The sequence below is a fragment of the Polyodon spathula genome, chromosome 29, assembly GCF_017654505.1.
Source record: "Polyodon spathula isolate WHYD16114869_AA chromosome 29, ASM1765450v1, whole genome shotgun sequence".
Taxonomy (NCBI): Eukaryota; Metazoa; Chordata; class Actinopteri; order Acipenseriformes; family Polyodontidae; genus Polyodon; species Polyodon spathula.
Genome location: NC_054562.1, coordinates 5,580,096 through 5,709,729, shown reverse-complemented (window position 1 = coordinate 5,709,729; position 129,634 = coordinate 5,580,096). Strand labels below are relative to the sequence as shown.

The window sequence follows — 129,634 nt, the reverse complement described above, 5'->3', positions numbered from 1 at the left end:
CACACACACACACACACTCTCAAACACACACAGACATACACACACGCGCACACATTCACACATATACAGACACTCACACACACTGTCACACGCACACACAAGCACACACACAATCTCACAGAAGCACACATACACACTCAAGCACACACACACACTCACACAAGCACAGTCACTTAAGCACACACACACAAACACACCCTCACACAAGCACACACACTCACACAAGCACACACACACTCACACACGCACACACAGACGCACACACACAGACACTCACAATGAGGGGCAGAGGGAGATGGGGAGAGTGAAAGTGAGATAGAGGGGGGAGTGAGAGAGAGAGAGAGAAGGTGGAGGGGGGGAGCTGGTATGTTTTTACTCTGTCTCTAATCACTAGCGTTCTCAGCAGCAGTACCTAATTAGCCTTAAATATAGACCTGCAAACAACACCATCTGGAAGATGTTTAGAAATCACAGTTTCCGAGCAGCAGGGCTGAGCATTGCTGCTGGCAGATCTGGAGAGCAGAGAGAGAGGGGGGGGGGGGGGGGGGGGGGGGGGGGGGGTGAGAAAATGAGATGCTTGCAGCTATAGCAGCCACATAATGAAGTCTGAAAGCTATCTGGAAATCACGGCAACACTGCTTAAAATACAAGGAAAAAAACGCCAACAAGTTGCTGTTAAAATCACTACCTTAATATAAATAAATAAGAATGAATACTAACATAAATAAAATTAATAAATTAATTAATCATTCTAGCCACGACCTCGTTGGAGCGTGTTGGTTTACGTTCTACAATAACCTAGCAACAGATGGTCCCAGGTCCGAACATTAATAAAATCAAATGGACCGCGTGTCTAAGTAAGTGGAGCCGCGGTCAATTATCTATCAGGGCATTGTGCTTAATAATAATAATCTAAACACAACCACAACTAGGCGTCTCAAGAATGGATGCATTTAGGGGACCCTCTCCATAATAATAAAACACTGCAACAAACTTTAAAAAAACAATACAAAAAAACACGCTGGCACTGCATGAATAAACCCTCGTGAAGCAACAGATATAGTCCAGGCTTCATTTTTGCAAAGATTTCAACCAGGACATCAAAATCAAAGTTTTTTTTTTTTTTTTTACCAATGATTTTTCAGTTGGCATCACAAGCAGATGTATGACGGGTTTTAAAACAGAAACAGACGCTCATTGTTGCTGTGGTTACTGGAAGAGTGATGACTGCCGTGATGAGTTTTAGTAATATATAAGTACAGGCAGGGCTTAAATTGTCATGGAATATTTCCCGGAGCCAAACCGCCACAAATTCATTTACAGATGCACATGATACACACACACACACACACACACACACACACACACACACACACACACACACACAGCTCTACACTAGCAAAAGCCAGGGAAAGGATGGACAGACGCACACATACAGGTATGGAGGTATCTCCATATACTGTACGTAAATATTTTCACTTGTAATAATTGCCATGAAAATAAATTGCTACAGTCCCCATGAAAATCAATGTTCATAATTATTTATGGTAAAGTTGTATTTTGTGGTGTTTTCACGACAGAACAGCCTCAAGCTGAAGTCAAGATGTGGAAGTATTTACCTGCGCTCAGCTCCGGACAGCTCCGGCTGAATTTAAACCCCGAGTCTAAGCGATAGCAAGTATCCTTTTATGGTGGCGTGAGTTCAGCTTCTCGTTCCGCCCTGATTCAGTAAAACTTCTGAATTAGCTGGCACTGTTTATAGGGCCGGAGCCAGGTTTTTGTGGGCCCCCTGCAATGGACCTCCAGTGCCTCCCACCTTCACCCCCAAATAAAATATTTTTTTATATCAAAAAGGTTTTCATAATCTAGTCCCTCGATAAACAGGACATGTCTGGAGGTGTCTGATGTAAAAACATGTAATACATCTGTACAGTTGGTCTACACAAATAAAATGAATACAGCACACTTTCTTTACTTAGCAATCGGTAACACACAATAAACTGCGCTATATATATATATATATATATTGAATTTAGGGGTTTTCTCTTGTTATAAAGTAGAGCCATAGCTCGTCCTTTGATGACGAGATCAATGTGCAGTACCAAACTCAGCCTTCAGGTGTGCTGTGTGATGAAAATAACAACACCAACTGCTTTGCTGTTGTGCAAAATCAACTACAGTGGACCAGTTTACAAAGTACTGGCTGCTGCCAAATCAGCCACCTAAAACTACAGCACAATAAGAACCACAGGGGCCAGACAGAATTGGATTGCGAAGCATGGCATGGTTGTGTTTTCTGTTTGATATTTTCCCTTTCTGAAAAGCAATTAGAAGGAAGCGATAAAGTGTAATAGCTGTATGCCTTTGTCTTATGTAGGGATTCACTTCAATTTAGGCCAGTAAGAGTTCAGTTTACAAAAGCTCCCTTATTTTGAAAACTCAATGTTGACAGGTGTGGAGTGAGAAGGTACAGGTAGAAGGGATAGAGAGAGAGAGAGGAGACAGGGAGACAGGGGAGACAGGAAGAAAAAGGAGGCAGGGAGAGGGAGAGGGAGCGAGGACATGGAGAGAGACATAGAGGAGAAAGGGAGAGGGGGAGAGGGAGAGGTAGAGGGAGAAAAAAGGAGAGGAGAGTAGGGGAAAAACTGGGAGAGAGGGAGAGAACAGAGGGGAGGGAGTGGTAGAGAGCCAAAAACAGGATAAGTGGGACAGGGAGAGCGAAGGCGAGACAAAGAGAAAAAGAGGTGGGACAGAAGAGGAAGGGGACGGGGAGGGGAAACAGTTTGCTCTGTTTGGTTTTTCTTTTTCTTACAGTGAAATCTGATTAACACTTTTGAGAAACAATTTAGCTGCCAGTCTACAGCGAACAGAAATTTCACTGCCCTACAATTACATGATACTGTGATTGTTCTGCTGTGACATGTTGTGATCCATAGCAAAGTTATGAGACACCTCATAATTTCCTAATTTCCTTAGCCTGAAACATAGGGGTGTATCTACTGCAGCTGGAAATCTCTTCCTCCAACTTTTACCTCAATGACTTCACTTCTTCTTTGTGGATATATGGAAGTGTCCATCTGTGTGTCACACTTCACATTTATCTGGAAAACTGCTTATTACATTCTGATGAAAATATGTATTAACAACACTCCACTCTCAGCTCTGCAGCGCTGTCATTACCAGCACCTTAATAATAATGAGCGCTAGTCTACACACTGCACTCTCAGCGCTGTCATTACCAGCACCTTAATAATAATGAGCGCTAGTCTACACACTGCACTCTCAGCACTGTCATTACCAGCACCTTAATAATAATGAGCGCTAGTCTACACACTGCACTCTCAGCACTGTCATTACCAGCACCTTAATAATAATGAGCGCTAGTCTACACACTGCACTCTCAGCACTGTCATTACCAGCACCTTAATAATAATGAGCGCTAGTCTACACACTGCACTCTCAGCACTGTCATTACCAGCACCTTAATAATAATGAGCGCTAGTCTACACACTGCACTCTCAGCTCTGCAGCACTGTCATTACCAGCACCTTAATAATAATGAGCGCTAGTCTACACACCGCACTCTCAGCACTGTCATTACCAGCACCTTAATAATAATGAGCGCTAGTCTACACACTGCACTCTCAGCTCTGCAGCACTGTCATTACCAGCACCTTAATAATAATGAGCGCTAGTCTACACACTGCACTCTCAGCTCTGCAGCACTGTCATTACCAGCACCTTAATAATAATGAGCGCTAGTCTACACACTGCACTCTCAGCTCTCAGCACTGTCATTACCAGCACCTTAATAATAATGAGCGCTAGTCTACACACTGCACTCTCAGCAGTGCTGTCATTACCAGCACCTTAATAATAATGAGCGCTAGTCTACACACTGCACTCTCAGCACTGTCATTACCAGCACCTTAATAATAATGAGCGCTAGTCTACACACTGCACTCTCAGCACTGTCATTACCAGCACCTTAATAATAATGAGCGCTAGTCTACACACTGCACTCTCAGCTCTGCAGCACTGTCATTACCAGCACCTTAATAATAATGAGCGCTAGTCTACACACTGCACTCTCAGCACTGTCATTACCAGCACCTTAATAATAATGAGCGCTAGTCTACACACTGCACTCTCAGCACTGTCATTACCAGCACCTTAATAATAATGAGCGCTAGTCTACACACTGCACTCTCAGCACTGTCATTACCAGCACCTTAATAATAATGAGCGCTAGTCTACACACTGCACTCTCAGCACTGTCATTACCAGCACCTTAATAATAATGAGCGCTAGTCTACACACTGCACTCTCAGCACTGTCATTACCAGCACCTTAATAATAATGAGCGCTAGTCTACACACTGCACTCTCAGCACTGTCATTACCAGCACCTTAATAATAATGAGCGCTAGTCTACACACTGCACTCTCAGCACTGTCATTACCAGCACCTTAATAATAATGAGCGCTAGTCTACACACTGCACTCTCAGCACTGTCATTACCAGCACCTTAATAATAATGAGCGCTAGTCTACACACTGCACTCTCAGCACTGTCATTACCAGCACCTTAATAATAATGAGCGCTAGTCTACACACTGCACTCTCAGCACTGTCATTACCAGCACCTTAATAATAATGAGCGCTAGTCTACACACTGCACTCTCAGCACTGTCATTACCAGCACCTTAATAATAATGAGCGCTAGTCTACACACTGCACTCTCAGCACTGTCATTACCAGCACCTTAATAATAATGAGCGCTAGTCTACACACTGCACTCTCAGCACTGTCATTACCAGCACCTTAATAATAATGAGCGCTAGTCTACACACTGCACTCTCAGCACTGTCATTACCAGCACCTTAATAATAATGAGCGCTAGTCTACACACTGCACTCTCAGCACTGTCATTACCAGCACCTTAATAATAATGAGCGCTAGTCTACACACTGCACTCTCAGCACTGTCATTACCAGCACCTTAATAATAATGAGCGCTAGTCTACACACTGCACTCTCAGCACTGTCATTACCAGCACCTTAATAATAATGAGCGCTAGTCTACACACTGCACTCTCAGCACTGTCATTACCAGCACCTTAATAATAATGAGCGCTAGTCTACACACTGCACTCTCAGCACTGTCATTACCAGCACCTTAATAATAATGAGCGCTAGTCTACACACTGCACTCTCAGCACTGTCATTACCAGCACCTTAATAATAATGAGCGCTAGTCTACACACTGCACTCTCAGCACTGTCATTACCAGCACCTTAATAATAATGAGCGCTAGTCTACACACTGCACTCTCAGCACTGTCATTACCAGCACCTTAATAATAATGAGCGCTAGTCTACACACTGCACTCTCAGCGCTGTCATTACCAGCACCTTAATAATAATGAGCGCTAGTCTACACACTGCACTCTCAGCACTGTCATTACCAGCACCTTAATAATAATGAGCGCTAGTCTACACACTGCACTCTCAGCACTGTCATTACCAGCACCTTAATAATAATGAGCGCTAGTCTACACGCTGCACTCTCAGCGCTGTCATAATACATAAGAATGCATACTAAAATAAATAAATAAATCAGTTCAGTTCAAGCAGTCGTGATCTTGTCGGTGCATGCGCACCGTGTTTAGGTTCTACGCAATAACCTAGCAACAGATGGTCCGAACATTAATAAAATCAAATGGACCGCGGGACTAAGCCAATTATCCAGCACGGACCGTGACCGCTGAGTGGGGCATTGTGGTTAATTAGACTCTAAACAGAACCACCATTAGCGGTCTCAAATTACCAGCGACATTTCTGAAACGTGTCTCTGACGTTTACGCTCTGTCGTGACATAATTGCCAGGTACGACAAGACGACAGTTAGAACGTTCACTGAGTCGTGTCGCGGAAGGGGGGCATGCTGTTACTTGAAGTGACAGTGACTGTTTCAAAACGCTGACCTCCGTTCCAAATGAGAGATTAATGCTAACGCTCCATACGTGACATTTTAAAAGTGTCCAAGTGCAGCCTTGTGTACAGAACGGTACCATGTATGCATGTAAGGGGCTTGTCAGTTGTAAGAAGACTCCGTATGAAACACCAATTTTGCAAAGCTTGTGGTTTATTTTGTTTTGTTTACTATTGCGAAAAAGTGAGAGAGTCAGAGAAACAAATAAATGTGTATTTATCTAGCCATGTGGGAAGGTGTGTCCCGAATTCAAAGATAAAAACACCTCACTTGTTTTGCGTACTTACAGAGTGACAGTCCCGTTAGGAAGCAGGCTCGCCAGCGGTGGTTCTGTCAGGTCTTCCCCGCTGCAGATCACCTTTTTCCGGGCAGCTGCAACGACGTGTCCTTGCTTGGAGCTCTCGTCCACGCAGATGCAGCGGCTTGTGGAGAGGTCCGGGCAGCTGCTGGCTCCCTGGGACCCCCACAAGAGCGCCCCGACCAAGATGAAAAAGCTCCCCCAGAACGGCGACCCTAACGATGCCAGTCCGGTCACCCCCCGCATTATCCCGGTCGATCCCACCACAGCCGCCCAGAAATCAGCCCATACTCTCCCGGGTGCACTCCCGAGGCAGAGCCGCCGCTCGATAGTAGGAGACAGGAAGAAGACTAATACTTATATGGAAATTAAATGATAGATTAGACTTCTTTATAGTGCAGTTTGCTCCCCGCTCCAAAAAATGAATATATATAAAAATATATGTAACTGGGAAAGAAAGACCCTAAATAATAATAATAATAATAATAATAATAATAATAATAATAATAATAAATAATTGTTATAAAACTATTCCAATTCTTCAGATTTAATATACAGAGGTGTATATATGTTTTAGGTCAATTATTGCGCTTTGCACAGTATCAAACTAATAATAAAATATCCAGCGCGCAACTAACTTTCTCTCTCATAAATAGTTTTTTTTTTTTTTGTTTTGTTTTTGTTTGAATTCCTCTTCAGATAGTGCAGCTGCGACACACTGACTCGTGGGTAATAATAAGAAGGCGATGAACGCTTTCCTGGGACCGCTTTGTAAAGTGGTGAAGTTATCTCTACGGTTCAATGTTATCCCGCATGTATTCAGTTGTATCCAGTCCAGCGCCGCACTATAAACTGTTCAATTTCACATACAAAATCTCAATTGCATTTTAGGTCGTCTATCCCCTCACGAAATTCTCTGCGCCCGCAGTCATGGACGTTTTATTTCCTTTTAACTCAAGAAAACGACATGAAGTCGTAATAATAATAATAATAATAATAATAATAATAATAATAATAAATAATAATAATAATTCCTTGACTTTCCAGAAATGACAGCACGTCAAAAAAGAAGTGGGACGTTCCTTTTTTTTCCCCCCCGACTTGCAGTAGTAGAGAGGTCCCGAGTTTGGAAGTTCGGGAGTTTTCTACCCCGCGGCCGCTAGTCGCTCCAGTCCAGTTTGTCTGTTGCCCTCTTCCTCTGTCTGCGGTTGTGAGTGGAGGCTTCAGTCTGTGTAACGGTCCCCGCTCGTCCCGGGTCGGCTCACCAGTTGCAGTTTATTCCTGGGATGTAGCGGTCCTGGCTGGCCGGGCTCCTGCCACTGCCACTCTGTCACTCCGGGGGTCGGGTTTCTGAGTCCGGAGCCTCCCCTCTCCAGCGGTGAGGGATGCGGCTCCGCTAGGTCCTAGCGCCAGATTAGTGGAAATACTGGGCCCTGTGCTGAAAATATCTTAATAAGGGATATTTAATGTATAAGGGATACAATTCCGACAGGTCTGGGCAGCCCTACAGGCATATTAGACTAGCGTCACCATAGTGAGCCGCACGTTGCCATTGTAAACACGGGTTTGTGCGCTGCTGTTGCAGTATGTGTGGGCAATGCTGTCGCTGTTGCTGGCATTGTCGCTATTGCTGTTATTAACGAGGAGCATCGAGTTCAGCCTTTGCACCAGGAGCCCGCAGCACTGCACTGTGAACAACAATGAAATGTCAGGCGACATTTGCGAGCTACAATTTATAGGCCACGCATGCATTTATTCAACCTGGCTGACGAGGACAGCATGCAACGGTCCGGATTAGATCGGGCAGCAGTATTCAGTTTGTGCGAGGCACTAAAGAATGACTTGGAAAGGACGACAGACAGAAGCCACGCATTACCGGTGCATATGAAAATATTAATGGCATTGATATTTTATGCAACAAGCTCTTTTCAAAGAACCGAAGGTGACAGATTTGGCGTCACCAAGCCAGCCATGTCCCGTGTCCTGCATCAGGTAACAGATGCGTTAGTTTCTAAGGCAGGCAATTAAATCAATTTTCGCTGACCAGCAACAGCAGTGTCAAAAAAAGATGAGTTTTATAACATAGGATTTCCATCAGTGTTGGGGGCACACCTTCTGATTGCGCTGCAGTGTACATGAATATATTTAAAAATAGGCTATTATAATAGTTATTTAAATAGCCATCCTCTCACTCTTAGTATTATCTTTTTTTTTGTTTTTTTTGTTTTTTTTCCTTCGTACATTTTTATTGTTCTTTTATTTTTTGGTTGCTTTTGGTCCCTTTTCTATATATGGCTGTAATTTCTTTATTTATTGTCCAGTTTGTTTACATTCTTTTTCCATGTTCCATACATGTTGAAGTTTCATTGCACACTCAGATCTGAGCTGACCATGCTAAAAGAAACCAAGAATATATCCTGTCACTCTTTTATTATTATTAAAAGGCATGTCGTATGCAGACAGGCTAAAAGAATTGAATCTATTCAGTCTTGAACAAAGAAGACTAAGCGGCGACCTGATTCAAGCATTCAGAATTCTAAAAGGTATTGACAATGTCGACCCAAGGGACTTTTTCGACCTGAAAAAAGAAACAAGGACCAGGGGTCACATATGGAGATTAGACAAAGGGGCATTCAGAACAGAAAATAGGAGGCACTTTTTTACACAGAGAATCGTGAGGGTCTGGAATCAACTCCCCAGTAATGTTGTTGAAGCCGACACCCTGGGATCCTTCAAGAAGCTGCCTGATAAGATTGAGACCTTGCTTGAGACACGGGTCCGGACCCACGAAGGAGTGCCAGTGTGAAAGGAGCTTAGGTCTCCCGGTCTTCTTTTCTAAGTGTAAACAATGAGACAAATGTATGAGGGCCTGTCACTTTAAATATAATTCCTAATAGCAAGTTCAGAGCATTAAAATACTGAACAAGACCCACAGCGCCAAGGATACAGCTTTCTAGCAGGGTGGGCAACCAAAGCAATTCGAGAAGCTGAAAGACTTTTTGTTTTAAAAGTTAAACTTTTTATAGTAAAGCAGGGATGGAAATAAGGCTCCCAATGCATAGCACTTGATCCATTCCAGTTTTTGCTATTAGTTTAATAAGACACACTAGCATGTAACCTATACCCTGTTGCTAATCAAGCTCATAAAAACATCAGGAAGGGGAGAAACTGCCATGCAATAGGAGTCTTATTTCCATCCCTGGTAAAGGAATGTGCCCCTTTAAATAAGCTGCAATATCTAAAACCCAACTGTCAAAATCAAGCTTATATATATTTTACTATACTACACTATATAGTAGCGAGCACAGGAGTTAAGGAGACACACACACACACCAAGGCTTTCCTCTACAATGCGGTTTATTAGTCAGCTATTAGCAGCTAGCACCATCCACACACTCACTTATACACACATAGCAGCCCTTACCCACCCAGGAGCACTACTCCGCATCTCGAGGTGACAGGCACACAGCAATCAATCTCCATCCCTGTCTATACAGGATATCATATTATCTGCATCCCTGTCTGTACAGGATATCATATTATCTCCATCCCTGTCTATACAGGTGCTCTACAATATAAGCTGAGGGGCAATCAACGAGAGGTCAGAGTGGGTCAGGATTGGAGTGTGTCTTCCAGCAGCCTGTGCTTTATTTGTGATAATACACAGTTAAATACAACAAACAGAGGAGCTATTTATTTTTAATGTGACGTCATGTCCTTTGATACAAGTCACATGATACCAGCTATCTGATCCAAAGACATTTCTGATGGCTGCATCGCGTCAGTGTCAGCTGAGCACAAAGTCTGTCTCTGCTTGAGGAGGTGCCTTATATTCTCTCTCCCTCGCCAGATATTTTCAAATGCTTAAATGTATTTATTTATCCAGGATAGAACCCTTCAGAGATACATCTCATTAACAAGGGGGTCCCGGCAAGAGAAAAGATTTCAGAGGAGATGCTTGATATATAAAAAAAAACATGCTGGAACCTCTCTCTCTCTCTCTCTCTCTCTCTCTCTCTCTCTCTCTTGTATATCTGGCTCAGTTTCCATTCAAATGTCACGTCCCAAACTGCACATTACAGCAATTGTACTTAATGGCATCCAGACCAACTTTAATGTGATTCCAATTTTTTTTTTTTTTTGTGTGTGTAGCCGTTAGAGCTGCAGCCAGACTAGTGCTCTCGCTGCAAACATCTGGATCAGATTCCAGGTGGGACGAGGGGGTGCGCTACCCACAAACTCTCCACCCCCATCCCAAACCCAACCCCAGTCACACTCCAGCAACAGCTGGGAGTTACTGGGATCACTCAGTGTGTGTCAGTGAGTGTGTTTGTGTGCGTGACTGTGTGTGTGTGTGTGTGTGTGTGTGTGTGTGTGTGTGTGTGTGTGTGCCTCTGCTGAGGCTCCCCCTTGTGGCAGGTCTCCGCACTGTGCTCCCACGTGGCCTGTCTTTGAAGTCATTTCAGTTTTGAATAATAGGGCTCGTGGGGAGTGGGGGTGGGGGTGGGATGGGGAGAGCGTGTGTGCAGGACGGGCAAGAGAGTATGAAAGATTCACTGTGCCCCTGCACGCAAACCTCTAACGAGGGGGAGAGAAGGAGAAGAGAGGCAGAGAGGGAGAGAGAAAAGCAGCTGTCAAGGGCACTGGCTGACCCAAGTTTATCATCCTCATGAGCAGCAGCTGTGTGTAAATGACTGAACACAAGCACACTGACACACAGGGCTAGGCTTTCAGAGCGCCTTACTCCAAATTGACTGAAAAAACAAAAATTCCAAAGACTGGCAATCAGATTGTATCGTACAGCATCTTATCCAATATACTGTACAGGCAGGGATGGCAATAAGGCTCCCATTGCAGAGCAGTTTGATTGAATCCTTGTTTTGCTATGAGTTTAATAAGACACAACTAAGCTTGTTAACGATATACTGTGTCTAAGCAAGCTCGTAGTAAAACCTGGAATGGGTGAAAGTGCTATGCAATAGAATAGAAATAACACTTGAAACTTGACTATAGTGCCCTCCTGGCTGTAACATTGGGCTCGATGTGTAAAGCAGCAGTATATCTCTGGCCCCAGATCCATGTACAACATAGACTGTGTGTAGAAGTTTGGGTTAGAGCAGGACAAGCAAGCAGAAACGTGTTACCCATGGAGAGCGTCTTTACATCTCAGCTCAAAGCTGTGCAGTTTTGTCTCATCAAACTAAAGCTGGCTCAGAGAAGCACCTGCCAAGCGAGCTCCCGCTACCCAAGTGTGTCTGATCTGACAGGGAGATGCAGCTTTTATATAATACAGAATATTAAAAAAAGGATCTCGATGAAAGCAGCCATGCGTTGCAAGTGTCAGTAAAAGTCTACGATTTCAAAGTGTGGACTTAAATAGGGCTCCTTCTTTTAGCACGAGCCAGACCCCCCCCCCCCCCCGCCCCGCCCCCCCCTCCCTCTCTCTCTCAGACTCAATGAGTCTATGTGTGAGCGCACAGTCCCTATTTACAGAAAACCTCAAACTAACAGCCCCCTATCGTTATTTTATCAGGAGCCAGTCCCTGGTATGATGTTTGTACCACAGACACGGGCTTGCTGGATGACATTCCCTGTTTAAACTCATTCCATACATCACTTATTTTAGGTCCAATTTAAAAAAATGAAAAGCACACTGCAGTATTTGTATTCCAGTGGAAAGTTCTTCTACTCAAAGCGTTTCAAGATTGATGGTTTATGTGAAAATTGCACGGCACCTTGATCCATTCCTGGATTTACTATGAGTTTAATAAGACTCCCATTCCACAGCAGTTTGATCCATTGCTGGATTTACTATGAGGTTACAGCACAGGGCAGCAGGGTACAGCAGAGAGGTACAGCACAGGGGAGCAGGGTACAGCACAATGGAGCAGGGTACAGCAGAGGGGTACAGCACAGGGTATATCACAGGGGAGCAGGGTAAACTCTAAACACCACAATGAGTAGCCATTTTGTTAGGGGCAGGAAAGCAGGAGGTTTTTGCATATGGTTCTGCTTAACATTTTACATGTACAAAATATGCTTCATATTTTTTATTTGAAAACAAAAATATACCTTTGGATCCCCTCTGATGAACATGCACGAGCGCCTGAAACATTCGACTTGCACTGGAGCACTACAGAAATTCATTCTGCTCATCGATAGTCATATTGTAACCAGGGGACGCACATACTGAGGGTCCTTATAATCACACAGTACTGGAAATGTAAAAAACCTTTGTATAAAATCAAGCGTAAATCGGACTCTATCCAAAGACAATCCGAAACATCTAGATCAGTCTAAGAGAGTGGGGTGGAGGTTTGGTGGCAGTTCTAGAGTTCACCATGTGGAGACAGACAGGATCACAGCTTAACAATCCCCATTTCTTTGACAAAGACCCAAACAGACTATAATATCTGCATATACTTTGAGAGAGGTTTTGGAACTGGTTTTTGGATTCGAGATGGATTCCTTGTAATAATTTCCATGAGCAAACATTTTCCATGCGGAAATCTGGAAACCAGTTCAAGTTCAATATTGCTTTAATTTATTTATTTATTTATTTTAAATAGGTGAAAGAAAGTATGACCCTGTACAGACCAGAGCACATGAAGAAGAGAGCAGAGCCTCACAGTGCCTGCTGCTGAACACCACTGCCAGTCCTTCCAGGGTTTACTGGGTGCCTTAAAGGAGCGGGCACCACAGTACCAGCATGAATCTTACCTGTGCCCACCTCCAGACCTCCATAACCTTCTTTTTATTTGAGTACCACACTTGCTAAAGAATCCTGTTTGCTGTCAGTGATTTCAGACAGTCGCACTTCCTTGCGAGTGAGATATGTTCCCCACCCCTTCAATGGCTTCTTCCCTGTCAACAGCCTCTCAGCTGCTGAGGCGAAATGACCCAGGAAGTGCAAGCATAACATACTTCCAGGAAAAAAAGGCAGAACAAAAGTGTAACTTCTTTTAACCAGAGTTTCATTATGAAAAGACACGTCTGACAGCAGATTTGTGACCCATGCGGCCAGTGAAGTGCAAACTAGGTAAGACTTAAACAATTAGCAACAATTACTTTTGTAGCAGCTGCCATGCAAGCATCAAGGATAGAGTGAAGCTGGAACAGTTACCTGCAATGCAATGGGTCTTATTTCCAGCCCTATAGAGGCACGGACATATCAGCAGGGATTAAACGCAGCTGAGAAGAAAATAACTCATTAAAATTGGTTTTTATTTACTGTACACGTTATTTGAGATTTTTATTGTTTTTTTAGTGTGCCCATTAGCGTCATCTGGTGGGCACATACCAGTACTACAACGACAGTTACATTTTTCTTTGTTGGCATATTATCGGCGAGTCTACATTGAATGGATTTAAACAATTAATTACAATGTAATTATCCAACAACAAGTGTTTTACCATCTGTATTTATCCACAAACGACCCACTTCTTTATCACACAGAATATCAAGCGACTCCCAAGTCTATCTCCACTGTGTCCTTTTGCCTTTGTTTCTGTACTGCACTAAAGTAATAGTTTAGATTAACTGTGTCAACTCACTCAGAGATTTTAAAGACTTCAGAAATGGCCCCTTGATTATAAGCTACGTTGGCACTTGTTGATGAAATGTATTCTGCACCATTGCAGACACAGCAGGGTAGCGTTAGACTAAGTGCACCTGAGCCAGTCCGAAGAGTCATATTGACCAATCTGCCCATTCCTGTACCCCATGATTATTAGGGGGGGTCCTGGCTCACTGTGCATCAATGACTCGGGATGCTTTCTTTCCATGATGACCGGTATCAGGTTTGTATCGTGATACAAGACAAAACAGCAGCAGAGCGCTGTAGCAGTGCTGGGGTCAATCCCATTTCCAATCCCTTTTTAAAAATCAATTCCCGTTCCAATCGAAGGAATCACAGCTATTTCAGAGACATCGTCATTGTGACTGTTCAACCGCTTGCACTTGAGTAACAGGGTCTTCAATATAAGTCACGTGTTGCCACTGTGAGAAGCTCATTTTGTTGTGATCAATGCTGTTTTGGGATTGATTGCTAGCTGTGATCAATGCTGTGTTTGAATTGATTGCTAGCTGTGATCAATGCTGTGTTTGAATTGATTGCTAGCTGTGATCAATGCTGTTTTGGGATTGATTGCTAGCTGTGATCAATGCTGTGTTTGAATTGATTGCTAGCTGTGATCAATGCTGTGTTTGAATTGATTGCTAGCTGTGATCAATGCTGTGTTTGAATTGATTGCTAGCTGTGATCAATGCTGTGTTTGAATTGATTGCTAGCTGTGATCAATGCTGTGTTGGAATTGATTGCTAGCTGTGATCAATGCTGTGTTTGAATTGATTGCTAGCTGTGATCAATGCTGTGTTTGAATTGATTGCTAGCTGTGATCAATGCTGTGTTTGAATTGATTGCTAGCTGTGATCAATGCTGTTTTGGAATTCATTGCTAGCTGTGATCAATGCTGTGTTTGAATTGATTGCTAGCTGTGATCAATGCTGTTTTGGAATTGATTGCTAGCTGTGATCAATGCTGTGTTTGAATTGATTGCTAGCTGTGATCAATGCTGTGTTTGAATTGATTGCTAGCTGTGATCAATGCTGTGTTTGAATTGATTGCTAGCTGTGATCAATGCTGTGTTTGAATTGATTGCTAGCTGTGATCAATGCTGTGTTTGAATTGATTGCTAGCTGTGATCAATGCTGTGTTTGAATTGATTGCTAGCTGTGATCAATGCTGTGTTTGGAATTGATTGCTAGCTGTGATCAATGCTGTGTTTGAATTGATTGCTAGCTGTGATCAATGCTGTGTTGGAATTGATTGCTAGCTGTGATCAATGCTGTGTTTGAATTGATTGCTAGCTGTGATCAATGCTGTGTTTGAATTGATTGCTAGCTGTGATCAATGCTGTTTTGGAATTCATTGCTAGCTGTGATCAATGCTGTGTTTGAATTGATTGCTAGCTGTGATCAATGCTGTGTTTGAATTGATTGCTAGCTGTGATCAATGCTGTGTTTGAATTCATTGCTAGCTGTGATCAATGCTGTGTTTGAATTGATTGCTAGCTGTGATCAGTGCTGAGCTTTTGGAATTCATTGCTAGCTGTGATCAATGCTGTTTTGGAATTGATTGCTAGCTGTGATCAATGCTGTGTTTGAATTGATTGCTAGCTGTGATCAATGCTGTGTTTGAATTGAGCAACACCGCAGGGAAGTACCAATCCAGGTTCTTTGGGGTGTCTCTTGTTGGAGGTGAGTGGTTTCTCTTTGCCTCTTGAATTGGAGGATGTTGTTGGTTTTGGGGGTTTGGGGTCCCCCTCACTGATCCTTCACTGTCAGCCCATCCAGCTTCGGTGCTGCCTCTTCGTCCACAACCTTTGACCTCTTCTCAGGGCTGGGCGTGTTGGGGTAAAACCGTTCCCCGAAAATGGTGCTACCGACCCGCACATTAGTGGAGCCAACCTCGATCTGACAGGAGAGACAGAGGGGAGGAGAGAGAGAGGAGAGGCAGGAGATTCATGAGAGAAAGAAAGAGAGAGAGAGTAAAGGGTTAACATTCAGAGAGAGAGAGAGAGAGAGAGAGAGAGAGAGAGAGAGAGAGAGAGAGGCAGGGGTTATCATTCACCTGAGAGGAGAGGCAGACAGAGGAGAGGCTGGGGATTATCATTCATCTGCACTGGCACACACAGGGTTAATTATAAATAATAAACAGCTACAAAAACCACTTTCCTTTCAAGCATGAAATATTGAAAATAACTGAAAAAAAAAAAAAAAAACATTTTGGACACTGTGGCAGTGTGTGTGTCATCATGCATTTGCATCTTCCACATGTCCTCATATAAAGACTAGAAGAGAGTTCTGTTCTCCCATGAGGTTGCCGTGCATGCCAGTGCAGTTCCCTGTATTGTTTCATGGTATTTTATCGCGGGCCAGGGGTCTGGGTTCTGATTCTCCGATACTGAATTATTCTCGTTCTTTAAATTCACGCTTGCCTGGAGAACCCCACGTCCAGGAATGGAAATACGACTCCCACTGCACAGCAGTTTCACCCATTCTGGGTTTTACTATGAGCTTCGTTAGCCACAAAGAATAGGCAACAAGCTCATGGGTGTCTTTTTAAACTCATAGTAAAACCAGGAGTGGATCAGACTGCTATACAATGCGGGGGCCTTATTTACATCTCTGCTGCTAAGTAACTGGAGCCGGACAGAGCCAGACAGCCGCTCACCGCGTGTTCGAAGTCAGTCGACATGCCCATGCTGAGCTCCACCTGCTCGTACTCCATCTTTAGCGTCTCACACACCTCCTTCCGTCGAGAGAGGAGCATCTGCAGGGAAAACCAGCACGAAACTAGTCAAAAACAGAGAGAGAGAGAGAGAGAGAGAGAGAGAGAGAGAGAGAGAGAGGGGGCATCTACCTGGAAGTCAGGGTTGGGCCCCTCGCTGATGTCATAGCCGTACCGCCCAATCGTCATGAGGCCCACAAACTCAAGGGCGGTGCATCGAGACACAATGTGCTGCACCGCTGCCACAGTGTCACCAGGGGGCAGACCGTGCTTACCTGCAAGAAACACACAGACAGGCAGAGAATCATAGGCAAATACACAGGCTCAAACAGAAACACTCACAAAGACACACACACACACACACACACACACAGGGGAAAGACAGTTTCACCAATTTAAAACTAAGTATATAACATCTTAAACTGTCTCACAGGAAGAGTCACCCTAATACTTAAAATCCTAGAAGTACCACCTCCAGATTCCTGGGAGTTCAAAAACGAACCCCCCCGCACCCCCCAGCTCCCCCTCACTCACTGTCCTCTCCACTCGTGTTGATTTGAACCATGATCTTTAGTCGCTGTGTGTTCGGCCGCAGCTTTTGCCAGGAGCTGTTCAGCCGGTCAGCCAGCTTCACAGAGTCTACCGTCTCCACCATGAACAGACTGGGGACGCCTGGAGAGAAACACACAGTGAGAGAAACACAACCACAACCACACACACACAGAGACAAGCACGAGAGACACACAAGCACGAACATCCACAAACACAATCCCACACACTGAGACACATGAACACAACCACACACGAACACAAACAGATATACGCAGACACAGTGAGAGAAACACAGACACACAAACACAACCACAACCACACAGATACACGCGCACACACACAAAGTAAGAACCAAATATAAGAGCTCATATAGACAAAAACTAAAGCTCTGTTATACTGTTATTGGCCGAAATCATGTCAGTCAAAAAGGAAAGCAGCTGGTTGGTTAGAGAGGCGGGGGGGGGGGCACAGTGATATCACTGAGAGCATTGTGATGTCACAGTTGAATCCCAGGGGTCCTCACCCATCAGCTTGTTGATGTTGTTCTTCTGCAGGTGTCCGATGAAGTGCCACTTTATCTCCGGGCAGGAGGCGAGGATCTGAGAGAAAATAAAATTGAAAAACCTGCTTTGAGAATACAAGACAAAAAACACATACACAGATAGACGGAGGAACAGATATTTTGTATAGCATGTCGAACGATACAAGCAAATGTTCAACCCAGTGTCAGAGTCTTTGCCATTAGTGAGCATTCTGACCTTGAGTGGAGTGAAAATCACCTTGTATCTCAAAGCACCATAATATACAGTGAATCACAATAATACATAGTGAATCACAATATACAGTGAATCTCAATAATACACAGTGACTCTCAGTAATACAAAGTGAATCACAATAATCTTAAATCAGCATCACCTTGGGGTCTGAAGCCTTCTCCAGCAGCTCCTGCACCTGAAACAGCAAAGAGATCAATCAGCCGAGTAACATGTAACGAACTGGCATCCCAGCCCATTGGAGTGAATGGAGAGGGGGGTCTGGACAGGATCGCCAGCCCATTGGAGTGAATGGAGAGGGGGGTCTGGACCGGATCGCCAGCCCATCGGAGTGAATGGAGAGGGGGGTCTGGACAGGAACGCCAGCCCATTGGAGTGAATGGAGAGGGGAGGGCTGGGAGGGCTGGACGGGAATGTCAGTGTTATTAACTCATCAGCCACTTGGAGGAGACACGCACACATCCCCAGACACACGCACACACCCCTCCGGACACACACACAATGTAACCAGACTCCTCTGTATCACAGGCTGCACTCACATAATTCTCTCCGAAGTTGCGCTGGCCCTGCTTGTAGGCCTCCAGCACCATCTCTGCCGGTTTGGTTTTGCTAACTGCTACGAGGCGTGGCTGGATCGCAGGCAGGGTCTACAACAGGGAGGGGAGCGGAGAGGCTTGTTAAAGAAACTCACACTAGCCCTACTGCTGCTGCACCCAGTCCTGGGGTTCAGAACTCCCCTCAATGAAGTCTAGTATTAATATTGAAATGATCAGGAACCAGGAGTTTGAGCAGGGTTAGCACGCTTTCTTGCATGTCACCTAATCATTTTTTGATTTTTATTTAGTATCGGTTGTTATGGTTTTCCAGCAGTTGCAGTCAGAAGTTTACATACCCCAATGGAAATTTATAATTTCTAGAAACGTCTTGAAAACAAAGAAGCAAAAGTAGCAAAAGTTTTCCTTTTAAGAACATAAGAAAGTTTAAGAACATAAGAAAGTTATGTTTCAAATGAGGAGGCCATTCAGCCCATTGTGCTCGTTTGGTTGTTAGTAGCTTCTTGATCCCAGAATCTCATCAAGCAGCTTCTTGAAGGATCCCAGGGTCAGCTTCAACAACATTGCTGGCAAGTTCCATATTACCAAGTGAATGAGGTAAAAAAAGTTACAAGAAATAGATGTCTACAATTTATTTCAGCAATTTTTTTTTGCAAAAAATACTAATTCAAAACTATTCATACCCTTTGATGCTATGATAGTATTGTCTACAAGGTGCTAGAAATGTCAATATGACAATGCCGAACCTAATTCTAGAAAATGCAGGATTGTAGGTGAACATTCTTACAGATTACACAGTTGTATGCAAAAGTTTGGCCACCCCTGGAAAAAAAAAAATCTACGTTACAATGAATCTTTCAGTGAACAGAAGTTGACCTGACCTCTGCATGGTACAGAGCGCTACACCTTTGAGCACAAGCCGCTCAGCAGCTGTTCCGCTTCAAACTCCCACAGGCGCCTGCAGAGTCACGATTTCTACAGCTCTGCACGGTGCTCGGCATACACAACACAACGTAACACAAACAGCTTCAACACTTACTGTACGGTACACTGTGCGGATCCCATTCTGATCCGATTCTGGGTTTCAATTCGAGTTAGTTAATAATAACAATACTACTTTTTTGCAGCATATTATTATATGACCACGCCGTGATGATTCTTATTATTCTTATTATTATTATAGCAGTCACTTCGTGTACGTGTATTATAGTTGTGCGACTGGCTCAAGAACACGCTGTATCTATTATTAGATGGCAGCCAGACTTGCACACATATAATGTTTTCATATAACACTTGGACAGCATTGCCCACAAGTCTTAGTCACGACTCAAGTTGTATGCAGTCCAAAGGTTATAGAGACAGCTCTCCCCACAGTTTAATAGTGGCGTCCTGAACCCGGAGCCCTGCTCCTGCACCGTTCTCGACACATACCTGAGGCCGGCGACCCGCCGCTTGCTGTACCCTCTCTACCACCGTCTGTAACGCTTTACCGACCTGCTCCGACATTACCGCTTTCCACATCTCAGCAGCACCCCACCGGACCGCTGCCTCACTTCCGCCCTCCCGGCTCCCGGCGTCAAGCCGGACGGGCAGAACAGCCAATCACAGCAGAGGAGTGACCTCCGTCAGCCCAATCGGCGCATTAAGTAGGCGTGTCGCTTGTTGCCGGGCGACACTGCGGCGTGAAATCAGCGAGCCATCTTGGTAAGGTCTGTTAATAACGTTGCCTTTATTATATTTTGCTTTATTGATGTGTTCGTGAAATTGGTTCGGTTTTGTTTTTGATATTCTCGTTCCAAGAATTCATATTTGGTTTCTATCAGCTTTACGGTGGACCTTTCAAACGCTTCTAGAATTGTAACTGCATTTCAAATGTCTCAACCAATCAGTCTCCTTTAAATAAATAAATAAATAAATAAGAAAAACATGTTTGACGTAAATCACTGCAAATATTACTCACAGAAGCCTGAATCATATGGGTGAGTCAGGGAAAAGGTGTTCTAGATAGCTCTGAGTGCAACCTAAAATAATAATAATAATAATAATAATAATAATATATATATATATATATATATATATATATATATATATATATATATATATAGAGAGAGAGAGAGAGAGAGAGAGAGAGAGAGAGAGAGAGAGAGAGAGAGAGAGAGAGAGAGAGAGATAGAGATAGATATATAGAGATAGATATATATAGATATATATTCACCATAAACGAAGAAGCTGAGAATGCTGAAGCGTTGTCTCCTCTGCTTGTATCACTGTAATATATGTATGATATAATATACATTGTGTCTTGTATGCTGTAATATAACACTTCAGTTAAATCTTAAATGCCACGCATTAAGAAATATTGCACTGTGCAGTAGCTGCTGTAGAGAGGGAGTTACTGCACGTTACTGCCCGTGCCCCCGCTGCCCTGCGGGTTACCTGCCTGTGTATTCAGACATAATGACTTTTTTTTTGTCCTGTGGTTGCCTTTAATTTATTTTTCTGCACATGCTATTACTTTGTATATGGTGTAGCATACATGATTATAAAATCTAACACTAGTACGTACAGTACTCTCAAATAAACCTGTTATGATTTTGAATGTGCGGTTCTTACGAACGGTGTTATTGTCATTGCTTGCCCCCTGGCACCTCTTTACAAATTAAGCACTGCAGTGGTGCTGACAACATTGCCAGCCATGGGCCCCTTAAAACTTCTGTTCTTGGCCCAGGACTTTGACCGGGAGTTTTGGGACTTTAAGGGGGGAGGTGTCTTTGAAGCCATGTGCGCTGCACACAAAGGGGGGGGGGGATATGTGGCAGTGTGTCCTGCTCCTGTGTGTATTTTCTCTGTTGTATGTAGGAGTATGCATAGTATAAGTGCACAGGATATACTGTGTAAGTGCCGGGCTGGGAAGTAGAAGCAGCGGTAGGGGGTTTGATAAACAGCTACTCTGTGTGTGTGTGTGTGTGTGTGTGTGTGTGTGTGTGGAGTTTATGAACTGTAGCAGGGGTGTGTATCCGCATATAGCAATTGTAGTCCATGTGTTGCCGCTGCTGCTACATGCTTAGCCCGGCACCGGCTCTGTCTGTAGTGAGAGGGGTAGGGGGAGGTCTAGAATGTGATTATTTAGCTTGTAAAATGAAAATCCATTTCCTGTCTTTGCTAGCTGTGAGACTGGGGTTATTTAGTTAATGGAGTACGTGCCCAATGCTCAGTATCTGAACGCATTGGAGGTGAGATTGAGGACTCGCTAGGTTTTGTTTAGTTTAGTTGAAGCACCAACTTATTTTGATTTGAGTACACTTTTTTGGCTGAGTCCTAAGCCACATTTCCGATTCACCAGTGTAACTAACTGGATTCTTCCGTTCTGTTTAGGTGCCTTTCAGTGCTTTACAAGCTGTGATTCTGGTTTCAGAACAATGGTGTCTATTTTGTGAGTGAACTACAGCTGGTCTTGAGCGTAGTGATTTGTGCAGTCGTCAATGACAGCATTGTCGGCGTGCCATTTTCTGATGTTAAACAGGTATAAGTACCACATCATGACGGTGTACCACTTGCTGGCCCTTCACCGATAATTAAAAAGAAATAATAACAACTTAATAAAATAACATACAATAAATCAGAGGTTGAATTGCAAAGTACTTTTATTGGCTTTCTACTTTGTTTCGATCCAGAGCTGCAGCTCTATACGACAGGCAGAGGGTAGTCAGCCGGGTAGTTTGATCCCGTGTTGAAATGCCCACAGAGAGACACGCCCAAGATGAGCAGACCGATCTGGAGGCAGGAACCGGAGTCGAGATAGAACATCTCACCTGAAACACACACAGAGCAATCAAATCAAGAAGCCAGCGCTCGTGAGCGCAGCAGCACTGTGATCATCAGGAGTGCTTTCACTCAGGGGTCGATTCGATCAGCCAATGCATTCAATAATAAGAGCTTTCCACTGGAAGTCTTTTTAATCAATGGCTTGACAGTCAAAACCTTTGTAGTTTAATTCATCTAGATTCTTTTAGCATCACTATATATAGCACCATCGTGTGGTTTATATTTGGAGCATTTTACAGCACTGGGGAACCCCCCAGGAGTGCACCAGCCACTTATTTCAGGGGTGATCCCAGGAAAACCAAGAAAGGTGGCTCATGCAATCCAATGTATTCCAGCTGTAAAATACTCTAATACAATCTGTAAAATACTCTAATACAATTCAGCTGGGGCTCATCACGGTATAGATTAATCGGCCCATATGCCTCTTAAAAGCATTTCTAATCCTTATTCTGACTGTCTCTCTTTACTGAATATGAGTATCTCTTGGAAGATCAAAAGCCACATTTCAGTTATATAAGAGACAGCCCCCCGTGATCCCTTCTGTCTGCACCGGCCTCACCGATCTGCTCCTGTGCCCAATAGGCCGGGACCCCCTGGCACAGCGCCTGCACGGGGGCCCCCAGCTTCCCCTGATCCTTCATCGGGACGGGGTTCACGCTGTACTTCTTTTCTGGGGCAGGGGGGCTCTGCTTGTGATTCTGAGAGAGAGAGAGAGAGAGAGAGAGAGAGAGAGAGAGAGAGAGGGAGAATGGCATCAGGAGTATTATTGGGAGAGGTGGAGTACACAGCAGAATTTGCTGCTGCAATGTGTAGCTGTCCTGTCACAGTCTGAGAGACACGATTTAGAGACCCTGCTGCACTTTCTGTTCACACTGCATTTGATGCTGCTGTAGATCTGTATACATGTATTGCATTTGTTGAAACATGAAGTGTTTCTAGTGATTGATAGGTGTCCTGTTGGATCTGGATGCTCCTTGTATAGAGATCAGTTTGCTGTCTTGAAATTCTCTGTTAGCATCATATACAATATGCATAATAACAGGCATGGATCATTTTCTTTAATGGAACTGCCATAGAGTACATTTGCAGAAATGAACTTGTCTGTTGCCACTTTCTTGTTTTTCCATGTGTATCGGATCCTCGGCTGGCCCAGTAGTGCTTTTTGCTCATTAATGGCTCATTTTGCATTGATTTTGTTTTGCTTGCTGTGTTTTGCTCGCTGTGTTGGGTGTGCTGTGTTGTGTGTGCTGTTTTGCTCACTGTGTTGTGTGTGTGTGTGTGCTGTGTTGTGTGTGCTATGTTTTGCTCACTCTGCTTTTGTGCTGTGTTGTGTGCTGTGTTTTGCTTGCTGTGTTGTGTGTGCTGTGTTGAGTGTGTGCTGTGTTGTGTGTGCTGTGTTTTGCTTGCTGTGCTGTGTGTGCTGTGTTGTGTGTGTTGTATTTTGCTCGCTGTGTTGTGTGTGCTGTGTTGTGTGTGCTGTGCTGTGTGTGCTGTGTTGTGTGTGCTGTGTTTTGCTCGTTGTGTTTTGCTCTGGCTGCAGTGAGTCTCACCTTCTCGTTGTCCAGAGTCTCTCTGAGCTTATCCAGAGCAGGGAAGGTGTTCCGGTTCATTTTGGCTGCGTAACACGCCTGGCCGTCGAAAATCCTGTACGCGATGATCCCCTGAAACAAAGTGCACATCCACCCAGGGTCACCAGACTAGATCCAACTGAGGGGGCTTCAAAACCCCCTCCCCTCTTCCCCTCCCCTTAGCACCTCTTCTCTCCTCTCTCCACCCCATTTGGCTCCTCCTATTAGAACACCATTCATCTCTCCCTTTTCCTGTATTCCTCCCGTCCCAACTTCTCTCCCTGCCTTCATCTCTTCTCCTCTTCTCTCTCTGTTTATCTTTGCCCCCCTCTCTCCCCCTCTCTCCCCAGCACTCACACTCTTGTAGTCGAAGATGACAGTGGCTGAGTCTTTTCCAGCCCACACATGCTCTGTCGCCAGCTGCTCCTCCTTGTTGATGAGCAGCATGTAGCGAGACAGACCCCCGTCCTTCCGAGTCTTAGAGACGGACACTGCCTGAACACAGAGAGGGGACAGGGGGAGGAGAGGAGGTGGAGGAGGGGGAGATAGAGAGGAGAAAAGGGACAGGTGAGAGGGGAGAGATTGAGTTTAATAAATATGAAAGAAGTACACATAGAAATCAAGTTAAAAAAAACACATGGTACATTATAGCAAACACTGCAGTACACAAGCATGGTTTATACTTACACACACACACACACACACGCACACACGCACACACACACAATACAATAATAAATAGAACTCCAGTATGTCAGGTTGGGGTTAGAGTTTTATATATCTATTTGTCTATCTATAAAATATAAATGCTTATTTACAGTAGAACCTCACATTTCTGTCTGTCTGTTACTTTGGAGGTTGTTTTATTTTCAATCTTTTGTTTTTAATATTAATATTTTATTGTTTTCCCAAGATAACATCAAAGTTCATCTGTCAGTGCACAATAAACGAACCCCACATATCAGTGAATGCACACACAGCTGAGCTGCTGAAATGAGATTTAAAGCAGGACTGGTGAACAAACGAAAGGGGCACAGCCAGGGGTTCATTTGTGCCGGATCCCAGATCTGCAGCCTTTGTGACTGATAGACTAGAATTGTACAGTTTGCAAATGATGAACTGTATGATATTGTACATAACGTACTGGTAGAATAATACAGCTGCCTTTGAGGTCCCACGGTCTAAGAAAACTGCTAATCACACAGAGGCTGCCAACTCACCTCTTCAGCACGAACCTGAGCCAGGAAGGCTGCAACAAACACAGCGAGAGCAAGGAGCTGCAGGAAAAACACATGGCAAGGTCATGAAGCTGAAGAAATGGGGATCAATTAAACACACGACACACAGACAGTGGCTGCTGTATCAGGACCACAGCTGTATAGGTACCGTCTGCAATAGTGAATAAGGAACAGTAATAAGGGCAGTCATACAGTATACAGTACAGGGATGTAAATAAGACTCCCATTGCATAGCAGTTTCACCCATTAGCCACACTGTATAGGTAACAAGCTCAGGTGAGTCTTATTAAACTCATAGTAAAAACAGGACTGGATCAAACTGCTATACAATGGGAGTCTTATTTCTATCCCTGCAGTACATAAAACATAGGAGAGCATTCTATTGATAAGATACGTCTAAAGGAGATGTCTTTGAATCAAACAGAGTGGATCTGATGGCTATCACATAAACATTCGTTTCACCATTTTAAGTATTCTTACTAAACACACTTATAATACAGTGGAAGAAAGCCCATTCATAATAGATCAGGTAGACACCAGCTTGCATCCCTATATGATATTCTTCATGTATTTTCAATAAGTTGTCTGCTCTTACCTTAGCCATGGTTCCAATGGAGTTGAGTGTAGACTGGCACCCCTGCCTGCCCGCTATATAGCAGCCTGAAACCCACAGTGTGCTGGACATGAGCGAAACGCAAACAGGCATAACAAAGACGAGGAATTCTGTATTGATCCATGTTCACATATTGACAGAGGAGGGAACATCTGATAACTGAGCCACTTCACAAACAGTTAATCAGAACCAAAGATAAGAGGCTGAAGGGAATTCTAGCATTCTGAGCCCCCTCCCCACCCCCTGAGAGAAAGGGTGCTCCCTCCAGACCAGGGCAGGCTTGAGGCATGAATATCACTAAATCAACGCTTGTCTCATCCTTGCATACATTTTTGCCCCATCCAATGGAATATCAAGGCAGTTTGATGTGTTTTTTTATAATGTTCCTAGGGTGACTTCTTGCATTTTGGGTTTGTAGATGTTCCTATAAGTGCATGTGTTGTATGTAGGGGGTGTCTACTATTGGATGTTGTATATTATTCTATATCACCAGTCCTGTCCCCATTGGACCCTGTTAGCAGCACCTCCACTTCTAATGGCAGTGGGAGTGCAGATCCACACTCACAATGTCAACCACAAAGCATTCGAAATGGGTAAGCCACAACAATATGTTAATATCAGGTTGTTTTTATTTACAGTTAGTGACCACAAAATGTTTCCAAGCGCTCAATGGATGCCTCATAATAATAATAATAATAATAATAATAATAATAATAATAATAATAATGAGTGTCCTGGCAAAATGACCAGAAACAGACAGAAATGACTTCCTATCCATAAAAAAACATCACTCTAAAAGATAGCCCTATCATACATTCATTCTGGCATCAGAAGCAGAAGCTGATTCTAGTGGTTGATAACAAGCTTGGGAAAGGCAAACTTCCCATAAAGCAAATATAGGTGGAGAGGGGAGTGATGTGAAACTGATTCCTTATCAAATTGATCCAAGGTTTAGTTCCCACTGATCTGTGCATTGCCCCCTGGGAACTCCAAGCCACAATCAGCAATGGCATAACCTGGACTTGAACCAGCGATCTCCAAGCTTTAGGGCACATCCTGCACTCCACACAGAGCACATTTACTGGTTGCACCACTCGGGAGCATCCTGGAATTATCCCAGGTTTAAAAGGCATGTCATATGCAGACAGGCTAAAATAATTGAATCGATTCGGTCTTGAACAAAGAAGACTATGCGACGATTTGATTCAAGCATTCAAATTCCTAAAAGGTATTGACAATGTCAACCCAAGGGACTTTTTCTAACTGAAAAAGAAACAAGGAGCAGGGGTCATAAATATAGATTAGACAAAGGGGCATTCAGAACAGAAAATAGGAGGCACTTTTTTACACAGAGAATCGTGAGGGTCTGGAATCAACTCCCCAGTAATGTTGTTGAAGCTGACACCCTGGGATCCTTCAAGAAGCTGCTTGATGAGATTCTGGAATCAATAAGCTACTAACAACCAAACGAGCAAGATGGGCCGAATGGCCTCCTCTCGTTTGTATGCTTTCTTATGTTATTATGTTCTAATATAAAGTAACCAGAGATGATAACAAAAAAAGCAAGAAAGGTATCAATATTATGATTAAATACCAATGAAAAATGCGAGAGAATATTAAAAAATGCAAGCGTGGCCATTTCTGGCAAGGTGGCACATTTTGGCAATTATATCTGACACAAACTACTACCAGTAGTAAATTCTGACAGGGAGGCATATTGTGGCAGTACACCGGCTCCAGTGATCCTGGATCCGATCCCATTTTTCTTCCAATTGACTTCTATACTGACTAGTGATTACACCAAAAATGTATAGGTAAATAAAAGTTTTAGTACTTCTGCGATGTGAAGGGAACATTTCCCCATCATCGAAAAAGTGTAAATTAGGTTTATGTAGTGAGCAGCTCAGCTAGTTTTAAACTTTGTATCTGATTAATTACGTTTCACGTCCCTCCCCTCTCCACTTATATTTGCTTTATAGGCAGTTGGCCTTTCCCAAGCCTGTTATCAACCACTAGAATCAGTACAGGTGTGGGATTGCTCCATATTCACTGTGTAGAGACATCACAGCACACAACGTACACTATCACTATACACTGCATAGTAGAAATCGTGTTATAAAGAGCTGTATGTTTCCTTTGTTTGATTATGGTGCTGCTTTATTTTTACATGCCTCTGCTGAGCAATTTAAAATATTGGATGGGCTAATGAACAAAGCAGCCAGATTGAATTCGAATACCACCTTCAGCCCATCACTACCACTTATTGGCTTCTTTAAACTGGATGTCACTTCATTGTTGAAGGCAACTGCATTGGGTACTTTCTGTGTGTAAAACTGTAATGGATTTGTTGCCAGGTTACCTAGGCTTGTTGCTACAGGTAAATATACCCAAGTATAGTTTACCATCTGGTCTTGCACTTATTTATCAAGTGCCTTGAGAAGGTCCTGGGTTGGCCACTCAGCTTTAGCTACAGCGCCCCCTATGGCATGGAATAGTCTGTACAAGAGTATCAAATAAATAACCCAAATATATCAGCTACTAAACGAAGAATAATGACTAAGATTACATTGAATTTGACGAGCAGGTTCAAGAACGATCGAAGTGTAAATGCTTCTGATCCTCGATTCAATGTATGATGAGTTTGTCTTTATTTTTATGGATGTGACATCACTGCTGTCTGTTTCTGGTCACCTTGCCGGGACACTCTTGTAAAAGAGGCCTCGGTCTCAGTGGGTTTTTTATTGTTGTGGTTTAACCATTTCGAATGCTTTGTGGTTGACATTATTGTGAGCACCCTTTCTCTCAGGGATGTGAGGGAGCAGTTCAGTCTCCATGCCTCAAGCCTGCCCTGGTCTGGAGGGAGCACCCTTTCTCTCAGGGGGTGGGGAGGGGGCTCAGAATGCTAGAATTCCCTTCAGCCTCTTATCTTTGGTTCTGATTAACTGTTTGTGAAGTGGCTCAGTTATCAGATGTTCCCTCCTCTGTCAATATGTGAACATGGATCAATACAGAATTCCTCGTCTTTGTTATGCCTGTTTGCGTTTCGCTCATGTCCAGCACACTGTGGGTTTCAGGCTGCTATATAGCGGGCAGGCAGGGGTGCCAGTCTACACTCAACTCCATTGGAACCATGGCTAAGGTAAGAGCAGACAACTTATTGAAAATACATGAAGAATATCATATAGGGATGCAAGCTGGTGTCTACCTGATCTATTATGAATGGGCTTTCTTCCACTGTATTATAAGTGTGTTTAGTAAGAATACTTAAAATGGTGAAACGAATGTTTATGTGATAGCCATCAGATCCACTCTGTTTGATTCAAAGACATCTCCTTTAGACGTATCTTATCAATAGAATGCTCTCCTATGTTTTATGTACTGCAGGGATAGAAATAAGACTCCCATTGTATAGCAGTTTGATCCAGTCCTGTTTTTACTATGAGTTTAATAAGACTCACCTGAGCTTGTTACCTATACAGTGTGGCTAATGGGTGAAACTGCTATGCAATGGGAGTCTTATTTACATCCCTGTACTGTATACTGTATGACTGCCCTTATTACTGTTCCTTATTCACTATTGCAGACGGTACCTATACAGCTGTGGTCCTGATACAGCAGCCACTGTCTGTGTGTCGTGTGTTTAATTGATCCCCATTTCTTTAGCTTCATGACCTTGCCATGTGTTTTTCCTGCAGCTCCTTGCTCTCGCTGTGTTTGTTGCAGCCTTCCTGGCTCAGGTTCGTGCTGAAGAGGTGAGTTGGCAGCCTCTGTGTGATTAGCAGGTTTCTTAGACAGTGGGACCTCAAAGGCAGCTGTATTATTCTACCAGTACGTTATGTACAATATCATACAGTTCATCATTTGCAAACTGTACAATTCTAGTCTATCAGTCACAAAGGCTGCAGATCTGGGATCCGGCACAAATGAACCCCTGGCTGTGCCCCTTTCGTTTGTTCACCAGTCCTGCTTTAAATCTCATTTCAGCAGCTCAGCTGTGTGTGCATTCACTGATATGTGGGGTTCGTTTATTGTGCACTGACAGATGAACTTTGATGTTATCTTGGGAAAACAATAAAATATTAATATTAAAAACAAAAGATTGAAAATAAAACAACCTCCAAAGTAACAGACAGACAGAAATGTGAGGTTCTACTGTAAATAAGCATTTATATTTTATAGATAGACAAATAGATATATAAAACTCTAACCCCAACCTGACATACTGGAGTTCTATTTATTATTGTATTGTGTGCGTGTGTGTGTGTGTGTGTGTGTGTGTGTGTGTGTGTGTGTGTGTGTGTGTGTGTGTGTGTGTGTGTGTGTGTGTGTAAGTATAAACCATGCTTGTGTACTGCAGTGTTTGTTATAATGTACCATGTGTTTTTTTTAACTTGATTTCTATGTGTACTTCTTTCATATTTATTAAACTCAATCTCTCCCCTCTCACCTGTCCCTTTTCTCCTCTCTATCTCCCCCTCCTCCACCTCCTCTCCTCCCCCTGTCCCCTCTCTGTGTTCAGGCAGTGTCCGTCTCTAAGACTCGGAAGGACGGGGGTCTGTCTCGCTACATGCTGCTCATCAACAAGGAGGAGCAGCTGGCGACAGAGCATGTGTGGGCTGGAAAAGACTCAGCCACTGTCATCTTCGACTACAAGAGTGTGAGTGCTGGGGAGAGAGGGGGAGAGAGGGGGGCAAAGATAAACAGAGAGAGAAGAGGAGAAGAGATGAAGGCAGGGAGAGAAGTTGGGACGGGAAGAATACAGGAAAAGGGAGAGATGAATGGTGTTCTAATAGGAGGAGCCGAATGGGGTGGAGAGAGGAGAGAAGAGGTGCTAAGGGGAGGGGAAGAGGGGAGGGGGTTTTGAAGCCCCCTCGGTTGGATCTAGTCTGGTGACCCTGGGTGGATGTGCACTTTGTTTCAGGGGATCATCGCGTACAGGATTTTCGACGGCCAGGCGTGTTACGCAGCCAAAATGAACCGGAACACCTTCCCTGCTCTGGATAAGCTCAGAGAGACTCTGGACAACGAGAAGGTGAGACTCACTGCAGCCAGAGCAAAACACAACGAGCAAAACACAGCACACACAACACAGCACACACAGCACAGCACACACAGCACAGCACACACAACACAGCACACACAACACAGCGAGCAAAATACAGCAGACAAAACAAAATGAGCCAATAATGAGCAAAAAGCACTACTGGGCCAGCCGAGGATCCGATACACATGGAAAAACAAGAAAGTGGCAACAGACAAGTTCATTTCTGCAAATGTACTCTATGGCAGTTCCATTAAAGAAAATGATCCATGCCTGTTATTATGCATATTGTATATGATGCTAACAGAGAATTTCAAGACAGCAAACTGATCTCTATACAAGGAGCATCCAGATCCAACAGGACACCCATCAATCACTAGAAACACTTCATGTTTCAACAAATGCAATACATGTATACAGATCTACAGCAGCATCAAATGCAGAGTGAACAGAAAGTGCAGCAGGGTCTCTAAATCGTGTCTCTCAGACTGTGACAGGACAGCTACACATTGCAGCAGCAAATTCTGCTGTGTACTCCACCTCTCCCAATAATATTCCTGATGCCATTCTCCCTCTCTCTATCTCTCTCTCTCTCTCTCTCTCTCTCTCTCTCTCCTCTCTCAGAATCACAAGCAGAGCCCCCCTTCCCCAGACAAGAAGTACAGCGTGAACCCCGTCCCGATGAAGGATCAGGGGAAGCTGGGGGCCCCCGTGCAGGCGCTGTGCCAGGGGGTCCCGGCCTATTGGGCACAGGAGCAGATCGGTGAGGCCGGTGCAGACAGAAGGGATCACGGGGGGCTGTCTCTTATATAACTGAAATGTGGCTTTTGATCTTCCAAGAGATACTCATATTCAGTAAAGAGAGACAGTCAGAATAAGGATTAGAAATGCTTTTAAGAGGCATATGGGCCGATTAATCTATACCGTGATGAGCCCCAGCTGAATTGTATTAGAGTATTTTACAGATTGTATTAGAGTATTTTACAGCTGGAATACATTGGATTGCATGAGCCACCTTTCTTGGTTTTCCTGGGATCACCCCTGAAATAAGTGGCTGGTGCACTCCTGGGGGGTTCCCCAGTGCTGTAAAATGCTCCAAATATAAACCACACGATGGTGCTATATATAGTGATGCTAAAAGAATCTAGATGAATTAAACTACAAAGGTTTTGACTGTCAAGCCATTGATTAAAAAGACTTCCAGTGGAAAGCTCTTATTATTGAATGCATTGGCTGATCGAATCGACCCCTGAGTGAAAGCACTCCTGATGATCACAGTGCTGCTGCGCTCACGAGCGCTGGCTTCTTGATTTGATTGCTCTGTGTGTGTTTCAGGTGAGATGTTCTATCTCGACTCCGGTTCCTGCCTCCAGATCGATCTGCTCATCTTGGGCGTGTCTCTCTGTGGGCATGTCAACACGGGATCAAACTACCCGGCTGACTACCCTCTGCCTGTCGTATAGAGCTGCAGCTCTGGATCGAAACAAAGTAGAAAGCCAATAAAAGTACTTTGCAATTCAACCTCTGATTTATTGTATGTTATTTTATTAAGTTGTTATTATTTCTTTTTAATTATCGGTGAAGTGCAAGTGGTACACCATCAGAATGTGGTACTTATACCTGTTTAACATCAGAAAATGGTATGCCGACAATGCTGTCATTGACGACTGCACAAGCACAAGACCAGCTTTAATGGACAAACTCATTACATCGCACCCCTTTCAGACGGGCGTGTCCTTGTTTTCTGAGCTAAAATCATTTGTGCAGCCCGGGGAAGCACCGTACACAGTGTACCACATTCTAGCGTGTACCACAAAATAACAGGACACTGGTGGCTGTGAATTGAGCACCCATGTAAAGCTGATTTTACCTGTAGAATAGACGGTCTGGTTTGTTTCCACTCCCCATATAGGCGCTATACAATCTGCAGCAGTATAAGATTATAACTGACGGTGACAGAGAAACAATGAATCTTGCTTCTAAATCTCCCTCCCGACCTGTGAGGGCGCTGTGTAAAATGAACAGTGTGCCCTGGACTGGATGGTCTGACAGTTCATTCCGGGAAAGGTGGAAGTCTAGAAAGGGGGCGGAGCTACCGTACACCAAGTCTGATTTAAAAAAAAAATATATATCATCATCAGCATTATTATTTTAGGTTGCACTCAGATCTATCTAGGGCAGGGGTCTCCAACCCTGGTCCTGGAGAGCTACTGTGGCTGCTGGTTTTCGTTTCAACCAATCTGTTACTTAATTAAACCAATTATTGGCTTAGTTAGTCAAGATTAACAGGTGTTTGAGATCTTTAGTCACTGATGACAGGGGCTCTCATTACTTTCTTTCTATTATCAGATTTAGTAAACACGTGTTAAATGTACGAAAAGCCAACTTTTAAAAAAATACATAAACTATCACCATTTAAACATGGTATACACATAAACAGAATGATTAAACAAATAATCCATATCATAGTTGATTTAATTTTTGAAACAGCACTAATACAACCTAACACATTACTCTTCTATTAACTTGTAGGGCACACTGATGCAGTTTTGTACTTGATGTAAAGAAAGGACCCAGTGTGAACATAGCAGAGGTGACGTCATAGAAAAAAAGAGTGTTTTAGGGGACGACACTAGACTAGTAATGCTGGATGAATACATCTGTGCATCAAGACAATTCATTGATTTATGATGCTATGATAGCTGTGTTGTGTAATATCTTTTTTTGTTTGTTTGTTTGTTAATGTATTGCACAACAACATTATTGTAGTCTTAGTAGAAACATAATAATTAGCAAAAGGTTTCCATCATCGTTTTCTGATCATTAAGTTTATACTACAGAATAAACAGAATTGTATCTATGTTTTTATTAAAATACTGAAATGAGATATTTTTGTGAATAAGTTTAAAAAAAACGTTTTTATTTTTTTTTTTTATCTTACTATAATACAGGTTAATTGGAAGAATTATGTGTTTTTAATTATGCTGATCTAACCATTTCATGCATGGCAGCGTATATAAATAAAACTATTCTAGTCTTTACATGGGGACAGGTGGAAGACTAGCAAGCAAATGAAGTAATGGTGTGTGAAGCTAGCAAGCAAATGAAGTAATGGTGTGTGAAGCTAGCAAGCAAATGAAGTAATGGTGTGTGAAGCTAGCAAGCAAATGAAGTAATGGTGTGTGAAGCTAGCAAGCAAATGAAGTAATGGTGTGTGATGCTAGCATTACGACAGACCAACACCATGGAGGCTTGGCTATCCCAGAGTGCATTTCTATCTGGATCATGCCCGTGGTCGAAGAGAACCGTGTCATAGTTAAAGGAAAACTTTTGTTGTAAACTGGTAATAACCCAATTTGGTAATAGTTTTCAGAAATACGGTGACAGGCACACGGTCGACCGGTTGAACCGTATAGAAGTTTCTTAATGACGCTCACTGTGCAGAACTTGACAGCGTTTGAAGTTGAAGTACAGACACCTTTTCTTGGTACTTAAAAACTACAGGGCCACACTGAGCTCAATAAAAGTCATATATTAACTACAATGACACAGGGTACAGTGTATCTAATCCAGACTAGAAGATTAGTTCGACTCGGATAGACGGAAAGGTTAGTCTTGGGGGAGAGGCGACTGGATTAGTTTAGTTTTAATTGTGTTCCTGTCCTGGCATACGAAACTCTACCACGAGTGCACACCAAGGAAGTGTGCAAAAGCCGAGTCATTCAGCACGGAGCTGTTTGTTTGTTATTGTGTGTGACATTGATATTATCGGCGTTATTGTTATAACATTGCGGATATTATTGAAGATCAGCAGCCATGAGACTGCGCTGCTTCCCCCCCGGTTCGCTGCTGCTCCTCGGCTTGTGTCTGAGCGGTCGTCGGGGGCTCGCTTCTGCACCGGAGCTCCGGGCTCTTGCTGGCCGATATCCGTCCGAAAAAAATAGGCAAAGGACTGTTTTATTTTTTAATAACTATATAATAATATAAGAGCTTCAGAAATCTTTGAAAAAACTTTTGCATCGAAGAATTTTACTTTACCCTCTTTTGTTGCACGTAGGAGTAGATCCTTCATCTATTTGTCCAGATAATGGTTTCTTTTCTAACAAAAAAGATCAAATAAATCTTCTTGTCTCAACAACTAGATAAGGAAAACTCGTTAATCAAAACGCATGTTAACGAAATCTAGTAAAATGAGTGAAAGCAGAATTCGCAGTTCTGCGACCAGCAGCCAAATGGACATAAACAAATAATGGGGATGTCTGTGTTGTGTATAATTTGTGCAATTGATTTAAAATCGTGCGTTTTCTCATGCAGAGTTTGCATTGGTTTAGAACACTTCACATAGGCTGTAACACGCTGGTTACGATTTCAGTTTGTACGGTTGTAGTCTGTAATAAAGGAGAATTTGGTGTTTACAGTGGTTGGTTATTATACGTGTATGTTTACAAAGCTTTTAAAATGATGATAGAACTCCCTAACCCAAATATAAGTAAACCCACGCGATAAATAAACTCAACATGATTAGAAATAGCCAGCAACGCTTCCAGTATTATAAGAGCCTTTTATATGCATACAAACTTGTGAAGGTGAGACTGTACATTGCACATAGTGGGTGGGTGGGAGGAGTCTGACAACATTACAAATACGTTTAGGATAATCCACGGCAATGATCTCCTCACATTCCTAGTGGATCGGTGTGCCCAGGTACGCCTGTTCTTCGTTCTTGTGTGGATAAGACACCCTGTTAAAAACCAAGGACGCACTGCAAATCCACAATCACGGAAGGAAACTTTATTGTAATATCTAATGTGCTGTTTTCTATACCAATATATTAGTTGTGCAATTCAAATACAGTCTACAGTAGAGGTCAACTGTCAAAAGGTATGTATGCAGAATTCAGGCTACAGTGGCATTGATAATTTCTTGGTAGTGTGATCTCTGCCCTGTGCTCTCTCTGTTCAGCAGTGTGATCTCTGCCCTGTGCTCTCTCTGTTCAGCAGTGTGATCTCTGCCCTGTGCTCTCTCTGTTCAGCAGTGTGATCTCTGCCCTGTGCTCTCTCTGTTCAGCAGTGTGATCTCTGCCTGTGCGCTCTCTGTTCAGCAGTGTGATCTCTGCCCTGTGCTCTCTCTGTTCAGCAGTGTGATCTCTGCCCTGTGCTCTCTCTGTTCAGCAGTGTGATCTCTGCCCTGTGCTCTCTCTGTTCAGCAGTGTGATCTCTGCCCTGTGTGCTCTGTCTTCAGCAGTGTGATCTCTGCCCTGTGCTCTCTCTGTTCAGCAGTGTGATCTCTGCCCTGTGCTCTCTCTGTTCAGCAGTGTGATCTCTGCCCTGTGCTCTCTCTGTTCAGCAGTGTGATCTCTGCCGTGTTCTCTCTCTGTTCAGCACTGTGTATGACTCATTAAAACACTCACATGCTCTGCCGTGTGATCTCTGCCTAACCCAGCACTGTGTATGACTCATTAAAACACTCACATGTTCAGCAGTGTGATCTCTGCCCTGCACTCTCTCTGACTCATTAAAACAGTGTGATCTCTGCCGTGTTCTCTCTCTAACCCAGCACTGTGTATCTCTGCATTAAAACTCTCTCTGTTCAGCAGTGTGATCTCTGCCCTGTGCTCTCTCTGTTCAGCAGTGTGATCTCTGCCCTGTGCTCTCTCTGTTCAGCAGTGTGATCTCTGCCGTGTTCTCTCTCTGTTCAGCAGTGTGATCTCTGCCGTGTTCTCTCTCTGTTCAGCACTGTGTGACTCATTAAAACTATTCACATCTCTGCCGTGTTCTCTCTCTGTTCAGCAGTGTGATCTCTGCCCTGTGCTCTCTCTGTTCAGCAGTGTGATCTCTGCCCTGTTCTCTCTCTGTTCAGCAGTGTGATCTCTGCCCTGTGCTCTCTCTGTTCAGCAGTGTGATCTCTGCCCTGTGCTCTCTCTGTTCAGCAGTGTGATCTCTGCCCTGTTCTCTCTCTGTTCAGCAGTGTGATCTCTGCCCTGTGCTCTCTCTGTTCAGCAGTGTGATCTCTGCCCTGTGCGCTCTCTGTTTAGCAGTGTGATCTCTGCCCTGTGCTCTCTCTGTTCAGCAGTGTGATCTCTGCCGTTCTCTTTGTTTCAGCCGTGGTGGGAGCTGGGATCGGGGGTACTGTAGCTGCCTATTTCTTGCGGAAGGAGTTTGGCGCGGGGGTGCAGGTGGACGTGCTGGAGCCCGGGCCGGTGGGAGGGCGGCTGGGCACGGCTCAGATCGGTGGGGATGAGTACGAGACGGGGGGCTCCGTACTGCACCCCCTCAACCTGCACATGAAGCACTTCGTGGAGCAGCTGGGTGAGCAGCAAGCTTCTCTGACGAGCCGCTCTCTACAAAGGGGTTCTCAGGGTATCCAGGGAAGTCAGTCTTCCCTTAGAAAAGCATAACAAGTGTGATAAAGCACAGTGACAGCATGTATACGCATAGGCAAGCATTGTAAAGCATATTAGAAACCATGACAATCCAGGGTAAACAATAGTGAATGTATGGTATAATTATGTGAAAATCATGATAGAACTTCAAAGAGACTGTAGTAAACTTATAGAAGGGTTCTGCTTTTTTTGCATTTTTTTCTATGAAGTGGGCAGACACAAAAAACGCACTGTGACACACACAGCACTGATCTCAGGAACGTTAAGCTGGTTCAGTGTTAGTCAGGGTCCCTGCTCAGCTGTGCGTTCTCTTGAGTAGCAATGAGGGAGTGTTTGAGTCGTGGCTGGTCTCCCCCAGGCCTGTCCCAGAGGCGCACGGTCCCGTCCCACATGGCGATATTCGACGGAGAGCAGATCGTCTTCGAGGAGAGCGACTGGTTCATCATCAACTTCCTGCGACTGCTGTGGCACTACGGACTCAACTTCCTGCGCATGCAGATCTGGGTGGAGGGCGTAATGGACAAGTTCATGAGGTGCCTCACTCCCTCCCTCTACCCCTCCCACCCTCCCTCCGTATCACTCTCCCTCTGTCTTTGCGTTCACTTATTAGTTCAAGTCCTGCTACTCCTTATCCCCCATCTCCCTCTCCTCTCCTCCCTCAGGATTTATCAGTTTCAGTCGTTCGGTTACTCGTTTTCCTCTGTGGAGCGGCTCCTGCACGCACTGGGCGGGGATGAGTTCCTGTGGATGACCAATCACACGCTGGACCAGGCCATGCAGGAGGCGGGCTTCTCACAGCACTTCCTGAACGAGGTCGTCACGCCCATCATGAAGGTCAACTACGGGCAGAGCGTCAAGATCAACGCTTTTGTAGGTGAGGAGAGAGAGGGAGGGGAGAGGAAAGAGAGGGAGAGAGCAAGAGAAAAACTGAATACAGTTTGATGTTTGTTAACCTTTTCAGTGCTGTTGGCTTCCGTAACAATCACCCATACCTGTTAAACAGCACTAAGAGTATTTGGTTAAATTCAATGGCACACGTTTCAACCAGAAACCCCTCGCGTGCCCTGTCCCTGCGCTAACCCCTCGCGCGCCCTGTCCCTGCGTTAACCCCTCGCGCGCCCTGTCCCTGCGTTAACCCCTCGCGCGCCCTGTCCCTGCGTTAACCCCTCGCGTGCCCTGTCCCTGCGTTAACCCCTCGCGTGCCCTGTCCCTGCGTTAACCCCTCGCGCGCCCTGTCCCTGCGTTAACCCCTCGCGCGCCCTGTCCCTGCGTTAACCCCTCGCGTGCCCTGTCCCTGCGTTAACCCCTCGCGCGCCCTGTCCCTGCGTTAACCCCTCGCGCGCCCTGTCCCTGCGTTAACCCCTCGCGCGCCCTGTCCCTGCGTTAACCCCTCGCGCGCCCTGTCCCTGCGTTAACCCCTCGCGCGCGCTGTCCCTGCGTTAACCCCTCGCGCGCGCTGTCCCTGCGTTAACCCCTCGCGCGCCCTGTCCCTGCGTTAACCCCTCGCGCGCGCTGTCCCTGCGTTAACCCCTCGCGCGCCCTGTCCCTGCGTTAACCCCTCGCGTGCCCTGTCCCTGCGTTAACCCCTCGCGTGCCCTGTCCCTGCGTTAACCCCTCGCGCGCCCTGTCCCTGCGTTAACCCCTCGCGTGCCCTGTCCCTGCGTTAACCCCTCGCGTGCCCTGTCCCTGCGTTAACCCCTCGCGCGCCCTGTCCCTGCGTTAACCCCTCGCGCGCCCTGTCCCTGCGTTAACCCCTCGCGCGCGCTGTCCCTGCGTTAACCCCTCGCGCGCTGTCCCTGTCCCTGCCCTGTTAACCCCTCGCGCGCGCTGTCCCTGCGTTAACCCCTCGCGCGCCCTGTCCCTGCGTTAACCCCTCGCGCGCCCTGTCCCTGCGTTAACCCCTCGCGCGCCCTGTCCCTGCGTTAACCCCTCGCGCGCGCTGTCCCTGCGTTAACCCCTCGCGCGCCCTGTCCCTGCGTTAACCCCTCGCGCGCCCTGTCCCTGCGTTAACCCCTCGCGCGCCCTGTCCCTGCGTTAACCCCTCGCGTGCCCTGTCCTGCCCTGTTAACCCCTCGCGTGCCCTGTCCCTGCGTTAACCCCTCGCTCTGAGTTAACCCCTCGCGTGCGCTGTCTCTGAGTTAACCCCTCGTGTGCTCTGTGTCTGTGTTAACCCCTCGCGTGTGCTGTCTCTGAGTTAACCCCTCGCGTGCGCTGTCTCTGAGTTAACCCCTCGCGTGCGCTGTCTCTGAGTTAACCCCTCGCGTGCGCTGTCTCTGAGTTAACCCCTCGCGTGCGCTGTCTCTGAGTTAACCCCTCGTGTGCGCTGTCTCTGAGTTAACCCCTTGTGTGCCCTGTGTCTGTGTTAACTCCTTGTGCCTTGCAGGTGCGGTGTCCCTGGCTGGCGCAGACTCAGGGCTGTGGGCAGTGGAGGGGGGAAACAAGCTGGTGTGCTCAGGGCTGCTCTACCACAGCAAGGCCACGCTGGTACCTGGCAAAGTCACCTCCATCACTGTCAAGACACGGCCAAGCAAGACCGGTGAGTTACAAGTGATACCTCCTCACATTGACCTCCCTTCTACAGTCACAGACACACACTCCACACCTGCCCACTCCACACCTACATGCTCCACAAGAACAGCCACAGTCTCACGCTCCACAGTCTCACGCTCCACAGTCTCACACTCCACAGCCACAGTCTCTCACTCCATAGCTACACACTCCACAGCCACAGTCACACACTCCACAGCTACACACTCCACAGCCACAGTCACACACTCCACAGTCACACTTCAATTACAATAAAACACGTTAACCTGTTTATTTATTCTAACCCGACAATAATCACAGGTACAAATACAGAAACATACAATGTAACTTTTAATTTCTTCAAACAAATGGGGGTTCACTAAAAGTGGTTGCAAGTACAAGCATAATGATTGTATGACAAATAAATACTTAACTGAACTGTAATTGATCAATGATTTGGTATAATTACAATTACAATTAAACAGGTGTGCCAAGGTTCCTCTATAATTACAGTTACAATGTGATTCTGATTGACTCATTTGCAGCTCATTTAGAGCCGACCTCAAATCCAGCCGGGTAAACAGCTGGAATGGAGATGCAACTCCCCTTCCATAGCAGTTTGATCCGTTCGTGGTTTTACTATGAGTTTAAGACTCATCTGAGCTTGTTACCTACACAGTGTGGCTAATCAAGCTGGAATGGGTGAGACCTCCCTATAGTGTCGTGTCAGTGGATCCCACTTCTCTGACGTGTGTGTGTGTTTTGCAGGGGGCACGGTCTCCATGTATGAAGTCAGCTACACAGGGCAGTCTGGAGCAGCCCACAGCCTGTATGACATCGTCTTCATCGCCACCCCCTTGCACCCGGGCAAATCAGACATCTCCTTCCCCAACTTCAGCCCTCCGATCCCCAGCCACTTCTCGGGTCGCTACCACCAAACTGTGGCCACGCTGGTTCAGGGTCGCCTCAACACCTCCTACTTTGGTTTGTAATGCAGGACTTAATAGAAATGTGCACAACACCAATTGGGAATGAATGCTTCCTTTACTGATGCCGGTACTCAAGAGTTACACACGTATTGCTGAAACGTTATCATCAGACACAATAATGTAGCACCTAGTTAGAAACAGAAATGAAGCAGTGATGAGTAACCTCAGGGCACGGTGCTGGTCCTGTAGTCAGGAGGATTCAGGGCTGCTTCTCTCCAGCACTTGCAACTGCCTGTGTATCTTACCAGCTGAACTTTGTTTGCACTCTTATTTCTTGCAATGTTTCAACAATTGAATATCCTTTTTGCACAAGGTCAGGTTACCCCACATTATCAGTTGCTTGTTCCCCTCTAAATTGCGACTCTCTCTGCAGCTGTGCACAGGGTGCTTCTAATCCTCTCATGAACCGTGTGCTGTTCTCGCAGGTCTTCATTTCTCCAGCGATTCCCGTGTGTCTGAAGTGCTGATGATGGAGCGCGAGGGGCTGGCGGTGCACAGCGTCAGCTCTCTGGACCCTGTGACGGTACCCCAGGGGTACAGCAGACCCCCGGCGAGCCAGCCCAAGGTGTGGAAGGTGTTTTCTCCCGCGCCTCTCAGCGAGGCCCAGCTGGGGGCACTGTTCCTGTCGCGGGATGCCGTTTCGGAGACGCGCTGGCTGGCGTACCCCGCCTACACCACGCCCCGACTCCTGCCCCCCGTGGTGCTGCACGACCGGCTGTACTACCTCAGCGGGATCGAGTGGGCCGCCAGCGCCATGGAAATGAGCGCCATCGCCGCCCGCAACGCCGTGCTGCTGGCACACCACCGCTGGCACGGCATGGAGGACAGGACAGACCAGGAGGATCTGCACACCCGGCTGAAGAACGAGCTCTGAGCGCTGGGGAGAGGGGAGATTGAGGAGGGGGATGGGGGTTGGCAGGGCTGGGTGGGGGGCACCGAAGTGCCTCTAACTACCACAGAATCAAATCAAGCACAGATTACGTCACAAACGAGATGGTCTGTAATCATATCAAACGCAAACATTTAACAGAATCTACCATTTATGACCATATCAAAAAGATATCATGTAACGGAAACCGATGCATGAAGGACAGTCTTTCTGTCCTCTATTTTAACTTTTTTTTTTTTTTTTTACTGTAAGAATTAATTTTTTTTCAGCTAATTCACTAGTGGTAATTATGAAAGAATAATTGAACCTTGCTGTAATATTAATGTTGCTGTAACCTGACTCTAGAGTCTGCCTAACAAAGCACGCTGATGAGATGTGTTTCCCAGTTTCAGGCACTGGTAATTATACTGGGAGACACTGCTTGCATGTAGTTTCTTTGATGAGTATATTTGGTTTGAGGTTTACAGGAAAGCAGCTCAGCTTTATAGTATTCTTTAAGCCTGCTGCTTGTGAAATATAAATCTTTCATGATCTTGTTAACACAGAGGACAGCATCAGGTACAATGCTGATCTACTCCATTGAGTTTCTACTAGCTGTAGCTCTGAATGTGCTTGTAGGAAGTGTGTTAGTAGGTGGTGTCTTGGGCAGTTTGGGTGAAATGACTGCACGCTGAAGCCAGTATGTGATTTATAATGTTGCATTTAAGCAAGGAGCTGATCACATTGCCTTGCAGGTGCAGCAGTAGAGAGAGAGGCACACAGACAGGCAGCTGTGTTCAGAACAGTTGAAAGCCTATCAGGTCATTCAAACTCAAGTGGACCAATAGAAACAATCACACATCCTAATAAACCAAACTGACCCAGTCACTGCCCAGGATTGAGTCCGTTCACGTTGGAACAGGCCTGTGCGAATGCTGCACACCAACTCTGTCTCAGAGCTCTTAATAATCTAACTCTAGCTGAATCTGTCAGGAATGGCACCTGTGTATCTTCTGCACAACTCCAGTGATCTCATTACATTACCTGAATAGAGGTTTGTGTGGTTGAGTTATTAAGGGAGTGTTTGTAATAAGTATCTGGGCTGGAACGGGGTCTCGCTGTGTACCACCCATCACCAAGTTTCTTTTTTCTACCACTGTAATGTGAAGGAGCGTGCCTGAGGCTTTGGGATTCACAGCTATTCATTTGTACTATCACAGCACCAATACCATTATCACAAGACCTCCCTTCTCTTGTTAATTACTTTCTTTTTTTTTTTTTTAACTTTGTAATGTAATAATTGAATTAGGATGATTCAGCAATAATACAAATAAAATCTTCAATTTACTATTTGATGTTCATTAAGGAAGTATTAAAGATTCATGCAGTGTTTCATACAAAAACAGTTTTATTAGGAAAACAGCATCTCCAGCTCAAATCAGGCTATGGAACTGACAAAACTACAAACAAAAAAAAAAAAAAAAAAAAAAAGCATCACTTTAGAAAACTAGCTCCCCCCTCCCCCAAAGACTCACAGCTGAAGAGATACAGTGGATACAAGGACTAGCACAGCATTCACACCACACTGTCACTTTCAACAGGGAGACACAAGTCTTCATTCCATTAGGAGATTTTACACTAAGTAGCTTGGTGGTCGAAACACAATGCATTCTGAACACTAAATATTCTACTGTATACCGGGCCCCTTACTCTCCAATGGATCCCACATCTTGTGTTGGATTGGAGTCCTCTTCTAACATCATCCCCATGCTTGTTCCACAGGTTTTCAAACCCCTACACCATTACATACTATCTGAAAAGGATCCCGGAACACTACCTGAACTCACACATTTGTTTTGCTATCCTTAACAGCGAATAAGGGACTAGACTGCCCTTGGAATCAAGAGACTGCTGGTTATAAAAGTGATGCTCCTCCCCTTCCATGTAGACCCCTCCTCTTGATGGATGGGGCCTTCACATGGCCACACCCCCTCATACCCGCTCCAGAGCTTCCAACATGATGATGCTGTTTCCTCTAATCACCTGTTCGGAGATACAAGAGGAAACAAACCAGGGTTAAATGAAATCATTTACTGCACTGACAATACAGGCATGGAAACAAGATTCCCACTGCATAGCAGTTTGATCCATTCCTGGTTTTACTATGAAAGTTTAATAGGACACGCCTGAGCTTGTTACCTACACACTGTGGCTGATCAAGCTTGTAGTATAAGCTGGAATGGGTGAGACTGCTATGCAATAGGAGTCATTAACATCCCTGTGCATACTCCTTTTATTCACAGACTTAGTTGATTCACAGTCAGATCACGCTGACAGTAAATCAGTTTACATCATTAAGACCCTTCACTCAGACCCAGTGAGAACTTCCCCGGCCTCCAGAGCTGCTTGATTAACTGTCAGCGTTGCAGTGCTCCGAAATATTCTTATCAGATATTTATTATCAAGCTTTTGTCTCTGCGAGTAGAGCAACAGCAACGTGTGCCCGCGTGCCTGTGGTATGAACACACACTGAAGTTGTGAATGAAGTATATTTCAAAGCACCTCTTCGCTAACTTTCACACACAATATTTTTTACTGGAACGTTTTGTTGTATTCTGGAACGTGTTGTTGACCTCACCTGGGCAACAGAACTAGCAAAAAACACTCAGATTTATTTAATGCTTAACTCTGTCATGAACAGGGTTAGATGCATCTTATATCTTATAGGTCTTTCACCATTGTGGCTTATTTACTTTTAAATGTTTAGTTGCATAAAACAATTTACCAGTGTCGACGGTCCCTACTGCAACAGAACCTTCAGTGCCACACAATCCAGACATAACTTCATTTCAAATCAAAAGGCTTGGGGGGGGGGGGGTCACTCACCACCATGCCGATGGTGTTCTGCTGACCTCCTGCAGCCATCTCCAAACACTCGTCCATCACAAGGTTCATGAAGGGGTCGAACCCGCGCAGGATCCCCTGGACTTGCCGTCCACCGTTCAGCTTCACTAGAAAGCGAGAGGAGAGGAGAGAGAAGAGAGTGAGGAGAGACAAAAGAGGGATGAGTGGAGAAGAGAGATTGGGGAGAGGAGAGTGAGGAGGGAATACAAGGAGAGAAGAGAACAAGGGAGAGTTAGAGAGAAGTAACAGTAAAGAGATAGGAGAAATGTAAGTGAAGAGGGAGTGTGACAGTTAGACAAGAGCAAGGTGAGGGTCACAGAAGAGGGGAGGGACAGAAGGGTCATTCATCTAACTGAGCGAGCATGATGAGACACAGCCATACTCACAGGACAGCTTCTTGTCCATGAACCTGGAAGACAGGCAACAAAAACACAAAGCACTGGGTTAGTCTGCAGGTTTTACTTTCGAAAAATGACGTTGTCTTTTTCAATAACCAAACACAAACTTGAATATAAGTATCAGAATTTATGTCGTCCACCTTTATAAAACACAGTATGCGACCCTACCCCGAACTTGTGGAGCTAGTCGAGAATGGTCTTTTGTATATTTAGACACTTTTAAAAGATCGTTTCTATTAAACGGCGCTCAAGTTTGTTTAATTGCACAACCAGCGCTGTGCAATTTAATACAAACCGCGCGATTCATTTGCATCTTAATTTGAAGCACACAACTCACATCCTTTGTCAAACACACGTACACTGCACGTATTGCAACAAGCGGCGAGGCCTACACGCCAACACTACCAATTACACCTCGACAAAAACAAGGGACGTGCAAAGCCTAACGCCATTCAAGTCGACATCACTCTTATTATTATTACTATTATAGGCTGTCCTTGATAAAATAGTCATCCTAATAGCCTAGCCTGTTGGTTCTCTGTATATTTCCAATGTTAAGCTGGAACTCGCGACCCGGTGAGTTTGCTTACAACGAAGGGGATCCCTTACTGCCTCAATTCCCCCGATTATTTCCCCCTCCCCAAACAAAATACTCACTTTTTCAACTCCGGGGGGTGAGCTTTGCTCATGATTCCAACAAATAAGTAAAGATAGACAGCTGGTAACCCGATCGCCTGCAGACTCTAAATATTTCAGTGGGATTCAAAGCGCCTCTCCACGCTGCACCGCGACTGCTTCTGACGTCAAAACCCCGCGCTGCACCAGCGTTCGAACAGTGTGGATAAATCGAGCCAGGCGGAATGGATCACCGAGCACTGGGAATCGAGCACCAACTAGTCGAGCGAGGTACCCCCACCATGGTAGCTACATTCCATTTAAACCTATGAATGTGCTTGTGATGTCATTTACTACATGATGCAGTTAATGATGCAATGATAATATTATGTCTTTATTTTTATATAGCGCCTTTCATAGTGGACCACCATCACAAAGCGCTTTACAGAGGCAGGCTGTGAACTGTGCATTAGATGTAGAGTCACTTACAATAGGACTTTTGATTTAACATCTCATCTGCAGGACGGAGCACAAGGAGGTGAAGCGACTCGCTCAGGGTCACACAGCGAGTCAGTCAGTGGCTGAGCTGGGATTTGAACCCAGGACCTTCTGGTTTCAAGCCCTGGACTTTAACCACAGGACCACACTGATCTACTATTCCTTTCTGTTTAACCCTTGAGGCCCCGCAGTATTGAGACTATTTATCCTGTGAATTTTCTATATTATACATTTCTTCTAAAACTAAAAATGATAGCTCATTCACACTGTTTATTGTTTTATGAAGTGTTGAACTATTCATTAAATAGTTTGATTTTAATCTTGGTTATCATTCGTTTAAGGTTCTATAATATACTGTTATAAAGAACTGGGTTCAAAAACATTTCAGTCACAAGCACAATGAAATGCATCAGAGATGGCAATAAGACCCACCCCCATTGCACAGCAGTGTGATCCATTCCAGGTTTTACTGTGAGTTTACTAAGTCACATCCCAGCTTGTTAACCATACACTGCAGCTAATGAAGCTCATTGTGAAACCTGGAAACTGCTCTGCAGTAGGAGTCTCATTGCCATCCCTGTATGATGCAATCCAAGGTGCTGTAAAATGTTCTACAATGCAGAACATTACTTTCCTCATTCAGAGCACTAGTTATTGTATTGTATCTTATAGGCAGATAAACGACAGGCACTCAAGTTTCACAGATACTGATTTTATTTTATTACAAAACTCACTGAACTCTTAAATGAGAAGAAACCACACGGCTGACCAGACGAATGCACTCACAGTGAAAAAAAACACCCGCCATATGTAGCACACACTCATATTACTGTTATAGGTAACGTTTGAAAGTTTGACAGGTCCTGATCGAGGGGGTGCTAGCAGGTACTCAGTTGGCAGGTGCTTCCGTTTCCCCGGACTGTAAAAGCACTGAGCTACAGAGTCTGGAGAGGAGGCAGAGGCAGTTAAACCAGCAGGAACCATTAAACCCCTAACAGAGCCGTGAGGACGGCCTACCCGCAGCGGCGCTGCCCTCATTTCTGCTGCTGTGGTCTCTCAGCTTGTGATTTTGTGCACCGCTGGTATTCCTAGAGGAGTCCAGCGGGCCCCGGTGCTCAGTGCGGTCGTGCTGATCGGTTCTGGCTCCGGTTCTGGCTCTACTTGCCGATGGAGTCCAGCGTGTCTCTCAGTTTGCGGGTCATGCCAGGTAGCAGGTTCAGGTGCTCGTCCACGCAGGCAGAGACACAGCGCTCCAGCTGAGCTCTCACCACTGGCTCCTTCGAACCTGAGTCAAACGAGTCCTTCGCCTTGTCGTTGCAGTGCATGTTGCAGCGAGCCAGCCGGTCCTGAGGGGTAAAATCATCTTAAATCAGCTTTTAACACTTTCAGCCGTGAAACATAGAAAACAGCCATTACATTATATGGGGATAAAACAGCATCCTCATTTGAGGTCATGAATTTGCGTCTTCCACTTGTCCCCATTTGAAGACTAGAAGAGAGTTTTTATATCCGTCTCCATGAGGCTGCCGTGCATGAAAGGGTTACCTCCCAGGAGGTGGCGCTCTCTCTCTCCCTAGTTGGCAGTTCTTTCTCTCTCACACTAGGGATGGAAATTCCCATTGCATAGCAGTTTGAACCACTCCCAGGAGGTTGGAATGGGTGAAGCTGCTCGGCAGAAGGATGTCTCATTTGCATCCCTGCACACGCACTCTGTCTAGCTCTCACTTGCTGGCTTTTTATGAGGAAACAGAGCTACCCAAACGATTACTTGATTATTTGGATCCAGCTCTCTGCAGGGCGCTGGTGTTGATCGGTCTGATTTCCCTTTCAGCGTGAAACAAGTGAAGAGACAGCTGCCTGGGTTTGCGTGGATTGCTGCTCTCCACAAAGTAAGAAAAGCAGCGATCATCACAAAACCAAGCAGCTATTTCATCATTCATTTTACTCTGTCAGCCCCTGCTTTCTGTGGAGGGCACCATTCCAGTGATCCAATAATTGGTTCATGCAGCTCTAATCACGATAATCCATTACAGCTCCAACCCAGACCTGGGCTCCATTACAACTTACATTGCGATTACAATGCAATAGTGATTGCGGTTTAAGACTGGCGCACCTGCATGCCTGTAATTGTATCAGATCATTGATCCATTATGTATGTATTTGTCCTTGGATCATTATTCTTGTATTATGAACCACTTTTAGTGACAACGTTTGCTTAAATAAAAGTTCTACAGTGTGCTTGTGTATTTGTAGCCGTGATTACTGCTGGTTATTTAGTACAGCGTAAACATGTTAATGTGTAGTTGTTTATCTTACTCTTCAGTGTAATTATAATTGTAATTATTACAGTAATTTGTAATTGTAATTTCAGCTGACGATGCTGCTGTGATTGCAATTGACCCCTTTCCTTGAGGCCCCTCTGACCTGGAAGCGCTCCAGCTCCCCCGTCACCACGCCCTGGGCCTGCGCTAGCGGGGTGTGGCAGCGCTCCATGCACTGGTGCACCTGCTGCATGGTGGCTCCTGGCCGCTCGCAGCAATCAGCACTGCAGTGGAACATGCGAGCCTGCGGAACACAGAGACACACGGCTGTTAGGGTAACGGCAGTGTAATGCTTACAGCAATGCATTGACAGGGATGTTAAGAAGACTCCTATTGCACAGCACTGTCACCCATTCCAAGTTTTACTATGAGCTTGATTAGCCACAGCAACAAGCTCAGTTGTTTTATTAAAATGACAGTAAAACCAGGAATGGATCCCACTGCTATGCAATGGGTGTCTTATACCCCATACCACATTCCTGGGGTGAGAATAAAACACAGGCCAGCATGAAGTCTATATTTACAAGCCTGCACCAAGCAGGTTGCAAAGCCAATGGGAGGATGTTACAACTGAACTCCAGTTAGTACACTGTACATGCACTCTGCAAACGGTCCTCACCCTGCTTTCTCACAGAGTAATCCAACACTTTCTTTGGACAGTAAGTGCGTGTTTCAAGAATGTTATTTCAGATTAATAAGGGTACAGTGATTATACACGGAGTGACTTGTTATATGCAGTCCTGTTCTGCTAAGAGCTGACTTTACTGTTTCAGACACTTAAGAAAACGTGCAGAGGTCTGTCGGTTAATAGAGGGGATCGCATATTACAGGATCGGATATGAAGGTAATACTGTCTTACACACCACTCGCATGGGCTCACCTGCATCTTGCGGATGTGGTTCAGTTCCAAATCCTGAACCATGCTCTCCACGGCAGACTGGACCCGAGCCTGCTGCGCCTCTGCCATGCTGAAGAGAATTCTCCCGAACCGGACCAGAGAACAGAACCGAACCGAACAGGACAGCAGCAGAGGGGAACAACGACCGAACAGTACAGTACACTACTGAACTGAACTCAGTAACGAGAATGAATCGAATCGGAACTTCCGAACTTATAGAAAGTTGCGAATGCACAAACACGTTAATCTATTGCAATGTTGTTTTTAACATTAATTCATGTGTTATGAACGCATTCAGTTTACCAAAGCGGTGCAATTTGAATACCGTTAGCTCGCTTGCGGTTTCAGAGTTCGGACCCGGTTTCTTGTGTATAAAGACCGCAATGACACGTCCAGTCTCGTTTAAAGGTGACCCTCTGCGTCCCAGCGCATCCCAGCACATGCAGCACTTCCGTCTCCCCGGGGCCACAGAGTGTCGTTCATTGATTTAGGAGAGTAGAGTGGCAGCCCGCGGAAATGGAATATAAAATTCCACAGCGCCACGAAAAGGGCAGGGGAAATATTACACTTCCAAATACTGTGCTGTATAGTGTATGCTTTACAGACAATGAAATGAAACTGGCTGGCTGTCACCAAAACATCGTATGGCTTAGTTTATATACCCCGATTTGAGAAGGTTAATGGGCAGACTGCATACGCAATAGGAGATTATTTGGACAAAGCACAAGCAAAACTTATATTGTGTGTGTTATTATTATTATTATTATTATTATTATTATTATGTGTGCAGTCAAAATGTAGCGGCACCGTAACTCTGGCTAGCGTTACATGACACACCTGGGGTAATCACAGCAAAAAAAAAAAAAATGTAATCTAACTTTTTATAAAGTTATCAGCATTCTCCAAAACAATGTAGTTTATAAATTACACTAAATTATATGCTGATAGTATTTACAGAATTGATTATTAACTTAAAGATACTTCTATAGCATGCATGCGTATTTCTGTGTTAAGGTTAATCTCATAGTATACATTACAGTGACAAACTATGTTTAAAAACGTTTCTTTTTCTTAAATAACAAAAATGAATTTCGTTTTTATTTTTCATTACGTTGTGATGTCCAGACCACTCTTAGGGTGCACTGGTGGTCAAATCAATCTCTCTGAACAGCGGCAGGACTCAATAACGCCATTTGTGTACCAACGTTATACAAGCGCACTTCTGTCCGTGAAAATAAGTAAATAAATGCAAGGGTTGAAATGTGTGACGTGAGGGATACAGATTTGACCAACTTGTATCAATGGCCCCTTTCTTTACTCGATGTGATCAAGGTGTTGGGGATTATTCTGTTAACTATGTAAGAACGTGTTGGAAACTATGACAGGAGCATTTTTGTTCGAGTGTTTGCATGCAGTCTTACTGTTATTCTGCACAGCTAATAGGTACAGCCAGCCTTTCAATAGAAACAAAGTATATTGTTCCACGTAACTTTCTTCAAAGACATGCACACAACTCAGATTCCAAGTGGCTCACAATAGGTGAGGTTTGACCGTCTGTCTTCTCACCGAAATTAAAAACAACAAACACCATCTCCACTTGTCTGGAATAAATTTATACAAATATGAAAAAATAGACTATATTAATAACACATCGAGCACCTGCACCTTCCATACTAAACACTTCGATGGACATGACATGAAAAAACAAAAAATAAAAAAATCTATGATTTTACAGTGCAGATGTCCAAATGAAACCCTGCGTTGAAGTGGGTAGAGGTACAGGTGTAAACTATGAGGGGGAAAGAACACATTGCTCCAACAAACAAAAGCAATTAGAAACTCCCTAGTCCTGGGTTTCAGAACAGCCCTCAATGAAGTCTATTATTGAAATGACCAGCACATAAATAAATGAGTGAAACCAGAGACTGCTGGGGTTTCTAATCATGACCATAACATTACAAAAGTAACGCATCAGAGCGAGACTAAAGGAATAGCAGACCTCAGAGTTCAAGAAAATCGTTCAGTTAAAAAAAAAAAAAAAAAAAACACTATTTGCTCATGAGATCTACATCAGCACTAAATTGAAATGCAGTAAATCGATTCAAAGTGTTGAGAAGTCTTGTTTACAGCAGGTTTCACAGACCCAGAGTTACACCAGTGTAATTTGTGGATTTGTACAACCTGCTGATAAAGACAACGCTAAATTCTTCATCAAGACTGTTGCCCTAATTTATTACATTTCTTTAGTAAACAGAAGGCAAGATCCCACCACCTCCTGCTGCTTTGGTCCGAGCTGAGTTTGTTCCCAAAGTGTAAAAACAACAGTGCAAGGAAGAGGTGTTGAGCTGAGGGGAGGAGAGCCTGGTACAGGCAACACAGAGCCACTTCATAACCAGACAGCTTGAGCGCCATCGCCAGCCTCACAGAGAGCATGCAGAACCAGAGAGCCATCTCCAGCCTCACAGAGAACAGCTCAGAGGGCATGCAGAACCAGAACCATCTCCAGCCTCACAGAGAGCAGCTCAGAGGGCATGCAGAACCAGAACCATCTCCAGCCTCACAGAGAGCAGCTCAGAGGGCATGCAGAACCAGAACCATCTCCAGCCTCACAGAGAGCAGCTCAGAGGGCATGCAGAACCAGAGAGCCATCTCAGCCCACGATTAGCAGTATTCTTGGACTTTGCCTAAAGTTACTTCATGCAAGTTAAGCCAAGATTAGTGCTAAAATCAGGGTCATATAAGACACATACTACATCAACAGCTGTCACTGGCACCTTGGTATGGTAGGAGGAACTGATCACTCTGCTATGGAATAGGAGTCTGATTCCCTTGCTGATTCATCTGTACGCCTCTGGTTATCTGTCCTTTCTTGTCTGATGATGAGGATTCAAGTCTCAAGTCCTGGTGGCTCAATTTAAGCCCCCTCTCCTTGATGTCTGATTTATTTATTAATTTCTTTGTTAAATTGCGTTGACCAGCTTCGATTTGAAATACTGGGTCTTTAGAGATGGAAATTTTTGGCTGTAGCGATTCAGGGCCCCCTCCCCCAGCTCACAAGAGAAGGATCTCGGCATTTTGGTCTTAGGTCTCAGAGATTGCTGCTCCGAGTGCTCTGTATTGGGTTGGTTAGCATTTAACTTTAAGAAATTGTCATCTTCTTATAGACACAGTAGTGTTCAAAAGTTTGGAAACAACAAATAATTTACAGCAAGAATGAGCAATACAACCCCTAGCTGTAAATCATTATATATTAAAAAAATAAAATAAAAAAAAAACACAAATTAACATATTTACACTATTAAAAAAAAAAGTAAATTGTGGTTTGGCCGTGTTTGCAGATGAACGGAAACCCGTTTCTCCAGGTAGGAAGTCTGTAGACAGGCAGGAGCTGCTCTGCGGATCCCTGATGTTTTGTCAGTCAGTCAGTGCTGCTGGGCTCTGTGGTCTGGCAAGACAGACGAACAGCAGGAGGGCAGCATCAGGACATGCTGCTGCTGCTGCTGCTCCCCGGCTCTGCACTCTCCTGCCTCCTGCTGGCCGGGGAGATGTACAGGAAGTTGCAGCAGATGTAGAGAGGGAATGCAAGAAGCCGACTGTCCAGATTCATCACAACGTACTCCTGCAAAACAGAGAGGGAGCAACATCAAACAGGATCCAGCCACACTGCTTCTCTCCCAGTCTCTCCTCAACTCTAACCACACCTTCCCTCCCTGCTAGTCCCTCCTCGGCTCTAACCAAGAGAGCCACACTACTTCCATCTCCCAGTCCCTTCTCAGCTCTAACCACTAGAGCCTCACTGCTTCCCTCCCTCCCAGCCCCTCCTCAGTGTTCCCAGATGGGTGTGTGTATATTGGGAATGCTCTTACCTGGTCTTTCTCCAGGGCCAGCACCTGATAGCCAGTGGAGCGGCTGCAGATAACCTTCCCGCTGCCATCGAAGGAGGCGAGACGCAGCCTGGAGGAGGAGGAGGAGGAGACACGAGTGAGACACACTCCCACAGACACTGCACTCAGATTAAACACTTCATGCAACTTGCTTCTGATTGTCACAGCCTGAGGGGCACGGTTTAGAAACACACTTTGTGTCCGTTCTGCATTTGGTAGTATCATACATAATATGTATAATAATTATTGTTATTATTTTTAAACATGCAGTAGTACAATTGCTGTGGTTCCACTAGTATGCAAGGTGTACCTCTCCTGTCTCACCTGTATGCAAGGTGTACCTCTCCTGTCTCACCTGTATGCAAGGTGTACCTCTTCTGTCTCTCCTGTATGCAAGGTGTACCTCTCCTGTCTCTCCTGTATGCAAGGTCCTAGGTGGCCCTGTGTGTGTGTGCCTTTATTTTATAACAAGCCCTTGCAATATGCGTAATAAGAAATATCCCAGGAGTAAAGAATAAGTTGTGTGGGCTTTACTTTACCCCAGTGAATAAACTACAAAACAAAGGATGCCAAACAGCAGTTCAAGTTAAACGCTGTTTTGTTTATTCCTGAAATAAATAGTACATGAAGTTGACAACACGTTTTATTTATTTGTTTTTCATTCCTTGCCATTGTCGTTTCTTCACAGTAAACGGCAGCCATCGACACGTTTTCATAAAGTAACAGCATGAGGTTTACTTGTGCCTTTTTGTAGCTGAACAAGCAAATGAAAACTGAAATTGAACTTTAAACACTTCAAATAAAACAAACGTTGTAAGATGAAGGGGAAAAAACCTCGCCGTTTTGGTTCTCATTTATTACATTCCACATAACAACGAAAAAGATAACACTCTACATAAAAATCGCTACACAACATTTTTTCGGAAGTTGGGTACTGTTTATGACGTGTTGATGCTGTGCGATTTTTTGTATTTTTTTATCATATTTATCTCATATCACACAGAGCTGTTTTTCATTTGCCATTTTTTAAACTGTCGCTCACATTCTGGGGTAAATAAGTGCAGGGTATTGTTGTCATTTCTAGCAAATACGAACATCTGATTTTTGTATCCGAATACGTGTCAAAAAATATTTGTTCCAATATTCCAGAGGTGGCCAAACCACAGCTTGTGAGGGCACTTCAAGTGTGGCTCCCGGTACAAGGCTGGCTGACGCACACTTAGAGGCTCCAACGAACTGAAGAAAGTTCTGCATGTTCACACTACAAGGATATTTCGTCACTTCTTGACTTTCGACACCGCTCACTGGAGCCTGTGTATTTCGATCATAGTGGAAGTCGGATGTGCAGCTGAAAGTAGATTTCATAATTTTGAATTAAGTGCTAGTTCGTTTCATGGAGACAATGGCATTGAGCAAACCGTCCACAAGTAATAAACCAAAGTATGAGGCTTTAAACCAGACAGAGAACGAGTTTGCTTTCACTGGAAACAGTGGTAACCGAGTCTCATCTGCAACAAACCACTTTCACACTGTAGCCTGTGCAAGGCGAGCAACCTCAAACATAGTTATGAAACAAATCACAACACATTTCAATCTGAATGTCCTGGATCAGGCTAAAAGCCAGGTGCTGCTTTCGGCGTTCAGTGAAGAAGCCGAGTTTATATACACACATACACACACACACACACACACACACACACACACACACACACACACACACACACAAATCAATCAAAAAACATTTCCATTAAAAAAAAACCCTGCCCTGTCTCACCTGTACACTAGTTCACCTGCCATTCCCCGTCCCGTCTCACCTGTAGGCGATGTTCCTGCGAGGTTGCAGGCTCACAGACCCCCCACACGGCTGGCTCAGAGTGTTCCTCTTGAAGATGATGAAGCGGTTGGTGTAGGTGACCAGCAGATCGAACCCAAAGTTAAACCCTGTCCATCTCCAGCAGTACTGCAGCACAGAGAGAGAAAGAAAACGAATGATTCTCCACAATGCAGAACAGAGAAATCAGACAAAAAGAAAGTCAACACTGTTTCTTTATGAAAGGGGAGGAGGAGGAAAAAACTAGAAATCTTTTTTGGGGGGGGAGAAAGAGGAAGCAGAAATCTCTGCACAGGGATTGAGAAACTAAAGACACACTGGGCAAGATTTATCTTTTCTAACTATAAGTCTTATTCTGAAAGGAAAGCAAAAAAAAGTTAAATGAATAATTAAGGACTGGAAGCTTCTTACTCCAAGTCCCTAAATTACATGTCTTGAGGTTTGGTCACTTAGTGGGGGGGGATTTTCAGTGCACTTGCGTTTCAATGCGGTCTCCTCGGGAAAACAAACAAACAAAGCCGCGTACTCACATCTCCATCCTTGGCCAGCTTCCTGCCGCAGCGCATACTGCTCACCTCAAACTCCTCCTTGTTGGCTTCCTGAGGGCTGCAGGAGAGCAAACAAACAAACAAACAAAAACAAACATCAGCCACAGTTCCAAACACACAAAATAAAAGCAGATCTACCAATAATGAAAAACAAAACAGATCACTATAATATAATAATATATATAATATTTACTAATTTTTTAATAATTAATTAGCTAGAACGTTTTGGACAAAGGATAGCGTGTCTTGGTATGCTAACGAATCTGTATCTCTGATTTCTCCTGTGTTTTTTTTAACACATACACATGGGCAGACAGGCGCCTCAATTGTGCCCTGATGGGGTTCAAGGCAGGACCCACTCAGCCTCAGTAACTCACCCAAAGTCATTGTCATGCTCTGTCCTCAGCATGGCAAACCACTGCTGCTTGTAGACCGCTGACAACCAGTCTGAGAAAATAAACCAGACAACAAACAGTAACGCGCAGTCACAAACAGTAACGCGCAGTATTCTAAAAAGAAAGCCTTCACGCAAAGAGAAATTATATTCTGTGAAAACAATACTGATTAAACTTATAGGAAGCGTGTGGCTGTCCCAAAGCAGACTTATTTCTCTTATTTCAATGGCCAGCTTCCAGGAGTGTGACATCACAGTACCAGCTTCACCAAGCTCTGAACTCAGACCTCCGCTCAACAATGGCAGTGTGTACAGCAAACAGAAGTACATGCTTAGCCTCACAGTGCACGGATGGAAACATGCATCACACTGTATAGCAGTTTGATCCATTCCTGGTTTTACTAGGAGTTTAATAGGAATCACCCGAGCTTGTTACCTGTACATTGGGTTAATCAAGCTTGTAGTCAAACCTGGAATGGGTGACACTGCTGTGCAATAGGAGTCTTATTTCCACCCCTGACACACAATGGTACTTAGCAGGTAACTACAAAAATAATCAATTTGTGAGTAAAGGCCAAAGCAACTCCGGGATTACCCACCGAGAACCACTGTGTACCTTCTCTGTGTTAAAGTGTAAAACAGGCTGTGAGCTGACCGGTGTGAAGGATGGCGTCTCGCTCCACTATCTTGGCGGAGGCCAGGTCGTTGATGACGTACTGCAGCCGGATGTTTCTGAACACAGGGGCGAAGACAGCTCCCTGCTCCGACTGCAGGAACGCATCGCCCGAGTGCAGCTCTGAAACAGCAGGGGAAGGGTTAATAACGAGCAAATTCACACCGACACACACACACACACGCGCGCGCGCCTGAGAGGAGGAGAGACAGACTCTCATTCTGTGAAAAACTGCAAGATGTTCAAAGCTTTCCACTCATTACTCACCCAAGCTGGAAATGTACCCGTTTACAATGTACCTGCCATTTACAAGCTGGGTTTACATATTAAAAAAATAAATTAAAAAAATACTTAAACGGTTTTGGAAATTCTACCAGGCATCCTGTAAAAGTAGAGGGTTAAACATGAGAGAAGCAGACTCATGCACGCACACACTCACCCACCCACCCACTCACAGACACACACACGCACACACACCCCCATGCAGACACATGCACACACCCACACAGACACGCGCACAGACAGGCACGTACACTCAGTTCTCTGCAGACAGGCAGAGGGTGGCCTGGCTCACCTTTCACTTTCTTGGAGATCCAGCTATCTGCATCCGCCAGGAGCTGCTTCTGGGAGCCACTCCAGGAGGGCACGAGCTGCAGGAACATCCACTGAAACAAGAGAGAGCCACACTGACATGGGTGCCACGCTGCGACCACACTGCCAACAAACTCCATGCCAAGTGTTTCTAAATTGCACAGGTATCGCCCAGGTGGAGAGAGAGATCTTTTTGCTCAAAAGAGCAGCTGCTCCAGTGTTTTGGTACAGTTCATATCTTCTCAGGGAAGCATGTCCTCACAAACAAACAACGCAGAAATTATTAGGATCTTGGCATATAAACTCCCTCCCCACCCCCACCCCCCCAATCTGAGACAGAAATTCTCTGGAATGCATAAAAACTGTTTGTGATATCCGAGGCACTGATGAAATGATATTCCATGACTCACCTTTCCTGAGTGACTACAAACATGTTTTGACATTTGATGCCAAAGATTCCTCCACTGTAATCTCACATGTTATTTTTCAATACATAGGGTCTAGAATTCTTAAAGTGCTGACTAGATTTTCAAATCCCATTTACCAAAATACATGTAAAAATATTTGTTTGTCCTGTTCTTGTGTACACTCAATAAAAGAGTTCTTTTTTTAATTCTAGAACTTAATTTCACAATCTTCAGCTCCACAAAGGTAACTGAGGACCGAGTGTGTTAAAGCTTTGGTCGGCACACCTTTAAACAGAAGAGTGTGGCTGCTTACCTTTTTGAGAGCAGTGTAGACGTCCATCTCAACCTGCATCACAAACAGGTCTGGAGAGCCGATCAACTGCTCCATCAGCCCTGCACTGGGGCCACAAGAGACTGCATGAGTCAAACACAGTGGCTGGACAGCAGGGGAGTTCAGGACACCAGCGTGTTCAATACCATTACAACAAATCATATCTACAGGCATTTGTAATCTAGCTGCTGGCTTTCCACCGCGGGGAAGGTAAGGTCTGTTATCGTTATTGTAAACTATTGTTTTTATTTAATACTAAAAAGACAACTTTTACATCAACAATATCTAGTCACACATGTAAAAACCCAGCCAGCATTGTCATTTTATTCAAATAAATATAAGTTCTTCTCAAATAAAAAAGTTTCACACAGTGGGGTTTAAAACAGAGAGCAAAGCACAGACACCGATTCTGGGGGGCGTGGTCCCGGGGCAGTGCACGGAGTGTGTTCGTTCTCATTGGTTGTGTTATGGGGTGGCGTGGTCCCGGGGCAGTGCACGGGGTGTGTTCGTTCTCATTGGTTGTGTTATGGGGTGGCGTGGTCCCGGGGCAGTGCACGGGGTGTGTTCGTTCTCATTGGTTGTGTTATGGGGTGGCGTGGTCCCGGGGCAGTGCACGGGATGTGTTCGTTCTCATTGGTTGTGTTATGGGGGGGCGTGGTCCCGGGGCAGCGCACGAAGCGTGTTCATTCTCATTGGTTGTGTTATGGGGTGGCGTGGTCCCGGGGCAGTGCACGGGGTGTGTTCGTTCTCATTGGTTGTGTTATGGGGTGGCGTGGTCCCGGGGCAGTGCACGGGGTGTGTTCGTTCTCATTGGTTGTGTTATGGGGTGGCGTGGTCCCGGGGCAGTGCACGGGGTGTGTTCGTTCTCATTGGTTGTGTTATGGGGTGGCGTGGTCCCGGGGCAGTGCACGGGGTGTGTTCGTTCTCATTGGTTGTGTTATGGGGTGGCGTGGTCCCGGGGCAGTGCACGGGGTGTGTTCGTTCTCATTGGTTGTGTTATGGGGTGGCGTGGTCCCGGGGCAGTGCACGGGGTGTGTTCGTTCTCATTGGTTGTGTTATGGGGGGGCGTGGTCCCGGGGCAGCGCACGAAGCGTGTTCGTTCTCATTGGTTGTGTTATCAGAGGTGCGAGTGGCTGGTGTTTTAATTACCTCAGCTCTTTCATTAAATCCACGCTCTGGTGAGTCATCAAGTTATTGAGAAGCCACTCAAGGCACCTGCAACATACAAGCAATTAAATATTTAATTTACTCCAAGTTATTTATTTTTTTATGTATTCAGCTATCTATCTCAATATTACAGGATGGATTCTATCAAACAAAAAACTAATTTAATTGATAAAAGCAGCTTTGCCTCCACACATTGTTTCCATGAATTTCGGTGCTGTTCAAACAGACAGGAGGACACAGCTGAACACACCACTGGATGTGCAGAAGCGTCAGAAAGTTTCTCATCAATCTATGATTAAAGTTTCCTCCAATCTTTAATTGTGATTTATTTACTCTCAATTTATTTTAAGGAGGACAACATCTGTTCATTTTACAAAACAATCACTGAAGCAAGAAAGTAATTGAAGGCTCTTAAGCGATCTCAACTTTGTTTTAAATATTAACTTGAAGTTTTCCACTTTTACAAAAAATGTAAAAAAGGCTTTGATAATACGGCTCTTTTAAACGCACACAAATACACTCACGCCTTTGAAAAGCAAACTGATGCCACTACTAAATTCCTTCGGTGAATCCCAAGGTTTACAGAGATGTTAATAAAACTCCTACTGCATGGCAATTTCACCCATTCCAGTTTGTAGGTAATCTCAGGTGTGTCGTCTTAAACTCCAAAACCAGGAATGGATCAAACTGCTATGCAACAGGAATCTTACTTCCATCCCTGGACTGAATGTTTCATAGCAATAGAAAACTAGACTGACTTTTTCTTCACAGAGTCCAGTCCGTAGGTCCCCGCGGCGCTATAATAGCCACACACCGTCTTCACATTGATGGTCTCCTTCATGGTCTCTCCACACTGCTGGATCAAACCGTCCTGCAGACAGACAGACACACAGGGCTTCATCATTACTGAAGTCATGGAAATGTACATACAAAGATGGAAATAAGACTGCACGTTATCCATTCCTGGTTTTACTAGGAGCTTAATAACACACACACACACACACACCTGAGCTTGTTCCCTATACACTGTGGCTAATCAAGCTGCTAATAAAACCTGGAATGGGTGAAACTGCAATACAGTAGGAGTCTTATTTCCATCTCTGATATGCTGTCGAAACATGTGCCTGCTGTGTTTTGATCTACTCAGACTGTACAATTATCATACAGAAACTCTGATAGAGGCACATGGGCATCTGCTGCTTTCTAAGAAGCCATGATTCCTTGTAACACAAAGCAGTGGATCTGGGAACACTGATCTAAACAAACACAATTAATATATATATTCATTCATTCATTCTCCGGGCTCGGTACCCTGCCCACCTCTGCTCTGAATTGCTCGGCGTAAAAGCGTTGTAAGATTTGGGGGATTTTCAGGAAAGCCTATTTATATCTATAATGAGATGGGTCCCAAAAAAGTTGAGCCTCTTTGCACAGTCTGGACGTGAACTGTCGTCGTGCAAGATGTGTGACTCCGTGGCAGTGCTTTAACTGGATGAGCCACTCGGGGACCCTAGTACTTGCAAATTTAGCAGTATTGATTCAGCACTATTTTAATAGGTACAAAAAAAAAATAAAAAGTAGTTGCCCAACACACTGACCAGCTGAAGCATGCAGGCGGCGGCCAGGATCATGACCACTCGACTGGGCTTGATCAGAACATCGTCCCGGTACAGAGACCCAAACGCCACCTGCAGAGCTGGCACAGGAATAAACAGCAGAATTAGGAAACAAAATAGAACGATGCAGCGATGAAAATAAGACTCCCACTGCAAAGAAAAAGCCAGTCTGCTTCCCAACACTTACATGTTTTCTATTGCTGTGAAACGGTCAGGCCAGGGATGGAAATAAGATTCCCATTGCATAGCAGTTTGATCTACCCCTGGTTTTACTGCGAGTTTATTCATACACACCTGAGCTTGTTACCAATACTCTATGGCTAATCAAGCTTGTATTAAAACTAGACCTGCTCCGATTAATCAACTAAAGTGTTGACCAGATTGTTTTTTTTGTTTTGTTTTCTTTAATTTAAAATCATGCAGAATTTTATTTTTGTAAAATAAAAATCATCCAATAGAAGAGCTGCATTTTCTCTGCGGCAGTCCAATCATAAGTGAGCGGAGGCGGGACATAAACAGTTGAAGGTATTCTCTGTCTCTGCCGACCCGGGAAGGGAAGGATCCACTCGCCGACCCGGGAAGGGAAGGATCCACTCGCCGACCCGGGAAAGGAAGGATATTTATTAAAAGGTATCCCTGGCTTACCAGTAGCTGTCAATTAAAAACATAATACTGCTGGAGCCGTCTTCTGTTCAGTACAGAAAAGATGATCTGGAACAAACTGCACTGGCTACAGCAATCTAGGATATCTAACGAAGTCAGCACAAACACTACTAGTCACCTGCGAGCCTCTGTTACACTCGGAACAAACTCAGATTGACGATCAAATGATAAGCAGAAGGGTAGGGATACAATATATCGCAATGAGAAAGAACTGGCAGGTAATTACGTGGAATTACTTTCTCTGATACTTTCTTGTTAATAGCCACAGTATTACCAGATACCTCAGACGAGATTCTGAACGACTTCATCTCTTTGGTGTATAGATGCAATAAAAAGGAGAAGTATAGGAATCAGGGTCCATAGCTGTACTGGGAGATGTGACTCTGCTGCCTTATGTTTAAGTACGTGACTGACAGTGGCCCGAATGAACGGTTGTTCTGCGAAAGTGTGTTGCATTTGCGAAGAAATAATAGTAAATGATGTTACACAGACCAAATTGTCATTGGGCTTATTTATTTATTTATTTATTTATTTAGATTCTATTGATTTCGAAGTATTATGCAGGCCAGCCGCTATAAGATCACATTAGCTTTATTAAACGTGAATGAATTAATCAACTAATGCTCACAGATTAAATGATCAATAAAAAAATGAATTGAGCGACAGCCGTAATTAACACCTGTAACGGGTAAAGCTGCCATGCGATAGTAATCTTATTCACATCCCCGAGATGGGTCAGATTCACCAAGCAAGCTCCGGCTGTGTTTGAGTGAGAGTGAGAGAGAGAGACAGAGTGTGAGAGAGTGAGTGACTCACCCTCTGTGTCGATGTTCTGGTCCGGTATCTCCAGTTCAATAACGTTCATACTGGACTCCTTCCAGGACCCACTGAACATGCTGGAGAAATACCCTGACTGAGGGGAGAGAGGTTGAAATAAACCATACTTGCACCTTTGCTACTTGTTCAGTTAAACATTTAGTAAAACACGTTTTATTTTCAGTCTAAACCTGTCCAGAAATCTGATAACCCTCAATTATCTCTCTCTACATAAGTTTTCCTTGCTTTTTTTTTTTTTTAGTTTTTCTTCCACATTTCTTTGTTCTTGATAATAGTTTTTGATTTAACATCCCTGCTCATGATTTTTTTTATTTACATTTTTTTGAAATGTTAAAATGTGTGAACTCTTCGAAAAGCTGCCCTGGCAAAACTTAAACATACAAGCATTATACAATAGACACACAGAGAGGCAATTTAACATGGTGCAATCATATTGAAGGGGTTTTTAAGCAAAATTAGGTGAATCTCAAATTGTGGGTTATTGTTTTCCAGGACTCCCCTCATCCCTTGTCAGTGAAAACTTGCTTCTAGAGGTTACTCTCTGAAAACAGTACCACCTACTGGACACTTTCCATCACTACTGCTAAAAAAACCTTCCGATTCCAATTGTATTTATTTAGCCAGGACAGAACCCTTGAGATAAACATCTCATTACAAGGGGGTCCTGGCAAGAGAAGGCAGCAAGAAATAACTACCGCAAAAAAAGAGACAAATCGTTCAAACAGGGCAGTTAAACAATCAATAAAACAGAAATACTACCAAAAAAAAAAAAAAAGCATTAAAAAGTAAAACAATTCCAGAAACACACAATCCTGGTCACAGCCAGTATTCACAGGATTTGCAACCCTGGTACTGTGAACAGGCTGGGATTTGAATAAGCTTCACAAAGAAAGCTGGCTGCAGTGCCTGCCCTGGTCTCAGGATGATCAGGTTGGAGAGGTGAAAGCTGGCTGCAGTGCCTGCCTGCACTCACCTGGCTCAGATGGATACAGGCAGTACTCACCTGGCACAGGTAGACTTTGTGCAGGTTCCACTCTTGCCCTAGCGCACAGATCTGGATATCGCTGTTCTCTCCATTCAGAAACAGTGTCTGGTAAATGTACCTGGAAGTGCTTTTCAGCTTCTTCCTGCAGGAGCAGAGGGAAACCACAGGGTTTCAATACAGAGAAGGGTACAGTACAATAAGCACGTCTGCTTTGAAAAGCTGCTGTGGTTGAAACACTCAACATAAGCCTTACATTTCTCTTGGCGTGTCTACATCTGTCTGTGCATGTTTTGTGCTGTACAATAATCCATTCATCCATCCATCCATTATCAATAACCAGTTAATCCTTTACAGGGTCGCAGTGAGCCAGAGTCTAACCCAGCAGACACAGGGCGCAAGGTGGGACTACACCCTGAATGGGTCGCCAGTCCATCGCAGGGCACTACACACGCTCAGGGCAATTTAGAGTGATCAATCAACCTGATCAGCATGTCTTTGGACTGTGGGAAGAAACCGAAGTACCAGGAGAAAACCCATGCAGACACGGGGAGAACATGCAAACTCCACACAGACAGACCCCTAGGCCAGAATCGAACCCAGGGCTATTTGTCTGAAACATCCTGCAATAAATTAATCATTTAAACCTTGTGTACATTGAAAAAAAAAAAAAAAAAAAACAAAACACACACACACCCCTACACACACACACATATATATATAATAAAAGGAGGTAAAACTAGTGTACAAAAAGTATATATATATATTAATGTTTTAACTAGGTGTATGTATGTTTTACAAATTTTACTATTGCAATTACTGTATGTAAAATAAATATATATATATGCGCACACACAGTAAAAAATGAATTATATTTGTATTTCTCCCATTCAAACACGTGCACTTGTATATCAATTTTTGTTATACTATGTCAATAATCCTTCCAGCACTAGCGTGTGTGTGTGTGTGTGTGTGTGTGTCAGTGGGGTGCAGTGCAGACCTGCGCGGGGTGTTGAGCAGGCTGTCCCCGTCCTCCTCGCTCTCGCTGTCACACTGACACCCCGAGCTGCGCTTCCTCTTCCTGCACTTGCACCCGCTCCTCGACTGCTGGGAGCTGCCTGGCCCCCCCACGCCAGCCAGCCTGCTGCCAAGGGACCCCATCCCCCTATACCTGCCAGGGAGGGAGACAGAAGCACAGGGAGGGGATGGGGGCTTGCTTCAGCACTGTTCAGACATCAAACAAGCATGAAGCCACTCCACCCACTTGAGAGAATTTCACACACTGCAACCAATGCAGATGCACACCTCTCCTCTGATGTACTTGTTGCAAAATAACTAATATAATAAACCATGCTGTTTAGCTCATAGTCTCAACCCATAATGCAAGGAGACTCCTTACTAGTGTTGCACACATTGCAACCGATATACGTGTTGTATACAAATAACACTGCATTTCCAGGTGTCTCAGACTGCTTACTGCGCTAATTCAGAGACAACATGAGGGTTTCATTATATTGGACGGTTTCGTACATTTCAAATATTTGTTGATTTTTTTTTTTACCCCCCCAGATGTACTGAGATGTCCCTGAACAAAAGCACAGCATGTGAAGCACACACGCGTTAGTTAAGCAATGTTACATGCAGATAACTACATGTGGTCATTGTTTACAACAGTGTTGCGCTTATAATAATAATAATAATAATAATAATAATAATAATATTATTATTATTATTAACTGTCACTATCACTATCACATATTATTATATCACTGTGTGCTCACGTACAGCACGAACTGCAGAGAGATGGTCATAATAACTGCCACAAAATTAAGTTTATACTGTAACAGTTTGTTTTTCACTTTACCTTTCGTGTAGTTTTAGTTTATTGATTTTCCTAAAGTCACAATTTAACAGCCGTGTTCCCAAGTAAAAGGACCGCTTTCATCTATCTGAACACCTTCACCAGTCCTGCGTTTAAACTCCTGAGAAGAACACGGTCCCCTGAAGGTACCCGACTCTTCATATTTAATTTTTCACGTTTTCTTTACTTGTTAATTTTTTTTAACTTCATTAGTTTGTTCGCTCGCCTCTTCCTTGGTCGTTCCCCCCCCCCCAAGTTTTTGTTGTGCGTCGCCTGACTCGCAGCCAATCACACGGCTCGCAATCTTCAGTGCGAAACAAGCACCAATCATAAGCGGAGTTACCAGAGCCCGTAACCTATCAGATAAGCATGTTTTAAAATAATGCGTCCCTTCGCCAATCATAAATTGACAGGGTTGTTACTGTTCCTTTGACCAATAGGAGGATGAATAAAATAATAGAAAGTTGCACGTATTCACCCTGCCAATCAGTGGGACAATATATATATATTTTTTTTTTTTTTAGTTTTTTGTTTTTGTTTTTTTAACCCGTCATTCGTTGTGCTGGGTCGTGAGTGGTCGTGTTTTTATTTTGTCCACAGTTTTACTTAGACAGGTCTCAATTCAGTTCTATACTGTTTTATACACGAAATATATCATTCAGATCCCCAGTACAGCTCTGAGTTCTCTACACTAGACTGTATTGAATTAGCTGCTCTCAGATCCCCAGTACAGCACTGAGTTCTCTATACTAGACTGTATTGAATTAGCTGCTCTCAGATCCCCAGTACAGCACTGAGTTCTCTACACTAGACTGTATTGAATTAGCTGGCTCTCAGATCCCCAGTACAGCACTGAGTTCTCTATACTAGACTGTATTGAATTAGCTGGCTCTCAGATCCCCAGTACAGCACTGAGTTCTCTACACTAGACTGTATTGAATTAGGCTGTTGCCGTGGGCAGCGATGAGCACTCTCTTGCCCGCTTTGATCTGTGGGGCGACTTCCTCGTTCCAGAAGGGTAGCGCCCGGGCGATCGTGTCTTTCAGGCTTTCACAGGTGGGCAGCTCACCCGGCTTGAGCCCTGCATAGCACCTCTTCTGGGGGGGAGGACAAACGTTACATCCAATCACACATACACATGCACACACAGACACACGTACCACGTTCATATGCAATCTACTGAGACTCAAGCTACCTGTTCAAGGATTCTCACATTTGGAGCACCTAATTATTATACCCCTGATCTTTCTCCCCAATTTGGAATGTCCGCTCACAGAAGCAATTCCTCACATCGCTCTTTACACCCAGGAACTTGAGAGCAGACGTCAGCAAGCTACCAGTCTCTGGAGGAGAAGGTCCAGCCCTGCAGGTGTCTGCCTGGGTTCACCAGGCTCCTAGCCAGCAAGGTGGGCTGTAGCGTGATGAGGAGTCACAGTCCCTGCAGGGTGATTCACAGCCAAGGCGACGCTCCCTCTAGAATCCTGCTGCATCACCTCGGATGTTTCTGTCCTCAAAGAGAAACAGCAGCGTGCAACACACTCTGCAGAAATGGCTTGGAAATAAAACCCTCACAGACACACACCCTCGCACTGGCATTGTAAAAACATGGGGGACGTTTACTTCCAACTCAGCCTCAGCCTTAGCTCCCCCACCCACACACTCTCACCCCCCCCTCAATCCCTTACCAGAGCACCCTCGGTCATAGCTACCCCACCCACACACTCTCACCTCCCCCTCGCCCCTTCTCTCCTCTCTTCCTTCCTCATACCCTCCTGATCTCTCACCATGCTGATGCTCTGGTAATAGGCGTGCTCCTTGTCCATGGGGGGTGGCGGGATGTCGAAGGAGCGCCTCCAGATCTTGACCTGCTCCTCCCCATGCTTGGCCGCAGTTTCTGCCTTGTTGAGGCCGGTCAGGCCCCCGTAGTGGCGTTCATTCAGCCTCCAGGTGCGAATCACCGGCAGCCACATCTGGTCGGTGCCCTCCAGGATGGCCCAGAGCGTGCGTATCGCCCTCTTCAGGACGGAGGTGTAACACACGTCGAACTGGTAGCCTGCGTCCTTCAAGGCCTTGGCGCCGCGCTCGGCTTCCTCCGTGCCCTTCTCGCTGAGGTCCGCGTCGAACCAGCCGCAGAAGCGGTTCTCCTGGTTCCAGCTGCTCTCCCCGTGACCCACGATCACTAGACGGTGGGCGGCTGCCATTGCTGTCTTGGAGTTCAAGCTTTAGAAGTTTCTGGAAGGGCGCAAGGTCGCAGCGCTGCTGTTTTATCTGACAAGCAAGGAAGCCTGGTTGTAATCAAACTGCTCAGCTCCTTTGATTTGCTTGCTGTAATGGAAAGGCAGTCTGCATCAATCCTCCACAGTGCCTGCAACCCTCTGCTGCCCTTGTGTCTCCCGAGCTGCCAATGGGCTCACAGACAGCCCGCCTTCCCTTATATACCAGCAACGTTACAGCCGTCTGGGAATCCAGCCAATGAACTGCCAGCTGTAGTCTTTTAAAACTCTCTCGACCAATCGTGGTCCACCCTAGGCAGGGAAGGTCAGGGGTCTCCTGGGGGGTGAAAATAGCAACTTGACTTTTAAGCGCTGGGGAAATTGAGACCTGGGGGCATATTACAGAAACATCCTAACTGGCAATTATTATTTTGGTGATATTGCAATTGAAGCTTCATCCAGTTTGCTATCAGTACACACGTTCTCCTCAGGGAAAACTATTTGCACAGTGATTTCTCGTGCTCTTCTGTGCTTTACCACCCCTTGCTTTTACTGCAGTGGCTGCAGCTGCCTTATTAGAAGGGGCTAAAGACACTGAGCGCGTTAAGCAAGTGAGCCGCTCAGAACAGCTCAGTGAAAGAGTCCACTAAACGGCATGCTCAGTTCCGCTCCTTCTGAGCAGCTCGGATTTCATCTGCGATCCCAGTGGGAGCAAAAATTCTCACTCTGAGCCGATCCGTTACTTAACGCAGTGGCTCTCAATCCTGGTCCTGGGGCAACACTGCCCTTCTTTTTTTTGTTCCAGCCAAGCACTCAATTACATAATCGAACCCTTAACTGAACTCATAATTTGCCTAACCTGAGCTTTTTAATTGTTTTAAACAGATGGAGACTCCACTTTAGGTATAAAATTGTATAATGAACATAAATTCTTAAACTTTTTTTATAAGATACTCTATTTAAAAAGCTCAGATTAGGCAAATTATGAGTGCAGTTAAAGGTTCAGTTTTGTAATTGAGAGCTTGGCTGGAACAAAAAAAGCAGGGCAGTGTTGCCCCAGGACCAGGGTGGAGAGCCACTGATTTAACGCACCCAGTAACTCCCTTCTGTCTTTTTCATTAACACCCCCTAGTTTGACAATCCAGGCTGTGAATGCCATCTAGTGGATTTAATAAGAATTGCAGCTCAATTAAAGGTGCTATTGGACAGGAGGCGCAAGAACAAAACGGCAGCACGCAGCTGACTCTATTTAATAAACTGAGTGATATAGTCTGCACACATGAGATTTTTGCACTAAACCCCTCCGTGTCCACAACACTGACTCAACAACAGCAGATGCACGCCTTTAACTACCCAGCCCTGAGGTTTAAAAAATGCTGGGGCCCCGCCTCTCTCTCTCCCTCTCTTCAGTGGTGTTAGATTGTGTTTAATTGCCTTGACGTTTAATAATTTCTACTTGAACATATTGGGCATGTTTGCAACCAACCAAAGCAATCGTCACGAGAAACCCTCCGTTAGAGGGTTAGCTTCAGCTTTATTTGGGTGCTTGACTTTACCTTGTTTTAATTTCCCGTTCCTCTCCAGTTTCTCTGAGAAACACAGATTCATCTTTCATTACGTTACACTTAAAAAAAAGCGAAATTCGGCCAGATTTGTCAACCTTAAACCTTATTAGATTGAACAAAGTTAAATTAATGGAAAAAAAGACGTATTTTAAAGTATTAGAATTATACTGATTCAAAATGTGGTATTTTTGTTAAAGTTCTGATGCCACCCCCTTTGAATGTAAACATCAATCTCTCTTTTCTGCTTTCACCCGAGGAAGAGAGCTCGGAGGCTCTGAAAGCTTGCGGTTTAACAATGTTTTAGCTAATAAAATGCATCACCTCTCCTTCGCTTTGTCCGAAGATGTTTATAAAATATAGTAACAAATATTAAACGCTTTACCTTCAATGAACGTGGAATCTCAGCCGGCGCTGTACCACCGGTCGCCGGTAGAGGTCGCGCACGGGCAAACAAACGGCGTTCAAATCAGAATATGAGAGAGAGAGAGAGACACTGCTACCTCATATCACAAGTACTACATCAATTGATAACTTAAAAAAAAAATAATAATTTAACTGTTTTCCTTTGATTTCCAGATGTTCTTCTGTGTTGTCCTGTGCAGCGCTTTGAAATGCTTTTTGTATGGAAAGGCGCTATACAAATAAAGTATTGATTGATTGATAGATTATAGATACAGTCGTTTTTGATCTATTGTTAAGTTTTTTTGTTTTTCTTTTTGGTTTGGACGCTTAGCAGCGACTGTATGCGGCACGAACGCGATAGCCAGCTGTATCTTGTTTCGCTGTATTTTTGTAAATATGTATATACATTGTTTTATAATCCGCAGATGTTATTGATTATATGTTAAGGGTGAGAAATCAGGCAGAATTGTGTGTTTTTAAATATGTGAGTCAAGTGTAACGTACCCAATCTATTACTCATAGCAGAAGGAGAGCTAATTAGAATATACACACTGACATTCACACAAAGCAGCAGGAAATATCACGTTGCTTTTTTCATCACCTCCACGGAAAGCCAGATTTTCCACAACATGCCTGCATATTACGAGTGGCCTACGTGTTTGCCATGATGTCACCGTGTCATGTGACCCTGCCCACCAGCCAATGGAAAGAGGGAGAGCGACAAACAGGAAGGAGAGTGCGTGTTTCTGTACATGCAGCTGGAGCCAGTGAACCTCAACTGAACTAGCAGGCAAGCAGCAACATCTAGCACTTTGAAATGTGTTAATACCATTGAATCGCAATACTACAACCCACTAAAGACACACTGATAGATATACAGTGAGGATCACAGAAAGACACACTGATAGATATACAGCCAGGAATACATGACACACTGACAGATATACAGTCAAGATCACAGAAAGAGAGATGGGTTCATAGTCAGACAGCAAGGAATGGACTGACAGACAGGTAGATTGATTGAGAGACAAATAATGCAGATCAACATTATGACAAACTGTTACATAGATAGATAGATAGATAGATAGATAGATAGATAGATAGATAGATAGATAGATAACATTCATACATAACATCTAGATAGATTTTTTTTAGATTCACCAGGATGTAATGACTGAACCTGAACATTGAGGTATGATGATACACCGCCAGCATGAAGACTGCTTTGCTGAAGATGCCTGTATATTTCAGAGCTCTATCAAACCGCTCTTTAAGAGACGCTGCTCACACTGACCTGCTCTGTTATGCAGTCACATGAAGCTCTGAGTGGGATACAGCACATGATGCAGTCTGGGCTTGAAGCATTTAGCAACACACACACACACACACACACACACACACACACACACACACACACACACACACACACACACACACACACACACACACTGACACACACACACACACTCACACACTGACACACACACACAAACACACACACACACACACACACACACACACAGACACACACACACACACACACACACACACACTGACACACACACACACACACACACACACACACACACACACACACACACACACACACTGACACACACACACACACACACTGACACACACACACACACACATACACACACGAGACAGGAAGTGTCATGACAGTGCGTGTGGTGATGATGGATTGTGCTCAGTGACTGACCGGTTGACCGCAGACACCGCAGATTTTGACCTCTCTACCAAAGGGGGAAATCCCTGTAAACAATGACTGTGATAATGATTAAAGGTGTCTTTGTGATAGCAAATGCATTCAGCAACACTACAGCTTATACTCCAAAAGTGTTCATGAATACTTACCAGGCTTTATTTTAAAGGGCACTTTTTATTATCAACTGCTAGTTTTTGGTTGATGCTAATGTAGTAAATCTCCCCTTAGCAGCTGATCAGTTGATAATACTGACATCAGCATCAACGCACCCACTGACCTCTCAACTACAAGCTTGCTCTTTGGCTGATTGGTAAGGCATTCATCTTTGAACCATATTGATATGAGGGTTTGTGTCCAGCATTTGGCTTCCCATTTAATTCAATGGTCTGAGATGCCAATTCATTCCAGTTATCTTGTGAAAGAAGTACATCGGTAAGAAATACCATGTAGATGAAACAGTGGCAGTGTGCTGCAGGGGGACAGGTTAATGGTTACACACTGAGGCAGTGTGTTGCAGGGGGACAGGTTAATGGTTACACACTGAGGCAGAGTGTTGCAGGGGGACAGGTTAATGGTTACACACTGAGGCAGAGTGTTGCAGGGGGACAGGTTAATCGTTAAGGGCAGAGTGTTGCAGGGGGGCACAGTCTGAGGCAGTGTGTTGCAGGGGGACAGGTTAATCGTTACACACTGGTGTACCAGCTGTACTTGGAGTTTACACATTGAGGCCGCAGAGGAGTTTTAAACTTGTTTGTTTAAAGTCACCAGGATGTGATAACCGAAACACTGAAACAGAAAATGATGTTCAAAGCGAGTCTAAGCGACAACAGTTATAGATGAGTTCAGATAAACTCTGATGTTTGTAATACCCTGAACCAAGTGGGTCTCTCAGCGGTATTGTGTTCCTCTGAGCATTGCTGCGCGGAGGTCTTGTGACATCAGAGCTGGGGGTGGAACGCCCTCACCACCTGAGCAAGAGGAAGTGACACAGGGTTGCTTCCTGTAGCAGAAACCACAAGTCACTTCCCATGTGCGAGGGAGGAAAATGTGAGCAAAGGGAAATGTGCTGTGATACCTAACTGATCTGATATAAACACTGTGAGCTCTGCACAAATTAATGAATATTCAAATGTTCCTAAACTTTTGAAAGAATATTCAAGCATGAAAACCCATGGCCGTGTATTGAATGGCTGTCAATATTAAATCAAATCCAGAGATGGAAATGAGACTCCCGTTGCATAGCAGTTTGATCCATTCCTGGTTTAACTATGAGTAAGACACATCTGTGCTTGTTACTTATACACTTGGGCAAATCAAGCGCATTGTAAAACATGGAATGAATGAAACTGCAATGTAATAGGAGTCTTAGTTCTATTCCTGAAGTCTACAGTTTAACTGAAAATGTGTTTAATGGGTTAATGGCAAATGCAACCCACAGGTTTAAACAAGATTCAGTTTAACAATGAGGAGAGAGATAGAAGAAACAGATAGAGAGGAGAGGGGTGAGCTAAGATTAGAGAACGAGGATAGAGAGAATGGGGTGGAAGGGTAAGAGCAAGGGAAAGAGAGAGGAAGGGAGAGAGGGAAAAAGAGAGAAAGTGAATGAGACTTCTGTCTTCTCATCTCCCCACATTAGTCTGGCATGAACTCAGATTAAAGGATGAAGAGGGGGACCAAGATAAAGCAAGGGATGGGGTAGAGAAAAAGGGAGAGGAAGAGGGGGAGAGAGAATGAGAGAGCATGGCTCAAGATGGTGGGAGAGAGAGCATGGTTCAGGATAGTGGGGGAGAAGAGAGGGGGAGAGCATGAAAGAGGGGAGAGAATAATTTGAGGGTGGGGGAGAGAATGAAGGAAGGAGAGAGACAGGGGGTGAGCTAAGAGTCTGTGTTTGTGATGCAGAGATGTGACTCATGCTGTGTGTGTAGAACAACAGCCTCCCAGCACAGTGTCTAGGGCTGGGCTTAATAATTTCAAAAGCAGTTGTTTGGATGATGCTTATATTTTTGAATTACATTTTTGATCAAAAAACAGTCCTGGTCTGGCATTGCTTCTGCACCTACACACAGAGTAGTAGTAGGCAATGTGGCTCTTTCTTATCTTACAGTTTACCTGTCTGCCCTTTAAAAGAAATCAGGGTGCTACAAAAACATCCGCACTAAAAAGAAGCAGGGCTTTCCTTCTTTTCCGAGTTCTGTCAAACCCCACTGCTGCCGTCCAATCACTCTCCGAATGAGTGACGTCACAGCACCACACGGGGTATCCCCAGAGCTCTACATGCAGCGAGGGAGGCGGGGGGAGGAGAGCGGGCGGGACTGTGACATCACTAGCCATATAAAGCATAACCGGGAAAGACAGCTGCGCCCTAATATGGAGATCCGCCTATTGTACGTCATTCCTTCTTTGGAACGAGAAGGCGGGGGTTCTGGGAAAGGTTGTGTTAAAACAAGAAGGATCTAAAGCGTTGACATCAGTAACTGCCGAGAAAGCAACGTTTTTTCGTATATACTGCTGACATAAAGAAAGATATCTTCGTTATTTGTTGAAGGTACTATCAGTCAAAACTAATTCGATCGGTTTTGCACTTGCAACAAAAGCAACCCTTTTTAAAGAAAATTAATTCTTAAAAAACTTTTATATACATAACGACTTTATTTGCCATCGAATATAAATAATCGAAAACTGGGGCGGTGCACAATTCTATATTTTAAACTGCTGAGAAAGTCGGAATACAATCTGTCTGGATTTGTACTGAACAAATCCATTAAGAGTCGACTCTGCCCTGTTTGTCATTCATATCATTATTTGAATAACGATTTTTAAACCGCAGGAATGGGAGTGACAGATGTGCTGGAGATCGGGAGCTGTGACTTCATTCAGATCCTAGCTGCTGACCGGGATGAGTTCAGCTCCAGCACCGGCACATTGGTTCTTGACTGCCGACCCTTCCTCTCCTATTCCCGCGTCCATGTGAAGGGGTCCCGCAGTGTGAACTGGAACTCGGTGCTGCGGCGCAGGTCAAAGGGTTCGACCGTGAGCCTGGAATGCCTCTTCCCGGACAGAGCGCTCCTGGCCCGGCTGAGAGGAGGGGAGCTGTCCTCTGTGGTGGTCCTGGACGAGGAGAGCCGATCGGTCTCCGATCTCAAAGCTGACAGTCTGGCTTGTATGCTGCTGAACGCCTTGGCGAGCGAGGTCCAGCCTGAAAAAACGCAAATCTGCTTCTTGCAAGGTAATTAATAAATAAATAAATAAATAAATAAATAAATAAAGAGCTTTAACTGTAAACAGAGGCACAGTCGTAGGTCTTTCTGTCTTTACCTTGTCCTGATAACAGCAATCTCCCATACTCTATATGCAAATGCTGAATTATAAAGACAACACAGCAGAGACCGATCTATTAATCATATTCCCTATTGATAATATCACACCTCAGATATGAGTACCCATGCAGACAGGTTGTATTATAATGCTTCATACATGTGGGTAAACAGAGAGCAGAGGGAGCACTTGATCGTAGGTTCTTTTCTGTCTTTACGGGCAAGGTTAGTCGCGATAGAGTCAAGCAATCATCCCTCATGCCATACTCTTATACGCACATGCTGATTTATTGAAAGAGGCATACACATTCAGAGACGCGATTAGCTATTAAAATCATTCATTCAGGCCTATTGATAATAGCAACACACGCTCATATATGAGCTCCTGCATACAGGGGCAGACAGGTTGTATTATAATGCTTCATACATGTGGATGTACATACAGAACCCTGATTTAGACAAACGGGCTTGCCGATATAGACACATATGCTGAGCTGTTATTTAAAAAAAATGAAACATAAATTCATAGACCCGAAAGTTTTCATAATTTCGTTTAGAATAAGAATTCTGTGATCGCTTTATGTTTAAATGTTATATATAAATCTTATGCAACGGGTTTTAAACACATGTTGTATTTTTATACTTTACATCTGTAAGATTTTGGCAATGCTTGAAATTCTAAATAATTTCCAAGCAGCTGTTTACAATCTACTGCATACGAGTTGCAAATTACGTGATGGAAACATTTGATAGCAATGGGGGGGACTGCACCCCCTGCCCCCGGCCCGCCCTGCCCCCTGCCCCACATGTTTATGTGTTTATATTTAAGTCTTTATGGACAGATCGATTGATTCATATCATTTTGTTTCAATTCCAGGCGGGTTCGAAGGTTTTTTTTCCCTGTTTCCAGAGCTGTGTCTCCAGAGCCCGGGTCTGTGCCTCTCTCCCGCCCTCAGTGACCCGGAGCCCGGCCTCACCGGCAGGAAAACACCGCTGTATGACCAGGTGAGCACAAGACGACAGAGAGCAAAATAATTCAATCATTTAAAACTAGTCAAATCACCAGCGTTAAATTGTTCCCAAGAATGCATTATTATTAGCTGTTATTAATTGCCTTTACAATATGTTCCTTACACTAGACAATCCTCGTATTACCCTTAATGTGATGCTTTTTAAAATTAGAATTGACATCATTGATCAAACTTGTGTTTTGAATGTGCTCTTATTCTGCTGGGAAAATAACATGGTGGTGACACTTTTCAGTTTTTGTTTGTTGAAATATACATATATTGTAACTTCTTGGAATATAGTGTAACTTCTAGTAAACTGAGATCGTTGCTTATTGAAAGTTATATTCTATTGGCACTTTAGATAAGCCGTTAGCTCTTGCAGTTGTTACACGTGTTCACATCTGCGATCATTTCTTCTTGCTGCTGTGCAGGACGGTCCCGTGGAGATCCTGCCCTTCCTCTTCCTCGGCAGCGCGCACCACTCCTCTCGCAGGGAGGTCCTGCAGGCACTCAGCATCACGGCGGTTCTGAACGTCTCCTCTTCCTGCCCGAATCTGTTCGAGAGCGAGCTGCGCTACAAGAGCATTCCGGTGGAGGACAGCCAGGCGGCGGACATCAGCGCCTGGTTCCCCGCGGCCATCGACTTCATCGGTACGAGCAACACCGCGCCACGCACGCATGATGCACACACCAGATGAACACACGATATTATATTATTATCAAGGTCGCTGATGGGCTCAGGGGGTCAGTTCATGAATTGAGCGGTCATTACGCGCACAAAAACGCTGTTTCAACGCACGGTTGCCATTCAAAAACAAAATCGTTGCCTCGAAGTCTAGCGTTATGCCTTTATAATCACAAAGTATAACTGACATCATGCGTACTTACCGGTACGCGGTCTCAAATATAATACATTTGTCCCCATCCTAGAACCATAATCTTTATTCTGACAGGACTTTATTTCTATTTTAACAGACTCCGCGAAGAACAGCGGCGGGCGTGTTCTGGTTCACTGCCAAGCCGGTATCTCCCGCTCAGCCACCATCTGCCTAGCTTACCTCATTTGGTCCCGGCGGGTCAGACTGGAAGAAGCCTTCGATTTCATCAAGAAGCGCCGCAGCGTGATCTCTCCGAACTTCGGCTTCATGGGACAGCTGCTGCAGTTTGAAACCGACGTGCTGTGTCACTGAGCCAGCCCGCGGCGTGATTTCTCCAAACCTCGGCTTCATGGGACAGATATTGCAGTTTGAAACCGACGTGTTGTGCCACTGAGCCAGCCCGCGGCGTGATCTCTCCAAACCTCGGCTTCATGGGACAGATGCTGCAGTTTGAAACCGACGTGCTGTGCCACTGAGCCAGCCCGCGGCGTGATCTCTCCAAACCTCGGCTTCATGGGACAGATGCTGCAGTTTGAAACCGACGTGCTGTGCCACTGAGCCAGCCCGCGTCGTGCGCAATGGAACGTCGGCAACGGGCCATTCAAAGGTGCTATTGGTGCTGAAGAAAAGCGCAAGACTTGAACAGAGACGGTGCGGTTGAAACGGTGGTGCGTCTCCTTGCACGAACTGAATTTTAAACCTGAAGTTTACAAGAAAAAAAAATGGTTCACTATGATTTAGTTTATTTCTAAAATTAATAATACTATTCATATTCAATATGCAACTGGAATACGAGACTAAAAGAAATCTTTGTAATCGCGGTGTGCCTGAACCTTTTCAAAACTGATATTTTTTATGTTAAATTGTGATGCAAAAAACACACACATGCTAGCAATGGTTACATGGATGCTACAATTAACACCCAACACGAATTCATCAAAACTGCCTGCGGAAAAAAAAAAAAAAAAAAAAAAAAAAAAAAAAGACTACATGTTTTAAATATGCCTTTAAATGCAATTTTTGAAATGGCTTCAGAATTGTTTAATTTTTTGCGGTCATTGTCTGCAAAATTGTTTGTTTACAGCGTGCTCGCAGTTTCCTTATGAAAAAACATATTCCTCACGCAAAGTGCACTGTTTTTATGCATTATATATATATATATATATATATATATATATATATATATATATATATATATATATATATATATATATATATATATATATATATATATATATATATATACTTATAACCTAATACTTGTTATTTCACGCGTGAGTTTTAGAAGTATTGCAATAATTTCTGGTTATGAAGCACTGCACTTTATATGTATAACACATTTCAATATGTTTTATACAAACAATAAAAATATAAATTATTTAAGAACGTGAGATTGTTTGCCTTTGTTTTTTCGTTTCCACGCTTGTCAGTATCGAACAGCCTACGATTCCTATGCTGAGCTTTTTGTATGAGGCCGATTCTGTTGAAATGAAAGTGGTAACCTTTAAACTGATCCCGACCACCACGCAGCGAGGCATCACTGCTGAGACCGGTCATTTTGAAACAGCATTCATTCGCGCAGGCTTTGCTACATAAGCATCTGCCAACCGAGCGCCTGCTATCAGTCATAGGTTATTATCTGCTGTCCTGCGTATCGTGACTGATTTTTTCCTTATTTAACTTAACGTAAGGACACTGTCTTTCTTCAGTTCATGAGCGAATCCCATGCCAGGCATGTGTAGTTTACAATGAAAATGCTGTTACTTTTTTGGTTTCATATACTGTATGGAGTGATGCGAAACGTTCGGCCACAGCTGTATTCAATGCATATGGTTTAAATGTTCATAAAACTTAACCAAAAGCCAGTCGACCACACTGTAGCTACGCTAGTGTTCCTTAATAATACTATTAACACCTTCCACGCGTTTTTCAATTTGTCAAAACAAGCACCAAAAAAAAAAAAAAGTTCAGAGTTTCTTTGTTTAAAAAAAAACAGTTAGTACTGTTATCTAGATTATTATTATTATTATTATTATTATTATTATTATTATTATTATTATTATTATTATTATTATTATTATTTCATAACAGTAACAGTACTGTATTTCGCTAGTTTTTCCCTTTTTTAAAAAAAAAATAGTGTCATTGGATTATGTGTCAGAAATAAAATAAATCTCACTGCAGCTACTCCAAACAAAGCAAAAAATATTAGCAGTAAAATGCAACTACATAAACCCTGTGTCCTTGTATATTTCTCCAATAAACACTACAGTGTTCATATTCATGGCATTCTTAAACAATGTGCTGATTCTTAGCACCTCAACAGTGGTTATTTGTAGCCGAATATCTGCATCTCCTGTTATGTTTTCAACTATTTTATGTACTGAGTCTTTACAGTTATTGAAAGTTTATCGACTGTTATTATGGTCTTAAAAATGTATTTTGTGCTCATCAGCATTGCAATGTAATACAACTATGAGATCATTGGCTGAACACACCATCGCGTGGACACGTTGCCAACTGAATTGCTAAAATTACAGCAGCGTTCTGTTCTAGCAGCTCGATTACCAAACAAAAATGTGCTCGATTTTTATTGTCAATTTGAATTGCCAAGAACAGGTTGCTTACAAACTTGCCCGTGTATCTCCGACCTTAGGAATATGAGGGTAGCCAACGCCTGTTCTAAATGATGAAGACAATTAAACCACAAAGTGTCGCGTCTTGTTGTCTATTCAATCACATGATCAGATGTAAGGAGTTACCAAGCCCCTGTGCTTGAGGATGTGTGTATATCTGTATTGGTTATTCAGTGCGCCTCCGCTCAGCTAGGTGCTGGAATGCACGTTTCTAATGGCGTGCTGCGCTGCTTTGTGCAGTTGCTGTGGCTGGTGAAAGGTGAGTCACATTATTATTATTTTTTTTCAACTTTTTCATCTGAAATCCCCATGCATTGTCTTCACCTGCTTCCCAATCTCACTGCGTCTGCGATGTGTTGGAACAGTGGGGTACTCTGTATTTAAACCCCGCAGCGCTCTCGCGTCTAAAGCAACGTTTCTTGCTGTGCTAAAACCCAACTTTTTTTTTTTTTTTTAGTTGTAGCTTCTAATCCTTTGTGAATTTGCTTGGTGGAATTCAGCTGTATTTATTTGCTAGAATCTCCCTGCTGGCCTAACACTTGTTCTGTTTCAGTTTTTTGAGCCCATATAGAGCACATAGACTTGGGGCGCTCCAGGGCTGCAGTTGTCCTCGGGGCAATGCATGAAAGCCATGATTCTTCAGATCGATGGAGGTAGGGGTTCAAATGGGTCCTTGCATGTAGAATGCTGGTTAGTTCAGATCCTGTCCCATTGATCATTTTTACCCCCTCTTGTAATCCATTCCACAACCCCCACCCCCTGCTGCTGAGTCTACCTTTAATAAAGGTGAAGGCACATGTCCAATGTGCTTTACAGGGGCAAAATGTCACTAGTCCATCTTCATGTCTTTCAGATGGCAAGAACACTGACTCCCATCTTTTGTTGGAAAAGCCTCTGAGAAGATCCCAGAGGGATGTCGTGCAGCTTGGCACCTCTCCCTCTGTGGCTACCCCAGCCTCCAGCACTCCGGTCTCAGCCTCTCCTGCCTCCAGCCAAGCAGACTTGCCTGTTCGTACTTCTACAGGATATGACCAGACCACTCTCCAATCCAATGAGGCCACCCAGTCTCTGCCTCCCACCCCTTCCCCTCGACCTGCCTCTCTGTTCTGTGACTTTGAGCTTGACCTGTGTGGCTGGGAGAACTGCTGCAGCGGGGACTTCAACTGGCTGCTAAGGAGGGAGAGGCCGGCTGAGTTTGAGACCCAGACTCTGCCTGATGGCCATGCCAGCTGCCGACAACTTTGCAGGCAAGTCTGCTATATTTGTCTGGCCTTGCAAACCTTTCTATTGCAGAACAAGTGTCTGTATGCCTTGTTAACCAAGTACCTGTGTAGACTGACTCCACTGCTGCAGTTAATAGTCTGTAGCTGAATGTTGACTCTAGTGTCTGTTGCAGGGCAGTACCTGTACCTGGAGGCAGCATATCCCAGGGAGAGTGGTCACACTGCAGTCCTAATCAATCCAGCCTTCAAGGGACCCAAGTGCCTGTCCTTCTGATACAGCGTGCTTGGAGATGGTGTGGGTAAGTTGCAGACATCGCCTGGGGTGTCTCTCTACGATAAACTCTAAAGCCAAAGAGCTATCTGCATTCTATAGTTCTGGCTCTGTAGCCCTAAGGCAATGGCTTGCTGCCTCCTGTATTCTTTGCAGAAGCTATCACTGTATGTGAGCTCTCCAGACAGCTGGCACAAGCTGTGGTCTGCTAGTGGTGCCATTCCCAGGAAGTGGTACTTTCAGGAACTGGATCTGTTTACTTCTCCTGAGGAGGAGTACCAGGTCAGATGAAACTTGTAATGTACCTTTAGTGTCTCTAGAGCATTGTACAGCAAGTGCATTGTCCTGAATCTCTTCTAGTTGACTTCACTTTTGCATTGCCTGGGCAGCTTTGATTTGATTTTTGTGCCAAACCTAAAGAGTAAGTTTAGGCACCCTGGTTTGATCGCAAAATCCTGTTTAGGAATGCTGGCAAACGGCCAAACAAATTGACCTTGCCTTCCGTATTGGACTTTTTTTTTATCATGGTGTTAGCTGTAGTCAAAACAGACCTTTTTTTGTTTTGTCTTGTGTAGATTCTGCTGGAGGGAACCATCCGCAAAAATCACTGTGGTGATGCTGCAATAGATGACCTGTCAGTCTAGGAGACCTGCTGCATGCCTCTCCAGAAGAGGCCCCACAAGCACAGGTGCCGTGAGCTGCCAGCTACCCCAGCACCTGTAGGGAGTCCCTCGGTCTCCCTGGCCCCAGTGCTGCCCCCTGCAGAGCTGCTGGAGATGCTGACTTTGAGAAGGGGCTGTGTGTCTGATCCCAGTGTACCAGTGATGACTTTGACTGGGAGCTTCAACAAGAGAGACTGCCTCACCTGATTAGTGCCAAGCAGCCAGACTCCCTCGAAGTGCCGCAACTTGGAAGGTACAGTTCGGACACTGGTCTAATATTCAAGGCTACTGATTCTATCACGTTAGTGAATTAAACAAAGCTTCCGGAAGGGTAGTTTGTAGCTGGCCTATGCAGAGAAGTGCCTACATAGAGGCTGTATTCCTGATCTACATCAGGGCAATGTGCAGCTCCAGTCTACATTGCTACCTCCCTCCTGGTCTGTTTGCAGGGCAGTACCAATCCCAGGGAGAGTGGTCAGACTGCAGTCCATCAGTCCAGCCTTCAGGGGACCCAAGTGCCTGTCCATCTGGTATAGTCCTGTTTGGAGATGGTGTGGGTGAGTAATCCTGCTAATATTGGCTGCATTGTTTATTTGTTCTGTTTTTATTGAAACTGGAAGAATTTCTTTCAGGGGACCAAAAACAGTTCTACAAACTATGCAGTTAGAAAGTAGATACTTTTTGCATTGGAACATTTCTTTCAATTTTACATTTGAACTGTATCTTAGGAGTGCCTTGCCTTGGATCATAGAAACCCTCCGGTCATTTTTTTTTTTCTTCCTCTTGGTAAAAAGCTATAACTGCAAAAAGCAGCAGCCAGTTTTTGTGCCCTGGCTAAGTGTCTGCCCCCCCCCCCCCCCCCCCCCCCCCCCCCCCCTTTCTTCCCCAGGTTCTCTTAATGTGCATGTGCAGTATGTGAGCACAACTGAACGCTGGCACAAGCTCTGGTCAGTCAGTGGGAAAAAAAGCAGGAAGTGGCATCTGGCTGAAATGGAACTGTTTGTGGATCCCAACAAGTCATTCCAGGTGGGAATTATTTGGGCATCTGAGTTGCCTTTCTGTAAATGCTTAACATTGGGATGTTCGTATATTTTAATGACTGGCCTACTTAAGATTATACAAAGCTATATATATTGTAATCAAGCCCAGTCTATCTATATTGATCTATCAATCTATCTATCTTGCATCAGCAACAACCTGAACTTTCATTCAATAAATGCAAAATACTAAAACTAAACTTTTGTCTTACAAATCTAGAAAGCATATGGTGAGGCAGCACAAGCCACAGTAAACACTTCCTTTCAACTCTGCAATGGTTGTGACCTGTGCTGTAACTCTGTCCTACACCCGTAGTTTATTGAACCTCATTGTGTTTCATTTCTAGATCTTTTTGGAGGGGGCTGTTGGAAACAGTCTCTGCGGGGATGTAGCTGTTGATGACGTGTTTGGGACAGGACACCAGTGTGAAAAAGGAGACCCTGCACACACCCCTGTTGCAAGAAATTAAACTAAAGTAATTTTAAAATATATATTTGTTTTGACTAATACATGTGCAGTAATGCTCCACTATGCACTGCTCCAAACAATTAAGCAGTTGTATGTGTGTATAAAGCATTATTTTTTTTTTTTTTTTTCAAAAAAAAAGTTGATTTCTTGAAGGAAAGGTAGCAGGTTCCAGCCTAACTTTGTTATTTAACGCCCTTCTGCTGAAAGTGGCAAAGGACATATGTTCTCGGTTCCTACAGGTAATGGTTTTTATGTATGCATGACCGAGATAAGCAGATTGCACTGGCAGGTCTTGATGCTACCAGGCGGTGGCGATATTTCCCACTTGTTATCACTGTCCAAGGTTCTGAAACTGGATCTTGCTTCCATGCGCTATCAGATATACTTGTCATCTGTTTGGAAATATCAGTATTTTTGTAAATACAGTCCGGTCAGTAGGTGGTGGTGAATACTATTATAAACTATTAAAGTTATAAAATACACCGCCCTGGCTTGCTGTATAAATGCAAATTGAGTCTAACCCTAACCCAGCGTCACCTCCAGTATCCGCTCTCTCTTACCACCACCACAAAGGGAACATGGGTGAGAATTTCAATCTGTGATCCGTGTGCTTGGTGCTCTTACATCCATTGTATATAAACATAACTTTCTCTTTTTTTTCTGTTCTCTAAGTAAACGTGAATATTAGTCTTCCTTGTTCAGTGCTTTTTATGTTCATAAATGTGTTTTTTTTTCAGCATACACAAGTCCTTCAGATACATGGACTGTTATACAGAACAGCCCCTCAAAGCTGGCTCTGCATGGGACTAGAACAGTTAATCAATGTACGCGTGAGTTGTTGGTTTGTAGCGGTTCAAAATAAAGACACGGTTTTTATTTGATTCTTAAACTGTTAGTTTATATAGGTTTCAATTTAAACACGTTTCACCGAACCAAGTCTGGGTCGCTATGAAAGAGCAATTTGTTTTTAACTTGACATTTAGAATTCAAAGCTGCTTACATTGGCTGGGCTCCGGGCCAGTACCGTTGGACCGCTTCCGGGACGTAATACAGTTTAACATTGGGCTAGTTTCGGCAGCGGTCATTGGACCGGAATCACAGCCGTAATTGGGCTGGTACTGGGTCTGGGTATGTTCTCCACTCTTAAACATAGTGACACCATAAAACACACACACAACACAGAATTAAAAAACAGTTAAAGCAATCATATGATCAGTAGTACAAAATAAAACCATAGAAAAGATTGTGGTCATAGTCAAATTACAGTGTTTGTATCCCTGGTTAGATTTTAAAATACATATTGTGAAGAGATCGTTTTTATCTCTGTCCCGGAGCTCCGAGATTCTATTGTAATCAGGACGCTGCTGTGTGTGTGTAAGAGAGAGAAGGAGATGTGAAGCGGAGAGCCTGGGTAAGTAGCCCTGTAGCCTCTATTTGTAGTGTGACGATGGGGTTACATCACTTTTCTGGGCTGGGAATTGTCACACAGGTTCGTTTTAAAGGGAGGGAGCTTGAAATTTAAGAGAGACAGTGCGAGCGAGCGAGTGAGCGAGTAGAAGTTATCCAAGCGATGCGCGGGGGACCCGACAGAGCCCGGTCGCTGAGCTGTAACGGGAGACTGCACTAGTTGCGACACGGGGCTGGACTTGAACGAAGACCAACCGAGGGGCACTTACCAGTCCTTACCGTTTCTTTGTTTTATGCCATTATGGTTAGAACTTGGCGTTCCTGTGATTCTTAATCTAGTAAAATGCTGTCAGAATTTGGACCTGGATTCTGGGGAAGAAAGCTCCGCATTTAACTGAACCCAATATTTTTCCTCTCCATCGACTGACTTATGAGAAGCATTTTTATTTATTTTTTTTACAACCAGCAAAGAATACCCTCGGAGGTTTATTCATTATAACAAACAAACAAAAACCACACAGAACTTCCTGTCTGTTAAACAATATTAAATATGATTTTTTCTTTTTTTTTCGAATGACGTTTGACCTTGTGAGGTTTTTGGCAGACGGGTGGTCATCTGTGGGGATATGAGGATTTCAACTTTTGGGAAGGACTGCTTCATTTTAATATGTGGAAATCACTGGACCAAGTATTTAAAGATAACTTTTAACAGAATGCCTTGAAATAAGGATCTCCCCCAGAGTGATAAGAGATCCACCTCCATGAAATTCGATTAGATAAAAAACAAACATGTTTTTTTTAATCTAAGCGAACAGAACAGTGTCTCAACCTAAAGCCCTTGAGTGTCAATACTTTGTATTAACTTCACGACCTGTCATTGAAGTAAAAGACTGCACTTTTCGTTTGTTCAATTTGCACTCTGAATGTGGATTCTTTCAGAATTGCCAAACTGTATTTGGAAACCAAAGAAGAAGTTTGGACATGCATTTATCATCCTGTCAGTAGAAGTGGTAGCTTATAAAGACAGATTTAAAGAAAAGCTTTTGTGACAGACTGACACCTCCATCACTTATCCCCATAAAATACTATCAGCAGCCTGGCAGCAGTTCCTCTTCAGATCATCCTTTCAACAGATTAGCTGTTTGTGTGACAGTCCAGCATGGCTTCTCGGAGTGAGCAGATATGTTTTCCCAACCCCAATGGTGGTCCCATCAATGTTAACAACAACATCAGCTTCTGCAACCGGAAGACAGCTCCCTATTCCCCCGAAGCCACTGCTGTCTTCGCTACGGTGGTCACCTTTATGATCTTCTTCACGATCTTTGGGAATGTCCTGGTGATTATCGCCGTGCTGACAAGCCGCTCCCTGAAAGCCCCGCAGAACCTCTTTCTGGTCTCGTTGGCCGCTGCTGACATCCTGGTCGCCACCCTGATTATCCCTTTCTCTCTGGCGAATGAGCTGATGGGCTACTGGTACTTCAAGACGGTGTGGTGTGACATCTTCCTGGCCCTGGACGTCCTGTTCTGCACCTCCTCCATCGTCCACCTCTGTGCCATCAGCCTGGACCGCTACTGGTCCGTCTCACAGGCCATTGAGTACAACTCCAAACGCACCCCTCGCAGGATCAAGTGCATCATCCTTATCGTGTGGCTGATCGCTGCCTTCATCTCCTTCCCTCCCCTGATATCCATGAACAAGAAGGCGGCCCAGCCTGGGGAGGATGCGTACCCTCTGTGCGAGCTCAACGATGAGAAGTGGTACATCCTCTCCTCCAGCATCGGCTCCTTCTTCGCCCCCTGCGTCATCATGATCCTGGTCTACATCAGGATCTACCAGATCGCCAAGCAGAGGACCAGGCAGGTGCCTGGGGAGCACACCAAGGCCGGGGCAGCGATGCAGAAGCCGGCCGGCACGGAGGACAAGATTGATATTGTGCCTGACACCAACCAAAACGGGCACCACTGTGACCAGCACCTCAAACTGAGCTCCTCGCCAGCACAGGATGAAACTGCGGTGCTGCAAAACGGGCGTCAAAGAAGCCCCTCCTTTCCCCCAGCCCATCTCTGGGTGCCCACTCCAGAAAACCAACTACAACAACAGCCCCCAGTGCCTTCCCACCTTTCTTACTCTCCAAAGGAGGGTTCCATGAAACTCCAGGAAGCTCCCAGACCTTGCACCGAACCGGGGTGCCTTTCCATCGGGGGCCAGCAGGCAAGCACAGGGAGTGGAGTTGGAAGAGAGGGAAGGGGGTATCAGGTGGTGGCCCCCAATAAAAAAGGGGAGAACTTAAATGATTCCACTTCCAGTTCAGAGCCAGGCGACGCCGACCTTGTCGAGGGAATTAATGGGAAAAACGGGAATGTCGTACATGAAGGGGGTGACGGCGGTATCTCCCCAGGCAACAACACAGTCGAAGGCACCCCACCGACCCCCATCAAAATCGGGGACACCATCGCCACAGCAAGAGGGGAGATCATCCTGGTGAGCAAGCAGACTACCCCAAGTGCCATCCGCCGCAAAGCCATGCAGAACCGGGAGAAGAGGTTCACCTTCGTGTTGGCAGTGGTGATCGGGGCATTCGTGGGCTGCTGGTTCCCTTTCTTCTTCCTCTACAGCTTGAGGGCCATCTGCCCTGCTACCTGCCAGGTCCCTCTGGCCGTCTTCAAGTTCTTTTTCTGGATCGGGTACTGCAACAGCTCCCTGAACCCCGTGATCTACACCATCTTCAACCAGGACTTCAGGAGGGCTTTCAAGAAGATCCTCTGCAAGGGAAACATCAAGGGAATCTTTTCTTGACAGTTCTCCGCCGATACGAAACCGTATGCGTCACCCATTCAGTCATCTATCTGATCTGCATTCCATGAGATGGCCAGTAAAGGGAATATTATTGTTCTGTTTTTGCAGTTCAAAGAATGACAAATGCACCTCCATAGGAAGACCCTTTTTTTGTGAGAGCTGGTTGGTTCTACTTTTACTGTAGGTATAGGAGGCAGTGATACACGGACCAGAATCTGGATTGCTTGTCTGGAAAGAGGGGGACATGTGTGTTGTGAGGGTGCCCTGGAGACTCTGCTTCATTGCATATGCCATGCATTCGAAACCTGTTTTAAGGAGAGCTGGCCAATGGTCTTACTTCTTAGCACTAGCAATGTGTCACTATCCCCCATTTTTCTTCTGTTCAAGATCGTTTGTTGTTGTTTTTTTTTTTTTTTTGATTGTGTGTTTTTATTTTTCTTAATTTGGAATTACATTGTAGATGAAAGGTTGCTGCTGTTGCTTCCTGGTACCTAATCATGTGTTGTAACTGAAATTCACACCATTGGCCCAGCTGCTGTCATCAGACCATGTGATCATCAGCAAGGGTACCAGGATGCAGCAGTTTATTAATAGATTTTTTTAAAACTTTTTAAAATTTTACTTATCCTGAATTTAGGATTAAAAAACAAAGTGAAAAAAAAAAAATTTATACATTACACACACATATATGTGTGTGTGTGTGTGTATATATAACTACTGCACAAAAAAGGGTATTCAATAATACCTCTAATAAAGCAAATGAGTGTCAAGTACAGGAGTCTTTTTAGTAAAGAATGTACAAATGGGGAATCAAAAAACACTAAGGTTTGGCTTAGAAAAACTATCCTGTTTTCTAGAAGAAGTACCCAATAATGAACATTTTTGAAAGATCTAGAATGTGGAATGTAGTCTTGTTGTTAAAGGAGTTGTATGTCACTGTTATAAAAGCATGCAGAATATGGTATGAATATGGTCTATGAAGTATATGGTTAATACCACATCAATTCAATTAGAGGGTCGGTATGAACAGCCTATCCCTGGGATAAGCAACAGCTGTTTTTTAAAAATCATTTACCGCTGAAGTGAATCACCCTGGCTTGCATCAACTCTTTATTTTTAGGGGGAATCCCACAATAACTACAGATAGGGTCTTGATGCTATCCAGGGTGATTCCCCAGTGCTGCAAAATGCAGGTGGGTTGTGGGCAGATCAAATCAATCCCTTAGCACACTTTTAAAATAATAGGGATTGGCCAGTTTTCAGTGCCTGAAATATTTTGGAAAGGAGCCAGGTTAAGGGGAATGACTTGCACAGTGTAGTTAGTATAAGATGGTAAGGAATATAAATGCTAGCTCCAGGAGAATATTGAATAGGTCATCTTGCACGATCTTTCTCTGAACAGGTTTTTTTTTGTGCATTGTTGCATTGCAGCTCAGATGCAAAGTCGACAATGAATCACGAGCGATCCACAGACTTTTTATATTTTCTTACAATTTGCATACTATGGTTACAATCTACTGATGTGTTTTTTCTATGGATGATGATGTTGTGCATGGGTTTATTCTGGAGTTCTGGTATTCAAGCATTGAGATAACCGTGTAGTAACCAAGACTTTGTGCTTTCTATGTTAATGATCTAAACAGTGGCAGATCTAAATAGCGCAGCTCTTTTACTCCATATTAAATATCTATTGCAAAGAAATGTCACTAGGCACTAGCACTCCGATATCAGGGTCTACTCAAAATGATGTGTTGTACTGGAGAGAGTGTGGATTTTTTAAAAAGCTTTGGTTACTGCATCATTACAAAGTGTTCTTTTCAATGTATTTTTTGCAATAGGCTCAGGCTTGTGGATCATTTCATATATAATATCTGGGGGGCGTTTTGTCTCTGTATGTTTCAGTTTTGATTAAATAGAACGCTTTGCCTTCACGCTGGTTTATGTTTACTCCTGATAAGTTTACCGCCTCCACTAAAGTTCCTCTATATTCCTGACCTCTTTTTTTTTTATTATGGAATGATTAGAACCAGTACAGAATCTCCTGGCGGCAGTGTGTTTGGGGATTCCCGTTACCAGTACCTACTCTACTGCCAGTAAGAAGCCCCACAAAGACGGCTGCACACCATCAGGGCTGAAGAAAGAGAAATACTTCTATTGTGTTGACTTTAAGTTTAGAGAGAGTGAAATGGGTGGCTATATAAAGATTTTGTTTTGTGCAGCTACTGGCAACAACAGAATCAGCTGCCTTAGTGTCAGTAACAATCCTACGGATAGTAACATTTGCAGTATTATTATTATTATTATTATTATTATTATTATTATTATTATTATTATTATTATTATTATTATTATTTAGTTTTGTCCAATGTTTTCAAAATACTCAGAACCCACCCATTTTTACAGCGAAGAACAGTTAGTCTGTTTGGTCTGATTCAATGCAGTTTAAGGCCCTTTAAGATAAAATCATTGCAAAATCAGATGAAATGACACAAGCTGGAACAGCATCACAGGAATCGGACACGGCGAGGGAGACGCCCATTCCACACAATCAGTAGGTTCTGTGATACTCCTTTGATTATGTTTCAGGTGAATTTACCCAACGCTAGTTTCCATTTGTTTTCAATGTTACTGTTTCCCCCTATAATAATATTTGATGACTTTTCCTAGGTTGGGGTCATGAACTCATAAATAACATATAAGAACGTCGAGATGTTTTTGTTTATTTTTTTTTAACTGATTTTGTATAAAAACAAAATGCCTTGAGTCAGTATGACCCAGGGTATTTATCTATGTAACTGTGTATGCATGTAGAAAATAAAAATAAAAAAAAACCTTTCAAATGGTCTTCTTCTTCTTCTTCTTCTTCTTCTTCTTCTTCTTCTTCTTCTTCTTCTTCTTCTTCTTCTTCTTCTTCTTCTTCTTCTTCTTCTTCTTCTTCTTCTTCTTATTGTTTGTGTTGGGGGGAGCATGGTGGCAAGGTGATTAGTGCTGCTGTCTCACAGCACCAGGGTCCTGGGTTCGATTCTGGCCTAGGGGGTCTGTCTGTGTGGAGTTTGCATGTTCTCATCGTGTCTGCGTGGGTTTTCTCCTGGTACTCTGGTTTCCTCCCACAGTCCAAAGACACGCTGTTCATGTTGATTGGTCACTCTAAATTGCCCTGTGTGTGGTACCCTGCGATGGACTGGCATCCCGTCCAGGGTGCAGTCCTGCCTTGCGCCCGGTATCTGCCTGGTTAGACTCCAGCTCACCGTGACCCTGTAAAGGATTAAGCAGTTAATGATGATAGATGGCTATTTGTGTTATGACCATGCCTGGAAAGGGCTGCACTTCTCTGCACAGATGTTTTAAGCATTCTCTACAAGGCAGAGGTGAGTAGCGGTTCACTGTCTCTGCAGCATAAAAGGGTGAACGCTATGGAAAGAAAACACACTGTATCAGTTTGTTTGAAATTGCACTGGGTCAGACTGAGCTGAAACATCACAGATGTACCTGAATTCTGATCATAACAGGAGGGTCGAACACCGCCCTGCTGCCCTTCAGCACTGTTTCACTGTCTGAAACGAGACACTAACACTTCTCTAGTGTTCATCTTCTGTCTCTGGTAGCGAGGGTAGTAATGTCCTGCTGTTGGACTGCACCAAAGACCTAGTATGTCTCATTTCATTCTGTGTAATAGTACTAGAACAGGTTTATTTGTGTTGCAGTGAGTGGTTTCATGGTGCACTGTTTTGAGTATAACATGAACAAGAAGAGGCTTTATTTAATAAAACTGCATGAATTCTCTTGCTTGAGGAGATCCACAGGGAATGGAGTTATCTATGCAGCAGGTATAAATAAAGTCTGAAGGACGGAGAATGAAAAAAGGACACGCTAGCGCTGTGCATCTCTTAACACTCCTGTTATTGGTGTTATTATTTTATTATCTTTAAATGATATTTTTATACAGTGGTTTTTTTTCAGTTAACAGAGTGAGCTGAAATAACTGAACTTTATTATTATTTAGTTTTTTTTTTTTCTATTAACTATAAATAGCTCAGAATTAAATTAAATTGTTCTTTTTTACTCCCCCTTACAACCTCAGAAGCTGCTCTGTGTAGCACCTTACATTAAGGGATAATTACTATGTATTGACAGGAGTAGTTAACTAGTGAATACATGTGTATTTACACATAATTGCAATGTTACTATGCACAGTTACAATGTACTGAATGCGTAACTCTTTTTGCACGATATATGCAAGTACACAATTGTATAGAAAAGGATTGGGATTAGGGTAAAGGTCTGGTCACACGGGCAACTGTTGTCGACGGCAATAAGAGGAGTCCATTTGTTGCCTACGTGTCGCCTTGCAGGTTGCCGTGGTCACACGAGAGACAATCATAATACAGGCTGTTGCCACGAGATGTAAACATGCTGTGAAGGAAGACTACGATTTAAAAATGTACTAATTGCAGTATGACAAATCTGTAGTTCCTTCTTAATTAAATACTAAGCTGTACATTAGTAGAATTATTTAGTTAGTAGGCCTTCATATTTAATATGCCAATAAATATATAGGTGTTCATTATCCCATAATGTTTTCAATGCTGTACTTTCAATTCTAGGTTTTCGAGAGCAGGAAGGCAGTTGCCCTCTTGCTTTTAAATAAAAATAAAAGTGTGATGAAAAAACACAGGCTGGGTAGGGGAATGCCGTAGAAAAAAAAAAAAGAGATATTTGTGTACAATCATTCTATTCGATTCAACAGTGAACATGGGGAATAGACTTCTAATCCTCTCTGAAGGAGTTTCTAAAGCTTTTGTGAACTGCAAACGTAATGAACCAATAAAACAGTCCTTAACGAAACATTCGTATAAACTGTCCTTAATATGACTGCTTAATCCCAACCAAGCACATCTGTTTTAAAGCTGTACCGTCCCATTTTTAAAAGGCTCAATGCATCGCAATGTAAATGTTATTGTATTTTGACTTTAAAAAGTACCTGTATTTTACAATACTTACTTGGGTCTTTATCTGTATTATTACTGAAATATATATTCATTCTCAAATTGTATTATATTTTAAAATCAATCAAATAAAAAATATTTTTTAAATACATTGGTATTATTATTATTATTATTATTATTATTATTATTATTATTATTATTATTATTATTATTATTGAATGCACTTTCTATTGCGGTATCTGGTTCAATACGAGTTTCTTACAGTTTTTTTATTATTATTATTATTTTTTATCCCAGTACAAAAAATGACACCTGATTTTTATCAAGGGGAAAAAGAATTCGCTGTCTCTGCGTTTCTTCTCTCGGATGTGCCAGTTGAAAATAGACAAGACTCAGAGAGCGATGGACAATTATTATCAATAAAATAAAATAAAATACACAACAGGTACAGTACAGTGCACACTTTTCTCAATATTTCTTTCCTGTTCGTTGTTTGTGTTAATCTGTCCTCTCGGCAGGTGTCTTTTCTGCGACAGAGATAGACATCACACTGACGCACCAGCACCCGGTAACCATACACACGCTCCGGGCAGAAATGACTGTCGTTGTATTTGTGCAAATGTGGTTCTTTTGACGAACTGTTAACTTTCTTTTCAAAATAACCAACGGCCGTGAAAGGCTATTGAGACGAGCCAAGCGTGTGCTTTCTGAAGCAAAGACACACGCACGAAAAATATGGCACACACAGGTACGCGCAGGGAGAGAGGCGCGCACAGACTGAAGCACTTTCGGTTTGAAAGAGTGCAGAATAACCGTAAAAATGAAGTACCTTAAATTAAAATAATAATAATAATAATAATAATAAAAAAACAATTTCAGAGTGAGAAAAAAAATAGTCAAACGTATTGTTTTTTTTTTTTTTTTTTTTTTATTATTATTATTATTTTTTATAGGATTGAGCAAAATAGGTCCAGCGAGTCTCCCCCCAAGTGAGTGAGATTAGACAGGTCGGAAATTGTATTAAAACGGGTTTAATAGTGCGATTACCCATTCACCCTGCTGTACCCGCACTATAAATCGTCTCCCTGTCTGTGCTGCAGGATAGGTATTTCATTGGTTTGGCAGGGCTGGCTGGCAGTCTGGATTTCTTTAAGAAGCTAGCAGTGGTAGCAGGCTGATAAACAGAACGTTTTTCCCTTGGCATAGTGGTTTATAGAAATAGAACACGAGGAACCAGGCAAACCCGAGCTAACGGCAGTAATTCATTGTTACAGTATATTATCTGCCAATGTCATTAAAAAACATAACGGCAAAAACCTTATCCGTCTGAAACGTTCAGTGCATTCCCATATTCCTGTGTTATATATGGGAGGCTTATCTTTTGCATATCAACTCCTGTCTCCCGAAGTAGTGGAATTGGTCCCTACTTCCATTTTTCTTTCTCTGGTTTTAAAGACTGCATTTCGGAATGGCTTAAAACGTCCTGCCAGTGCGTCTCCTCCAGTCCACGTTGACAGATGGATCCATGTCTTATTTATTCTGGTCTTTGTGTGCTGCTGATTCAGTTTGAACCCCACATGCTTTTATTGTGTTTTTTTTTATACATTGCAATTGTCTTTTTTTTTTTTTTTTTTTTTTTTCATGGGACCCCCTTGTAAACGAGACCGCTGTCTCAATCTCCTGGTTAAATAAATCAAATAAATACAGTAAAACCATCTCTCTATTTTTAGCCTGATCGCATTCTGCTGTATTTTTAAATGCAGCTTTCCCATAATCCTTGCTGAACCTCAGTACATGTGAACATTCTGTTCTCAAATTGTATGAGGCATGATCACGGAAACTCTGTGTTCTTATTATTAAAATGTCACAATGTCTCTGGAACCACTCCCCCCACCCCCCACCCCTCTCTTTGGAAGTTTATCATAATTATTACTTGGACGGAATCACGTACAATTAAAAACATTCATGATCAAAAAAGCGATGCATTGTACACCCGATTTAGCAAAAGCTAATTTCCATCCGCAGTCCCAAAAGGTCAAGGTCTCTGGAGTAAAAGATGAGTCAGGCTGTCACAAGCATCTTGTCCTGGGACAGACGGCCTCTGCGCTCCAGTGACAGCGAACAAAAGCTGAAAGTGTTCAATGTGCAATTCATGCAAATTTAAAACAGTGACAGCAGTTCGGTGTCTTCATTTCAGACTGACAAAAGCGAGCGTGTAAAACGTATCTCTTTGAGGACTGCAAATAAATAATGCATCGTGAACCGCCTAACACCCCCTCCACGCCACACGTCACGTCTTATTCATCGGGAATAAGAAGTATATCACTACAAAGCAGCGTTGTAAGTTTGTGAAATGCATTCATAAGAAAAACACCATGCTGAAGTGTCATAGTACAGTGGTTAACAAGGATATACCTGCCTGCAAAGCAAAGTGGGAACGGTGAGGGTGATCTTATTTATATATGAGAAGAATATAAAACAGAAATTCTGCATTTAGTTATTTATTATTTATTTTGAAATGTAAGAAATGATGTTATAATTATAAAGTGCATTACTATAATTGCCAGCTTTGCTCTCTCCTTCGAATCTCCCCTTTGGGAGCCCCTGTGGTGGGAGGATTTCGAACAGCTCCGCACTGGGGTTAAAAAAAAAGATATGAAAAATGTTGTCAGTCAGAATGCAATAAGATTCTACTGCTGCCTCCCCATTTTTGGTCACAGTGGCCCTTTTCAGATTTTTTTAAAAGACACTCCTGCGCTCATGAGTTATTTAAGGAATGCTTTTTTTAAGTCTGTTTTTAGGAACAAAATGAAGGTTGAAATCCCTACAAATATTCTGGACTGCAGCAGGATAGCGTCAAGAATGAGACTCAGCCAGGACTAGCTGCAGTTTAAAAGACAGTTCCACACGGTTCATTAAACAAACAACAAAGACAAACGAACGGCACAAGGGCCAAAATAAAGGCCTGAACAAAACACTTGTGATAAACACTTCACTGAATCAACACCAACTCTCCTCAACACCAACCCCAAACAAAGGAGTTTTCCTTCCTTAAATACTGTGCAGCTGGAGCCTAATTAACCATCAAGTATTCAATGAAGGAACCAGCCACATTCCCGCAGGTACTCTGGCAGTAGTTATGGGGTTTCACAGTACACTACACACACGAACAGGAGTCACATTCAGGGATTTCGCCCTGCCACACGGACTATTGGCGATTTCATTAACAGCAGCACACTTCCAATAAATATCAAACCTGATTTAATTCATACAAACAGACTTTGGAAAAAACACTCGTTTTAAACAACAAAGCAATTCAGAAATCCAGCTGTGAAAAAAAAAAAAAAAACATGATTTAGATATGAAATTGGTTAATAAGCATGATAAATATTGAACTAAGCATAAATTAACTTAGGTGAATAACTCTAAGAGAAAGAAAATGGGAAGACAATGCCAATGGTATTGATTCAATAAAATAGAAAGCACACATATTTCTTGGCATTGTAATCAAAGACTGAAAAGACAATGTCTTTCTGGCATTGAAAAAAAAAATGCACAATGCATATTTATGATAGATTGACCTGCAAATTCACTGAACACGATTAGCAGTGGCAGGTGGTCCTGCCAAGGTTGACATGTTAACAGAGCGATCTTGCATAACTAATTCAGTTTGATTTGCATGCTAATAGATTGTGCAGAGGATTACGAAGGCTGAGGGACAGAGGGAGGGAAGGAGGGAGGGAAAACACTTCCACAGTGATTTATTAGATCTTGTTAAGAATGCACAGCCATGCACTACCGTACACTGCTCCCGTCTCAGTAGATTCAGCCCACTCCTCAGTGAAATGAGTTATAAATTCAACTAAATGTTTCAGACAATGAGTGGAACGTCCTGTGCACAATGAAGAAGATTGTTTGTGTTTTGTGTTACTGGTAAAACACAGTGGTTTGTTAATGGTTCCACTGGGGTTTCCTGAATACAGCGCACCGCTACTTCAATACGATCCCTTCATCCCAAGCAGCACCCGTCATCCCGACAAAGCACGGGGGCGAGGTGAGCAGTTCCTCGTTTGCTGGATTTTAAATTCCCTGTTTCTATAAAACATACCTCTCTCTGTATTGTGCTTATTTAAATATAAAGCATTTCACATCTTTATTTTTGCTTGTATCGTCACCTTTGTGAAAATCACAGCCCTGTTCTGAAGGTACCCAGTCAGTTGAAACTCATTTTAAATGACTTCCATTTGAGAAAGGCAAGTGATTTCTGATAGAGCGAACAAGTTCCCTTCTGCCACGCAGCTTTGTAATGATTAAACGCTGGTATCTGGAGCTCGGGTGATGGAAGTGCAGGCTCATTTGAATGGATGAAATGATCAAAGTGAATCACTGCACTTCTCTGAAGTTGAAAGCTATTGTGAAACTCTCTGGAAAGACACTATTTCAAATCTCGACTTCATATCTTGTGCATTTCCCTCATACTCAATGTGCTATCTGTTTAATGTCCCATTGTGTGTGTGTGTGTGTGTGTGTGTGTGTGTGTGTGTGTGTGTGTGTGTGTGTGTGTGTGTGTGTGTGTGTGTGTGTGTGTTCTGTATATGATTGTGGACTGTAGTTCGCTCAGATCATTGCCTTGCTGGAAAGCCAGCAATTGGATAAGGGAATGTTGCCAATAAGCAGGACTGGTTTCAATTGCAATTACAATTACAATTATGAAAGGCCAGTTCAGAATAAAATACGGCCTGTTGCATGCTGCCCTTCGTTGCGCAACTGTCTTCTGGTCCATAGCAACTAAACACGTCATTATTATCTTAGTCTACAGTACGACAATCTGTTAGTGATTGATTCTAGCAGGATGCTACCTTTTTTTTTCTCTGCAGAGCTGTCAGTAAAGGTACACAATAGCTTCAATATAAATACATGTATGTGTGAACTGAGGTGAAGCTCTGTGGGGTCTCACTGCCTCGTTTGGAGGGGTGGTATGGGTGTGAACTGAGTTGGAGCTCTGTGGGGTCTCACTGCCTTGTTTGGAGGGTGGTATGGGTGGGGGGGTGTTCTCCCTTTTCTCTTCTCCTTTTCTGTCTTTCACTCCAGTTTGTCTTTTCCGCGAGGAGCAAGTGATCATTTTTCTTTGGGTGTATCTGCCTGCTATGTGCACACAGACAAGGTCTGACCCAGTTGGTTCGTTTTCCAAAAGGGCTCTCTTGAGTGTATGTATCTACAGATGTTCTTTCCCTTTTACTATAATGGCACTGGAGGGTGTCCAGTTAACTTTATTAGCTGGAATGTTAAGGGTCTGAACCACCCAGTGAAGTGAAACAAGGTCTTCACACACCTCCAGCAGCTCGGAGTTGGGAATAGCTTTCCTTCAGGAGACCCACTTTCACACTACTGACCACTTTCTCCTGTGAAGGGGGTGGGTGAGGCAGCTGTTCCACTCACACCTCCACGGGAAGACCAGGGTGCAACAATTAATACACAAAAACATCCCTTCTGCCGCTTCCCACTTTGCAGCCATCTATGAACCGCCTGTGTAGAAATCATAACCCCTGTTACATTCTGAAGGTCATTTCTCAAGTGGGTAGCGTTCATGAAAGGTCATCAACGTGACTCAATTTGAACATGGTGATCTTTTCAAGGGGTTGTGGTTCTTCTGCACCCCACACCATGCTGCCTTCTAGCAGTGCCGCTAGTTTGGTATCGACTCCACATAGAGGAGACCACACTTTGGGACACATTCAATAACTGAGCGGCATGACGTGGCCCCGGTCCATGTTGTCCTCATTACCTAACCGATGTTTAATTTGTCTCTGAGCCATTATGCCTAAAGCTCTGACAGTTTTAACAAAGCACTCTCACGCGTATCATGTTTTGTGGGAACACCGGTCTTTCAAAATTTCCAAAATTGAAAATGCAGAGTCATGCCATTTATTGATTTAGTATTCGCCAAATGTTTTTGAGACTAGCTAATTATTTGTTAGGCTCAGCTCACATCCAGTTTATAGGGTGCATCCTGCACTCCACGCGGAGAGCCTTTACCAGACGCGCCCCTCGAGAGACCCCTGAGTCATGTGATTATACCCCGAGCTCACGTTACACAACACATGCATTGTGGGCTGACAGGTGACAAGAATAACTGGCTGTCAATATCAGCCACAGACAGGAATTTAATGAACCAGAAGTGTTTTTAATTTGACCATAATGTTTGACCCTTAGCAAACGTTGAGTAGTACAGTTGAAGTGACAGGTTGGCGAAATTGTGAAATTCACAGCTTCTTTCACAGAGCAAGTTGTTTATTTGCATAAAGCTTATGTATGAAGCGTGTGTTATGTATGAAGCATGTACTTATGTATGAAGCGTGTGCTTATGTATGAAGCATGTGCTTATATATGAAGCGTGTGCTTATGTATGAAGCGTGTGCTTATGTATGAAGCGTGTGCTTATGTATAAAGCGTGTGCTTATGTATGAAGCGTGTGCTTATGTATGAAGCGTGTGCTTATGTATGAAGCGTGTGCTTATGTATGAAGCGTGTGCTTATGTATAAAGCGTGTGCTTATGTATGAAGCGTGTGCTTATGTATGAAGCGTGTGCTTATGTATGAAGCGTGTGCTTATGTATGAAGCGTGTGCTTATGTATGAAGCGTGTGCTTATGTATGAAGCGTGTGCTTATGTATGAAGCGTGTGCTTATGTATGAAGCATGTGCTTATGTATGAAGCGTGTGCTTCTGTATGAAGTGTGTGCTTATGTATGAAGCGTGTACTTATGTATAAAGAGTGTATTTGTATTTTATATATATATAGATATATATATATTATTATATATATATATATATAGATATATATTATATATATATATATATATATTGGGGGATATATATATATATATAGAGCCATATAGAGCAGAGCCAGGTGCAGGGTATTTAAAGAGAGCAGCCAGTCAGTTCAGGGCTGTGAGTGAATGAAACCGTCAGAAGGTATTGTGTGTAAGCCTTTCTTGTGTTTTGTGTCAGTGTTGCAGGTAAACAGCCTAGCTGTCCTGTATTATAGTTGGGTTCCTGTCTGTTCCGGTAGTGCTTGAAAAAGAGCTAGGTGTTTGTTTTGTGATTTGTGTAAATATTAAAAATAACGCGGCAGCGCTGCTTAAACTTTCATTTCCGGGTCCTTGTTCTACGTTTTAAAGGGGCAACGAATCGTATGCGTTGCAATCTTTTACTATATATTTGTTTATATGCGGGTGGACAAAGCCGTCGTCCGTCATTATTGTTTGGAGACACAAATATAAAAAGATTTACTCCGGACTCATTAAGTTTTTCCAGTGAGAGCTAAGCGAGAGTTGTTGGAGATAGGGGAGAGAATGCTGCCGGAGAGCAATGCAGAGAGGTACTCGTGATCAAAAGAGAACTTGCATTTATTATTCGTCTGCTTGGTTTGGCCAACGTGCCCCTTTGTTTGGGTTTGTGTTTTGTTATTTGTCATAACTGAACAAAAACACGGCTGCGGCCAGTTCAGCCCTGTATTTTGTTTTGGGTTTCATTTCCTGGTCCGAGGTCATCGCTGCAGCCCTAATTTTATTCATTTTCATAAAGACACTTTGCCTAAATCCAAAGGTGAACTTCAATCTCCTCGTCAGTATCTTCCACTTCACATAAGAACGGACATTTTATGGGATCATTTAACCACACTTGACGCACTCAAACCGGCGCGCCTGGCACCTACTACCATACCCCGTGCAAAGGCACTTAAATCTTTTGTCTTGCCCATTTACCCTCTGAATGGCACACATACACAATCCATGTCTCAATTGTGTCAAGGCTTAAAAATCCTACTTTAACCTGTCTCCCCTTCATCTACACTGATTGAAGTGGATTTAACAGGTTACATTAATAAGGGATAATAACCTTGTCAGTCTATTTCATGGAAAGATCAGGTGTTCCTAATGTTTTGTACACTGTGTGTGTGTGTATGTATTATATATATATATATATATATATATATATATATATATATATATATATATATATATATATATATAATGGGTGTTAAAGGTGTTATTTTGGGGTTAACATATAAACACAATGGATGAGCTGCTTTATAAATTGTAATATTTCTGTGTGATTAAAAACATCCTATTATGTTTGCACTTGATTTAAAATGTAATTAGAAATCTATGAATGATGCGAGTACTGAAATTCATTGCCAGAATACTACAATTGCAGTATAGTTGTAATACTATTGTGTTTATATGGAATTGCCATTTGATGTATAATATATTTTGAAAATATATCAATAATGCGATCGAACTGAAATGTTGTTGTTGATCAATAATTGCGTGCATTCACTAATTTGTGTATATACCCAAAGTACAAAACCAAAGGTATATATTTCAAATAGGGTGGCACGGTGGCATGGTGATTAGCACTGCTGCCTCACAGCGCCAGGGTCCTGGGTTCAATTCTAACCTCAGGGTCTGTGTGGGTTTTCTCCTGGTACTTCAGTTTCCTCCCACAATACAAAGTCATGCTGTTCACGTTGATTGGCCACTCTAAATTGCCCTGTGTGTGTGGTGCCCTGCAATGGACTGGCATCCTGTCTAGGGTGTAGTCATGTGTCTGCCAGGTTAGGCTCTGGCTCACCACGACCATCTAAAAGATTAAGCGGGTAATGCTTTTCTAAATAACCAGCAATAATCACAGGTACACAATACAGAAACATACTGGGTATAACTAACATAATGGGGTTACCAAAAGTGGTTAAAAAAAAAAAAATGATCATATCACAAATACATGCATAAATCAACTATAACTGATCAATTATATAACACAATTACAATTATGCAGGTGTGCCAAGTACAATTACAATGATGTTGACCCCAGGTCTCCCTACAAGCGATGGCCAAAAATGACATGTTTGCTGTGCAAGTTGTTGCTGAAAGTCTCATAGGGGATCTGTGTATAAAGGAACTTGTCTGTTGCCTCATTCTCTGTTATTCTTTCCATGTGTATTAAAACCTACAAAGGTATTTTTTGTCTGCTTTGCATCCAGGCTTTATCGTGAGCGCTGTTGGAAGAGGTGGTGTCTGGCAGGATGGCTTGCTGGTGATGTTAGACCTGGAGGAGACCGACACTGATATTGCGGGTTGAAGCACTGGTGCGTGTTTATTATAAATAAAAGGTTTAAACACAAAACACTTTACACAAACAAAACGGCCAAAATAAACAGATACAAAACACGGTGAATAGACATGTTATAAAAACCAGCAGCTATTGCTGATCGGGGTTGAGTGTTCGGGGAGTGAGAGAGAGAGAGAATTGGACCAGAACTAGTAGCAATTGCTTATATTTATAAATAAATCAATCTCCCTCTCTCTCCTACTCCATGAACACCCAAGCGCGGTCAGCAAAAGCTGCTGGTTTTTATACCATGGTCGAGGGATTAAATAACCATCAATTACCTCGACCACATTCTACACGGGTTCTCATATGAGTGGCCGACAGCCAACTTGTCAATAAATCATCAGCTGCCGACCCTGCATTCCCACGAGAGGCAGTCTGGCAGAGACGAGAACCAAACATCAGCTCTGCCAGACTACACCAAACAAGCACAACAAAACAGCATGTTTCAATACTAATACTACCACACACACACACAGGGGAGGGTGTACCCCGCCACAGGGTCTTGCTTGTGTAATGGTTTTCTATTTGATACGTTGCTCTGCTTTGCCTGTGTATTTTCTTGAGCTCTTGTGGAAAGTTACTGATCAGGACGAACATTCGGGTTTGATTTAGTGTCTTGTACTCTTCTGTGCCAGTGTTTGTGTCTTGCAATCTATTGTAGTAATATATCCTATTAGCAGGGTGTGTGTGTGTCAAATGCATGGATTGGGAATCTTGTTGTCTGAAAATGAAAAGGACCAAGAGAGAAAAGTTGCAGGAGGATACCAAGCTGTGCTGGAGAACAGTTACAAAAAGAAAGAATTGTGGAAGAATGATACCACCACAGGTTAGATATAGACAGGCTTGTTCAGAGCTCTCTTGTTAGAGCAGAGGAAGAAGAGAAGACTGCTGTACTCTGGGTGTCTGAACTTGATCATTGCGACATGCTGTTCTGAGTCTCACAAAGCACCAACCTTGAACCCTGCAGTATTGAGGTGTCCGTTCATCCACCCATCTTTATGTCTGGAGAGTCGTTTATTCAATAGTTATTAAACACGTCAGGATATATTTTCAAAGAGTTTCCTCCTTTTTTTAATTAAGGCAAAAAAAAAAAAAATCAAAACGAAAAACAAAACTTGAAGACTTGAAGAAAAAAGAAGACTTGAAATATACAAGTTAGTTTTGTAAAATGAACAGGTGTTTTACCTTTTTAAAAAATGAATTAAAGGCTGGAGTAAACGCTTTGAACATACACCCCTTTGTGGCTAATTCTTATTCTGTACTATCCTGTACATACTGTTGCTGTACATCACTGCCTCCATAGTTCCCAAGACATGCTCAGAAGTTTTTCAGGATTAGAATCTGCATCGGAATTCTGTGCAGAACAGCACATCTGCACAAGCAGGCTTCATTTGGGAATTCCAGCTGTTCCCAGAATGGGAACATTAGGCAGGGGGTGGGAGTTGAGGGTCAGTAGCTGTGACCAAGTTTCACGCTGTCATCACAGAGCCTCTGAAATATTTCTGCAAACCCTCCCCCTCCTGTGTGTGTGTGAGAGAGAGTGCGTGCGTGTTGCAATATATTTGTCAAAGACTGTGTTTGTTTTTCTGTGTGACTGTGTGTGCGTCTCTTATCGGTCTCCATGTTGAACGTGTGTGTGTCTGCCTCTGTGTGTTGTGTGTCAGTCTGTCTGTCTGTGCGTCTGCTTCTGTGTGTTGTGTGCGTCAGTCTGTCTGTCTACCCTTATAAAAGATTGCCATAGGAAAAGCATAGAAAAATGTAATAAAGCAAAGTGGAAGCATGATAAAGCACAGGTAATCATTGTAACGCTCAGAGCAGTATAGTAAAACACAGGTGATCATTGTAGCGCTCCGAGCAGTATTGTCAAGTATATTTAAAAACATGACAAAACATGTTAAACTATAATACATGCATAGTATAACCGCCATGGGAAATGTGCTAAACTACCACGCTAAAGTTTTCTAAGGGTACCATTGCATAGAGTTGTAATCAGTACACTGAAGAAAGCCAGTTCAACGGCTGTTCTCCGAGAGCGCCCCCTGTCTGCAGGTTTGGACGCTGGCTTCATCAGCCCCTCTTCCACCCAGCCTGGCTCAGCACTCTTTCTCAGCAGCTCTGATGAATGGTTTCCTCTTGTGCTTTCTCTTCTCTCTCTCTCTCTCTCTCTGCTCTCGATTGAGCAACGTGGAGACAGTGTTTCCTTCCCCCTGATGTTACACCTGCTCCCTCTGCTTGAATATCTCGCTCTCTATCTCAAATCCACATTGCAGGTGTCTCCCCAGACCTCAATGCAAGAGAAGAATGCACTTTGGTACTTCTAGTACAGCGTGGCCTGTGTTTGTGTGTGTGTGTGTGTGTGTTTTTGTGTGTATGTGTGTTTATCTTTCCTAAATATTTGTCCGAACTAAACTTCTCATCTCACGTTGCCAAGACGGGAGGAGGTTATATGATGCAGAGCTCTAAATATGCTTCATGTTTATTTATATAATTTATACTGAAAAGGGTGAGAAAGAGAAAGGGTGCTCCCTTCAGTCCAAGGCAGACTTGAAGAACGGAGACTGAACTGCTCCCTTCCTCTCTCACCTCCCTAAGAGAAAGGGTGCTCCCTCCAGTCCAGGGCAGACTTTAGCATGGACACTGAACTGCTCCCTCCCTCACCCCCCTAAGAGAAAGGGTGTTCCCTACAGTCCAGGGCAGACTTCAGCATGGAAACTGAACTGCTCCCTCCCTCCCTCCATCATCCCCTTAAGAGAAAGGGTGCTCCCTCCAGTCCAGTGCAGACCTGAGGCATGGAGACTGAACTGCTCCCTCCCTCCCTCACCTCCCTAAGAGATGGCATGCCATTTCATGTAAGATTAAATATAGATGAAACTGAGAAAACTCAATAATAACAATTAAAAGAAACCTTTTGTATGCTGTATGGCAAGAGACCTTTAATTAACCTACGTGCCTCCAATTTTGCAATGCTAGCGGTTTGTATTTTCTCCTAATTTTATTCATACTTTTGAAGCTGCTAAAAAAAAAAAAAAAACCTCTACTACTTTAAACTAGCGTTTGCACCAGAAAAGGCTCTGTTTTAATGAGGCGAGGCTGTGCAGCCGGGCTTCAGCAGCTCTAAAGACGAACTCCCTTCTTGTCGTTTCCTTTCCCCTATGCAGTGACCCGCTTCAGTTCTACCCTGATATCTGATTCCTTGGTTTCTGTTGCTGCATGGTTCACCCTGTCATTCCAAAAAGTGCCTCCACACTACCTGTGTTACAGGTAATAGGCTTCCCACATAGTTTCCTGTGGGCTGAATGCCAGTTTCAGCGGAGACTCTATTACTTGTAACACAGTGAAAGTAAAGAAGTCTGTAAAACACAGAGTTTCAAGATATTTTTATTTATTTATTTATTTATTTTTACACATGTAGCCATTGCCAATTATTTTTTGTTATTTTCTATCAATTTGAAATGCTCAATTATTATTTAGGCTCGGCTCACCAGAGTCCAGGAGCTGCTCTTCAGCTCTAGTTGTCTGCTGTAGACATGTGTAACCAAGGTGGAACCAACCTGTCTTAATCAGCCTGTCTTTACAAAGCTAATAGACAGAGCCATTTAATATGGCCAGCCCCAGCGCTTCACCAGTATAAAGACACTGCAGCTGATCCAGCTCATCTAGTCTTGTTTCAACTGTCTGGAACTGAAGAGCAGCTCCTGGTATCAAGCAAATGCTCTTAACTCAGCCTTCAAAAACAAAGCATCGCAATGATCGCATACACCCTGGAACGGTAAGCAGCTCAACAGCAGCGTAGCCGTAAGGATGTGTCTGTGCTGATTCCCCCGATGCTTGTCCCATGGTTATACTCTGCATTTCCCACAGTGTACCCGGCTGTGCCATGTTTGCTAATATGCTTTAACATAACTTGCTATTATGCAGAGAAACGGCAGTTTAGTGCTTCTTTGCACTTTTATTTACAAAAAAACTAATAAAAAGGTTTACACAAAAACGCTATAAACACAATGAAGCACAAAATGGCTATCAATTATTCATCTGATCACCACCTGGCTACATTCCATACTTTTCCCATTCTTTAATTGATTAAACAATAAAACAAATGGAAGCAAGTGGCTGTGCAAACGGCTGCCAGCCCCAGAACACGCCCTCACACGTGCGGAGCCTCTGCTCTGCCACACGGAGGTGCCACAGGGAAATGCCTATGGGGTTTTTCTTTCTTTAAACCCTTGCTTAGTACCTCTTTACAGCTTGGTAAAGTTAGATTTAAAAGGCATGGTTTTGTGGAGCAGATTGATGCCCTCTGTGCTTGTTAACAGAACAGACACCTGGCACACTGCCAACTGCGTAGCGGAACATCCGGGGTCACGTGACCAGGCCGCTTCTCTCATGGACTCTCGGCAGGGGCCAGAGGTCACCCAGAACGGGACGGCAGAGTGGAAACTTTTTTTTGTACAGCGTTCAAATGCGTTCAGAGTTCTCTGCTGTATCTCCAGTGTTTAAAACAAACACAAGGACTTCAGAGGACTGTGTGCAGTAATGTGAGCAGTCAGATATAATGCTGTACACTGAAATGTATTATACTATACAGCACTGCACTGTGCTTAAACTTTTCTTAGCTATATTCAATATTTTGTGCATGAAAGGGTTAATGGAACGAACGCAGGGTACATTTGCAGACATAAACTTGTCCACTGCCCCCCCCCCCCCCCCCCCCCCCCACGCGTGTGTTCAATCCTACAGTAGGAAAGCCTGCAATTTATGGTCATTCTTCCAACTTTTTATCCACTTTAAGCCGCTTCTATCTGCAGCTGTTTGTTTGGCACTATGAGATGATATGATGCTGTTGTTTAAACAAGGAATGCAAAGTGCACAGGTTTGTGTGTCAGAGTTCTTTGATGTTCATGACGCTGGTGTCCACTTTCCTGGGGGCTGGTTGTCTCCTTGGCAACCAGTGGCACCCCTTGACCCCTGAGTGAGGTTTCTTTTGTTTTTCGTAAAGTGCACCATCTGGAATTGTTTTCTGTGGGTACTCTGAATTAATTTCATTGTTATCGAATCTCACTCGCTGTCCAGTCTTGTTTGATCAGAGACAGGAATTGGAGTGACAGAATGGGATTGATTTCTATAGGGGTGATGCCACCAGAGGTGTAGTCGAGCCGAATGCGATTGACAGGCAAGCTAAGTCACATGACTCACATCTCCCCCACACCTGTCTGATTCAGTCAGTTGATCTCTGATGCAATGACAAGAACATTAGGAACTTCTTCTATTACAATCGCATCGACAAGCCACTGGCACACACACACACACACACACATAACACGTAAACAAAGTGAAGCATTCTGACAAGATGAAGAAAGACACTTTGTGGAAATACTTGTAGAAATGAGATAAATGCACTAGGTTTTGCACTAGAAGTTCAGAATAGAAATTAAAAGTGAATTTGTATAATAATTTTTGTTTAAGAAAGTCTATATTTTAGTGGCGTTCCGGTCCCTATGGATTTAGGACGACACCAGATGCTTGAACTGTTTCCTATAATACACCATCCAAGAAAGCTACCTGATACTCATCAAAACGATCACTCTGCAGCATCTCTGCAGAGATAAGGTGCTTTCTGAAGTCAAACCGTTTCTTTGCGCGAGAGATGATGATGATGTCACAAATTTGCAAGGCAGCTGTGTCATAATCTTCTGTGGTATTACTTCATTGAAAAGGGACAGGGTAATCCCAGAGTTCTTTTTAATACCTTTGATAAAATCTCTTCTTGTCTTTCTTTGGCTCCTGACATGAATCCTGATTGTTGAGAGGAGCTTGCTTTGTATTTCAGCAGCAAAATAGATATTGTAAAGAGGGTCATTTCCATCAACAAACTCCGCTCCTGACACACGCACGCTGTCTGACTCCTTTACCAAACTTAAATTAAAAACTTTTCAACTTTATTTACAACTGCAAAAACCTGCCATACCCAGTACACACTTGCTTTCAATATGTTTTAAACTATACGATTACTAATTTGGTGAATGTGAGGGGGGCGGCTCTTATCAGATCGTTATCAATATGTGCCCTGTGCGGGTCATAATTCTACACTCGCTGTGTTCATGGAGTCCCACAGGGTTTTGTCCTTGGTCCTCTTCTTTTGAACATGTACATGCTGCCACTGGCTTGAGATTATTGGAAAGCATGGGGGGTTCAGTTCTATTCTTGTCTGGCAGATATGCAAACCTGGATGTCAAATCATGTTTTGAAACTGAATGCTAGTAAGACCAAGCTCTTGGTTACTGGCTCTAATGACCAGCTTTGCTGTTTTGCTGGGTTTTCATTCTCTTTCGGTGACTGCCTTGCAGATGCCTCTTTGTTGATCTGCAGCTTAGGTGTTCAGCTTGACTCAAAGCTTTTATTTGAAAAACTTCTCTCTTCAGTGGTAAAGACAGGGTTTTGTTATTTGAAGAACATTTCCAGAGCGTGTCGTTTTCTGCCTCCTAGGGATGCTGAGATTGTCGTTCATGCTTTTGTTACGTCTCGGTTGGATTATTGCAAGGCTCTGTTTACATCGATTGCAGATGCAGCAGCAAGGGTTCTTACCGGTACCAAGCGGGCAGAACACTTTACTCCGGTCTTTTAAGCGTCTGCATTTGCTTCCTATCCAGTCTTGTGTTTCCTTTAAAATATTCTTGTTGACCTACAAGGCTTTGCACGGTCAGGGTCCTCGTTATATAACAGCCCTTCTTAGCCCTTACATCCCTTAGAGGCAACTTAGATCCTCTAACTCTGGACTGTTAAAATGCGTGCTTCCAAAACGTGTTCCGCTCGGAGGGCGCAGTTTTAGCTGTGTTGCTCCTTTTGTTTGGTACTCACTACCAACTTTTATTAGGGAATCCACAACAGAAGGCACATTTAAAACTACCCTTAAGACGCACTTATTCTCTGCTGTATTATTATTATTTTTTTTTAACTCTGACTCTACTTTTAAGTGATTGCTATTCGTTGTGTTTTTGTAATGTGGATTTGTGTTTGGTTGTTTTGTACAGTACCTTGAGACACCTAGGTGTGAAAGGCACTATTCTAAATTAAAGTTATTATTATTATTATTATTATTATTATTATTATTATTATTATTAACATTGACTCGCTAGCGCCACCTAGTCCCCCAGATTGGAACCCAGGCCCCTAGAGGAAAGTGAAAGACTGGTCTAGTGCAGTAACATTAACCCACTAGCACCACATTTTTTGAGTCTTTGTTCTTTTTAACTGGTGTTTATTTTTATTCACTAACACAAGGAGGCCGAGCGCAAGGTCAGAAATATAGAATGCGCCGTGTAATATGAACAACACTCGAGAAAAACATAAATTAGCATCTGTTTACCACAGTGAAAAGCAATAAAATCCACAACCTGCCGAGCTCAAAATTGCTGATCTGCCAAATAGATTTGCATTAGGGAAAAACCGCATTCAAAGTTGTGTTCAGTTTCCTATGCGCAATTAGATTGAGCGCTGTCCTATCGGAGGAAACTGACATCTGCTTTCAGATTAATGGAAAGGCCCGTCTGAATACATTTCGGTTTGACAAACACTTCAAATCCAGAACTAAGCAATTCCAAGAACTTATTTCACTGCTTCTTTTAAGTGCAGAGAAGCGGACTCGCTATTGTTAACGCACTTCACTCGACTGATTTTTACATTTGCACAAGGTGCTTAAAAAAAAAAAAAAAAAAATTGGATTAAGACAGAAAAGTTAGTTGATAATAAATTACTGGCAATTGAAACATTTTGCAAATTACACACAGGCATTCAAACGCACGCATCAGAGCTGTCCTTTCATCAGAACTAATTTTGTACATGCGGTGTGATACTAATATGTTATTAATATTAAATGATATATGTTGAGGAGGTACAATATCAGACAAGATCCCTCTCTAGTTAAATAATTGATTCAAGTTTTCCATCATTTTCATAAAGCAGTTTAGAGTAACCCTGTCTTTTGTTTGCTGCAATACAAAATATTGTATTTATTCAAATACAATTACTAAAACCCTTTGCTGCAAAAAACAAAAGGTCTGCAGAATAGAGAGTTTTCAACATCAGTATTTGTAACATCCAGGACAACCTTTATGGCAAATCAGCAATAAACATTGTAAAGCACAGAGAGGTATGATAAAGCATAGGGAAGCATTGTAAAGAATAGATAGGTATGATAAAGCATAGGAAAGCATTGTAAAGCACAGAGAGGTATGATAAAGCATAGCGAAGCATTGTAAAGCACAGAGAGGTCTGGTAAAGCATAGGGAAGCATTGTAAAGCATAGATAGGTCTGGTAAAGCATAGGGAAGTATTGTAAAGCACAGAGAGGTCTGGTAAAGCATAGGGAAGCATTGTAAAGCACAGAGAGTTATTGTAAAGCATAGGGAAGCATTGTAAAGCAGAGAGAGGTCTGGTAAAGCATAGGGAAGCATTGTAAAGCAGAGAGAGGTCTGGTAAAGCATAGGGAAGCATTGTAAAGCACAGAGAGGTCTGGTAAAGCATAGGGAAGCATTGTAAAGCACAGAGAGGTATGGTAAAGCATATTATGAAAAAAAAAAACATTAATGATGGTAAATGCATAGCATAGCAATGGCAAAAGCATGAGAGAACTGCAACATTACAGCGGTAAACGTCTATAGGGGAGAGAGGTACAATAGGCAACTCAAATGTAAAGATCCGAATTGGCTTCCTTGTGAAATTTTGCTTCCAGGAGCAAACATTTATATTTGCTGCATATCAAAAGCATGCTTGCTTATACACTAAATGCTTTGGGATTGATTTGATCAGCCTATGCCCTGGTAAACCTAAGCATGACTTTTTAGAGCATTTTACAGCACGGGTGGACTCTGAGATAACCATGGAGAGACGGTTGATGCAATCCAGGGTGATTCTGTAAAATGCTTTGATAAAGATCCAGCTCTAAGATTTTGGCTGATCAAAATAAGTCAGTTAGACAAACGCTAATGCCCTCGTCGGTACACTTTACACTGCTGTAGGCCCCGGCTTAGGGTTGTCTAAGGTTTGCTTTTTCTTTTCGATCGAGCGCGTTGTATCGCAGCAGGCAAAAAAGGAACGCTTGTTCAGTTAGACGCCTTCGCCTAGCCTGTCGGCAGCAAAAACCTCTCGTTTCAGTCAGTGTGACGGCTTGAGGCTTCAAAAAGACTGCCCGCTGTGCTGGTTCAATGGCTGTTTAGGGCACCCCCTGTGTGCAAAGCCTGGGCAGCGCTTAAAAGAGCTTTGGTGTCATAATGTCCCAACCGCAGACGATCCCCGGTTATCATTCACAGTCACTGAAAGCTAATTTAACCAAAAGGAAGTTACGACTCAAACGAATGAAATCTATTAAACAGCTTCTGTGTTTCAGCCTCCCGCGAGATGCTGGGGGCTTCCCACCACATTCTTGGGGCTGCAATTATATTAATTAGCTTGAGAGCTGTAATGGTTTCAATTAGTGTTGGCAGGAAGCAGATCTAACACGTTAACACCTGCTGCATGCTTAATTAGCTCCTCTTGAATGGGGGAGATACGAGGGCTCGTTAAGCCGGGGTGAATAAAACGAGGAGCCAGAGTTCAGGCCTTAAAACGGCACAGGGAGTTCGGTTTCTAAATACATTTTCTGAGCTTAATGCAATTCCAAAACATATTGGAGATTTCAGGTATTAACTGGGATTTGTTTGTGTGGTTTGTCCTTTGCAGCTGTTTAAGTCTGTCTATTTCAATGGTGTTTGCTTGGGGTGTGCAGGGTCATCAGTTTGCGCCCAGTCTCCGTCCTTTATTCATCAGGGTCCCTGATGAGCTCATCTGGTAAAGGCACTACTGTTAGGTGTGCAGAGTGAGTCAGACAGTCAGGGGAGCTGGTCTTGGCAGCGTCAATTAGCAGACTCTCAATTGGGATTCCACAGTTAAAGCATGTCTCTTGACTGAGCTGTTTTTAGAGACTGAGCTGTTTTTAGGGACTGAGATGTTTTTTCCACAGAGAAACTCAACAACTCCTGTGAGATCGTGCAGCACTTCACCACAACAATCAGTCAGTCCCTAAAAATTACCAGAAAACAAAAGCCATTAGTCCGAACTGACCTGTAATTTAAAGAGAATATAAAGAGAGAGCGAGAGAGAGAGGAGGCAGAGCCAACACAGTTGATGAAAACTCCAGTGATGTCATGCTCGCAAAAAGAAGGAAGGCTGTTAGTCCCAGTAGAGATCGCCTTCGTGATTCGAATTTCTGAATTTAAAGGAAGGGTTCGATGACAACTGATCGTTTGCAAAACCGCCATTAACCACGCCTCCCCTAGTTACTGTCAAACTACCGAGAAAGAAATGGCAGGCCACCACACAATAAAATGCCAGCGTGCTTGAACACTTGATTTAAATGCACAAATTTGCGCATTCGCAGTATAGGCGATATTTGCATTTTGTACAGCGTGCTCATTTCCAGTGACATCGGCACTGCAAACCAAGATCCAAGCCAGGAAAAGGGATCTTTAGATATAACATTATATATTTGCATCTGATTGCAAACACCATAAAGCAGAATGCTAAAACAAGCGAGGAAAGACCGTGTTGTACTCAGATACATTGTGACTCAGTAGCTTTGGATCTGTGTGCTGCCGGTCCCATCTGATCACTGCTGCTCGGGTCTTGGATAAGTAGCAGTGCTTGGGTGGGTTGAGTTCATTGACCCCAAGCTAAGCTAAACACTGCAGAGGCAGCCGGAGAGCCATTGCCCCAGTGTCCCGTTCCTGTGCCCCGGCCCCTGTCCCTCTCCCAGATCTGCCCCTACCAAAGATCCCTGCTGTGGAAGTTTGAGTTTCTTCCAATGTTTTGTTATTATAAACACGGAAAAGAACAGGCAATTAGTGCATCCGTTCTCACAGACTGGCTTTATTAAAGAGGACAAAAGAGAAAAAACAGGGTGCAGCAAGTTACCTCTGCAGCTCTAACCACTAAAACCACACTGCTTTCCCCCTCCCTCCCAGTCCCTCCTCAGCTCTAACCACTAGAGCCACACTGCTTCCCTCCCTCCCAGTCCCTCCTCAGCTCTAACCACTAGAGCCACACTGCTTCCCTCCCTCCCAGTCCCTCCTCAGCTCTAACCACTAGAGCCACACTGCTTCCCTCCCTCCCAGTCCCACCTAGTCCCTCCTCAGCTCAAACTCCTGGTGCCCTGACTCCTTCTCAGTCGCAACCATTAATCTTAATTATATGTCTTCGGCAGGAACAACAGTGTGGTTGCAAGTCTCCTCTGTTTCCTTTAATCTAGTGTTTCCTTTAATCTCTCTTCTTGGTGTTGCTGTTGGATTCTCACAGACCTTAATAACCACAATGGAACTGATCTCTGTCAAATGACTAACTCCACTAAGTCCCATCAATTTACATTTGCTTTCCCATGCTTTCGCTGTGCATTGCAGCACTTAGCCATCCATCCAGAGACATGGTTAACATACTGTAGGCTTGATTACCCAAATTGTCTTTATATTATTAAGCACCACCTAGTGTGCAGCTAGCGTATTGCTGGCAATGCAAACAAAAGAAAACTTGATCCAATGTATGTGATCACTAGATGGCACTGGCTCTTCTGTAAAGACCATTTGGCTGATCTAGCCTATGTTACATGTCTCTATGGCAGCCAACTAGAACCGAAGAGCAGCTCCTGGGCTCAGATGAAAGCTCCCTGCCTTCACTGCACATTACAACCCTGATGATATATTTAACATTGGCTGGATTCGTGTCTTTACAGAGGTGCATTGTCTGTGATACAAAGGGAGGTTTGATTCAAAGTACTGTGCTGTGGTTTTGCAGCCTGAGTTAGCACAGCGCACTGATACAAAGAACAGCTTTGCAGTTGTTAACAGCTCTTGAGAATCGTCTGGGGGATTGCAGCAGGAGCGCTGACCCTCGTGAGGTAGCGTGCTCCACAGCGTTTCCATGTGTAATGATGTTTTCTTGTAATAGATCTGGATATTTGCACTGGAAGCAGATGGAGGTGATGGGGAGCTACACCCCTACACAGGGCAAAAAGCTTTTTGAGAATCTTCACGATTCCAAACAGTTGATAGTTTTGAAGTGTGTGTGCGTGACAGTGTGTGTGTGTGTGTGTGTGTGTGTGCGTGTACATTTTAAATTTTGCATCTTTAATCAATGTAACGAGACAAAATGTTTGGCTGTACTTTATAAGTAATGGGTCCTTTAAGACCAACTTGACAGAGTTTTGAGATCAACCAGCTACTAGGAACCGGACGAGGAAGGATGGGCCACATGGCCTCCTCTTGTTAAAAAATGTTCTTATATTTTAAATATAGAAAATATAGAGGTGGTTTCCTAAATTAATAGTAGGTCCCTTAAAAGTTTAGCATGGGATTTGTGCACCTTTCCCATGGTTCTTCCAGGCTATGCTATGCCCTACCATAAGTTTTTAATAGGCTTTACCATCCCCCCAGTGCTTTACAATGCTTCCCTATGCTTTGCCATACTTCTCTGTGCTTTAGAATGCTCATCTATGCTTTACCAGACCTCTCTGTGCTTTACAATGCTTCCCTATGCTTTACCAGACCTCTCTGTTTTACAATGCTTCCCTATGCTTTACCATAGCTCTCTCTGCTTTACAATGCTTGCCTATGCTTTACCAGACCTCTCTGTGCTTTACAATTCTGGCCTATGCTTTACCATGCTTTCACTATGCTCTATGGTCTTTGCTATGCTTTTGCTATGGGACATTTTTATAAGGGCTTGCCCACGAGCAGTGCTAATCGTGCTCTGTGAAACAGGCCCATAAGGTTGCTTGTTACTCTCAAGTACAGAAGCTTTTGATGAAAAAACTAATCTGTGAAAGAGGTCCTGCATTCTCATCACGCGTTGCAGCCAGCGCGGCCGAGCCCAGGGTTCATCAGCAGTGGAGTACTTGAGTGCTGTGGGCTCCGAAATGCTTCAAAGCTATGCCCTACCAAAGCTATGAACCGCCACTCTTGCTATTAATATCACCTGCTTGCTTAGCAGTGCCAGAGCGTCTCTATCGAGGTGTGAAAATCGTGCTGCTCAGTATTGAGACTCTTTCTTCTGTGGGCGGGAGGTTACTCTGATTGAACAAACTTGCTTTTTTTGTTTTTCATTGGAGAGCGTTTTAAAGTTGAATCTGCTTTCTTACTTGTGTGTATTGCTAGCATCCTTCCCACTGCCTCTGCTGGAGATACAGACCATACCTCTCTGTGCTCTACAGTGCTTTCCTACAGTAAGCTTGACCGTGCTTTCACGTTGCATCATTGCACCTTGCTATGCTGTTACTATGGTTTTACTATGGGAATCGTTTAAAAGGGTTAGTTTATCATGGTTTGTTTTTTGAATGCGCTTTGCCATAAATCTCTGTGCTTTACAATGCTTATCAATGCTTTACAGTGCTTTCACTGTGCTTTATTACACATTGCTATGCTGTTACTATGGGGAATGTCTATAGGGCTAGTTTACCATGTGTTGTTTTTTATTATGCTTTACCATAGCTTTTTGTGCTTTACAATGCTTACCTATGCTTTCACTGTGCTTTTTTACACTTGGCTGCTGTTGATGTGATACACTTTTATAGGAGTCCATTGCTGGTAATTCTGTGGTTTGCTGATTACTCAGGTTTCTTCATAGGGCAATAAACTGGGATTATAATTGGAACTAGTGGGACTTTCAATTCATTCAGAGCCAGGGGATGGACTTTTAATGGGAGCTGCCTGGCTTCTGTGTTTGTTTTGTTCAATCTGTATATAAAGAATAATAATAATAATAATAATAATAATAATAATAATAATAATAATAATAATAATAATAATGACATACAGTGATTTCATGTCTGTTTTGCATATGCTGTTTTGTGCAACTTTTGGAAATTCTTCTTCTTCTTCTTCTCGCAAAATCTAATAAAACAATAATTCCCCAAACCAAATAGAGAAATGGCAAACAAACAAATGATTGTCTTCCAGGGCCTCCGGCAGCTCTATGATTTGAAATATTGATATCCTGGGAGTCTGGGCTTGTGTGAATGCACACACAGAACCATCATAATGCAATTAAGATCTCTGATTCACAAACTACTGGAATGAGCTGGTGAGAGAAGACGTAGGTGGATTGTTAAGTTTCTTTTACTATTTCTCAGATCCCCAGTACAGCACTGAGTTCTCTATACTAGACTGTATTGAATTAGCTGGCTCTCAGATCCCCAGTACAGCTCTGAGTTCTCTATACTAGACTGTATTGAATTAGCTGGCTCTCAGATCCCCAGTACAGCATAGAGTGGCTTGTGATGTAAGGCTCCTATATCCATGATATTCCTGTTATGTCCATGGCCTTGTAATAAATGAACACACAGGGTTTCAAAGCCCAGCGTTGATTTGAAACCCCAGAGAAACAGACAGCTTCATCAGCACGTCAAACACACAGGGCTCGAGCCACACCACTTAACTAATTAGCCTGGCAATTTGTGTCCCTGTGTGTTTTTTCTCAGGAGTTTAAACCATAATCGGTAATATACAGCAGAGTTCGGGCTTAACCCCTGAACTGCCGAATTCAATAAACTATAGCACAGCACAGTACAGTCTAGTACAGTATCGTATAATATAGAGAACACTAGAACACGTCTTGTCAAAACATTCTACAGTAAAACCTGTCTAATCCCGCTTTGCTTTGGGCTGGAAGATTGAGCCAAATTAAACTATGTGCTGGATTATGAAGAGACTGCAGAATCTAATACCGCAAAAATCAAGGTATAAAAGATATTTACACGCTTAAAAAAAAGTCTATTGCAATACTGTAGAAGCACAGCCCAGGTATGTTCTGGAATTCAAGGATCGCATTCATTTTCCTTTCTCCTGTAAATAAACAAGGATTGTACCATACCCACTGGGTTTGTGTGTATTTACAAAACATGCCTAATTATACAGGAAAAACGCATGACTCTGCCAGACTGCGCAATAGGATTCCCATTGATTTCAGTCAGTCAAGACTTACTAGTCATGCCAGATTCCAGAATAGACAGGTTCCGGATTGTAGAGGGGAGCACGCCATTCATTTCAATAGGGATTGTAGGGGGAACACTCCATTCATTTCAATAGGGATTGCAGAGGGGAGCACACCATTCATTTCAATAGGGATTGCAGAGAGGAGCTCTCCATTCATTTCAATAGGGATTGCAGAGGGGAGCACACCATTCATTTCAATAGGGATTGTAGAGGGGAGCACACCATTAATTTCAATAGGGATTGTAGAGGGGAGCAAACCATTCATTTCAATAGGGATTGCGTCTGGACCCAAATGTTATGCCGAATTATAGAGAATGCTGGTTTGTAGAGAGGCTGGATTAGACAGGTTTTACTATAGTGCTGTCCTGGAAGATTAGGAGCCAGCTCATTTAATGCATGTGTTTATGTTATTTTGTATTTGTTTCAGTGTTATGAGTTATGTATTGTGTGTATGATGGGCAGAAACCTGTCAGCTAGTATATTGTTTTACATGCGATTGTACCTTTCGTGAGAGTGTGTGGCAGTCAGCTAAGAAATGATAAGTAGCTGACAGTCACACAAACTAAACTAAAACACCCGAGAGCCATCTGTCTGGAGAGAGATAGACTGTAACAATTGCTATCCTACCTGCCTGGTCACCGTCCTGAAAGGAATTCGTTTACAGTCGTTCTGTGTTCTGTCATGGTGCTTTGTTTTGGCCCGCGTGCCGTTTTATTTACTATCTGTTTAAAAGTGGTATTGTTTCGCTTATTTTTTGTATTTACTTAATAAAAGACACACAGCCACGCCTTTTTGCCCCACACGCCTCTGTTTCCTGAATACTGCTTCCTGCATCTGATGTCATCTGCAAAGATCTCTCGGAGCATTAATTAGATTAGGGTCTCTCGTCAGAAAATGAAAACCTCATTGATTCTGAACTAGTTAGAGCCACAAATAACCCTGTTATTATGTTGTCATATTAACCATAGTGCTGATGGGATCAGAGGTGGCAAACACAACTCAGGGGCATTGCAGGCTTGAGGCATGGAGACTGAATTGCTCCCTCCCTCACCCCCTAAGAGAAAGGGGGCTCCCTCCAGTCCAGTCCAGGGCAGGCTTGAGGCATGGAGACTGAATATTTCCTCCTCCACAGATAGACAGGGATGACTGTTTCCTCTCTCAGCCCCCAGCGCTGCTAGCAGTTTAATTCCTCAGTGGTTTGTCCAGAGGTCAGGGTTTGTCTCACAGGGTCTTGTGAAGGGTCGGGTCTGTTTAGAGAAGCATTCTCAATCTGTTTATCTTTTCAGTTTTCAGCTGGAAATATTTAGAGAAGTACTTCTGAGGCTTGACTTTGGAATGGGTTGGATGAGAGCTCATTCTTGAAAGATCTTCAATGGCACGGAGGCAATGCATGCATCATGTATTGTATCAAGGGTCAATGGTAGCATAAAGTATATAGCAGCAGCAATGGGATGAGGCAGCCATTGGTAGAATGGTACTACAGTGTGCTAACTGCACCCTTCCCAAATTATCAGCAATGGCAATGCAAACAGACAGACAGTGGCACTGCAATGGCAATGCAAACAGACAGAGAGTGGCACTACAATGGCAATGCAGACAGACCGACAGTGGCACGGCAGTACCATGGCACAATGCTGTAAGTTGCAATATCAGGACTGCTGTCTGCACTGTGCAATAGCTACTCCACTGCACTGTGCAATAGCTGCTCCACTGCACTGTGCAATATCTGCTCCACTGCACTGTGCAATAAATAGCTGCTCCACTGCACCGTGCAATAGCTGCTCCACTGCACTGTGCAATAGCTGCTCCACTGCACTGTGATGTTCCCTTGCTGGTCATGCTGTGGGTCTGTTAATGATTCTGCTAGCTGGGGTTTCTAATGAGATTTTAATGGGATCACTTCCAGGGTATTGTTTCTTGGATTGCTGTGACGGGATTACTGAAAGTGAATGTGACACCTGCTGTCTGGATGTAGATTTAGCCTCCTTTATTGAGCCTCACCTGCTATAAGAAGTTGTGGGCACACAAGTCTGTGGAATATGGAAGTGATGATACTGTGTGCCAGCAAGCACCAGCGCATTTCAAACACAGTATATACAGTATATGCTGTAGAGAGAGAGAGAGAGAGAGAGAGAGAGAGAGAGAAATATTCTGTCCATGTAGCTAACCTTCCAGGCACTGTGCTATTAGTGTGTCTATAAGGACCCCTCTGTATTATGTGGGTTGACTGGTTTAGTTTGAACTAATGATAAGAAAAAAAAGTGGGTATTGTCATTGAAAGTGAATTAAGTATTAATGAAGCAGTTAAATAACCAGAAACAGAACGTTCACACAGTTGAGTGACAGAGCAAACCCATCACTGGACCTGTTACATGATGGATGGATACAGGAGCGCTGTGGCAACCCATTAGGGTTAATAGACTGTCTCCAAGCTGATGGTGCTGCTTCTCTTCTCTTTTCTTTCCACTATTCTGTTATTCCGAGGTTGAGAACAGTCAGGTTTGGAGCTCGCAGTTCTAGAGTCCCGGAGCTGCATTAGGATAATTGAAGGGAGACAGCCATTGTCAGCGAGGCAATTACACAATTATTAACACCATTAGCAGGGGTGCTCGGGAGATCTCAGATGCGCGCTCTCCTTTTCTTCACTTTCTTCACAGCATGTTTGAATTTTATTTTATTTTTTTTGCAGGAGGCAACATGGCGCAGCTGAGATTTGACTTCTAACCTTGCATGCCTTTCACCTCTGGAGGCCTGGGTTCCAATCTAGGGGGTTAGGTGGCGCTAGTGGGTTAATGTCAATGCACTATTATTACATTTGTTACAAAGTATCACATTGCAGATAATAGCAGCTATAGAGTACAATAAAATCAGCAGTAAGTAAGAGCGAATTCAAGTGAAAGGAAACCTAAATGACAGTAAATAATTCGAGAGTGATTACGACTAAGAGCAGTTTAACGGAAATATTTGGTTAAATGGATAAGAATAATTTCAAATAAGAGCAATTACAAAGAAATGTGAATTACCTTTCAGAGTAAAATCAAGTGCAAGATACAGCAAGTATAATTATGATTCAGAGCAGTAGTAGAATTCAGTAAAGTGTGGAGCAATTCAGTGCAAGTACAAAACTAGCCTTTCATCTCAGGGTGCATGAAGTCTATGCCTAGGAGAGATATTTTTCATTTCTAATTTGTAAATGTATTTATTTTTTTGTAAAATGTATTTATATATTTAACCAAACAACATATTTTGCATTCAAACATATACATGGGATGTAAAGAATATTCATGCCTGTGACAGAAATACAATCAATCTTAGCTGTAAATCTCCCTCCCGACCTGTGAGGGCGCTAAGCAGCGAGAACAGAGTTCTTTGGATGGGCTGATCTAACAATCCCTCTGAGACACCATGCATTGTAATTATTCCACTGCGCAGCCCTGAACAATCTGGCTGCTCAGTGCATGAGAAAAATGACTTTGTTGGTCAGTGGTCCTTAAACATCCCCCAGCTGTACAGTCCCTCATCCAAATCAAGCTAGCAGCACAACACTCCATTATTAAAGTTAGCCAGGTCCTTTATAAAAGTTACACAGCACAGTGTGATACAGCACAGTGAAAGCATGGGAAAGCACAGAGGTATGGTAAAGCATATTAAAAAACAAACCACGGTAAACTAACCCTTATAAAAGTCCCACATAGTAAAACCATACCAAAGTGTAGTAAACGCAGTGTAAGCATGTGAAGCACAGGTATGCATTTGAAAAGTTCTAAGGGTAGCATTGTTGCAGAGTTGTGAGGAGGGTCTCATGCCTGCCTTTCTCAGCCTCTAAACACATCAGCACCTGCACAAGAAAAACAAAACAAATATTGTTATGAAGCTCCTGCTTTGCTCTCCGCGTCTCTCTCTCCTCTCATTCTTGCTCTCCTTTGTCTCTGGGCAAATTGCTCCTTCTACCCCTCAAGGTGATTAACAATAGGAAGCCAAGACAGAGAGTGTATTGTCTCTAACAATGAAACGTACACAGAAAGAACCTCTGTAAAAAGTTTATAAAGACCAAAAAAAAAAGCCTGTTAAAAGCAAAGTTTGTGCAGAAGCACATGGCGTGCTGAGATTCTTTCCTGAGTTGACTCATTGATCAAACTCGTCACACGCTTTTTTATTTTTTTTATTCTGAAAGGCTAGTGTTCACGCAGCAGGAGATCAGACAGCATAGGACAGTATTGGACAGTTGGACAGCACTGGGACAGTATGTGACAATATTAGGCACTGCAGGACAGCATTGGGCAGCAGTACTGGGACATTACTCGACAGCGTTGGGACAGTATCAGGACTCGGAGGGTCACAGACCTTGTGAAGAGTATGTGATCCCCATAGTGGTAATAATGACAAAAAGGAAAAAAGTTTACAAAAAAAAAATGTGTGTCTGCTTTCATGACTCTGGCGTCTGTTGATAGGGCTGACAGCATCATCCTCTTTTATTATGAGCTGTGGAGTTTTATTACTTACTGGAAACAATGTGCAACATACAGTAACTGCCAAAAACGACAAACTCCCCCTTATCACATGTATCAGCCTGTCACTTTTCTCATAAGCCGCGCATCGCCTGGCCGGCTTGTGGCACTGCAGAATGAGACCCAGAGAGAGGCGGGAGTTTATAAGCAGAAGTAGCAGGACAGGCCCGCTCTACTGCTTCCACGGGGGTTAACACATGAAGCACCAAATTCATTTTTCTTTCTGGAACATTTCTTTCTAAATCAACATTGCTTCACAGAAAAGTATTGAAAGCCTTTGTTTTGGCTGTAAACTGCTGCCTCCAGTTCTGAGGAGAGTCCAGTTACAGGAGCCTGTAATCAGAGCAGTGAAAATTCACGCCGGCCCTGAAGCTCAACACATAGAAAGTGGAGCTTTATCACCACTGTGGGGAGGAAAAGACCAAGACATTTATCATTTTAGTCTTCGGATTCTTATTTTATATCGAGGCGTGATAAAAGCATCTGAAGGGCTGCATTTGCAAATAACAAAAGTAGAGCAGAGTTAGACCCAAAGAGTTTGTCTTTCCTGGTAAGGCTTTCTGCAGTGCGTCAGATTGAAATTTTTCCTGTTTTTCCTATTTGTTTTTTAAATCGTACTCCCACACGAAGCCTGTCTACAGAAGCCCACCCACGCACCTCCTTCGTGTAGAGCCTTGGTGCTCAATGTAAGTGTTTGTGTTGCCTACAAGAGATACTGTTAATTAAGGGATATTTGCTGTGAGAGTAATGAGGTAGTAAAGGAACTCCTCGGAGGTTGAGCGCATTATTTGAACGAGGGAATTCTGTTATTGTTAAAGTTGGTTTATTTTTTTCTCGGTTCGTCTGAAACACTCGCTGTGGTATTGCAGGGCTGCAGTGTCCCTGTGAGGCGTTTCATCAGTAAGCATGCTATAGAACAGGTGCTATTAATTCATGCACTTTTATTCACTTATATATTCATAATACATAAGTATGTTAAATTTATTATTTATTATTATTATAATAATATTAAAAATATATATATATATATATATATATATAATATATATATAAATATATATATATATATATATATATATCTATATATATGGGATGGCCTACCCTCGCATTTATATATATATAAATTTGAACATACTCAAAGTGCCTTGTCTAACCTTTGTTTTTGGTTTTTTTTATACTTACATTTCATCAGAAATCGATAATAAAAATATATAGACAATCTTTTAAAAGCAGGAATATTATACTGAAAATGTGTTCTGTATGTAAAACGTTGGAAATGTGAATGTGGTCAAATGCGTTTTTAGTTTCTCCAAATCATGTGTAAAGCGTGAATAATTATTTTAAATTGTCCCGGTGATTTATTTTAGGAATTAAAGGCACGTACTGTGACCCAAAGACCCTGATGCACTTGTATCGGTCTGTGAGGCAAAGTGGTTTGTAGTGTGCAGGTGTAGATGTTGCAGTGATCAGTAACAACAATCTAACAACAGTTCAGTGGTGAACAACAAGGCTTTATTATTTGCTTTCTAAATATTAATACTGACTATATACAGCGATTTGTAAAGTCAGTAAAACCACGGGGTTCAGTCCCAAAATAATAAAGACACACACCACACACAGACACTGTCACGAATCCCAGCAGTGAGTACTCCTTGTGTAAATGTTGAATTATACAACAACAGTGAAACAGAAGAGGGGTGAGTTTGCTGGCTGATTAGCGATAGCTCCTGGATAGTTTAGCCGTCCAACAAGGACAAATACAATTATTAATAGACAGACAAAAACAACCTGAAAAACAGTCCCGGTTTAAATCACAGTATGTCCTTTATAGGTCTTTACCATAACCGTAACAAAGGAACAGATCGCTCAGCCACACCCCCTGATATACCTTCAGTCCCACCCCCTTTGGTAACGAGTGCAATCACGCCTCCTCCAATCCATGACTGACACCTCCCCTACCCCATTGGGACGATGACTTCTGGTATTGTGACTCCGCCCCCTTCCTGGATGACCGACTTCCGACTGACCATGGAATGAACTGTCAAACCATCCAGTCCGGGGCATACTGTTCCTATTACACAGCGCCCTCACAGGCCGGGAGGGAGATTGTTGACACATGTTCATTTGAACCTATCCTCATATATATATATATTTCAAGTTACAAAAAATAAACAGGTTTTATTAAGTGCGTTTACATGTTAAAAAATATACCGTCTGTATTTGTGTGCACTGGTTAATACTTCAGAACTATCATAAATAAAGCTATATGCGTAGTGAAACCTCTAATGTGTAATGTAGTTATTCTCCCGAGAAAGAAAATTACAAGCTGTAGGTAAGTTTCTGCCTCTGATTTGGCAGCACGTGGATTTAGATTTTTCATTAAGGCCTCAGTGCCTGGGGCGAGGCAGGGCCATTTCTCATTGCACTACCAAGACTCTGCGATGCGTTCAATTGAAATATATAAATGAGTGAGTGTCAAAAAGCTTCCTCTTGACAGCCCTGCATGATACAATGTACTAATCTTCTCTACCCAGCTACAGGCAAACAGCTTCATCTTCCTCTGTCTCCACGACTACAAATAAAACAGTCCCCGCTCTCTTGGTTAAGATTCAGAGTTTTAATCACCGGAGCAAAAAACCTTTCCATAGCCAAAGTTAGACGGTGTGTTTTGTTTGTGACCCAGGTGATTTGGGAGGCACGTGAAACACACACAGGCCAGGAAACTCTTGAATTAGCTGGCTGTGCTCCAGCACAGGCTCTGAGTGGGAGAAGATGTGTGTCCTGCCCTGTGATCTGGGGCTCTGAAGCATGTCGGATTTACACATGCAAGCAGGCTCCATACTTCATGAACTGTTCGGCTTCCCTTCATTCAGAGGTGCTTTTCTGTGTTAACTGGTTCACTGGTGTGACGCTTATCTTGTGGATTAGCCCATTAAGTACCAATTAATATTTTTAATACTTTGAAGAAAATCAGAACAAGCTGTATTCGTGTAATTTGATATATTACATTAAGACTTCCCTTTTGCAGTTAACAGAATTTGAATATGTTATCATAACAAGATAGTTAAAGATGCAATTAAAATAATGAGCAGATGCCAATTAAAAATCCTCCAAAATATTACAAAGCATCCGCTGCTCAAATGAGGACAATGGCACTGAATGGGTTAAGCCAGAATGATTGACTTAATACAGCAATTAGTCATTCAGTTCTAATATGGTAATAGTCTTATAGAACAGCAAGCAATATGAAAGAGGCACAGTTACCAAGTTCAGAGATACAGAGAGCAGCAGTCTTCTCTTCTTCCTCTAGCTCTGAACAAGCCTGTCTAACCTGTGGTGGTATCATTCTTCCACAATTCTTTCTTTTTGTAACTGTTCTGCAGCACAGCTTGGCATCCTCCTGCACGTTTTCTCTCTTGGTCCTTCTCATTTTCAGATAAACAGATTCCCAATCCATGCATTTGACACAATCCGTGCACACCCTCGTAATACGATTTATTACAAGACACAAACACTGGCACAGAAGAGTACAAGACACTAAATCAAACCCGAATGTGCGTCCTGATCAGTAACTTTCCACAAGAGCTCAAGAAAATACACAGGCAAAGCAGAGCTACGTATCAAATAGAAAACCAATAAAAAAATAGCACCACATCTCACAACACTAGCAAACCAGTTCCAGGAACAGCTGTCCTGAGGGGCACTGCAGCTGGTCAGTGCAGCGTTGAGGGACAAGCTGCCAGCAAGGACAGCCCACTCTCACTGTGAAGGCAATGAGATCCTTCTGCTTTCCCGTTATCGTTGAGGAATAGTTGCACACAGCCTTCACAAAGCTTGAGTAGGTCTCGTCAAGCACACACATATGCAGACCATGTAAAGTGAACCAGAACCTCTACAAGTGGAATGCAAAGGTCCCAGAAAGACAGTCAGATTACATTAGTGTAGTGCACATGACTGGGCTATTTGACTTTTCAAATTCAGATCTGCACCATAGCATGAAGTGATTCATCGTTTCCAATAAAGCGGTAGAAGAAACGGCTGCTTGGATTTGAGCTGGGTCTCCACAAAGGCTAAGAAAAGCTGACACAGCTGTGTGGAGATCAGCAATCAGCTCTCTTTTCAACTGCTCCAATAATAATCGAATAATCAGTAGGAACAGGGTGTTTGGGTCAGGATTGAGCCTCTCTCTCTCTCTATCTCTCTCTCTCTCTCTCTCTCAGGAGAATATTGATCTCTTCTCAGAAGCTGCCAGGTTCCTGTCGGCTGGTGTTTCAGCGCGGTCTGTATGGGAGGGAGAGAACTATGAGTCAGCAGTCGCTCTTATTGCATATTGAATATTTCATACTGCTGTGTGGAAGGCAGTGGGTTTGAGTAGTTCAGTAGTTAAAAGAGCTCAGTTACTCCTTCGTTATTACAAAGAGAAGCTGGCATCCCTATTTCGTTAAATCTGTCTTGTGCACTTGAACTGTCGGGAGGTGGTGTGAACTGGAAAACAATCTTGCTCCACCAGATTCAAAAGCAATGTCACAGTCATAATCACACATACGCACAGAAACGCACAGCACACACACACATCAACGTGAAGGCTTGACACACCTGTCTTGGTATTTCTCAATGGGGACGTTATTCACTTTTTCAGCATCAATAACTGTAAATAATTAAGACAAATTCCAGTCTGAAGCTCTGCAGAAGACGCCTCCTGCAGAAAAAATAATGTACATTAAAAATTTAGCGTTCCCTCTGTCTCAGCTCTGCAATTCAGCAGTCTTTGAAACAAGAAAGAAATGAGGTACTAAAAGAGAGAACACTCACTGCCTCAGTATGAGTCTGGCACACACACACACACACGCACGCGCACACGCGCACGCACGCACGCACGCATGCACTCACACACGCACACACATTTGTATTCATATAGTTGTGGGGTCTTCTCATTGACTCTCACTATATTTTTATATGGCACCCTGCGAAGCGTCATACATCTGCACTGCTTGCCTATGGTTTACCTTACCTCTCTGTGCTTGGTAATGCTTTACCATGCTTCCACTGTGCTTTACTACACTTTGCTGTCTTTTTACTATGGAATATTTTATAAAGGTTAGTTTACCATGGTTTATTTTTTAACATGCTTTAGCATACCTCTGTGTGTTTTACAGTGCTCGTCAATGCTTCACCATGCTTTATTACACTTTGCTGTGCGTTTACTGTGTGACACATGTATATGGGTTGCAGCAGTTCCCAGTGTTTTGCAATAGGAGTCTTCTCTCCATCCCTGTCATATTAGTAATTTGTGCATTCTTTGATACACATAATCTTCATATCAGTAAGTGCTGACACAGTCTAGTGCTGTAAGTGTATCGCCAGCAAAACAAAAAGAAATCTTAAGAGGCAGCTCACTAGATGGCTCTTACTTCTAAAACACATTTGATGTTGCCGACAGCGTGTTACATTTATCAGGCAGCTGGAACTGAAGAGCACCTCTTGAACTCTGGTAAAAACATGGTTTTCTATTCAGGGATACCAAGATATTTAGTGAGCAAGCAGTCTGAGTGAAGTTATTTGGCAACAAACTCCCCGGCCCCAGCTGTGTTAGTAAGTAAGGGGTTTGAGTGAGGAGACATGAGCAATACAATCCCCACCCCTAGACTTACTGGAAATCATTTGTTTTATATATATATATACAGTGGCTCTCAGAAGTATTCACCCCCCTTTGGACTTTTCCACATTTTATTGTGTTACAACATGGAATCAAAATGGATTTAATTTGGAGTTTTTGCCACTGATCAAAATCTCTTGCCTAAAACCCTAAAGCTCTCTGCACTTGGGGTGGAAGTACTCAGCAACTGCCCAGCCTGACTGAGGACCGTATTGTACTTTGCGTTCGTGACTTGTTTTGCTTTGAATATTTTTTTTGCTTTTTGTGTTTTGTTAAAATATTTTATTTATATTTGTGTTTAATAAATGGCGCCACAGCGTTTTTTTGCCCTGCAGCCCTGCCTCTGTTTTTCTTCCCACTTCTGGCCTGACCTCACCACATTGGCTACCCTGTCACACTGATTTCCTGAGGCCAGGTTAGGTCTTTCAGTGCTGCAGGAGATAGATATAGTCCTGTACTGTATGTCAACCAGTTACCAGCAGAGACCATCAATCTTACATGGGCTGTCTCACACGTGGGGCGACTAACTCACAAACTTGCTTTAAATTCGCTCTGCCAGATTTGGACAGTGACAGCAGCAGGAAACAGACTTTTACAGCAACTGCCAAAGTGAGTACATTAAATATACAGCTCTACTGACACAGCTCTATAACCTGGCTGCATCCACAGTGCATTACAAAGAGACGCACATCAAATATACAGCTCTACTGACACAGCTCTATAACCTGGCTGCATCCACAGTGCATTACAAAGAGACGCACATCAAATATACAGCTCTACTGACACAGCTCTATAACTCACTGCAACTGGACCTTTACAATGAGAAGCCTGCAGGATGCAATATATTAGCGACTCTCTTTCTCTTTCTCACGTTTCTCTCTTTCCTACTCTCTGTTCCTTTGGCTCCTGAACTGTTACCCCTATCTCTCCCTCTCTCCTCACTGTTACCCCTCTACCTCCCTCTCTCCTCTGTTACCCCTCTACCTCCCTCTCTCCTTGCTGTTACCCCTATCTCTCCCTCTCTCCTCGCTGTTACCCCTATCTCTCCCTCTCTCCTCGCTGTTACCCCTCTCTCTCCCTCTCTCCTCACTGTTACCCCTATCTCTCCCTCTCTCCTCGCTGTTACCCCTATCTCTCCCTCTCTCCTCACTGTTACCTCTCTGCCTCCCTCTCTCTTCGCTGTTACCCCTCTATCTCCCTCTCTCCTCGCTGTTACCCCTATCTCTCCCTCTCTCCTCGCTGTTACCCCTCTCTCCCTCTCTCCTCACTGTTACCCCTATCTCTCCCTCTCTCCTTGCTGTTACCCCTATCTCTCCCTCTCTCCTCACTGTTACCCCTCTACCTCCCTCTCTCCTCGCTGTTACCCCTCTATCTCCCTCTCTCCTCGCTGTTACCCCTCTATCTCCCTCTCTCCTTGCTGTTACCCCTATCTTTCCCTCTCTCCTCACTGTTACCCCTCTACCTCCCTCTTTCCTCGCTGTTACCCCTCTCTCCCTCTTCTCACTGTTGCCCCTATCTCTCCATCTCTTCTCACTGTTATGCCTATCTCTTCCTCTTTCCTCAATGTTACCCCTCTCTCCCTCTCTTCTATACCCCTATGTCTCCACTAACCCACGCCCTCTCTCTTCTATCCCTGTGTCCCTCTAACCCTCTTCTCCCCTCTTTTATCCCTGTGTCCCCTCTAACCCACTCCTCCATCCCTACGTCCCCTCTATCCCACTTCTTCCCCTCTCTTCCTCTCCTGTTTGCATCATTCCCCTTTTTCTCCGTTCTCTCTCTCTCTCTCTTGAGAACGCTGTCAAATATAAACAGGCGACAGGAACAATAAAATCAACGTGGATGATAAATAATAAAATGACCTGGCAGTAAAACACACAGCTGTCAGTGCGGCGATATGCAGTCCTGTTTCAGAGCGAGCCATGAGCCTAATGACAGCTGTCTGTCGCTTTGCGAGTGCCAGAGAAACGCTACAGCTTAACATATCACCGGGAGGGGAGTTAGTGGATCACTCCTTTATAAAGGGTTACCATAGTAACAAGCAAAGTGTAATACACCACACTGAAGCACGGTAAAGTATAGGCAAGCAATGTAAAGCCTAGTGAGGTATGGTAAATAGGACAAACCAAGGTAAAAGCATAACAAAGTTCAATAAAGCACAGTAAAAGCATGGTAAAGCCCAGTGAGGTGTGATAAAGCATATTAAAATGCTTGGTAAACCAAAGTAGCCTATGTAATACCACATGAGTCATTTATGTTAACTTGTCCATGCGGGCTGGTTTACTCAGGTCAAACTAAAAGAGCCTTAAAAATAAGTGTCTCTGAACATAAAGCAGCGATTAGGAACCAAAATCAAGAATACGAAAGAGCCAAACACTATAGAAATGCTGGTCACGGATCATCAACACACTCATTACGAGGTATGGGGGTTGAGAAAGTAACTCTACCAGCTCCAGGTGGGAATTTGATACTTTCGTTACTATGGAGAGAAGCATCCCATAGTTTTTCATTCCTTTTAAAATACTAGTTTAAAAACACACACACAACACAACGGATGGCTGGAGATACGCCTTTAAATCTATTTGTCTTCCTAGCACCAATTCCTTTTCTCCAAACAAACCCGGGTTCGCTTCACAACGGGCAAAGCGATCTCTCGAATGACCACTGAGTGCATTTAGCAGATCCGATGAGTCCTGCTTTCAATACGCTCTGATGAAGACGACACGTCGAAACACGTCAGCGCAGCTGTTTTTACCTTGTTTCAATGAATAAAGCATGAATAACTGAGACACACGTTTGGGATATTGTGGGAAAGTGGTCTGCAGTGTAGAGGTGATTCGTTGATTAGAAACAACAGTCCAACAACAGTTCAATGCTGAAAACGAATCTTTATTGAATTGCTTTTAAATAATAATACTGACTGTACGCAACGATCTGTAACGTCAGTAAAACCACAGATAGATCAGTCGGGTGTGACAGTCCTGGGCCGGTGTGGTGACCCTCTGCCTTCCAGGACGTGGCCTGTCCCTCTCAGAGCCAGCTTCCTGGTTTCTCTGAACTAGTCTGCTGATTGTTGAAGCAGAACATTTAATTCTCCAGGGAACTTCTCTCACACACAGGCTACCTTCATCATGCCAATAGCAACCAGGCGATCTTCATTACTCAAGCAGGGCACAGTTGTATCTTTCTCTGTCCTTGCATTAATTAAAATCTTTTCGAAGGGCTGTTTATACAGATTCTTAATCAACTCATTTTGGCAGTTTTAACTCAACTCAAATAACAAGCACTGAGCACCTGGCGCTTTTATGAAATCACATGACTTGAGCTCAGTATTTTGTTATCCCATGGAACAATACTGCTGAAACAACCAACAAACCTATCCGCTCACTATTTAAAATGTAAATAACATTCTGTATGTGCCCAATGAGCCATTGATGTAAAATTTAGACTGTTGCATTTTCATTATGCATCAATATATATATATATATATGCATACCAGGATTTGAACCCTAACTAGATTACTTTCCACTCTGACTACAAAACCGCTGCGCTACACAGATTCACATTTTAACCCTTTCAATAGACGAGGCTACTCTTTAAATTTACCCTCTCCAAACGACGACACATGCCTCATAGGTTGAACAATTTTACTATTCCCGTAATGTGTGTGCGTGTGTGTGCGTGTGTGTCTCAGTGAAAAAAGAAGGGATATCTGAATCAAAAACGCATTGGAAATGGCCCCTTTAATTTACAAATGCATATCCCCACCGTTTCAAGACAGAAGTGGCTTTGTCAGAGTGTGATA

At 43.5% G+C, this 129,634-nt stretch overlaps 11 protein-coding genes across 13 annotated transcripts in view; 4 read left to right on the top strand and 7 right to left on the bottom strand.

Moving 5' to 3' along the window:
• LOC121302244 (adhesion G protein-coupled receptor A2-like) overlaps positions 1–6,782 on the bottom strand; it is a 54,757-nt gene extending 47,975 nt beyond the window's left edge. The window contains exon 1 of the mRNA XM_041232085.1: positions 6,278–6,782. Within this exon, the coding sequence (XP_041088019.1) occupies positions 6,278–6,534 (257 nt within the window). The 5' untranslated portion in view covers positions 6,535–6,782. The remainder of the gene's footprint in view (positions 1–6,277) is intronic.
• Positions 6,783–15,424: 8,642 nt separating this feature from the next.
• Positions 15,425–20,034, bottom strand: LOC121302228 (pyridoxal phosphate homeostasis protein-like). The gene is made up of 8 exons (XM_041232062.1): positions 19,891–20,034; positions 18,445–18,552; positions 18,048–18,083; positions 17,656–17,731; positions 17,115–17,252; positions 16,713–16,855; positions 16,524–16,622; positions 15,425–15,763 (listed from the first exon to the last, which is right to left on the bottom strand). The coding sequence occupies exons 1-8, from the start codon at positions 19,978–19,980 to the stop codon at positions 15,614–15,616; spliced, it is 840 nt and encodes a 279-aa protein (XP_041087996.1). The 5' UTR covers positions 19,981–20,034; the 3' UTR covers positions 15,425–15,613.
• Positions 20,035–22,090: 2,056 nt separating this feature from the next.
• On the bottom strand, positions 22,091–25,711 carry LOC121302082 (gastrokine-2-like). Its single transcript, XM_041231895.1, has 6 exons — positions 25,686–25,711; positions 25,073–25,129; positions 24,210–24,347; positions 23,835–23,945; positions 22,844–22,982; positions 22,091–22,271 (listed from the first exon to the last, which is right to left on the bottom strand). Exons 1-6 carry the CDS (start codon positions 25,692–25,694, stop codon positions 22,144–22,146), a joined length of 582 nt encoding a protein of 193 aa, XP_041087829.1. The 5' UTR covers positions 25,695–25,711; the 3' UTR covers positions 22,091–22,143.
• Positions 25,712–28,813: 3,102 nt separating this feature from the next.
• On the top strand, positions 28,814–32,248 carry LOC121302087 (gastrokine-2-like). Its single transcript, XM_041231907.1, has 6 exons — positions 28,814–28,842; positions 29,399–29,455; positions 30,223–30,360; positions 30,625–30,735; positions 31,369–31,507; positions 32,080–32,248. The coding sequence occupies exons 1-6, from the start codon at positions 28,834–28,836 to the stop codon at positions 32,205–32,207; spliced, it is 582 nt and encodes a 193-aa protein (XP_041087841.1). The 5' UTR covers positions 28,814–28,833; the 3' UTR covers positions 32,208–32,248.
• Positions 32,249–34,007: 1,759 nt separating this feature from the next.
• On the top strand, positions 34,008–42,859 carry LOC121302340 (prenylcysteine oxidase-like). Its single transcript, XM_041232254.1, is given in 8 exon segments — positions 34,008–34,671; positions 34,673–34,688; positions 36,846–37,052; positions 37,485–37,659; positions 37,789–38,000; positions 39,510–39,662; positions 40,421–40,636; positions 41,067–42,859. Coding segments are annotated over 8 exon segments (1,539 nt in total). The 5' UTR covers positions 34,008–34,560; the 3' UTR covers positions 41,516–42,859.
• Positions 42,860–42,899: 40 nt separating this feature from the next.
• LOC121302339 (small nuclear ribonucleoprotein G) lies at positions 42,900–45,630 on the bottom strand. Its single transcript, XM_041232253.1, has 4 exons — positions 45,469–45,630; positions 44,800–44,822; positions 44,396–44,520; positions 42,900–43,552 (listed from the first exon to the last, which is right to left on the bottom strand). The coding sequence occupies exons 1-4, from the start codon at positions 45,498–45,500 to the stop codon at positions 43,502–43,504; spliced, it is 231 nt and encodes a 76-aa protein (XP_041088187.1). The 5' UTR covers positions 45,501–45,630; the 3' UTR covers positions 42,900–43,501.
• A 990-nt stretch (positions 45,631–46,620) lies between these two features.
• On the bottom strand, positions 46,621–49,612 carry LOC121302191 (protein FAM136A-like). The gene is made up of 3 exons (XM_041232008.1): positions 49,126–49,612; positions 48,349–48,489; positions 46,621–47,270 (listed from the first exon to the last, which is right to left on the bottom strand). Exons 1-3 carry the CDS (start codon positions 49,210–49,212, stop codon positions 47,082–47,084), a joined length of 417 nt encoding a protein of 138 aa, XP_041087942.1. The 5' UTR covers positions 49,213–49,612; the 3' UTR covers positions 46,621–47,081.
• A 657-nt stretch (positions 49,613–50,269) lies between these two features.
• LOC121302483 (germ cell-less protein-like 1) lies at positions 50,270–65,662 on the bottom strand. Of its 2 annotated transcripts, XM_041232490.1 has the most exons (15): positions 64,932–65,662; positions 64,068–64,238; positions 63,089–63,212; positions 62,065–62,161; positions 60,568–60,665; positions 59,728–59,840; positions 58,952–59,017; positions 57,785–57,869; positions 57,048–57,138; positions 56,456–56,596; positions 55,784–55,853; positions 55,389–55,464; positions 54,842–54,987; positions 53,010–53,097; positions 50,270–52,762 (listed from the first exon to the last, which is right to left on the bottom strand). In XM_041232490.1, the coding sequence occupies exons 2-15, from the start codon at positions 64,226–64,228 to the stop codon at positions 52,622–52,624; spliced, it is 1,497 nt and encodes a 498-aa protein (XP_041088424.1). In that variant the 5' UTR covers positions 64,229–64,238; positions 64,932–65,662; the 3' UTR covers positions 50,270–52,621. The 2 variants fall into 2 exon arrangements, with proteins under 2 accessions (XP_041088424.1, XP_041088423.1); XM_041232489.1 differs by lacking the exons at positions 50,270–52,762; positions 53,010–53,097 and adding an exon at positions 53,845–54,375.
• Positions 65,663–65,817: 155 nt separating this feature from the next.
• LOC121302446 (phosphoglycerate mutase 2-like) lies at positions 65,818–67,655 on the bottom strand. Its single transcript, XM_041232428.1, has 2 exons — positions 66,713–67,655; positions 65,818–66,025 (listed from the first exon to the last, which is right to left on the bottom strand). The coding sequence occupies exons 1-2, from the start codon at positions 67,127–67,129 to the stop codon at positions 65,849–65,851; spliced, it is 594 nt and encodes a 197-aa protein (XP_041088362.1). The 5' UTR covers positions 67,130–67,655; the 3' UTR covers positions 65,818–65,848.
• A 5,621-nt stretch (positions 67,656–73,276) lies between these two features.
• LOC121302069 (dual specificity protein phosphatase 2-like) lies at positions 73,277–77,169 on the top strand. 2 transcript variants are annotated; one of them, XM_041231867.1, is made up of 5 exons: positions 73,277–73,379; positions 73,662–74,060; positions 75,026–75,153; positions 75,590–75,809; positions 76,134–77,169. In XM_041231867.1, exons 2-5 carry the CDS (start codon positions 73,664–73,666, stop codon positions 76,346–76,348), a joined length of 960 nt encoding a protein of 319 aa, XP_041087801.1. In that variant the 5' UTR covers positions 73,277–73,379; positions 73,662–73,663; the 3' UTR covers positions 76,349–77,169. The 2 variants fall into 2 exon arrangements, with proteins under 2 accessions (XP_041087801.1, XP_041087802.1); XM_041231868.1 differs by having other exon boundaries at positions 73,285–74,060.
• Positions 77,170–83,750: 6,581 nt separating this feature from the next.
• Positions 83,751–87,180, top strand: LOC121302441 (alpha-2C adrenergic receptor-like). The gene has a single exon (XM_041232424.1). It carries the CDS (start codon positions 84,901–84,903, stop codon positions 86,536–86,538), a length of 1,638 nt encoding a protein of 545 aa, XP_041088358.1. The 5' UTR covers positions 83,751–84,900; the 3' UTR covers positions 86,539–87,180.
• The last annotated feature ends 42,454 nt before the right edge of the window (positions 87,181–129,634 follow it).

Coding starts and splice junctions, on each gene's coding strand:
- LOC121302082 (XM_041231895.1), bottom strand. Junction 22,983..23,834: donor AGACTCTGGACAACGAGAAG/GTGAGACTCACT, acceptor TCTCTCTCTCAG/AATCACAAGCAGAGCCCCCC. Junction 22,272..22,843: donor TTGGGCACAGGAGCAGATCG/GTGAGGCCGGTG, acceptor TGTGTGTTTCAG/GTGAGATGTTCTATCTCGAC.
- LOC121302483 (XM_041232489.1), bottom strand. CDS start 64,228: ATGGGGTCCCTTGGCAGCAGGCTGGCTGGCGTGGGGGGGCCAGGCAGC. Junction 59,841..60,567: donor CCGCCTGCATGCTTCAGCTG/GTCAGTGTGTTG, acceptor GTCTGTCTGCAG/GACGGTTTGATCCAGCAGTG. Junction 55,465..55,783: donor GAGCATGACAATGACTTTGG/GTGAGTTACTGA, acceptor GCTCTCCTGCAG/CCCTCAGGAAGCCAACAAGG.
- LOC121302191 (XM_041232008.1), bottom strand. CDS start 49,212: ATGGCAGAGGCGCAGCAGGCTCGGGTCCAGTCTGCCGTGGAGAGCATG. Junction 48,490..49,125: donor ACCACATCCGCAAGATGCAG/GTGAGCCCATGC, acceptor TGTGTTCCGCAG/GCTCGCATGTTCCACTGCAG. Junction 47,271..48,348: donor GGGAGCTGGAGCGCTTCCAG/GTCAGAGGGGCC, acceptor TTTACCCCTCAG/GACCGGCTGGCTCGCTGCAA.
- LOC121302446 (XM_041232428.1), bottom strand. CDS start 67,129: ATGGCAGCCGCCCACCGTCTAGTGATCGTGGGTCACGGGGAGAGCAGC. Junction 66,026..66,712: donor ATTACCAGAGCATCAGCATG/GTGAGAGATCAG, acceptor CCTCCCCCCCAG/AAGAGGTGCTATGCAGGGCT.
- LOC121302087 (XM_041231907.1), top strand. Junction 30,361..30,624: donor TCATCTTCGACTACAAGAGT/GTGAGTGCTGGG, acceptor ACTTTGTTTCAG/GGGATCATCGCGTACAGGAT. Junction 30,736..31,368: donor AGACTCTGGACAACGAGAAG/GTGAGACTCACT, acceptor CTCCTCTCTCAG/AATCACAAGCAGAGCCCCCC.
- LOC121302441 (XM_041232424.1), top strand. CDS start 84,901: ATGGCTTCTCGGAGTGAGCAGATATGTTTTCCCAACCCCAATGGTGGT.
- LOC121302339 (XM_041232253.1), bottom strand. CDS start 45,500: ATGAGCAAAGCTCACCCCCCGGAGTTGAAAAA. Junction 44,823..45,468: donor CACCCCCCGGAGTTGAAAAA/GTGAGTATTTTG, acceptor CCTGTCTTCCAG/GTTCATGGACAAGAAGCTGT. Junction 43,553..44,395: donor AGAACACCATCGGCATGGTG/GTGAGTGACCCC, acceptor ATCTCCGAACAG/GTGATTAGAGGAAACAGCAT.
- LOC121302228 (XM_041232062.1), bottom strand. CDS start 19,980: ATGTGGAAAGCGGTAATGTCGGAGCAGGTCGGTAAAGCGTTACAGACG. Junction 18,084..18,444: donor GCAACTTCGGAGAGAATTAT/GTGAGTGCAGCC, acceptor TTGCTGTTTCAG/GTGCAGGAGCTGCTGGAGAA. Junction 17,253..17,655: donor CAACATCAACAAGCTGATGG/GTGAGGACCCCT, acceptor GTTTCTCTCCAG/GCGTCCCCAGTCTGTTCATG.
- LOC121302069 (XM_041231867.1), top strand. CDS start 73,664: ATGGGAGTGACAGATGTGCTGGAGATCGGGAGCTGTGACTTCATTCAG. Junction 74,061..75,025: donor GCAAATCTGCTTCTTGCAAG/GTAATTAATAAA, acceptor TTTCAATTCCAG/GCGGGTTCGAAGGTTTTTTT. Junction 75,154..75,589: donor AAACACCGCTGTATGACCAG/GTGAGCACAAGA, acceptor GCTGCTGTGCAG/GACGGTCCCGTGGAGATCCT.